General features: G+C 41.8%; 2 protein-coding genes and 1 long non-coding RNA gene across 3 annotated transcripts; 2 read left to right on the forward strand and 1 right to left on the reverse strand.

Moving 5' to 3' along the window:
• Positions 1–11,325: 11,325 nt before the first annotated feature.
• LOC119495759 (mucin-5AC-like) lies at positions 11,326–14,630 on the reverse strand. Its single transcript, XM_037782518.1, has 7 exons — positions 14,480–14,630; positions 14,243–14,371; positions 13,973–14,134; positions 13,013–13,492; positions 12,220–12,885; positions 11,836–12,075; positions 11,326–11,708 (listed from the first exon to the last, which is right to left on the reverse strand). Exons 1-7 carry the CDS (start codon positions 14,544–14,546, stop codon positions 11,326–11,328), a joined length of 2,127 nt encoding a protein of 708 aa, XP_037638446.1. The 5' UTR covers positions 14,547–14,630.
• A 10,925-nt stretch (positions 14,631–25,555) lies between these two features.
• slc30a6 (solute carrier family 30 member 6) lies at positions 25,556–98,434 on the forward strand. Its single transcript, XM_037782492.1, has 15 exons — positions 25,556–25,739; positions 27,080–27,126; positions 29,588–29,674; positions 40,025–40,109; positions 62,486–62,528; positions 64,216–64,281; positions 69,355–69,435; positions 73,147–73,182; positions 76,295–76,389; positions 81,494–81,542; positions 91,372–91,491; positions 92,140–92,242; positions 92,350–92,397; positions 93,534–93,602; positions 97,403–98,434. The coding sequence occupies exons 1-15, from the start codon at positions 25,556–25,558 to the stop codon at positions 98,027–98,029; spliced, it is 1,740 nt and encodes a 579-aa protein (XP_037638420.1). The 3' UTR covers positions 98,030–98,434.
• Positions 98,435–106,925: 8,491 nt separating this feature from the next.
• On the forward strand, positions 106,926–112,285 carry LOC119495936. Its single transcript, XR_005208595.1, has 3 exons — positions 106,926–106,937; positions 109,770–109,775; positions 110,792–112,285. It is a non-coding gene; the product is annotated as an uncharacterized LOC119495936 (long non-coding RNA).
• Positions 112,286–144,179: the final 31,894 nt, after the last annotated feature.

Below are 144,179 nucleotides of genomic sequence, written 5' to 3' on the forward strand. Positions count from 1 at the left end.
AAAAGTCTGATCTGCTGGAATGATCACAAAGTATTGATCCCTTGAAAATCTCTCTGATTCACGGAAGGCTAACCTGGTATTTTCTCACTTAAAGAGTGATCGGGCTGTTTGTGTGTTCAAGAAGTTACTGATTACATTTGTTGAAGCTGCCTCGTCCTGTTTGGACTGAAAAGACATATTTTTACTTGTTTAAATGTCCTGCTGACAGTTGGTTGTTTTGCCGTTCTCGGCCCTGCTGCACCTCGGGATGTTTTCCTTGTTATTTGAGTATGGGAGCAATAGTAGACTGTGTTACTGCTGCTGCTGTTGTAACACAAAGGTTTCAGAGAAAGCAGCACCAATGATTTCAGTCATTTCACAACTGTTGAGCATGCCTGCTTGCTGTCAGCTTTTTTAAGGCTAACTTAGAGTTTGATAATCAGACATACTCAAGTGTAAAGTGAACCAAATGAATGATTTTTTTTTACCAGCAATAGTAAATGCATGTGTTGAAGTTGCATTTTTTCTGTTTTATTTGAAATTTGTTGTGAAGAATGTTGAAAGCAGCGATGCTGCAGCTGAGACGGTTTGAGTCACGACTGATGTTTGTAATAAATTTTCTGATCTGATATTGTAGCTGAGTTTTGATTTGATTTTTTACTCAGAATTCCAATATTCTGTCTACCATTTACATCTGTGGGTAATAACTGTAATTACTATTGATGGGAATTTCATCCAAAGCTGCTGCTAACAGACCTGCTGGTAGTTCATCTGCTCATGTGTCACCCACTTCCACAATCTCGCCTACTTCAGCTTTAATCACTGTAATCGTGATCACTATAAGCAGTTTCCACTGTAATGGATTTTTTTCCACAGAAGAGAGAATTTTATAAATGATTCTGAAATTTGTAAATGGTTTATTTCAACCTACATCTAAAACTGTGGTTCTTGAAGTAGCGCATGCATACTCCTAAAACTGTGTCTGGAAAGTCATGCATGTGTACGTCTAAACCTGTTGGTCTGTGGGGAACAACTTCAAGGAAAGTACACAATCTTCTGATTAATTACTGAAGAGCAACAGAGATAATAGAGATAAAACTAGAAAATTTCGCAAGAAATTTTGACCAGTGTGCCTGGTGCTGGGGGGGGTCTGAGGACCATAGTGAGGTTAGAAGAAGGGGGATGATAGGCCCCATAAAGTCCCAAATCTCGTGACCTGTTTAAACTTTTAATAATTTTTCTACGTTAAAGTATGGCGACTCTGTATGGCCCTAAAGAGGAGTGTTTTTGAGCTCTCTTCACATCGATTTGCCACTCATTCCTATGGAGCAAAGAAATCGCGCTTACGCGCAATTTTTTCGGAGACCGCTACGCGAATCTCTTAGACAGGTCATAGCACACCATTCCCGATCATTACGCACGTTTTGATGTACTTTTTTTTACAGGTGTTGGCAACGCTGCGGGAGGAGTAGCGCGGCAAAAACCATAAGAAGAGGAATAGTGGTGCTGGGGGGATGGGTGGGGGCTAGGGGTGGTTTGTGTGTGGAGGGGGGCAGATTCAGACTGTCTGAGGTCCATAGTGACGTCAGCACTGTAGGCCCTTTCGCTGCGTGCGTGTCTGTCAGTGGTTGCCATGGTGATTGGGGGGCCGTGAGGAGTGTTTAGTTTCCTGTTAACATACAGTAAGAGTTGAGGGATTTTATTTTGAAAAGTAGGTGAATACCTAGTTCCTGTTATCATACAATGAGAGTTGGGGGCTTTTAATCACAGGTGTAATTGATCACATTAATTATGGCCCTGATCCATTGAAGCCTGGTTTAGAGCATGCTGGCTCACTGATATGGCGTGATACAGTAAATAGTGTGTGTGTGTGTGTGTGTTAGCCTGCTCTGATTGGCTAATGAGAATCAGCTGTCTAGCAGCAATCTGAAGTTGCCATGGTGATTGGCCACTGCTGCAGTGGGGCAGTTTATAATAGGAGTTAACCAGAGACGTACATGTCATAAAAGTGCTTCTACGACAGAAACTGTGACTCCTATCGCTTAGATTGTTCATGGGACCAGTTAGGAGTCTCTGATGAACAAATGGTGCGACATTTGGGTCTGTAGTTTCAAAAATGTGACCTCGGCGGCAGTTTCGAAAAGTATTAACTTTTTTCTCTGATCCAAAAAATTCTGTGAAATTTAATATGGGGCCCTATGGGAGCGAAGCCTGCAGTTGCTCTCACGTTCAGGCATGTGTCGCCAAATGTGTAAGTCCGACTGATTCCATAGCTACATGTTTGCGACCGGCACAAAAATACCTACATTTTGATGTGTTCATTGTGTATGAGGAGTGGACATTGTGGGCTACAGAGCAATTTGTTTGGAACATTTTCAAAAGATTTCAAAGCTTTCCCGCACTCTAGCGATGATGTCACACACTCTAGCCCTTAACGACCCACGCAATACACACCCATTATAAAATCTGAAACGGTCTGAAAATTTCACAAAACGTAAACTGCGATTTCGTGAAAACCGTGCCAGCTATCAAAAAATTTCCATTTGGCCAAATAAAGTCCCAAGTCTCGTGACCCGTTTAAACTTTTAATCATGTTTCTACGTTAAAGTATGGCGACTCTGTATGGCCCCAAAGAGGAGTGTTTATGAGCACTCTTCACGTCGATTTTCAATGCATTCCAATGGAGCAAAAAAATCGCGCTTTCGCGCGATTTTCTCGGAAACCGCTGCGCGACTCTCTTAGTCAGGTCATAGCACACGATTCCCGATCATTCCGCACATTTCGATGTACTTTTTGTACCTGTGCTGGCAACGCTGCCGGAGGAGTAGCGTGGCAAAGTTTAGGCAGAAGAAGCGGAAGAATAAGCCCGTCGAATAATAGACCAGTGTGCTTTGCACAAGAAAAAAATGTCATTTATGAATATTTTAGACAGAAAAAAGTTAAGAAACGTGTGGTAATTTTTAAATAATAGTAATAATCCACCATTAAAACCCTGTATTTTATTCATTCACTGAGTCACTCTATGTTCTGCAACACTGTCCTGCACATATTTCAGAATAAAAGCCTTATGGTAGCAAATGAAGGAATTCTTTCAACAGAAAAAAAAAAGTGATGGCTTTTATTTTGAAATGAAAGCAGAAAGTGTTGATTTAAAGATAAATCTTTACATTTTTCATGTCCGTGACATATTCTACAGATATAAACATTTAAACTGTATTTATGTTGCTGATATGATGTCTATATACAGTCAAAAGAGCAAAGTCCCTGTCTGTTGCTGCTGTGAACAACGCGGCTCACGGTAAAAATGACAAGACCTCAAATCTCTAGAAGAGACGCAAACACACACACGCAGCTCTCCCTCCCTCACAGCATTAAATAATACCGAGCAGCTCATGGCAGCCAAGTTCTCCTGTCTACTGTAGCATGATGCTAACAACACTTTACACACACACACACAGCTCTGCCTTTGTTAGACCACAGCAGTAACGTTATATACATTGAGGAGAACTTGAAACTGTTCTAGCCTAGATATTTATGTTCACAGCAACAGTAACAGGACATTTACATGTTTTCATAAAGTTCAGCCTTAAAATGCTAATCGGCTGAATTGTACAGCTAGCTAGCTAGCTAAATACACAGTTAACGTGAGATCACGGCTGTATTCGAAACCGCATACTATACTAGTAGTACGTACTGATTTGGCCAAAATGTAGTATGTAGTATGCAGTATGCGAACAAAAGCAAAATCTACAGTATGCCAAAAATACCCGGATGACGTACTGATTTGGAAAAATTCTCCAGTATGCATCAGACCAGTCTACCTCGCCTACTGTATCCCACAATGCAAAGCCCTGGAACAGTACAGGCTACGGGTACAAAAACAGCAGCCAAAAGCTGCTTGTTTTTTACGTTTTTTGTAGCCATTTCAACACTAAATTCACTTCTGAAAGTTTTTGAGGCGAGAAATCAACTGTGTAGATTATTAATATCGGCAGTTTTACGAAGTTAGATGGCGAATCGAACATTTGTTCCACCGTTGTCGGAGTTTAGAAGCTCCACAGAATACTGTGACAGCCAGCGAGCGCCTGCCCGGGTCGCTGCCAGCAAGCCGGGTAGTCAAGCTCAGAGACCGCTATGAGCTGCTGGAGCTCACTCCGGTCTCGTAGACCAGAGGCTTTTATTTCCTTGTTGACGGATAGTTTGTTTAAATATCACAACACAGATATCCATTATAAATTAACAGGAACCTGTGTTTATTTGCCTTTTTTCGAGTTAAAAAGCTCCACAATCGCCCGCGGGCGCTGCAGAGCAGCAGAGTGGCGAGGGAAAAAGCAGCTTCTGACGGGGCAGAGAGGTTCCTGCTGAGACAACATGACACTTTTTAACATTTCTCTAATATCTGGAGGGAGATCAGTCCACTTTTTTTTTTTTGCTGTAACTGAAAAAGCAGTTTGAGTAAAGTAAACGTTGTGGATGAATGTTTTATATTTCCCGTCTCCCCTCGTTGATGATCCTGTTTGTCGGACTTCTTTATGAGCTGTCAGAATAAATAGTTTAAACCTGCAGTATCTTATAAAGTAAACAAGCATAACATAAACAACAAAATCAAAGTTGTATTTTTTGATAATATTGTAATAGTGGTACAAGTTTGTTTTTTTGTCCTGTGCTTTAAGAGCTGGTTTAAAGGCTAATTAAGCCTCGTCTAGCATACTGCTAAATACATCACTTTAACTGAGGAGCGCAGTATGCAGTATGTACTGCATACTGCATACTGCGCTCCTCAGTAGTATGCAGTATGCGGTTCCGAATACAGCTCACCTCAAACAGAAGTCAGAGAGACAGAAGGAGACGTGAAGACGGTATTTAAATGAAGGCCACAAAACAAAGAGCCAATGAGAGTTCTTTAATTTGAGAGGTGTCATCAGATTCGTCAGGTTGGTTGCTGGGGCCCCCCTGACCCCTAGCAACAGCTGACACATTCGTTCATAGTCTGCCCAATAAAAGTGAGTTTACATTTGAAATCAAAACCAAAAAAAAGTCGTAATATTACGAGAATAAAGTCATAACTTTAGGATAAAACAAAGTCGTAATATTACGAGAATAAAGTCATAACTTTAGGATAAAACAAAGTCGTAATATTACGAGAATAAAGTCATAACTTTAGGATAAAACAAAGTCGTAATATTACGAGAATAAAGTCATAACTTTACGAAAAAAAAAGAAAATAACACGTAAATTACTACTCTATAATATTATGACTTTATTCTCATAATATTATGACTTTTTTTTCTCGTAAACTTCTTACTTTATTATCCTAATGTTATGACTTTTTAATCTCATAATATTATGATATTATTCTCGAAATCTCAGATTTATTTTTTTTCCCTCAATGTGGCCCTAATACTCCGTAATAGGCCCTAATAATCTAGGTGTAGCCTATGAACTGGCAACTGAGTTTATAGAGCAAATATTAAACTCTCTTCCTGCAAATAAATGTTGGTTATTTAGTCTAGGAGTGAGAATAAAATGGCAACGATGCAAACAAAGTTTCTTCTTTTGTTTTAAACACACAGCTGCCTGATATTGTCAGAATAACTATTTTAATGGAGAAATGGTCAAAAGAAGTACTAAGTAAAATACAAATTTTGCATTTAGGCTTATTGTGTTATGATCAGTTTGTATTGTGACACCCTGCCTATGGTTGTGGAAACTGGTAAGAGGATGACAGGAAGTGTGATTTGGATGAGGCAGAGAATGAACTGCATTTTATATTCTATTATACCATTCATGAGCTTTTCCTGAAAATCTCATCCCAGTCTGTTTGACATGACAGATGAATGTAGATTACAGTACATGTTTACATTTTTTGGAAAATTATTTTTTATTCCTTTTTTCCAAACATATCATAACAAACATAACAAAACATAACGCCGATGCCATAATACAAAAAAAAATTATATCTTACATTTAACATTTAATATGTACACACACACACATACACATCGCCTCCCACTCCCACACAGAGACAGGTCCAGCCTTCTTCCCATCCCTAGAGGTAAAGTTACAGAAAAAATATCATACAAATAATATTTAAAATAATTTAATTAGTTAGTTAGAATTAAAAGTAATAAGTACTACAGTAGTATAATTCGTGATGGTAAGATAGAAACCTTGAATAAATTAAATAAATAAATAAATAAATAAATGTAGAGAAAAAAAGAAAACAGCACATAGAAAATAATAATTAATAACTGACCTACATCATGGCTCAGTCCTTGAGATGGACAGCTCATTTTGAAGGGTTGATATCCAATATTTTCTATTTGTTCAGTTGTAATGAATATTATGTGTGTTTCTGCAACTATGTTCACTTTTTATTAAAAATAAATAAATACAAAAATCAACTTTTATGAATTTTAACCATCAGAGTATGTTTTTATTTCATTTATTTATTAGTTTATTTGACAGGGACAATACATAGGCATTGTTACACTTAATTAAAGTGCAACCGATGCAATGTATATATAGGACTTCTAGCCATAGCTAATTTGCAGACCTTGTCCCTGGTTAGGCTTTTAAGAAAAAGAAAATAAATTTTAAAAAATAAGAAATAGCACATCATACATAAAATCGCATAATACAACATCGTACATTACAAACAATTTACATATGTATGTTCCCAATCAATAATCAGTGATCACAGGTTTGGTTTAGTTTCAGCCAGTATTTCACATATATTTCATTTATATGTAATACATATAAACAGATACACAAAATGACATATAGTCGTTATGATTTTAATCTGTAACAGGTTTGTTTTTGTATGTGTTTCATCACTAAATGTCGTTGCTGAAACATTTCAATAACCTTTGCACTTGAAGAAGTTCACCTTCAGAGAAAAAAGGCTTCGGGCCTGGATGTAGGATCTCCTACTTGTTTTATGTCTTTTCTCCAATCATCGTCTATATTCTTTATTTTTCTATATAAGGAAATATCAATGTGCCACCACATTTTGTCATAATAGTTATCATTCCTTAAGGAAAATATTTTTGCACAAGAAATGGTTGGATGATTTTTAATTGTGTGTAATCGATTTCTAATCCATGTGAGTTTTTTGAGTCTGTGTGATCTTACATTTTAGTTTTTATACATTTTTATTTGACATTTTTTTTTATTGTTTAACAGATTGTTTTTCCTCCTATTGTTATTCACAAATCTTCTGAATCTCATGGCAGAGAGCGAGCAATATTTCACTTTGACGGAACATTTCCGAGTACCGGCCCAGACCGAAATCAGTGTACATATCTGTGCTGAGTCACGACTGAATGGAAAAAATGCTACCCAACACCGCGGTACTTCAGCTGTCATGAAAATCAATCTGTAAATGACCATGTAAACTTTGACTTCATACAAGAAAACAAAAAAAACAAAAACTTATTAATAATGGAAATGAAGTTGTTGGGTCCAGCTGTTCACCTATTCCAGAAATATTAACATCTGCAGTGAATGCTTCTGCATCAGAGTGCAAGAACTCAGTGTCATATTTTCTTTTCCAAGGTGATATAATTTATGTAAAAATGTTGCTCTATCTGCTATCAAATGGCAGCGATAATTGTTTTATGAATCGTTTTATGTTATGGATTGTTTGATCCGTGGCCATACTGAATGTAACCTATCATGCGACAGATCACTAACGATGTATGCAAGAAAAGCACTACCATGTTTAAAATAAAGGCCTACTGCACTGTTTTTAAGACAAACGTGAACCAGATTTTTGTTTCTCTTGTCGAACTAATCATAAATATAATCTATAAAATGTTATATGAAATATTACACTCTCCTAGCTCCTTCACAGCTTTCCGCAGGTTTGACCGCGTCATCCCGTCAGCACCACGGAACTGTTGGACTACTGCTTTGCTGACAAATCCCCGGCATCCGACCTCCACGGGATAAACCTTTGCTTTCCAGCCAGCCTCTTGGTGTTCCGCCGCCAGCTTTGAGTACTTTAGATGTTTCCTTTCGTGGGCTGCTGTTATGCCCTCTTCTATTACAGTATATTGAAAACCAGTTCTTCATTTGTTATTTATTCTACTGTACCAACTCTTGTTAACAAGCTTTCTATCATTCTTTGTGGCTTCAGGCCTCTCAATAATTTTCCAGCAGTTAGTTTTTGTAAAGACGTGATTGTAAAATAGTCTTTCTGGGTCCCATTTATCACATGACCTGTAGTTCAAACATCAAAGTCACTGCACATCCATCCAAATACTGAATGTTGGGAGCTAGTCCCGCTGATCTTAACTGCAATTTATCATGAACACATGGACAATCTCACGCAATCCAGTACAGCAACCCTTTCTTCAAAAACATTAAGATGTAATAGTACAAATAAATCATTGTTTCAAGAAGTTCTTATGAGGAATGAGGCATTATTTATTTATCAAGCCTTCTTTCTGTGAGGTGACAGTGATCACCACTGCACCTCCACCCTGTAGACATTTTGAATTCACTTCAAGTCATTTTTATTTGTAGCCCCATGTATAAAATAAAACCCCATTATTACACGGCTACGGTCTGTTATTTCTTCATAGCAGACCTTTGCTATGGACGCAGTTCTGATGTCGGACTGTGGAGGACCATTTTTGTCTCAAATTAGTGATTTCTTAAGTAAGTAGCCGTGTAATAAGCGGGATAATGTACAGCTAGCGGGACAACAATGACCGGCTCGCTGTACATTATCCCGTGCACTCTCAACCCAGCTCCAGCTCTCTAAGAAAACGAGGAAAAACTCGGTAAGAAACCTCGGAAAAGGCAATTCAAAGAGAGATCCCCTCTCCACGGACAGCTGGGTGTTTGAAGCATGAACGTAGGCCTATAATCACTATGGCTTGTCGCGGTAGTCCGTGTTACCAGTGTTACACGGTGGTCGGGCACATTACATTACATACCCGCCACCCACACCTGCAGCGGCAGGTTGTCAATAGATAGTCGGACGACCGATGCATCTGCTCCATACAGATTCTCAGCAGAGAGTAGCAGGAGTCAGATTTCACACACACGGGACGGGAGAGAGTTGAAAGACCGAGAGATGGCAGAGGAAAGCAAACGCGGTTTAAATTTCAGATTTATACCCAATGCTAAGAGGAGGACGGAACGGTCATAGCTGGTGTGCGCGGCGGAACGGCGCCGGGTACACCCCAGCGGCTCCGCAGCAAAAGTTCTACCGGAGAGGCTAGTCACTCAGCCACCTGAAGGTAAAGATCAAAGTAAGCGGCTACACATGATGACCGTCATCTTTTCCTGTAAAATCTCTGGCGTAATCGGTAACACCCATGTTGTCACAAGAAATTTTCCTCCCCGTCACAGCCCTACTAGAGATTGACGCCACCAGCCTCTCGGTCTGATTTCTACTGCTTCAAGAGAGAGTGCAATGGGAGCCACATATGGGGACTACAGCAGCGTTAACCCTGGACGAGGTCCTTCCGTGGTCTTCAGGGATCCATCCGTGGTCCGAGAGGTCCAGTCTGTATCACATCAGACTGGATCCCTCAGGACCACAGCTCACACGAGCCAGGGGTGGTGCTTAAGAGTCTCCAGGGTGGGTCGGGCCTCTGGGCTCTTGTCCATACAGCATGCTATAAAATCTTGGCAATCTAGACAGACCAACAGGAATCATGTTTAAATACAAATGCTGTACTCTTTGTGTGTTTATGTGTGTGCTTGTATTCTACTGCATGTCTTACTGTAGGAAAGAGTGTCACGGATGTCAGGGACTGCATTGATGATGTCACGGGGGGTATGGAAGGGGGTCACCCCATCATGCAGCATCTCAAACAGCACCGCACCGAGCTGCCACACAGTGGTAGCTTCAGGCGTGGACCACCCACGCCGGATATACTCAGGAGTAGTGTATAACAGGGTACCTACAATACATACAGCCACACAGAGACAAAGGTTAATGGATGAGGGACGGGAGTACAGGACAGAGACGGCAAAGATGCTGGGTTGTTTCGCTTTATGGCCACCTACGGGACAGAAACAGACATTTGGTCAGCTTATACTACATGAGGCTGTTCTCATATGCCCTTCGTAGCTATACCTACGAAAAGTAATGCACTGTCATTCGTATATATATCCCACAAAATCAATTTGTATGTAATCCACGTAATTGTGAACCACGAAGTATAAAGAGCAACAACTGCCGCGCAGGGAGGGAACGGGGTCTGTGGGTGGGTCAAAAATTACCGGAATTTCCCCAATAGGCCGGTGTTTGTACCCCGCGTGAAACCTGAAGTCAACGTTGATTTGTCATGTAACTTCGCTACTTAAGTTACGCCACTTCCGGAATTATTTTAACCCAAACCGTGTTGTCTAAACCTAACTAAGTAGTTGTGTTGCCTAAACCTAACTAAGTATTTGTTTTGTCTAAACCTAACTAAGTAGTTGTGTTATCTAAACCTAACTAAGTAGTTTTGTTGCCTAAACCTAACTAAGTAGTTTTGGTGCCTAAACCTAACTAAGTTGATCTTTACCTAAACATAACTAAGTAGTTTTTCTCATGTAACTTCTGTACTTAAATTAAGCCTCTCCCGGTGTTATTTTAACCCAAACAAATTCCAATACCTAACTAAAAAGTTTTGTTGCTTAAACCTACCCAAGTCGATCTTTTCCTAAATCTAACTTTTATTTTGAAAAGACTGGAGCAGAAATTGACACATGCGTCACGTGTTGCTGGACATTCGTAGGAAAGCGCAATGAAAAGTAGGAATAACTTTTTGTAAAATACAGTATCATATGAACCGTTGTATGAGGATACGTTGACTACATACAGAGCGGATACATGAATCATGGATTCTGTGTGTGTGTGTGTGTGTAACTTACAGGCAGATGGTCGTCCTTGCGGTGGCCAGCAAAGACTGCTCCGAAACTTCCTTCACCCAGCATTCCCTCTTCCTAATATCTCGCCTCAAAGTCAGCTGCAGAAACAAAACACAAACACTTTGACTGTACTTGTTCAGAACTTTCTTTCCACTTCTAAACTAACCCCTAATACTACAGTAACAATTACTAATTTAAAATCGAATCCTATTACCAATATGAATCGAAAAGCCAAGACTGAAACTTAGAGGAACGATATGACCTTTTGAGCCAGCAGACGGTTAAGCTTAGCTTAGCATCAAGACTGTGAACAGTCTGATTCTGTCCAAAGGTAACAAGATCTGCCTATCAACATCCACTAGACATTATACAACAGTCTTCCCAGGCTAGTAGTACGCCCCATGAAGAATAAACTAAACTGAATTTACTGATGGAACTCACACTTCATCAATGTTTCACGTATTTCTATCTCTACTCACCTCTGTTGTGAAACAGAGTGGCTTCTGGGAAGGTGGTGTCAGAGTCGCTACTGGTGGCCTTAGGGGTGGCCTCAGGGATGGTCTCAGGGATGGCCTCAGGGATGGTCTCAGGGATGGTCTCAGGGATGGCCTGAGGGATGGTCTCAGGGATGGATGGAAAAAAGCGATTAAAAAGAAAAGGAAATGGGTTCGAGAGGTAGTGCAGAGGTGCCTTGTACCAGGGGTAGCTGGTGTCCGCACTGGGATTGAGGGACGTTCTTCTCCCCTTCCCGTAGTCTCCTGTGTCCTCAGACTTCCTCTTCCTGCTCTTCTTCTCCTCAGAGTCAGTGCTGGCGGGTATCCATGACACAGTATCCTCAGCGGAGTCAAAGATTTCTAAACACATTATACATGTTAGAAAATAAGCGCTGAAACAGCCTTCCTCATGAAGAGTAAACTCAACTGAATTTACTGATAGAACTCACACTTCATCAATGTTTCACATATTTCTATCTCTACTCACCTCCGCTGTCTTCTGAGAAGAAGGTGTCAGATCCGTAACTGAAGGAAGCCTCAGGGATGGGCTCAAGGGTGGTTTCAGTAGTGGCCTGGTGGCTGGTGCCCTCACTCGGACGTAGGAACGTTCTTGTCCTCTCCCCGGATGCTTTTGTTTCCTCAGACTTCCTCTTCCTGCCCTTCTTCTCCTCAGATTTGGTGCTGGCGGGTGCCGATTTCCCAGCATCCCCAGCAGGGTAAAAGGTTCCTAAACACATTATACATGTTAGAAAATAAGTGCTGAAACAGTCTTCCTAGGCTAGTAGTATTCCTCACGAAGAGTAAACTCAACTGAATTTACTGATAGAACTCACACTTCATCAATGTTTCACATATTTCTATCTCTACTCACCTCTGCTGTTTTGTGTGGAGGAGGTGTCAAATTCATCACTGGAGGTGGTCTCAGGGATGGTCTCAGGGGTGGACTCAGTGGTGGTATCATTGGTGCCCTGGTAACTGGTGTCCGTACCGGAACTGAGGGGCGTTTTTCTCCTCTTCCCGTATTCTCCTGTGTCCTCAGACTTCCTCTTCCTGCCCTTCTTCTCCTCAGAGTTGGTGCTGATGAAGGTATCAGATCCGGACCTGAAGGAGGTTTCAGGGGTGGCCTCAGGGATGGCGTCAGGGATGGTCTCAGGGATGGCCTCAGGGATGGTCTCAGCGGTGGCCTCAGGGATGGTCTCAGGGATGGTCTCAGGGATGGCCTCAGGGATGGTCTCAGCGGTGGTCTCAGGGATGGTCTCAGGGATGGCCTTAGGGATGGTCTCAGGGATGGTCTCACGGATGGTCTCAGGGATGGATGGAAAAAAGAGATTAAAAAGAGAAGGAAATGGGTTCGAGAGGTAGTGCAGGGGTGCCTGGTACCAGGGGTAGCTGGTGCCCGCACTGGGATTGAGGGACGTTGTTCTCCTCTTCCCGTAGTCTCCTGTGTCCTCAGACTTCCTCTTCCTGCTCTTCTTCTCCTCAGAGTCAGTGCTGGCGGGTATCCATGACACAGTATCCTCAGCGGAGTCAAAGATTTCTAAACACATTATACATGTTAGAAAATAAGCGCTGAAACAGCCTTCCTCATGAAGAGTGAACTCAACTGAATTTACTGATAGAACTCACACTTCATCAATGTTTCACATATTTCTATCTCTACTCACCTCTACTGTTTTGTGTTGAGGAGGTGTCAAATTCATCACTGGAGGTGGTCTCAGGGATGGTCTCAGGGGTGGACTCAGTGGTGGTATCATTGGTGCCCTGGTAGCTGGTGTCCGTACCGGAACTGAGGGGCGTTTTTCTCCTCTTCCCGTATTCTCCTGTGTCCTCAGACTTCCTCTTCCTGCCCTTCTTCTCCTCAGAGTTGGTACTGATGAAGGTATCAGATCCGGACCTGAAGGAGGTTTCAGGGGTGGCCTCAGGGATGGCGTCAGGGATGGTCTCAGGGATGGCCTCAGGGGTGGTCTCAGTGGTGGCCTGGTAGCTGGTGCCCTCATTGGGACTCATGAACGTTCTTTTCCTCTTCCCGTATGCTTCTGTGTCCTCGAACCTCCTCTTCCTGCCCTTCTTCTCCTCATATTTGGAGCTAATGCTGGCGCAGGCGGGTGTCGATGTCCCAGCATCCTCAGCGGAGTTAAAGTTTCCTAAACACATGTTAGAAACTTAGTGCTGAAAACATGTGAAAAGACTGAACTATATAGTACTGAATTGTGGATTTAGACTGCTTTTCACCACTGGAGCCATCCTTAGCATAACCCTTTCCCTAACACTATATAAAAACTAGAGTGGTTCGGCCAGACTTATAACACTTAACACTCATTTTTTCATGATTTTTAAACCAAATTTTTTTATACTTGGTGATATTTTTAAGGCAGATGTTATTAGCACCCAGGTGTATATAGCATGGCAGAGACAAGCCGGACCGACCCAGTCACACTATATACTGTATGTGTATACAGTATGTACTGTTTGTATATTTTTCCTAACCCTAAGCAAGTAGTTTTGTTGCCTAAACCCAACTAAGTCAATCTTTTCCTAAATCTAACCAAGTAGTTGTGTTGCTATTTTTACGTTACCCAGACTTTAAAAAAATAGCCCCTGAGGTTCTTTCTATATCATCTAACCTCTGCTGAATGACGGTCTGAAGCCCTCGGAGGGACATTGACTTGTCCTGCTAGTCTTGATGGCTCTTTCATGGCTCTCGTCAGACTTTCTCTTGGTGGCCCTCTGGTTTCCACCTGACCTGTTGTCCAGCATGTCCTGGATGGGATCTACTGTCTGACAGACTTAAGGAAGAAGCAGCGTTAGTAATCATTAGCCCAGCAGCTAAATCATATGGATATTAAAGTAAGAGAGACTGCAGTTCTCGTCAGGATTTTGGTATCACTACTTACCCAGATTTCTACTGGAGGACGGACGCTCAGGAGTCCTTACTAATCTTGTTCTTAAATTGTAAGGCATGGCTCTCAAACGGTAATGGTTCACCGTTGAAATGTCCTGGATGGGATCTACTGTCTGACAGACTTAAGGAAGAAGCAGCGTTAGTAATCATTAGCCCAGCAGCTAAATCATATGGATATTAAAGTAAGAGAGACTGCAGTTCTCGTCAGGATTTTGGTATCACTACTTACCCAGATTTCTACTGGAGGACGGACGCTCAGGAGTCCTTACTAATCTTGTTCTTAACTTGTAAGGCATGGCTCTCAAACAGTAATGGTTCACTGTTGAAATGTCGAAGATTCGAAGTTCACCGTTGAAATGTCGAAGACTCGAAGTTCACAGTTGAAAGTCTGAAGATTGATGAGAGATTTTGGTTGGTATCAAGAGTTTTCTCCGGAATGTTGGCCTCACAATTCCTTTAATACCTCACAATTCCTTTAATACCTCACAATTCCTTTATGACATCACAACTGCTTCATGACCTCACAACTCCTTTATGACATCACAACTGCTTCATGACATCACAACTTCCTCATGACCTCACAACATTCTACTGTTGTACAGTTCTACTCTTAGAATGCGTGATGTCAAGTCAAATCTAAACCAATAAATGTATTTAAAGGTCCCATATTGTAAAAAGTGAGATTTTCATGTCTTTTATATTATAAAGCAGGGTTAAGTGATAGATAAATACTGTTAAACTATCAAAACGCTCTATATAAGGAGAAATGCACACAGCCCGTATTGAGAAACTGTGCGTTTGAAACAAGCCGTTAGGATTTCTGTCCATTTGTGATGTCACAAATATACAATATTTAGACCATTACACGGTTTTAAACATAAATATTCTAAATGTGTCCCAGTTTATTTCCTGTATCAGTGGATGTGAATAACATCAGCTGACAGGAAGTAAACATGGACCCAAACTGTTGCCTAGCAACGCAATTCCATTGCAATTCCGTTGAAATGCACAAAAACAGTGCGTTTCAGACAGAGGGTAAATACAGGTATATTCAGGCAGACAGTATGAGGAAAATAATTATTTTTTTTTAACATTACAGCATGTAAACATGTTCTAATAGAAACACAAAACACAAGTATGAACCTGAAAATGAGCATGATATGGGACCTTTAATCAAAAACAAATACTAAAACAACAGCTTCTCGCAGATTAGGATTCTTTTTCATAGCCAAATCCCATAATATGTGTACAAACATTATAACATTGTGATAGTGATTATACACTAATGAAAACATGGTTATGAATATTATTTATTATATATCATTTCTGCAAATAGATCATTAAACATTACGTCCATTAGCTACATACTTCTGCGATGTTATACCTGGTCCTAAAAAAAGAAATAGAATAAATTTCTTACTGTTTTTCTGGCATCTTATTGTTTATATTTCTTTTTATTTGTAAATTATATTATAAATATAATATAATATATAATATTATATTATAAATGATATTATATTTTATTTGTATTATTTCTTTTTATATTTTTTCAATATTATTTTACTTTTTTTCAGACCCTTGAAGTATTTTTTTAATCGTATCTTAATTGTAATAAATATTATTTAATATCTTGACATTATTAATATTTTGGGTGCATAAGTTGTCATCATGTATTCACAAGATTTTATTTAAAACATTAATTAAAAAAAAAAAAGTGGGACTTCGGGGGCTGTGTATTTTTAAATATTTTTGAATTAATCATATTTAATTTCTTTTACTTTTCATGGACCATTGAAGTCCCGAAAGATTATATATATATATTTTTTTTTATCTTAATTGTAATAAATACTAGAACATTTCGCAAGAAAAACCATAGGAAGAAGAATAGTAAGACTTCCCTAGAAAATTTCGCAAGAAATTTTGACCAGTGTGCCTGGTGCTGGGGGGATGGGTGGGGGCTAGGGGTGGTGTGTGTGTGGAGGGGGGGCAGATTCAGACTGTCTGAGGTCCATAGTGAGGTCATCACTGTGGGCCCATTCGCTGCGTGCGTGTCTGTCAGTGGTTGCCATGGTGATTGGGGGGCCGTGAGGAGTGTTTAGTTTCCTGTTAACATACAGTAAGAGTTGAGGGATTTTATTTTGAAAAGTAGGTGAATACCTAGTTCCTGTTATCATACAATGAGAGTTGGGGGCTTTTAATCACAGGTGTAATTGATCACATTAATTATGGCCCTGATCCATTGAAGCCCTGGTTTAGAGCATGCTGGCTCACTGAAATGGCTTGATACAGTAAACAGTGTGTGTGTGTGTGTGTGTGTGTGTGTGTGTGTGTGTGTGTGTTAGTCAGCCTGCACTGATTGGCTAATGAGAATCAGCTGTCTAGCAGCAATCAAAAGTTGCTGTGGTGATTGGCCACTGCTGCAGTGGGGCAGTTTATAATTGGAGTTAACCAGAGACGTACATGTCATAAAAGTGCTTCTACGACAGAAACCGTGACTCCTATCGCTTAGATTGTTCATGAGACCAGTTAGGAGTCTCTGATGAACAAATGGTGCGACATTTGGGTCTGTAGTGCCAAAAACGTGACCTCGGCGGCAGTTTCGAAAAGTAGTAACTTTTTTCTCTGGTCCAACTGATTCCATAGCTACATGACTGCGACCGGCACAAAAATACCTACGTTATGATGTATTAATTGTGTATGAGGAATGGACATTGTGGGCTAAGGAGCAATTTGTTCGGAACATTTTCAAAAGATTTTAAAGCTGTGCTCCACTCTAGCGATGATGTCACGTGCTCTAGCCCTTAACGACCCACGCAATACACACCCATTATAAAATCTGAAACGGTCTGAAAATTTCACAAAACGTAAACTGCGATTTCGTGAAAACTGTACCAGCTATCAAAAAATGTCCATTTGGCCAAATAAAGTCCCAAGGCTCGTGACCCGTTTAAACTTTTAATCATTTTTCTATGTTAAAGTATGGCGACTCTGTTTGGCCCCAAAGAGGAGTGTTTTTGAGCACTCATCACGTCGATTTTCAATGCATTCCTATGGAGCAAATTTTTCGGAAACTGCTGCGTGATTATCTTTTTTGAGTCATAGCACACCATTCCCGATCATTCCACACGTTTTGATGTACTTTTGTACAGGTGCTGGCAACGCTGCGGGACAAGTAGCATGCCAAAAAACGCACACAGAAGAAGTCAGATTAAGAAACTAGAATGGCACTCGGAGAGCGTAGACCTCCGCCAAGGTGCCTGACTTTAAAAACAGATCACAGCTCCCAGCTGGCGGTACCGTGAGGTGGTCGGCTTATTATTAACACGGTGTGTTTCCATGTAACGTATTGGCTGATGCCTCTGTCATTCAGCAGCCTTGTTATGTCTGTATAACGTTACACTACGTTGTCTCTCATCCCGTCATCTACCACTTTTTTCTTTCTCACTGTGGACGGCCAGCAGCTCCACACACACATCCATTCACATATCTCTCTGCTCTCAGAAGGAGGCGGGGTCATGCGTCATCGACGCGTTATCAGTCACACTGTGCATGTGTTATACCCTGAGGTCTTAATGCTCAGGCTGATCACAATCCTTAAAAAAATCCTGAATCCGGATCGCCACCGAAATGTAATGTATTGTTCGTTGTGCCACACCCCACCCCTCCAAAAATGTCTTCAAATCCATCGCAAACTTTCAGAGTAATCCTGCTAACAGACAAGACAAACAAACAAACAAACAAACAAACAAACAAACAAACCAATGCCGGTGAAAACAAAACCTCGGAGGTAAAAAACAAAAGATCAGCTGTCTGGTGGAGCGCTGGGTCTAACCGGTGTAACGGCAGCAACAGAACCTTTGCTGATCCGGCGGGGAGTCGGGGCGGTCCTGGGATCAGAGTCCTGGTGCTGGGGTTTGCTTTCAATAGGCCTCGCACCACATTACACCTTACCTCGTGTGTTTTTGGCCTCATCTCTTTCGTTGGCTTTAAATCCAAACTGTTGCCATGTTGCTGCAGTTTTAGTTTTCTTTGAGACCAGCTCTGCCATGTCTTGTCTCGTCACCCCAAAAAACACATGAACTTCCTAGTAAACAAACCTCTTCTTGTTTATACACCAACATAATATCATAATATTACGTTAATCACGTTGTCATATTGCTTATTAGTAATGCAATGCAGGCTGGATTTAGCACTGTCGGTTCCGGCGGTTAGCATAAAATCAAGCCGGTTTAAGCTCATAGACCGGAATCGTCCCAACTCTAGCATTAGCCACCGTGAACTACTGGTCATACGAGACGAAGACTGTCGTTGTAAAACCCCTGAGTGTGTTGAATCGAGCAATGGTGCATTTTATTGCTCATGAATTCAAGTTGTGTTCCATCATCTTGTTTTGAAGTCTTTCCTTTTATTCTGTTACTCACAGAAGGAAACTCTGGTGTTTCTCTCTCTTGTTGCTGTAGAGAAGAGTAGTAACAGGAAATACACAGCTTCCACCAATAACAGCGGTCTGATGAATATATAACAGCAGAATGGTAGAATTCAGACTTTTTAAGAGATCTTAAACACACCAAAGATCAATGTTCTGTTTTTAATGCTGATACACTGATATCATCTTTCTGATGATATTATGTTGAAAATAATGCAACCTCATTGGTTCATTAATTGTATTTGTGAGTTGAATATGTTTGAATCTCAGAAAAGAGTGTTAATGACAAAACGCCATGAAGTCATCAACATATCTAATTATATGAATGTTTCATTATTTATACAGGTCTAATGTTATTACAGGATTTGTTTCATTTCTCTACCGTTTGGCAGCAGTCACTGAATTTTCCCATTTATGGACGTGGACCTGACAGCAGCAGGTAGCTAGCAAAGAGAGGTCAACTTTCTCAACTGTATTATTATTACTTCTTCACTGAGTTTTAAAAATGCTTTTCTAGTCAAGAAGGCCTCATGCTAACTTTGTGGAGACAGACCTGGGATCAGATCACACTGACAGACTGGACATTAGGGAAGCCTCAATATAACTACATGTTCTCTCTCTTCATCTGCAAGATTAAAGAAAAACAAAGATTAAAAGTCTGCAGGTTTGAGAGAGAGTGATGAGAATTATTGTTTCATGTCAACCAGTGAGATAAGATTAGCTGAACCACTGATGTGAGGAGTAAATGTTAATCAGAGAAGTATATATCAAACTGTTTAGTCATCAAATGCATGAAGTAAATATAAACTGTCCTCTTTCATAATAATGTATTTTGTCATTTTTGTGTCATGACAGACTTTATGACTGTGAACTCTCAGATACTCACTGTGAAGTTGTGGCCTCAGCTCTGAAGTCCAACCCCTCCCATCTGAGAGAGCTGGACCTGAGTGACAAGATCTACATGCAGGATTCAGGAGTGAAGCTGCTTTTCGCTGGACTGGAGAGTCCAAACTGTAGACCGGAGACTCTGAGGTCAGTTCACTGACTGTAGCTTATGTAGTTTGTACACACACACTCTCTACACACTGGCTCTGCTCCAGATGGCTCTAGAGAGGGACATTCACGTTTTAACGTCGGCCACCGTAGCTCTTCAACACGCTTGGCACACAGGAGAGGCTTCAGTTGGATGTAATCTCCTCACCTCACCACTAGATACCTCCAGATCCTCCACACTGGACCTTTAACACAGACCTTATTTCAGGCACCTAACTAAAAACCCATTGAAACAACCCATTGACTTCCAGACGAGGGAACAGGAAGTGCTAAAATGCTAACTCATTTCTGGGTTTTAGGACTCATTCCTGTAGCGCTCTATTTGAACATGTCTAAAGGTGCAGCACTCTTCAACAAACACGTATTGCACCAACTTAAAGGCACACAAGTGATGATTATGAACCACACCATCTAATCAGAGGTTTCTATGGTTCTAAGTTATTCCCACGTTCTTTTTGATAGCAGATCTAACTGTGCTCTGTTTTCATGTCAGCATTGTCTAATTATTTGAAGCTGCAGACATTTAGATTGCATCAAAAACCAAATGAGGTTGAGGACTAAATCCACAGTCTTGTTCTGTGTAAAATGACATGTGAAGTTGATCTTAAACTAATCAGAGGCTTCAGCAGTCTGAGTTAGATGTATTAGGGCTGGGTGACTTGGAGAAAATCAAATATCACAATATTTTTTTGTGTAAATGAGCAATAATAGAACAGCTAGAACAGTCTGGTAAGTTCAGAAAATTACATCACTTTACTGTAATGTAGCCTTTAAAACCAGGAAGAGACAACACTTATGCCATATCACGATATTACTAGGGCTGTCAATCCATTAAAATATTTAATCACGATTAACCGCTAATTATTCACACTTTTTTTATCTGTTCAAAATTAACCTTAAAGGGAGATTAGTCAAGTATTTAATACTCTTATCAACATGGGGGTGCACAAATATGCTGCTTTATACAAATATATGTATATATTTATTATTGGAAATCAATGAACAACACAAAACAATGACAGATATTGTCCAGAAACCCTCACAGGTACTGCATTTAGCATAAAACAATATGCTCCAATCATAACATGGCAAACTGCAGCCCAACAGGCAACAACAGCTGTCAGACCAGGGTTGGACCAGGGTGGATTTCGATGTGAATTTCGCGGACCAGGGTCGCTAACAAACGGGGCGGGACAAACCTATTCGGTTGCAAATGAGGGCGCTCAGTCCGTGACGTAACTGTCACAGGTCACAGGTCACCGTGGCTCATAAACAAACAGCTGGACGGCAGCAGGAATGTTTTCAGACACACCGGAGGTGAACAACACGGATATGTGGCGAGATTTTGAGGTGCGAGGAAGAAAAAAGCGGTAGATGACGGGACAGTGAGAGACAACGTAGCGTAATGTTAAACGAACATAACAAGGCTGCTGAATGAGAGACACATCCGGGGATTCGTTACATGGAAACACACCGTGTTAATAATGAGCCGACCACCTCACGGTACCGCCAGTTGTACGCGCATCTGTTTTTAAAGCGTGTTAGCACACGTTCTATTTGTAACGTTACCATTTTAACTATTTATCTTTCCAAATAAACCTGTTAAAGATCCATCTGTCGCCTGTTCCATCTTTTATAAAGTAACAAACCCAGCCCCGGTTCATTACATTATCAAGCTAAATATAGTGTTTCTTAAAGAAAGTGTAGAAAATGTCCACTGTTAGTTGTTAAAGTAAATGAATGTTTATCATTGTTGGTAAATGGTCACATCTGGATACAGAAGATCCTCTGAACTAATATTCAGGGTTCCTACGCAGTATGGAGAAGTATGGAATTTGATTTGAGTCATTTCCAGGTCTGGATGAGTATGGAAAAAAAGAAAAGAGAGAATGGAAAACCATTTCTGTTTCCAGACTGTTGCCCCTATTCTGCTTTCTAAGATATCAAATTCTGAATTTCTAAAATCAATAGATCATATAAGCAGAGTGTTTTTCACGGTGTTTGGAGCAGCCGGTGCAGCCACAATGTTTACTACTGAGTGAGAGAGCGCGGGCCAGAGAGAGCTTGATGTCGTTGAAAGCAACACAGGAAGTAGACTCTGACTGAACGCACACTCCTACAGAGCTGCCTCAAGCACTGTAACTGTAGTCTTGTCACAGCGTCCTCTGAACCCCGAGTCACAAAGTCAAATATGGTCTGAAACATCTACAGAGAAGTCTGGAAAAGTCTGGAATTTTGAAATGTAAAATGTGTAGGAACCCTGAATATTTGTTCTGAATTGATCAAGTTTACTTCATGAAGTAGAAATATTTCTCTGGTTTCTGATTGTTTCAACATATTCCACAAATAATGTCTGATCATTGATATTGATCCTTCAGCACACACACATAGATGAACACAGAGATCAGCAGCATGTTATTGATGTGTGTTGACATGAACAGCTGTATGAATGTTGTGGTGACATCTGAATGATGTCTGTAGAAGGCTGACATTATGATGATCCACAATAACACAATGACAAAGTCACTCTACTCATTTTAGGGTAAAGATCATTGATTAGGACATAGTGAAGTTGAGCTACACATTTAAAACCTGAACACATCTGATTGGATTATAAAGTGATTTTTATCTTCATCATTTATTCTTTATTCAGATTGAGGAGCTGGTTGTCAGAGATCAGCTATGCTTCTCTGGCCTCAGCTCTGAAGTCCAACCCCTCCCATCTGAGAGAGCTGGATCTGAGAGACGACAACCTTCAGGATTCAGGAGTGAAGCTCCTGTGTGGTTTTCTGGAGAGTCCACACTGTAGACTGGAGACTCTGAGGTCAGACAACATTTTTTACTTGTTTACTGAGATTAATATGATGTGAAAGTTGTGGTGACACTAAACTGCAGACATAAGGCTGATATTATACTGATCCACACTGAGTATCTTAATGCTAAAGTCCATTTTCTTCTTCAGTGGTTTAGTCCATTGACTGTAGCAGAGCTATGTTAAGCTACACATTTAAAACCTTCATATATCACAACTCTTTATTTTTTTCCAAGAAATGATAATAAAAAATACACAAGTATGAAGAATAAATAAATAATCTCTATTTCAACTATCTGACAATAACAAATATATTCAGTATTTGCTTTTTCTAAAACAAATATGAAGCTATACGATGCTTATACTGACTGAAGAGTTTAAACTAAAGATGGTTTGATTTTATGACTCCACTATTCCTAAAATATATATATTGTAGATGTCGTATCTTATATATCTTTTGTTCACATTTCCCCAAAATCCATCCTGACATATTTGACATCATTATAAACTTTGAGATCTTGAGTTGAATCTTGAATCAGTTTCTGTAGTTTGTATTTGTGTTTGGCTGCTCAACATGAGTTTGTATCGATGGATCCACTGGTGGGGCTGTCAGAGTTTAAGAGGTGAAGTCACTACGTCTTTATTGAAGTAGCAGCACGTTGTCATTAATATTAATGAGAGCTCTGTTTCACTGTTTAACCTGCATCCTGTTGGCTTCAGGTGTTTGGAGTTTACATTTTATAAACGTCTACGTTCTAAACCTTCTTCAGCTCTGAACACATTATTAAACATTGAATGATTTCAAGCAGGAATGTTGTCTTTTAATCTTACATCATTTATTCTTTATTCAGATTGAGTGGCTTCAGGTTGTCAGAGATCAGCTGTGCTTCTCTGGCCTCAGCTCTGAAGTCCAACCCCTCCCATCTGAGAGAGCTGGAGCTGAGGAACAACAACCTGAAGGATTCAGATGTGAAGCAGCTGTCTGATCTGGTGAAGAGTCCACACTGTAGACTGGAGACTCTGAGGTTAGTAGAGGGTTGGAGTTGGTCCATGCTGGTTTCAGCAGTATTGTTGTGATGTGTTTCCTCCGTTAAGCTGTGAGAGGAGAACGGTGACACACAGAGAGCGAGAACAGTCAGCCAATCAGATCAGCCAGAAGCTCATCATGTGATCATGTTAGAGTTGATGTGAAGAAGATGTTGTTGTTGTGTTCATGTCTCCAGGAAATAAAGCTGGATTACAGCTGATAGCATCACATCATGTATAGAGACAGTGGTCCTCATCCATCAAACTGTCGTACCATCAACTCTGATCAGAAAGTGTGTGTTCTCTCATTGAGAGATAGAACCATCATAGAACCATGGTTACATTTAGTAACCATGTGGTCCCTATACAGACCAGAACCTCTGCTGAAGTCCAGTAATCCCAGCTAACGTTTTACTGTTCAGTCTGTGTATGAACATGTGGGACCTTTAAAGAGGACCTATCAGGCTGATGTTCAGCTTCATACTTGTATTTTAGGTTTCTACTAGAACATGCTTTAATGTTCAAAAAACACTTTACTTTTCTTCTACTGGCTGTGCTGCAGCACCTCTTTTTACACTGGTTTGACACTGGTATCATATGAAACTAGAAAACCTGATGAATCCATTGGTGTCATACTAGCTTGTAGTGAAGGAGGTTAAATAACGCTCTAAACTTACTTTAAATGTTGACGAGGAAAAACTTGCATGGGCATCTTCAAAGGGGTCCCTTGACCTCTGACCTCCAGATCAGTGAATGTAAATGGGTTCTATGGGTACCCACGAGTCTCCCCTTTACAGACATGCCCACTTTATGATAATCACATGCAGTTTGGGGCAAGTCATAGTCAAGTCAGCACACTGACACACTGACAGCTGTTGTTGCCTGTTGGGCTGCAGTTTGCCATGTTATGATTGGAGCATATTGTTTTATGCTAAATGCAGTACCTGTGAGGGTTTCTGGACAATATCTGTCATTGTTTTGTGTCGTTCATTGATTTCCAATAATAAATATATACATACATTGGCATAAAGCAGCATATTTGTCCACTCCCATGTTGATAAGAATATTAAATACTTGACAAATCTCCCTTTAAGGTTCATTTTGAACTGATATAAAATGTGCAATTCATTTGAGATTAATCACGATAAATCATGGACAATCATGCGATTAATCACGACTAAATATTTGAATGGATTGACAGCCCTAATATTTACATATTTGTCATGTAATATTTAAAAGTAGATGAAACATTGAAATGTGACTGAAACCAACCTAGCAGCAGTAAATCCATCATTAAAGTGAGCAGTGAAAAGCTCTCTGTTTCTGCAGTAATGATGCTCTCAGGACTCTCAGCAGTTTATTTCCACTGTGTACTGTGTGGATTGTAAGATAATACTAGAAAATTTCGCAAGAAATTTTGACCAGTGTGCCTGGTGCTGGGGGGGGTCTGAGGACCACAGTGAGGTTATAAGAAGGGGGATGATAGGACCAATAAAGTCCCAAGTCTCGTGACCTGTTTAACCTTTTAATAATTTTTCTACGTTAAAGTATGGCGACTCTGTATTGCCCTAAAGACGAGTGTTTTTGAGCTCTCTTCACGTCGATTTGCCACTCATTCCTATGGAGCAAAGAAATCGCGCTTTCGCGCGATTTTTTCGGGAGACCGCTACGCAAATCTCTTAGACAGGTCATAGCACACCATTCCCGATCATTCCGCACGTTTTGATGTACTTTTTGTACAGGTGTTGGCAACACTGCCGGAGGAGTAGCGTGCCAAAGTTTAGGCGGAAGAAGCGGAAGAATAAGCCCGCAGGATAATAGAACAGTGTGCTTTGCACAAGGCTTTGCCTTGTGCTTCTAGGCACACTGAAATTATTTATTTATTGGTTTTCCTGCTCCACCCTCCCGCCCAGTAGGTGGCGGTACTGCGCCTCTAAGCTCGTTTACCGACCACCAATAAACACCACAGAAGAAGAAGCAGATCCAAAATGTCGATGGACGGGATGATGTCCACGTCCTCGGGTCTGTCTTACCAACATGCCGGGGACTTCTACCCCAGAAAGTTCGGCACGAAGCCGGACGTGGTGCCGTCCGGGGTGACCGAGAGGAAGGTGGTGCCGCTGGATAAACCCGACATGGTTTCTGTGGATGTGATCAACATCAGTGATTCAGGTTTGTGATGCTAACAGGCTAACAGGCTAACGGCTAACAACACGTAGTAACTAGCTGAAGCTAACCGAAGCTAACAGCTGGTTCTGAGTGTAGCTGTCAACGTTTAGAGAAGTTTCTCACTTTATTCACATTAACCGTGTCTTTACCGGGACAGCTAGTTCAGTGCTCCGTTTGGACTCTTGTTTGTTCATGTTTGTGTATAACGTTAGTGAGCTGATCCAGCTAACAGTCAACCGCCTGTCAGCCAGCCAGCTGATGATGCTCAGTATGTAGTAGTAGTGGAGGAAGTAAACATAGTAAGTCTACAGTCAGTAAAAGCTCTGCCTTCAAAATATTACTCAAGTAAAAGTACAAAAATACAAGCATCAATATCAGTATAGTACCAAAAGTAAAAGTACTCATCATGCAGAATGGCCCGTTTCACAATAATATATATTGTATTATTGGCTTATAATTATTATAATGCATTAAAGGTCCCATATTTTCACGTTCATACTTATATTTTGTGTTTCTATTAGAACATATTTACATGTTTTAATGTTAAAAAAAACTTTATTTTCCTCATACTGTCGGCTTGAATATTCCTGTATTTACCCTCTGTCTGAAACGCTCTGTTTTAGTGCATTTCAATGGAATTGCAACAGAATTGCGTTGCTAGGCAACAGCTTGGGTCCATGTTTACTTCCTGTCAGCTGATGTTATTTACATACACTGAACCAGGAATAAACTGGGACACATTTAGAATGTTTATGTTTAAAATTGTGTCAAGGTCTAAATATTGTATATTTGTGACATCACAAATGGACAGAAATCTTGACAGCTTGTTTCAAATGCAGAGTTTCTGAATACGGGCTATATTCGATATATTGCCCACCCCTAGTTTGGCCCTCGTCAAAGTTGCTCACATCCTTACGCTTGCCCATTTTTTCTGCTTCCAACACAAAGTTCAAAGTTCAAAGTTGTTCACTTGCTGTCTAATTATTAGACAACAAGTGAACAACGATATATATATATACATATATATATATACAAGTGAACAACGATATATTAGACTCTAATATATCCCCCCCACCGCCAGGTGCCATTGTAACCAGATAATCAATGTTATTCACTTCACCTGTCAGTGGTCTTAATGTTATGGCTGATCGGTGTATATATGTATGTACGGATGGTTTGCCAGAACTTCCTTGATTATGCGCCGCTTAACTCTGCACTTGCACCATGCATTGTAGACCATGCGCTATAGATCGTTTAAAAAGGGCCCTATGTCTAACTTTCATCATGTCCTTTTAGTTTTGTTGTTCTTACGTGTTAACGATGGTATCTGTATTCTTCCACAGATGTCCACATGCACAGAAAGAAGCATGAGCATGACACCTACGTCTTGGTGAGTATCTTTGGGGGTTTTATTGGATGGGTTTCTGGGTTGATGACCATCTTTGAAGATCTTTTATTTCCTCCTCTCTGTAGTAGTATGCATATGCACAAATTCATAGCAACAAACTCGGAGCCTGATTACTCATCATTCAGATGGTTCTCCGGAATGAAAGCAATGTCTGTCTTTTTTTAGTTTCAGATATGTAAGAATTTGTTTTCCTTTTAATAACATTGTGGCACCCTGCTATGTTCTGTCCATAAGCTCTGATTGGTTTCTTGGTTAAAGTTAGTGACCAACGTAATCTGCGCTGTATAAAACCAAAGGGACCTTGAAATAGACACACTTAAAACAAATAAAACAGAAACAAGAATCACTGTGAAGAGTTGGGCAGAACAACCCCATTATTACAGGGGTGGCTGTGGCTCAGAGGTAGAGCAGGTTGTACACCAATCGGAAGGTCAGCGGTTCGATCCCCGGCTCCTCCGGTCACATGTTGAAGTGTCCTTGAGCAAGACACTTAACCCCAAATTGCTCCCGAAGGCTGTGAAAATTTCTGTGGTCAGTCAGAGTTTTTAAATGTGCAGGGATCTCATTAACGAAACAGTGGGTAGGATTTACACTAAATGTCAGCGTACGTACGGCCCAAAATATTCTGATTTATAAAACCGTGTGTACGCCTGTCAGTGCGCAATTTCCTTTTTCTAAATCCCAAATCAACTTGGTCCGTGCGTGAATCAGCCTCAAAGCCCGCCCTCTACACGCCCACATTAGAACATAAATGGTCGATGCCAAGCACCTCATGAATGTTTCCGCATAGAAATGAGCCTGCCGATCGGTGAATCTTTATGCTGAATCACGGCAAACAACCAAAAGGAAGACCAAGAAAAGTTTTTTTCTGTCACAGAGATCGAGGTGCTTGTAGGTGAGGTGGAACACTGAACACTCGTTCCCTCCGAATTCTTCCATTCGCGTAGTCCTCGCAGTGCCAGTGCATCCACCACGCAGCATGTTAAGAGCAGTGTTTATATGTTGCATATTGTATGTGACAGCCTCCGTAGCACTGGAGACTCTGATAGTCTGATAGTTGCATCTGATAGCTGTTTTCCTTTTGTCTCTGTACACTGTATCTGTCCCTAATCAAATATAAATACATGGATAAAGTCGTGTTCACTGCATCGATTTTCTACACATCTTTACGAAAATTGTATTTGGTGATATATGCACAGTATTAGAAGATATTATTAAAACTATTGACGCTCTGTTCTGCCATTCTTTAATGCTATTTGATGTAATCTTGGATTTCTACAACCGATGATGATCATTTCAACAGCTGCTGTGGCTCCACAACTGATCACGAGTGTCGGTAGTCCTGCCCTCCCCTCTGAGCTACGCTTGGCTTATATCTTTTACATTTGAAAGGTGCTAATGGAATAGTTATGGCACATTAGCACAAATAACACTGCTGGTTTGAATGTTTATAATCAATCAATCAATCAATCAATCAAACTTTATTTATATAGCACCTTTCAAACAAGTCAAATGCAATTCAAAGTGCTGGACAGACGATTGACAAAAATATAGAGTGTTAAAAATGGATTTAGAGACTAATGCCCACCAAAACAACCAATATAAAAGTTCATTGAATAAGAAAGCAATAAGAGATGGGTATTTAAGATAATAAAAGATAAATAAAATACAAAGAAATAAAAATGACAATAAAAATAAATAAATACAAATTATGAAACCACACAAAATAAGCAGATTGTATTAAAATAATAACATTTTAATAAAATAAAATAGAATAAAAGAGATAATAATGATAAGCAATAACATGTTGATTAAATAAAATAAAGTAAAATAAACACTATAATGATGATGATAAATAAAATAAGTATAAACAATAAAAGACATAAAATTATAAAACTCTAAAACACTACATAAAATCCAGACTAAATAGAGTTTTTTTTGGTTTACGTTTAAAAAAACATGAAGTGGATCTTCAAGTAATGTGTGATATGAAGTGAAATTAAATGTGTGAGAGGCGTCATTATACGTATAATAATGCCTCTCACGTTTAATTTCTACACTCCGGCTTCAATTCACCACCTCACCATCTGCGTCAGCAATTTCCCGTCTCTATAATGTGCATGGGTCAGAGTTTCCGTACAGCTGTGCTCATTCTCCGGTCAAGTTTGTTTTTTATAGATCACAACTTTTTTGTGGGAAGTGGCGTACGCACATTTCAGGCCCCGTTTTCTGCGTACTCAGCAGTTCTAAATAAGACTCCTGTCCTGTAGGATCCAGTGGAGCTGAAGTCAGTGTCATACACTGACACAACACTTGATGGCAGTGCAGATCAGGCTTTGCCTCCTACTCTGCTATCACAGACTTGATGAACCTGATTGTATTTTAATGTCTATTGTCACGTTAAAAGTTTTGATATTTATTATGTTTTTAATTTCATTTGCAGGGCACTATTCATCCATTCAGGAAGACGCACAAATCCTTCTTTGGAAAACTCCAGCAAGAATTCAGATTGGTCACCTCAGATAAACGGGTAAGTGACTGTGTGTGTGTGTGTGTGATAAAATGCATAGTAAAAACTAGTTGTCACACTTTTTTTCCCATAAAAATCAGATGTATTTTTGTCATCTCTGATATTTTTTGGCTTCATTTTTTTTTTAATCATCAACCAACTAAATCCACCTGGTTATCATCCCCCCCAAACATTGTGTTTCCTCCTCGTTTCCACTCAGTAGTTAGCGTCTGGAAAGTCCTCGCTTCATAATCCCATTGTGCTGTAAGCTGTCTCACACAGAATCAAACCCAAACACCTCCAGTAATCCGGTTTTCCTAGCAGGTCACCGTGTTCCAGTGAAAGCGGCAGCGATGAAGCCCTCAGTGTAACATACCATCAGCCACTAGCTGACTGCTGGTCCACCTTGTCTGACGGCTTCCAGCTGTTTCTAGTTCTATATATTATGTATTTGCACTGATCCTAAGTGCTTAAATTAACGCCATTTTGAATCTTTTCAATTTCGTTTGCTGCTTTTAAGCTTGATTTGGAACTTGAGAAGCTTACACCTTACTAGGAAGAATAACATACAATGACCCTTTAATGTTACTTTCGATTTTGAAATCGATTTTTAATGCCAGAATCGATATATTTGCTTCATTTGAGTCTATGTTGAGGTAGAAGGAAGCTACTGCTTTCATTGTTGCAGTCTGAGTAACATGATGTTATATCTGTTCCGTATTCGTCAACCAAAACAAACAAACAGCAGCTGGCCGCCGCGAGCCGAAACGACGTGGACGTGACCTGCACCCTCACATTTTAAATCCAAAGTGGTAAACACTACACATCCAGTAAAGTATGGAAACACTTTGGGTTTCACACATTGTCAGGAAAATCAGAGCTAGAAATCACGGCTAAAGCTGCATGCTAACTCGCTAAGGAAATAGTTAACGTATCGCGGTAACGTGCAGTCAAGCCAGCCGTCACGCTCATCTTCGTGGTCAGATCAGCCGACGCTACAACTGTAGATCACCCATATACTGACATTTATGTTAAATGCATTCAAACAGCCCCGATGGAGCCGACCATGGATGGATAAAGAGAACGGAGCTGACGGGAGAGCTAGAGATGGACTTGGAGAAGTTAGCAGAAGTATACGTCCGGTTTTCAAAATAAGGTGTTAACAACAAAGGGAACTGTATATATAGAAAATACATATATGGGAATAAGATTGATTGGATTATATTTACCAGAAGTATAAAACATTACATGTCCCTTATGAATTAAAAAGAAAATACCACTAATTTGTGAGGAAAAAAGTGTAATAACTAATGCCTGACAATGACTTCAGGACATCTCTGACTACATACATGCTGAAAATCAAACATTCTTACTGTATTGGTTTAGATATTTTCCAAAGTAAAAGTCCCTAGAAGTGCACGATTCAACTTTTTCCCCATGGTCTAGTGATAAAAAAAAGTTAACAAAAATCACAAAAAATTGCAATTTTGAATCACAATACTTCGCGGATCGCGAAGAAGTATCGTGATAGTATTGAATTGTGAAATAGTTTTATCGTCTCATCCCTATAACATCCGCTGTGGTCATGTCAGCATGTGGTCATGTCAGTTACACTAAATTATAATAATATTCTAATAAAAATAATCACTGTGGTTAAATAGGAAAAAAACCCCTGCAAAGTTCTGAAATCATTCCTGCAGCATAACCCATCTCTCTAAGTTCCACCTAACATCACGGCCATCTGATTATATGTTTTCCTCAATGTATTTACTTCATTCTTCCATTTCTGGGTCAGTAATTATTCGGAGTGCAGTGGAAATTAGATCTTATTGTGAAATTATAAAGCTTATTTATGATTTGATAGCATTTTTGGGTGGCCCAACTGCTCAACATGGACTCATTTAATTGAGTAAGCTTGAATCAGTAAGGCAGTCAATTTGTTTTTCCTGTGCAAATGCAACGCACAAAAGTGTTATTTTTGGGATGCAGTCCTCAATCTTATACGGTCTCCGTGTAATGTAGAGAGATTTTTAATCTCAAGTGAGGAACTCTCCTGGTAAAATAAGGTGTACAAATTTTGGTCCAGTGAAAATAGGGCTTTTAATGTTAGTTGTAAAACCTGTACAATTTAAAATTCCGAGTACTATTAAGCAGTCAAGCAAAGATTATACACATGATTTAAATGCGAGGGAAGGTACTTCTGTTGCTGCATGCTACATTGGATATTCCACCTCAGCAGTAACACTAAACTTTTGTTATAAAAAAACAAACATGTTTAGATGAAATGCTCGGAGTGATTTTTTTTTTTTTTCTAAAATTAGAGTACATGAAAAAAGTAGTAGTGCACTGTGTGTCACAACAAAACAGGGACAGATGTATAGTCTCAGCTAAAAAAGCTGTTGAACAATGCTGGGATGTAAAAAAATTACAGAGAAAACACTGGAGACATGATCATGAACGTGAAAGGATCTCAGACATGATTGTTTTGTGTGTGCGCTTGTGTGTGTGTGTGTCAGCGTTATTGTGCTATAATCCACTTTGACCACATACTGGCAGGGGGTCTGGTCTTACTTCCCCATAGAGCCTTGGATTGGATTACACCGTGTCGTACACGGCTTAGGGACCAAACATAGTTCAAACCAGCGAAAGTTGAGATGCGCTTCCTCAGCGCCTCGTCGCCCTCGTCTCATGTCTCCTGTTACCTTTTGTGTTGTGAAATAAAACTGGTACAGTTTTACAAATACAGGAGTTTTTACAGGCTGATCCAGCGGCATATACAGTATATGCTATTTCATGCTGAAATCTTTAAATCTTGATCTTGAAGATGTGGTCATGGTTTTCTCTTCGATTCAACAGCCTCTGAAGCAGCATTTAAACCATTGAGAAGGCCTCGATATGATCGCTTCTGTACAAAGTATCCGTAAATTCAGAGGGGCGGCGTAACTTCCTTTTTCAGCTTGTGTGTCCCAGTCGCCACCCTGAAGGACTAACGATAAACTCAGTGTTGTCAATAAGATATTCAGATTTCTTTGTAGCCAACGCGTTCATTTAGAACAGCGAACACACAGTTTTCACTGGAACTACTTAGCAGGTGTCCATTATCAGGAATTGATGGACACCCTGCAGCCAATCACAATCGAGTATTGACCCAGATCGCGGTATAATGCACTTTATTCACAATGTCCGTCATGCTTGTTTGTGGACATTGGTGCTTCAGCTCATCAGTCACAATGCACAATGCAGTAACAAAATGCCCTGATGATAGAACAGGGACATCAGGCCGTCAGCAGAAGAAAGACATGACTGGAGGACGGGAGAGCGAGCACCAGGCGTCATCTTGTTTCTGCTGTAGCAACCGAGTCGGAAAACTGCGCTAACAGGCCACCGCCGCCAATTCATTATGTAAGTAGGTCTATTTTGAGAGGAGAACACGGCCACCCTGGAGACGCTGAACCCCCGACGGCTCCAATCTGAGGAGGATGTTTTTTCTGTGTTTTCATTGCAAACGAGCCGGGTGGCGACGTCAGCGCGCTGCTGATCTCAGTTTGGTCAAAAAAAGTCCCACAAATCCCCCTCGCACGTCCTCCCAGCCTGTTATGATGAAACTGACCTCCCCTTTCTTGCTCTACCTCTCTTCCTTCAGAGGCCAATAAGAGTCACGCTTTTGCTCACCACGGTGACACACATTTCCCCGGCGCTGCCCAATGATGCGGCAACACGGCGGCGTGGTGCTCAACAATGACGTAATTAGTTCCTGGCGTCAGCAGGGCTCCTTATTTAATACAGTACCTGGTGACTGAGGCGCTGCACGGGCTTTGCAGCTCTTGTCATTCCAATGTCACATGCAACCTCATAATGTTGGCACGCTGTCATGCTGCCGGACAGTCCGGGCGACGCCGCTGACGGACAGACGGGGGCAGCAGAGCGTCAGGATTTAAAAAAAAAAAAAACGTGCACTCTCCTCCAGGCGCTCAGTGTCTGTATATGTGAAGAGGGGGTTGGGGAATGTTTTGGGCCAAGTGCTGTCTCTCTGTTTGCAGACACATGCACGCATGCATGCACACACACGCACACACGCACAAATGCACACATACACATTGTGGGTCTCCCATGCCTGTCGCTGGCTAGTGCTGTCACCAGATGCCCCAGTGCTGTCATAACACAGCACACCACAGTAATTGTAGATTTCACAGCACTCGGTGCCCCCCACCACGGCATATGACTCCAACACGAAGTGACAGGCCAGGACACACACACACACACACACACACACACACGCACACACTCTCATTCTATTTCTTGTTTCTCTTCCCTCTGTCACACACACAAATTGCAGTCTCTCTTTCTGCTCAGTGTGTGTGTGTTTTTTTTAAAAATTGTATTCATTGAAAATTCTGCTGAATTGACATCCAGGCGCATGGAGTAAGAACAGTGTTGAATGGGCTCCGAATTTTTTTTCTTTCTGCTCTCCTCTCATTGATCATTTGTCCAAAACACTTGAACAACCTGTGTTAATGTTTCCTTGACAAATGACTTGTGGTTGTTGCGTTTGTAATGACTGCTGTCTCTCAGAAGAAAAAGGTGAAAGTAAGGTGACCTTGACATACCGTCGCACAAAAAGCTTGTAGGAAGGCGTTTGGGTCGGACAGAGATCCCAGTTCACAGGCTGTTTCCTACCAACAGTCAATGTTGGTTTCTTTTAACCACAATCTTCCCCTAACCTTAAAGGACGAGTCCATTATTATTAGGGCTGTCAAAGTTAACGTGATAATAACGTGTTAACGCAAATTCATTTGAACGCATCTTTCAGAGGTTGTAGCAGGCTCAGTTGTAAAGCTACTAAGGAAATGGATTCCTTAGTAAACTAAGGAATCCATTTATACCAGCCATGTAGTAATAGCTTGGAGGTTAAATAACGCTCCAAACTTACGCTAAATTTTGATGAGGAAAATCTGCCATGGCCATTTTCAAAGGGGTCCCTTGACCTCTGACCTCAAGATATGTGAATGAAAATGGGTTCTATGGGTACCCATGAGTCTCCCCTTTACAGACATGCCCACTTTATTATAATCACATGCAGTTTGGGGTAAGTCATAGTCAAGTCAGCACACTGACACACTGACAGCTGTTGTTGCCTGTTGGGCTGTAGTTTGCCATGTTATGATTTGAGCATATTGTTTTATGCTAAATGCAGTACCTGTAAGGGTTCCTGGACAATATTTGTCATTGTTTTGTGTTGTTAACTGATTTCCAATATTAAATACATACATGCATTTGCATAAAGCAACATATTTGTCCACTCCCATGTTGATAAGAGTAGTAAATACTTGACAAATCTCGCCTTTAGGTCCATTTTGCACAGATAAAAAATGTGTGATTAATTTGTGATTTATCACGATTAATATGGACAATCATGCGATTAAATATTTCAATCGATTGACAGCCCTAATTTGATATATATATATATAAAATATAATATAATATATTTATTACATTTTGTATCTTCCCAATGGTGTTCCTTATTTATTCAAATCCGAACAGTCGAATGTTGGTTAAAGTATGCATTGTTTTAGCGTCAAAATGCTATTTTCCCATGCCCTTCTAAAAACGTTTTCTGACATGACGTGACGTAGGTTTCTGCATGAAGACGCTGCTACATATGCAATGAGATACAGTACATCCTTATAGTCAGTGTATTACATACAGTAACTCAGTTAGATGGCGGTCGGCATGCTTCCAGTTTGTAAAAGCAGTGCTGGCACGGAGGCAGCTACTGCTGTGTGGACGCCACTTTAGTTCGGATTCCAAAGTGACACAATAACACAAACAAGCTAACCGACGGAGCAAGCAGTAGACCAGCAACTCCTGTGTTCTGCCAGGTAAAATTACTGTTTTTTTTAATAGAGTCTGGTGGCTTTGAAGACAGCGATATAACAGCTTGAATCCCCCATTGGAAAGGTCTGTCTGATGGCAAGGTAAAGTGGTGAAAATACTCTCAATATAGCGTACACTTAAACTGATATTGATTTTTTAGGTGGGTCTTTTTTTAGGTGGCTAATATACGTTTTTCTGCTGCATCCGTCCAGAGCAGCTTTACCTCGCTGTCAGGCAGCCTTTTCTGACACTTTCCAGTAACTCAACTCAAACTCACCCATCATCAGACTTTTTTTGAGGAATATGAGCAAGCCCACATTTCCATGTAGAAGCTGCGATCTTTGGGTGTTTACATTGTCCCCTGCTGTGGAAAAAAACTCTCGCTCTGTACTGAGGTTGCTGGCACAGAGAGATATGCTTTGGCCATGGATGACAGGAGTGGGTAGGACCGTGCATTGTCTCTCCGCCACTTGAGAGGACAGTCAGAGAGTATAGCAGAATTGCATATCAATTGAATAGCAGTCCCTTTGCGGTACAAGTCAATTTCATCCTCGATCCCAATGTTGGGCTGTACGCCATCCACTCCTTCAGCGAAAGACTCCCCAAGGACATCTTCCAGGGCTGCCTTTCTGGAAGGTGGAAGATTGTTTCTTCTCAGCTTCATGTGTTGTATGTGGCAGGCCGTCACCAGGCTTAGACTGTACTGCTGCATGTGTGGGGCTGCCCAGAACAGTTCCTTCCTCTTCTGTTTCACAAGGGTTCTGTAGAACAGTTGCTCCAGGGGGTCATTGGGGGAGTTCCAGGGGCTCCAAAGAAAAATGGGAAACGAAGCGGGTTCTCTTCACGGAGCCAGCCGCCATGTTTCTACAGTAGCCCAGAACGGACAAACCACTGTTTGAACTTTTCCTGCTTGGGCCGGAGTCACTGACATTTTTTTGCTCCGGAGTTAACCCCCATCACTCCACTCAGCAGCAGGGAAGCAAGACACGGGAAACCTCTGTTGGTCTGGAGGAGCTGCAGCATTTATTTCTACACAAACTGCAACTTCCACCGAACATTCACTTGATATTCTCAGAGCTAAACTAACTCTGTCTTCTGCTCCACCGCACACATTTGTCGCCGCTCTCTCTCTATCTTGCTTCACCACTCACTCCCCACGTACACACACACTCTACGCACTGACTCTGCTATTCTCTAAATGATCTGTGCTACTCTGACAACAACTGGCTTTAGAAAGGGCCATTCGCATTTTCGCGTCAGCCACCATAGTTGTACTACACGCTTGGCACATGGTTGTAATCTGCAACTTTACCGCTAGATGTCACCAGATCTGACACACTTGACCTTTTAAGTAAGAAAACAAGAAAACTTGTTGAATATAACAGGTTTATTTGCATTTCGATAATCCAGGTATGCAGGGACTGAAATTAGCACCTGCTACCCGCCAAATGCAGGTAAATTGTTGGCAGTGGTGGGTAAAATCGTCAGGCCATCTGCCACTTTGGCAGGCAGGGAAAACGCTAGGGATGGGAATAGAGAACCGTAGTTGTCCGATTCCTTGGCATGTCATGCCTCCGTGTCTATCGATTCTTCTGTATTGATGCTTTCCGATAGTTACGCATGCACAACGACGCATACGCACGCCGTATCATGTTTCAGTTTAGCATTCAAAAGCATTGCGCTGCTAAACCTGAGGGGACACACCTTATTTTTTTGTGAACAACAAATCTGTGTTGAAATCAGCCAATCAGGAGGAGAGTTAGTAACGTTAGCTGTTAGCAGCCGGTGGGCAGCACAGTCCTGCTTGGTTAAATAACAGAGCTACTAATGTTTACGGAGGTTCCACTGAGTTATTATTATGAGGCGTTCAAGCTCTGCTCAGTAAAATGACCATTGGGTGAAGGAAATTACAACGTCATCATGATGTGTTCAAATGTAATCTCGTAAAATTCCGTTCTTGGCGAGAAACTTGAATAAATCCAGTTGTTGGAAGGTGTTTTCACAGCAATATAAAATAGATGTTAGAGTGGGAATTATGACCTGTTTAACTTCCTAACACTAGCTTTAGGCAGCTTACAATACATCATTAAAACTAATGATGCCAAGATCTATTTTTTTTAACCAAGCAAATATTTAAATTATCATAATCATTTTAATTGTGTTTTTATGCAAACAATCACTATAGATGACAATAGCAAAGTAAAGTACAGTACTGTGTATAGTATCCTCCCACTCCCCAAAAATAGGGCTCCCCCGGAAGCTACGGTGCAATTCAAACACTGTAATTTACCATTTAAAGGCCTATAATGTTTTTCGTCTAAAATGTATCGAACATTGAATGACATCAGATCTAAAATGTTATTCCTTCATTTAGCGCATATATTTCAAAAGTGGCAGATAAAAAAAGTTCTTACCTGCCTCAGTGGCAGGAGGTGAAAAAAGTTCATTTTCAGACCCTGCAGGTATGTAAAACATCTCCAGTCTTTCTTTGAAAGGGTTAAATCTTGATCAGACTTGATAATTAGATTAGATCTGCAGTGTATACAAGTGTTAATATATTCTTATATATTTGCCCTAAAGAGCAATGGAAGGATTTTAAGATGGCTCCTTCTTTGTCCTCTTCATTTATTACACTTAACAGTGTTTGTTTTTTTAATTAAGTTGTTTATTGTAGGTCCTGAAAAATGTCTTAAAATTAATTAATAGACCATAGAAAGCATTTTAATGTTTTGTCATAATCAAACGTGCAGATGTTACAGATGAGCTGCTCTTTTCTCAGCACTGAGCCCGTTTTTGCTCTCTGCTCCTCTGGAAGTGACCTTCCCCTGAGCTGGTATTTCTGTGATTAACTGATTCAGACTGTAGTGACTCGTTCAGTCAGAGAATTCACCCAAATCCCCGGGCACAGCAGGTCGACCGCAGGGCAGGAAAGTCATTTGGCATCCAGCAGCCAAACCCCAGCAGCTCTCAGAGGGTTTGTAGGTTTGGATTCAGATTAGACGGCGGCTGGTCACCCGCCAGAGTATCTGCTACAGGATGCTGAATGACAGCCGGGGAAACCCTGTTCAGGAGAAAACTGTTGTATAATATCTTCTGTGGCTCTGGAGGAGCTTTCATCACGGTGATCTATGTTTGGGCTTGTGGAAAGATGCTATTAGTATTGAGTTGCTTTATGGGGATGTGTAGGATTCTGTTAATTGCACATTTTTTTAGGGATGCACTGATACCACTTTTTTTCAGACCGAGTACAAGTACTTACATTTGGGTACTCGCCGATACCGAGTACCGCTATGAGTACCGCTACGAGTACTGCTACGAGTACCGCTACGAGTATTTCTCTGTATTTCTCATTAACAGCCAGCTGGAAGGTGTGAGCGACACAAGGCAGGCTGGGGAGTCCCGCATACGAGGCGGTACGCCAGGACCGGCTCTAGGTCGGCTTGGAAATGCTCGGGGCGAAGGTGCTTCCCGGGGCCGTGGACGAAGTGTCACCGGGGCGGACTGTCCTTAGTGCGCCGAGCCGAGTCGTGCCCCCTGAGCGGGGCTCAGCCCATGTAAAAGGCGCTACGGGTCTGTGGCGATGTCTGCAACCCACCCGACCCGTCTTGAAACACGGACCAAGGAGTCTAACGCACGCGTGAGTCAGAGGGTGAAAGCAAAACCTCGTGGCGCAATGAAAGTGAGGGCCGGCGTGTGCCGGCTGAGGTGGGATCCCGGCCGCCCCGCGGTGACGGCGCATCACCGGCCCGGCTCACCCGCACTGTCGGAGAGGTGGAGCGTGAGCGCGTGCGATAGGACCCGAAAGATGGTGACGAGAGGGTAAAGTCATGCTGCCGTAAAGTGGTATCGGTGCCGTTGTATCGGAGCCGTTTTGCAAATACGAGTACATGAGCACAGTGTTGGACCCGATACACGATACTGGTATCGGTATCGGTGCATCCCTACATTTTTTATCTGTTCAAAATGTACCTTAAAGGGAAATTTGTCAAGTATTTAATACTCTTATCAACATGGGAGTGGGAAAGTATGCTGCTTTATGCAAATGTATGTTTATATTTATTATTGGAAATCAATTACCAACTCAAAACAATGACAAGATATTGTCCAGAAGTTCTCTTTTAATTAAACCTATGCTTTAAGGCAATTCTACAAAGTTTTGTGTTCGAGTTTGTTTTAGTCCCAATATTTTAATTTTTTCAGCAAATGTGTATCGGTTAAAAATATTGATTATTCGTCTCCCCATAATCCTTGATTATCATAAAGTGGGCATGTCTGTAAAGGGGAGACTCGTGGGTACCTATAGAGCCCATCTACATAGTATGGCATGATGATGTTTTCTCTTTTCAAAAGAAAACATTAAAGACAAATATATCCCCCCCATCACCCCATGTGTATAAGGAATGACCCCAGTTGGTCCTCGAGCCCAAGGTTGAGCCACTCTGCTCCTTTTCTTCTTGTTCTTTAACAGTTATTTTGTTTGCTTGTTGTCGTTTTCAGTCGTGGAGGATCCTGCTGTTCGGGGCTCTCAACCTGCTGTGTACCGGCTGTCTGCTGATGTGGTGCAGCTCCACCAACAGCATGGGTGAGCACACACACACACACACACACACACACACACACACACACACAACATACACTCGTACACACACACACACACATAAACAACAACAACAACACAGAAAACAAACAAAGTGATAGACACATGCAAACTGACACACAGAGACAGAAGTACACAGAAAACCACACTTTGAGAGTCGGGCACAGACATTAACAGGCGGAAATACCTGTCTACACACAGTAAACACAGATTGACAGTTACATACACTTCAACATGTGCACGAAGAAGCACCAGCGTCTGTCAGCGTGATTTCACCACATGGGTTCAGACTGATCCTGCTACTACTACTGCTGCTAAAGGGCACGTTGAAGAAACAGTCCTTCACAGCGTCTGTTTTTACCCTCTAGTGCTACAACACAGAGAACCAGGGTCTGAAATTAAGACCCACCACCCGCCAAATGCGGGTAAATTGTTGGCAGTGGCGGATGAAATCATCAGGCCATCCTGACGGAATGCCTTCCTGCTGTTTTGGATTTTTTTTGTCATTTACAGAACAAATGTGAAGTTCATCAAGTCGAGTAAGATGTCAGATTTGCGTTTAAGCAACCCTGCATTGGGCTTTCCCCAAAGTCTCGTTCACTGCCACCTAAGGTACTGAGAGGGGCTTTAAAAGGCTTTAAAGATTTTGAATACATGCATGAAATATTGTTTGTCAGTGGGTCCCATAACATATCAGTGTTGGTCTGAACTGTGACTGTGAGAGTGTGTTTGTGTTATCTAGTGGGCTGTGTGAGCAGTGCAGCAGCACCACTTAAAACCATTTCTCTTCCTCTGCTGAGCCGTCCACTGGCAGCGATCTGGACGATGTGACAAGCTTATATTTAGGATGCTAAAACACACACACAAAGACACACACACATCCACATTTAAACTATAGCATACAGGGAGCGGTGATAGCAGGTATGCAAGGCCACGGGAGAACTCAAGGTAGAGGTGGAATCGGAAGTGGATGGGGTATCGTCCATGCACCGATCCAATATCACATTATTCATTTATCAGCTCATTTACGCTACACAGGAACAACAACAACAACATGTGTCACTCGCCACCCGATCTGTACATCCTGTCCGATTGGTACCACGCATGTGCAACTCTCCATGTTACAGTACTCTAGCCTGTGACGTCACTCAGTTGGTTGGCTCGGCTGAGTTATACAGATACAACGGTAGAGACCTTGAAAGATGAAGACTAAGGAAACACAGGACAGAAGAAAACAAATTGTAGCACTATTGTATTGTTCCTGGATGTAAAGATGAGTTTTTTAATGTTAAAACCAAGGACAAAACAGTCCATTTCATAAACTGACGCTGAAACGGAGATCAGTAACGTTACTGCAGCGCTGGCTATAGTGACACTGAAAGAGTCCACCGACAGGCACTGAGTCCAGCTGCAGCTGACTGTCTCCCCATCTCCTGTCCTCTCCCCTCTCTGATCACCTGTCTCTGTTTCCCCATCTCCCCTCTCTGATCACCTGTCTCTGTCTCTCCATCTCCCCTCTCTGATCACCTGTCTCTGTCTCCCCATCTCCCCTCTCTGATCACCTGTCTCTGTCTCTCCATCTCCCGTCCTCTCCCCTCTCTGATCACCTGTCTCTGTCTCCCCATCTCCCGTCCTCTCCCCTCTCTGATCACCTGTCTCTGTCTCTCCATCTCCCGTCCTCTCCCCTCTCTGATCACCTGTCTCTGTCTCTGTCTCCCCATATCCCGTCCTCTCCCCTCTCTGATCACCTGTCTCTGTCTCTCCATCTCCCGTCCTCTCCCCTCTCTGATCACCTGTCTCCGTCTCCCCATCTCCCGTCCTCTCCCCTCTCTGATCACCTGTCTCTGTCTCTCCATCTCCCGTCCTCTCCCCTCTCTGATCACCTGTCTCTGTCTCTGTCTCCCCATATCCCGTCCTCTCCCCTCTCTGATCACCTGTCTCTGTCTCCCCATCTCCCGTCCTCTCCCCTCTCTGATCGCCTGTGTTAGGTGGAGGCTTAGAGAGTAAACAGAAGTCAGTTGGGTGTATTTTAAATCACTTTGACTGTAAACATGCACATACTTCAGTTCTACCTGTCTCTCTGCCTGGTGTGTGGAAGGGGTGAGAGTCCCGCATACAGCTGTGCAGTGAGACGCAGTGTTTATGGTCAGCGAGGCTCGTGTCTGCCACCAACATTAAATCCTCTCAGGGATTCCATCATTCAGGAAAATGCTGCCACGAAAAGAACAACATGCAACCTTATCCCCGCTCACCCGCTCTGCCTGCAAATACTGCAGCATAAGACACACACACACACACACACACACACACACAGACACAGCGGTGGCGTCGGGTGTCGTGCAGACAGGAAGTAGAGGACAGAGGTATCGAACAAACTGGGGAAGGCGACCCCACTGTCGATACTCGGCCCTTGATGAGAACAACAGGAGCAGACTGTCAGTCAGATTCCACCTCATTTATACAGTCTCAACTTTGAACACAGGATATTATAGTTTTTAGAGCTCGACTGGGTCCAGTCAAATAACTCAGAGGACTACTCTATATGTTGAATGATCTTTCATGCTTTTAAGTTGTAGAAAGTCCTCTTTACAGATAGATGTTAATTTGTGTGAAGGGTGTGTTTTGTCGCTGTACATTGGTTCAACCAGACTGACAACTGAAAGGGCAGAAAGAGACAAAGATCCCTCTGAGCAACAGTTCAATAGGAATAGAAGATATCACCAGTCATTGGTAAAAGAAACTGGAAGCTTAACGTCAAAAATGTGTGCAGATTTAAACAGTGTCAAGGTCACAACAATGCAGCGTAGAACAAGCTGGAATTAACAGCTGTTGCTTTAGCAAAGCTCTTCTTCAAACTTCACAATAGAAACAGAAGTTTAGTCTAGGGTTAGCACTATTGGAATATCAACTGAATGTACTTTGGACAGTTTAAACCTCTTCAATCTAACCACTGAGTAGACTGCAGAGGGCCCAAAGAAAAACGGACTAATGCCGACCTTACATCAAACAACTTTTCAAGCGATTTCACTGTTGTAGACATGTTTCCAATGTCGGAATAAAGTCAGGAGAGTTTTGCAAGAGTTGCGGGTCATAAAACTCAGTCCAAGTTGTCTTAAGTCAGTGTCTTTCTCGCCTTGACGTTCCGATAAAACCGCACAGTATTATCGTAAGTTCAATGACGCGAACATTGTCAACAGCCGACAGGTTTCGCTCTCTCCAGCACCAAACAGGAAGCAGCAAACGGGGTAGAAAGTAAACATGGAGGAACTGGTGGAGTTGTGAAGTGAACAAGAGCGCCTCTGTGATGTGTCCTCCCATTTGTACCACGATAAAATGGAGAAGGAAAAAAGCTGCAGCTCTCCAAATCCCCTGTGAGTATGCTATAGCTAGCTAGCTAACCACTGTACCAAGCGGGGCTACTTGCAAGCTGACGTTAGCTACTGGAATGTTTGCTATTAGCCTACGAGCTAATTGAAGGTAGCAATCTTCAACTGAAACATACAGTTAGCTCGTAGATTAATAGCAAACATTCCAGTGGCTAACGTTAGCTTGCAAGTTGCCCCATTCGAGACAGTGGGTGCTTAGCTAGCTAGCTAGCTAAGCATACTCACCAGGGATTTGAAGGGCTGCAGCAATTTCTGTCCACTTCTTTCTCAACAGTTTTTCTTCTTGTAAATTTCCACCAGGAACAGGATGTGACATCATCACTAAAGGAATCTAGTTGTAGTCTTGTAAATAGTATCCTGCAAGATCCCCAGTCTTTGCAAAATCTCATAGTCTGTGACTAAAAACCCTTAACTAAAGACACATCGGCTTTTAGATGTGAGAAGGTGTCAGAATTTCGTCTTTTAAAAGTATTGTCAAAGTCTCCTAGTGTATGGTAGGCATTACTCAATATTTAGTACCTGATTGCAGCATTGTGGTTCAATAATGATCGAGGGTCACTGACGCTTTTCTGGACTGGAAAACAAATTCAAAATCATGTAACACTGTGAGGACATCGACTAAATGGAAGTTTGAATCAATTCATTCTTCTTCTTCTTTTGGGGCCCAAACTATTTCAGATGTTAATATTACATTTGGTGGCTGGATTATACTGTTTTTGTTTTTTTTTAATCTCTGTTTAAATAATTATTATTGAATGAATTTAAGTTTATTATGCAATGGGCTGAAGGACATGTCTGCTCTGCTGGTGTATACACAAACTGAGTTTCACTCTCATTATACTCATTCACTCTCAGCCTTCAATTCCACATACTGACAGTCTGAACAGTGTGTTTCCACCACAATGTGTGCTTATATGTCTCAGTATGTGCATCTGTCTATGTGTTGGACAATATGTACATCCAACGCTTCCGGTGCATTACCCCCTTTAGTTTAAATGAAGCATAACCTACATAAAAGTCTGCCTCCCCTCCCCCCCCCCCCCACACACACACACACACACACACACACACACACACATGTCCATTTGCAAGTCTAATACCATGTTCCAGAACCTCATGTGTACATACTGTACATGCCTGTACTCTGCTACAATAACACATGCATGGAAACACACATATATACACACACACTGCTCTGGACCCATTAGCTCATGACTAACGGCTTAACAGACATCTAAATACACACACCACACACACACACACGGCGGTATAGACTCCATGTATGCCTTGCTGGTGCACCGAGGCGGTTAACCCTTAGTCGACCTGCGAAGCTGCAGAAAGAGATAGTCGGTCAGAGGGCAACTTATCCAGATTCACTGTTCCTGATCTCATTTTGTGTGTGTGTGTGTGTGTGTGAGTGTGTGAGTGTGTGAGTGTGTGAGTGTGTGAGTGAGTGAGTGAGTGAGTGAGTGAGTGAGTGAGTGAGTGAGTGAGTGAGTGTACACGTTAAGTTAAGAATGCGGGACCAGAGTGCAGTATGTGTGTCTTTTCCAGCCCACTGACTGTGAAGAGAACATGGTGCAGACTGCATTTACACTCACAAATGTGTTTTCAATGAATATTCAAACAGATGTTCATGTTCACAAATGTAACAATATTGTGTCTTACAAGTAGAATGTGAGTGACTAACATTACCTTGCCCTACTTTGAATGGGAAACGGGGCATGTGTGTATGTATCCAAAGCTATATTACAGCTACTCAGTATATACAGTACCTTTATATTGCCATTCTGTTGCTAGGGCAGCAGCATTCAAAGTTGGCCACACCTCCACAGCTCAACGAGCTGAGAGAGAGAGAGAGCAGCGATGGTCGAACAAGCTAATGAGTGACTGAAGAGAGGGAGCGGCAAGAACAAAGCAGCAAATCAGAGAAATAAAACGTTATTTCTGATCGTTCATGTCCCGTGTTCACAACGTTCGGTGTCATCAATGTACAAACATGGTAGTTTTAAGACCAACCATGTTTGTTTTCCTAAACCTAACTATAGTGGTTTTATTGCCTGAACCTAAGCAAGTGTTTTTGATTAATTCACAACATCAAGCGTGTGTTCACTGCGACCGAAAATCAGACGAGATGATGATGAAGAATGAGAAGAGCCTCCTGTCTTGACTTTACTCGTTTCCGTTTCTCTTCTCGTGCACTGATTCCCTCAAGCTGAACAACCCAATCGGAGGGATTTCTCTCACCGATTTGTCCAACCATTTGCTCAAACTGTAACTATATCCTGACAGTAGTGCATGAGACAGAGAATATGTGAAAAAATCAGGTTCCTTTGCCTCCTTATTGTGCTCCTAATGGCATTTGCAAGATTCCATCACGCTTGAAGAAAACAACCAATCAGAGCCAAGCAGTCTCTGGGCAGCTGTCAGTCACTGCTTGTGAAGCTTGTGACCGTCGGCTTGGTGTGTCAGGGCCTTTATAGAACAAATAGTCCCAGACAATGACGCTATGATCATGTCAGGCCGTGATTATGAAGATCCAAGTGGTAATTCCCAGGTGCTTTTCTTTATGAATAGTCTGAAAGTCTGATACAAACTGCCTTGTGAAAGTACCTTGAGAGCAGATACCTTTTGGTTCCTTGAAACACAGATGAAGTTCACGAGTTCCTTAAAAAGGTTCCGAGGTTTTTCATCTGTTCAGTGACTGTAACTTGAATATTGTAAAGTGAACAGAAAAAGGATGTCTTCAAACTCATCTTGACGCCTCACTCACGTCTTTTTTCCCTCATTTCACACATGACACTGCACTGCATTTGATTCTACTTTTAAATCTACTACTGTATACTGTCAGTGATGACAACCTGCTGCTGTGTTTGTGCACATAAAGGTTGGGTTGTGTGTCCGTGTATGTGTGTGTCTAAGTGCTGTTTAAGCAGAGTCGTTGTTGCACTGTTGCTGAAACATAAGCTGATGATGATTCTACAGAACTGTGTGTGTGTGTGTGTGTGTGTGTATGGGTGCGCGCAATCAGGCTGGTCCTCTCGTATCAAATTGTGCAGTGGACAACTGGATCAGCTTTCAGCCTCTTACAAAGCAAAGACATCAGCTTTTTGTCTCACAGGACCAAACGCGCACACACACACACACACACACACACACACTGTAGCAGTTGTTTAAGCATCTGTCTGTCTGTCTGTTTCCTTTTTTTCCCCCTACTGCAACACTCACAGACAGCCACACCTCTTTGTGTTACTTAAGGCCCAGACACACCAAGCCGAGAACTAGCAGCGGCGAAGGCCCACTGTTGAGTCGCCTCTAGTCGCCTTTGTCTTGGCTTGGTTGCATTTGACCTCACAGCAAAGCCTACAGCTGACGGCCAGTTAGCACGTAGTCTGCATTCATCATTCAGAAAGAGAAACCGGAAGAGCGAGGACGGCGGATATACAAGCCGTTGTTTTGATACGTACATGAAAACAAAGTGGCGTTTGCCAACCATTTTCACATCACTCTCACTCACCACTTAGCTTCATTCCAGACGGCCATGTCGTAGTGAAAATATCCGTGTGTTGGAATGATCAGATGAGATGAAAAATGAGAAGAGCCTTCTGTGTTTGCACTCTTGACTTTACTCGTTGGCTTGCTTTCCTCACTTCCGTTTCTCTTCTCGTGCACTGATTCCCTTAAGCTGAACAGCCATTCAGAGTGATTTCTTTCGCTGCCGTCGATTCAACATGCTGAATCGGCCGAAAAAGCCTCCGACACGGGCAGACTAGAGCCGACGGTGCGGGACACACCGCAAAAACTAGGCTGAAGGACACTCACCGACAGCCCAAACTGTAGGACGGTCAACCGTCGGCTTGATGTGTCAGGGCCTTTAAACCCATCTTTTCCCCTCTCTCTTTCTTACACACACACACACACACACACACACGTAAATACCTCAGCCCCTGTTCACAAGTGGACAGCTCTAAGTATGTCTGTTCACACCTGGCATTAGAATGCGTCTCCACATGCGTCTCCAGTGACCACTTGTGATCTGATCTCACTTCCCCGCTCTATATGCAAATAAACACGTAGTAAACACACGGCTAATACAGCAGCCGTTGTGACGTAATATAACAGGAATAAGTCAGTAGTAATATCCTACATAGTCGTGAATTTGGGTACATTTATTAGCACCAAAATATAAGGTTATTGTACAGGCCTGATAAGATATATTTGAATAAAACACAGTTGTACCGACAGGCTACAGAAGAGCACAGAAGCCGTTTCCATGCCGCTAGGCTTGCATCTGCTCGTCTATTCACATGAGGAGCGCAGAGACCCCGCGGATCCCAGCGGTCCCTAATGTGGCCCAGGACACATTCACTACACACTGCTAACAGAATGTGGCCATATGTGGCCCAGACCACCTCTGAATGTGGTCTGATTGATCGGATCTCAATGCGTCGTCAATGGGTCTTGAGTGCGTTCACACCTGTACTTAAAGCTGTCCACATGTGATTGGATCACCCAGGACGCATGTTAATACCCGGTCTGAACAGGGCCTCACTCTCTTTCTCTCCTGTCTCTCACCTCTGTCTGTCTCCCATCACTTGTTCACCTGACCCCACCCTCCCTGTCGCCTCCTCTCCTCCCAGCTGATGGATTGACGGACTGTCTTCCATCTCCACTGCCTCTGTGTGTGTGTGTGTGTGTGTACAGTTAAACCTTCATTTTTGTTTTTTGCTTTAGAGTCTGTGTAGTCCATTTAACTGAGGGGCGGGCGTAAATCACAAGTTTCATCATGATAAATTATTGATTCTTTGGATATGCTATTTGCAGATATCACAAATCTACGAAGAATAGTTCCCTGTGAATATCTAATAGTATTTTTGGCTTGAAATGCCCATCCCTAGTTTACTAATCTGATCCGGACGCGGTATAAATACAGGGGAAATATACAGAAATTCAAATGCATTTTTTATTATATTTGTTGAAATTCTCATTCCATTCCGATAGGGGTGTCACGACTTCGATTCTATCAGATATCGATCGAAATTAGCTTCCAATCTCGATAATTTTTATAATCTTGCGTACTTTCGCTGGTTTCTCAGTTTTACCAACCCTAACTTTAATTGGAATATGAATATGTCCCATACAAAATTCCAAACCGTGAATTTAAAAGTCGCTACAGAAAGCTGACTGAAGGATCTTTTCCTGCATCTTTCCTGCCGTCTTCAGTGGGAGGGACTAAGATGCAAGGAAAAGACGCAAGTTAAGGAAACATGGATGCAATTAAGGGAATTGGCGTGTACCCAATGTTTACTTGTGACCCCTCATCACAGGTTATGGCCTTAGTGTGAACTTGAGTTGTGAGCATTTAAACCGAGGTAGAGGTGAAAGTACACGAAAATGAAATACATATCAGCAGAAAGAGAAATAATTCTGTGTAACTTTTTTTTTTCCATTAACAATATTATCACCATTTTATTCCACTGGAAGTCAGTATATACAGTATGATAGTATTGAATTATTGCCCAACTCTCTAGTGTATCGTATTATTCTGTTTATTTGGCTGTGTGTGTGTGTGTGTGTGTGTGTGTGTGTCTCCAGCTGTTTTTCGGCCCAGAGCAGCATTGAGAAACCAGGTCAAGTGTCTGTTCCACAGACGACTGAACACACCTCCTCCTTTTTTTCCTGCTTCTCTCCTCCTCTTCATTTTTCTCATTCTCGTCCTCGTTGGGGATGAAGACGGAACCAGTGATAAGAGAAAGAGAGTGCGTGTGTTGGTGTAAAAGCAGGGAGATGTGTGTTTTGAGAAAGTTTTGAGACTGATATGAGCGACACTGATACAACACATTGTATTGCATTTGTCATGAACGGTTCAGACAAATGTAGGGAGATGTGAACAATCAGTAACATCAGTGGTGTATGCGAGTGCCGAATAGTGTATGAAGATGCTGCACGCTAAAAGAATAGACAAAACAAAGCAACTAAACCAGGAGATAGTAGCCCCTTTCACACTGTCTGTTCAAGACAGAAATATTGCGACGGGATACTGCTTCGCTGTTCCAGAGGTACGGAGACGGAATGGGGGGGCAGAGCAAGCCTCCAGGAAGAGTGCCGGTCGTTGATGCCAATTTTCATAGTGGCCAAACGGCGGTACTACAACGTCCATGTCCGTCACGTGATGCCTTTGGACCCAAAAATACTTTTTCCCATAGACTTACATTGGGAAAGAGACGTCTGTAAGTCAGCGGATTTTTTTTTTGAGTTGAATCAACTTCCCAGTACGAACACTTGAATAGCCCTTATTTAAATCATTAGGTCCTAAAAGTTGTGAAATGCACTAAAAGCTGAATCCAGAGTTATTTCGCTTCCTCCGTTCATGTGAATGAGACCCAGACCGAGGCTGGAGCGGGTTCTGGGAGGCGGAGTTCGCAAGCCGCGACAACATCGTGACGGCTGTGACCCCGTGACCGAGCCATGTGATCGAGCGGACGCTACTGCGCCTGCTCCATGGGCCTAATGGATGCGGAAGATCCGGGTACTTTTCCACTCGAAAGTTGAGCCATTTTGGCATCATGCGCCACTGAGCAACTTTTATAGGAAAGAATGGGGCCCGGCCTCCAACGCTGTATCCAGTTCTCTTAATACATCCATGGAGTTGCTTGGAGTCACAGAGCCGAGCCAATGTCTGTGTGAAAGGGACAGCTAGCACGGCAGGACAACATGCACACACGCACTAGATGCCGGCGCTGTTGTGTTTAACGTTGCGCCCCTTTTGCTCCCGTGGTACCAGCGTGCCACACACCGGGGTGGCATTATGCTGCTGTTGTTTTGTTCAGGCCCTGGTGAGCCAGCTTGGTTCATGCTCGGGGTAGTGAAGCCGGGGCGAGCTGAGCGCACCAGAAAATTACGTCATTGCAGCTTTCACATGACTCCACAAGTTGTCACGGCGCTCTGTCGTGCACCTCTGAATTTTTGTAACTATGCGCGCTGCACTTTTCGTTTCAACGTGGACGTCTTCGACGGAAGACTGTCCGGGCAGGTTCGCCCATACAGACGTCTTTACAACTGTTCATTAAGAGACCACTCACTGACTTCTTGCTTATCCACAGAATATTTTGTTTCTACACCTCCTGTAGCATATTGCAACGAACAACGCACTGAGCATAAACACCTCTGTGCATGTTTGTATTGTGCGCGCGCCGTCTATGGAGACCTGCGCCACGGTGTCACGCGTGAGTATAAACAAAGCTTAATGACGTGCACTGCCAGCCCAGTATACCTGCAAGGGGAGGAGAAACCACAAGCAGGCCAGGCAGAGCAGAGACACAGGACGGGTCGTCACACACTATACATCTTATACTCTATAAAATAGGGTGGACGAAATATCTGTCAGCATGTCATTTCTTATTGTTGTACATTGTGACATGAGATTAGATGATGGACAGTAAGGAAAATACACAAAGATAATAATCGTACAAAAATAAACATTATCACCCAAAATATCAATATAATAACTGATCCTTTGATTTGAAAAAAAAAAAAACGTGAAAAAGTCTGAGGTATTTTTTCATTTTTGTCTGTGTTGTTGTATAGTGCGTCGGCACAGTGTTTGTGTGCATATCCATTAGTTTGTTTGTTTGTTTCTCATATGGAGATGGTTGAATGTGCACATGTGATGTGAGCCGTGTGTGTGTGTTTGTGTGTCTATGCGTGAGCTATGTGTGTGTGTGTAAGCTGTGTGTGTGTGTGTGTGTGTGTAAGCTGTGTGTGTGCGTCTGTGTAGTCCCCAGGCCCTCAGTGTTCCTTTGTGTCAGAACACAGCTGGTGAAGCAGTCTGTCCCAGGGGGTCTTCAGTACAGCCAACACACACTCACAGTAACCTTGTGTGTGTGTGTGTGTGTGTGTGTGTGTGTGTGTGTTTGTTTGTCTGTGTGATCAGCTCCTCTTACTCCCCAAACAGCCACCACATCTGCTTTTGCTCTCAGTATGCCTCGATCACCTAAACACACTGATGATGATGATGATGATGTCTGTGAATTTGCTCCCATGGGATCCCACCATTATTTACTGTAATATGCCGCCTGGAGATTGTCACTTTAGGCAATTCTCCTTCACATTCCGTTGCAAATTATATATTGTGTCTTTTTAAACAAATTTATATGTGAATAAAGAAACAAACAAACATAATCTTCTATCAAGGTATGTGTCATTTCATATCACGGAAACGGTAAACAATCTTGTAAGCCGTTGTTTTACCGCTTAATCTTTCTGCTGTTTTGAAGCCTCAAGTTCGGCTTTTCAGCCATTGCCATCTTGGCTTTTTGCAACCAGAAGTGACAGGAGAGGGTTGAGCAACTACATACAAGAGCAAGTACAACTGAATGTTGAATAAGACATTTTTAAGCGACCAAAAATGTTAAAATGAACTTTCATGAACTGGAAACACACTGTGGAAGGGTTAAAGTTCTAAGATGAAAACACGGACAACACCGCGAAAAAGAGTGACCTGTCAATCACAAGGTAGCCATGCCCTAAAGCATCCCCTGCTTTATGGTCTATTTGACTCTAAATGGGACCATAATTTACTAAATGAACATCATGCTGTATTGAAGAAGACTTGAAACTAGCGATTGAGACCATAAACTCATGTTTACAATGTTTACTGAGGTAATAAATCAAGTGAGAAGTAGACTCATTTTCTCATAGACTTGTATACAATCAGACTTCTTTTTTGCAACCAGAGGAGTCGCCCCCTGCTGGCTGTTAGAAAGAATGTAAGTTTAAGGTACTTCAACATTGACTTCACTTTTCAGACCAGGAGGTTGCCCAATGGGTAGAACAGACTCAAGATTAGTTGAAGAAGATAATGCCTTTCCAAAAACACAAACAGAGTGAACAGAGATCATTGCGTGAGTCTTTTCCAGTCTATCCCTCTAATAGATGTGGTAGTCTAGATAGAGCCGGCTGCTATCTGGGATCACCATAGTCCTGCTGTGACTGTGGAGTGACGTATAATTATTCACGTTACGTGACTCTAGACAGTTAATGTAGCCGTCATATGTATCGCTTTGTGATTTTGATTTAAAAGTTCTGCTCAAAACAAGAATAATGACACTGGCAGTGTCATTTCCCGGGATAAGAAAGTTGATACAAATGCTTTTATTCTTAAATTTAGGTCCAAGTATTCATAAATTTGAGAATATTTTGGACCGATGTCCTACTCTGAAAGGGTTGATAAATGCATGGAGGACCCTGAACATACCAGCACTTAGTTCTCCTAATGGCAGTTTTGTCCTAACAGATGATGTTCCATTGATTATCATTAGTAGGAGGGGAGGTTGCAGGGTACAGGGTCAGGGCACAGGGGGCATGGATACGGGGTGGGTATCGCTCTGTGTTCGGTTTAACATATCACTGCCAGCTGCCTCTCAAATCCCACGTGGAGATACGAGAATCCATTTTACTCCGGTCTGGTTTCATATTGACAGAAGTGCTTGTCATATGTGAGGATGACAAGCTGTCTGTGTGGGCCACGGTCACCAGGGAGTGTGTGTGTGTGTGTGTTAACCATTTGTAGACATGCTTGTTTTTGTGTATGCAGGCTTCCTCGTACAGTATGTGTGTGTCCAGTGTTTGAAAGAGTGTTTGAGAATGAGGACTTTGAACACGTTTTTGGTCCTACGGATCCCAGTGAGCGTTAGACCAAACCACTTATAACACATCTTAATAACTACTGAAAATAGCAAATCATTCTGTAAAATCGGTAATTGTTCCTGATGTATAAGGAAAAATGGTCTTGTTGATGTTTTTATTGCCTGATGAAAAACGAGTGTGGAGGCTTATGTGAAGCAGAATTTATCCAAAAATCTAATATTTTTGTGTGTTTTACACTTTTTAGTAGAATACCCCCCCTCTCTGATGAGTTGGATAATAATAATAATAAAAAAAACTTGTGTTTTAGGAAGTTTTATTTCTCGATCTTGGAACAGCAGACACAGTTCTTTGTTTGCATTTTCTTGTCTTCAACCAGTGCAACATTATTTTTAGAGTTGTATAAGTCCATCTGGGTGGTGCAATCGTATGTGCATGACACAGTGAATAATATAACTAATTGAAGTCAATAACTACTAATTCAGGGGCTCAATATACTTGTGTTACCACTATTTTTAACCGTTAACAAACATTAAACATTTTAACCGATTAATGCTATCGGTTAAACGGTTAAAAGAAATATTCAAAATTAAATAAAACGCAGAGTAGCGGTTTGTCACTTAAAGGAGAATAGCTGGTCCACCTTAAGAGAGTCTGAGCCGGTGTTGTTTCTAACGCCGGGGCTAACCGCCTTCACTGTAATCAGCAGGCGGCTGGCAAGCAGGACACGGGAGCTTGGCTTGGGTCTTGAGGAGTTGTCGCATTTATTCACGACAAATAAAGTGCACACTGCACTGCTACGTCCAGAGCCGTAATGTTAATGATAACTTCATACTCACCATCACACACACGGTCTGTCGGACACTCGCTAACGTTGTGCCAGGTTGACAATAGTACACCGTCGTCACACACACACGCTCTGTCTCTCTACCGGACACTCGCTAACGGTACACCGTGCTCACTAGGGATGTTAATAATTAACCGTTTAACCGTTAACCGACATTAAGCATTTTAACCGATAACGCTATCGGTTAAAACGGTTAAAAGAAAAAGCTGAGAAAAGCTTGTCACTTTAAGGAGAAAAGCTGGTCCACCTTAAGAGAGTCTGAGCCGGGGTTACAGATACAGGAAGTTGGCTCCCGTCTTGAGACAAACCCATACTCCCCGCCGCCATACCCACACAAACGGTCTGTCGGAAACTCGCTGAAGTTACGCCGCGCTGACAGAGTGTATGTGTGTGGTGGCGGCGAGCACAAAGCTACCAGCAGAGCTACAGCTGCTAATGTAGCACAATCACACACTATTTGTCCATCGCTGTCATTAATCCGGGCAGATAGAGTGTCGTTACGCCGGGCAGACACACAGCGGGCAACCTGCTAAACTAAACTAAATGTGCGGTGGAGACTTTTACTAGGCTGCTAACGCTCCTAAATGTGAACCGGGGACTCAGTTGTCTGTTGTGCTCATACAATGCAGAAAGATCACCGCTGCATGAAACACACTAATCTTGATGATTATCGGTTAATAATCGGTTAACGAGGGTCGGCTATCGGCTAGAAGAACAATTCTAAATTAGCATCCCCAGATAAAGTAGTCATTTATACCCCAACATGATTTCATTCAGTTCATTTCCACCACAGTATTTACATGACTGTGTTAACACTGTAGTGTGTGTGTATTTACTGTATGTGTGTGTTTGTGTGTTAATATTAATAAACAGTGTTGTGATCACTTGTTTTGTGGACCCTCAGTGAGCTTGTGTGTATGTGTCTGTCAGGTGTGTAATTGTGTGTGTGTGTGTGTGTGTGTGTGTGTGTGTGTGTGTGTGTGTGTGTGTGTGTGTGTGTGTGTGTGTGTGTGTGTGTGTGTGTGTGTGTGTGTGTGTGTGTGTGTGTGTGTGTGTGTGTGTGTGTGTAGCCCTCAGGTCCAGTCTCATGTTTCTCCCTCAGTGGTCAGCAGTGTCAGCGCTGGGCAGTGTTCCCAGCCTCCTCCTCTTCCTCCTCCTCCTCCTCCTCCTCTGTCATTCCATCCTCCTGCCTTCTCTTGCTGGTTCATCTGTTCCTCCTCTTCCTTGTCTCTCCAACTCCTCCTCCTCCTCCTCCTCCTCATCTCACCCTCCTGTCCTGTCTCCTCCTCATCCTCCTCCTCTGTCATTTCAGCATTCATCCTTCTCTTGCTGGTTCATCTGTTCCTCCTCTTCCTTCTTTCTCCTCCTCACCTCACCATTCTGTTCCTGTCTCCTCCTCTTCCTCCTCCTCCTCTATCATTCCATTTTTCATCCTTCTCACTGGTTCATCTGTTCCTCCTCTTCATTCTCTCTTATCTTCCTCCTCACCTCACCCTCATGTCCCTGTCTTCTCCTCCTCCTCCTTTATCATTCCACCCTTCATCCTTCTCTCACTGGTTCATCTGTTCCTCCTCTTCCTTTTCTCTTCTCTTCCTCCTCACCTGTCCTCACCATCATGTCCTTGTCCTGTCTCCTCCTCCTCTATCATTCCATCCTTCATCCTTCTCTCACTGGTTCATCTGTTCCTCCTCTTTCTTCTCTCTTCTCTCCCTCCTCACCTCCTCCCCCTCCTGCTCCTCTCTGGAGAGCCTCCTCACCGCAGCAGAGGCGTTCGATAGAAGCTTTTAGTTTACATCTGCAGCACACAAGAGCTGACCTGACACCACGACCCACTGTGTGTGTGTGCGTGTGTGTGTTATGTGTGTGCGTGCGTGTGTGTTCTGGGTCTCACTTTACTGTTTACCGGAACCAGTGACACTAAGATGCTCTTCGCTGTGGTTAGCACATCAGTTTCTGTGTGTGTTCTTTGTGTGTATCCTGGCCCTCAGTGAGAATGTGTGTTCTTTGTGTGTATCCTGGCCCTCAGTGAGAATGTGTGTATGTGTCTTTCAGGTGTGTAGACGTCAGGTATTGGTGGAGGAAGTATTCAGATCCTTTATTATTTAAGTAAAAGTATTAACACTGTAAAAACTAGGGGTGAAACGGTACACAAAATTCACGGTTCGGTATGAACCTGGCTTTTGAGGTCACGGTTCGGTATGTTTTCAGTACAATGGGGTTTGATTTCAACACAGATTTGTTGTTCACAACATAGCATTATTAGGGATTGATGACTAGAAATCATTAATGCTGATCCCCCAATTGCATATTTTTACTGAATATTGGCTGATCGCGATCGGTGACTGATCAAATAGGCCATCCCTGACGGCAAGGGGTAATGTTCTCCCCAATGGCAACGGGCAAAGCGAACCTGGAGCACGTTGTGTTCACAATGCACAGGTTAAGCGAAAGCGAACCGAACACAGACCGCCTCCCGAGGAGGTCTGAGTTCTTTTGGAGTGTTCACATTTGTGCAAAAAATGCTGACTCATCGCTCTGAGTTCATTTGGAGGGCTGAAAACACCCTAATTGACCCGACGTCAGTTCAGCAGTGTCGGCGAACTGGGCAAGAACCACCTAGGTCTTTACAGCGCTGCTACAGCTGACATAGAACAACTGGTGCGCTGCCAAAACTTTCTGGGTAAAACTCGCGCTCCAGAATTTCTGTTCCACACGTGCAAGTAGTTGACACAAACAGCTGTTTGGGTCACAGGGCGTACCGAAAGGATGTCGCGGACCGAACCAAACCGAACGTCCTGTACCGAACGGTTCAATACAGTTACACATACCGTAACACCCCTAAAAGTAGAAAAATGTCTCCTTTGACTGTTATTATAATTTTTTTTTACATTCGATTATTACTAATGCATTAATGTAAAGGCAGGATTTTACTGTTGGACTTAAACAATTAAAACAATTGAATTAATTGCTTTTTTGTCAATCGGCTAATTAATTGATGTTCAATTCATAACCAAACATATTTATTAAGCTTCATATGTTTTGTGTGCAAAAAAATTCAGATAAATGTAGTGCAATATTTCCCTTTGATATGTAGTGGAGTAGAAGTATAAAGTGTTGTGAAAAGAAAAGACTCAAGTACAAGTACCTCAAATTTGTACTTGAGTAAATGTACTTAGTTCCATTCCACCACTGCCTTCAGGTTCCGTTCTCATGCGGTCACTGCTGTGTGATGCGGTAGGTGTGTTTTTTGGGGCCAAATGTCAGTAAAAGTCAGCATTCAATCGCTCACAATCACCATTAGTTTTCATTTCTTTCCATCGCATTGTTTTAACCGTCCTGTCATTAGTTGATGGTAGATCGCCCTGCTGAATAACGGAACGAGGTAACACTGAAGTTTGAATCAGTCGACACAAATTAAGAGTCTTTTTATATACTAAACTACTTTTTATATAATATACTTCCAGTTTCCCTGGTTACTTCACTCAGATGATAAATGAAGTGGCCAGATTATAAATATGCTTATACATATTTCTATTTCTTGTGTGCACATTTACTGTGAATGTGCTTATACTTGTACTGTGTGTGTGTGTGTGTGTGTGTGTGTGTGTGTGTTTGGGCTGCTCCTCAGCAGACAGCATTAAATATTCATCCTCATGCTCGTATTTCTCCTCTCTCATCTGTCTATCCACCCCTCGCTTCCTCTCTTCCCTTCTACCTCCTTCCTTTTTTAAATCCTTATGCTTTCCTTCCTTCCTTCCTTATTTCCCTCTCCATCTTTCTTTCCATTGTTTGCTGTTTTAAAGGACATGAAAAGTGGAAGGAAGGTAGTTAAAGATAAAAGGATTTAAAATGAAGCTGCAGGAGTTGCAACTTGTAAAAGAAGAGTGAGCGGTTTGACAAACTTCCTCTCCTCTCCTCTCTATCGATCATTTCTGAAAACAAACAGGGCTTTATATCCCTCATTCTGTGAGTATTGGGTTCAGGTCCTGTGGGGCAACTGTGTGTGTGTGTGTCTTCATGTCTGGACATGTGTTGAAACGTGTACATTTGTGTGTTTGGTGTGCGTTTGTGTACGGCTTTGTAATTCTGTTTAAGGTGTGCATCATATTCTGTGATCATATTCTGTGTGTGTGTGAGTGTGTGTGTTTGTGTGTGTGCGGTAGACGAGACTAATGTCCCATCTGCTCTGTTTGTTGCTCCGGTATCACATCCACACGTCCTCTGGGTGTCAGTGTTTGTAAGCAGGAGACTTAAAAAGGAATTGAACCGGGTTGTGTGTGTGTGTGTGTGTGTGTGTGTGTGTGTGTGTGTGTGCGTGTGTGTGTGTGTGTGTGATTGTGTGTATTGTGGTGTATATGTAAACCTATCCGAGCACAGCGAGGGGGAAATTTCAGCCCAGGTATTGATTTGGTCCGGCCCGGTTCAGGGTCACTGTGATGTCAGCGTTTGTATTGTTATTGCTTTTATTGTCTGCTGCTTTTAATTCCACACAACACAATGACATCAGACCTCATCGATTCCCGCGGTGGTATAGACGAGCTGCTGCGTATCAAAATAACAACAGGACACAGCAAAAATGACTTTTAATAGAATTTTAGGCTTTAAACACAATAAAACTGATAATTACCAATAGAAAGTTCAATAAACCTGCGTAAATCAGATTTAGTACCGGACACGAGACTCTCTGCTCTTCATCCACATTAGAGAGGGAATCTTCTGTGAGACTGCACTTAATTTAGGATGTTAACATTTCCTAATTATCAATAAACACAAAGCGCAGCTGAAGCTGATGAGAGTATCATTAGTTCTGCAGGTATTCGACAAATACAAATGTGAACCTGATGATGGCACTATAGAGGAAAAGTCAGAGGATCACCAAAAGTTATTACAATTCATCCCGAGGGGGAACAGGAAACATTTCATCACAAATCCATCTACAGCTAATGCTACAGTAATACTGCTTATAGGGCTGTGTATCAGCAAGAATCTGCCGATATGATACGTGTCATGATAATGGGGGTTACCATTCAATTTATTGCAATATACTGCAATACTGTACTGTAAGTAAGGCGATATATCTCAATTTTTTAAATCTGATTTTAGTTAAACTGTCATAGTATAAAGAGCACATCACCATATGCATAAAATCTGAGTAAAAAAAAAAAAGATACTTTTTTTTTATGAAATCAGAACAGTGGGATCTGCATTTGCATTTATCACACTGAGAGGCTGCATCGCTTTGCAAATGAAATAAAGTATTGACTGAGTTAATCTTTGCATGCTAACTATTAAATAAAAATAAATAGTGTTTTTTAGAATCGATGCAGTTTCACAAAAGATAATATCACAATATTCAATTTTCTTACAACCCTACTGCTAATAGTTTTACTTCAGTAAAAGGTGGTGTCAGAATCACTTCCCAATGCTGCACAGGATATTTAGTTTTGTCTGCGTCTTTTTTTTTTGCATGGACAACTTTTTGGTTGAAATCCTACAAACAAGATAATAATAATAATAAAAATAATAATAAACTTTATTCGAATAGCACCTTTCATACAAGAAGTGCAGCACAAAGTGCTTTACAATTAAAGAAAATAGACAGAATGAACATAAAAACATGGATAGCCATTTTTAATGTAAATTATTAGCCATTAACGTAAAATAAGATGGAAAATAAAACACACTTGAAAAATAAGATAAAATTATAGTAAAAAGTAGATGAAATAGAATACATAGAATAAATAACATAAGATGGAAAATAAAACCCACCAAATAATAATAATAATATTAAACCCAGTACCCATATTTGCAGCATGCACATATACATCACTAAACACTGCAGCAGCATCTAAAGGTCTCCATTCTCTTCTACTCCGCTCTTTTCTTTCCTACATCAGTGCTGGAGATTTTAATTTTTAAGACAAAAAAAAAGTATTTTGCCTCGAGTGCACTCTCAATCGGCGCCTAGGTCTCCGAGGCTATAAATAAACACAACATAACCTACTTTTCCCGACGGACACATACCCACCACACCGGTCTTGATTACACAGTTATTCTCCTTTTAATTGATGTGTAAATTACAATTATGCAACTGCATACTTGTAATGAGGAAGTGATAATGATTCATTAAAGTGTCCAAAATCTAAATTTACTGTTCACTGAAGAGGTAATTATGGAGTATTTTTTTATGTTTCTATATATAAAAAGGGAATGATTTTGGACACTGCTAATTAGTTCTTCAGCTAAATGATTTGAGTACTTCCTTGTAGGATGTGTAAATTTCTTTCCCCCCCCTAACTAGTAGGCAAGACTCCGAGGTCTGTATACCATCTGGTGTTTATATGGAGTTCCAGGCTGCCTCCTTACTATCTGTTCCTCTTTCACCACCAGTGTTGGGGATTGTCTCTCAATCTCTCTCGCTCATTCACTTTCTCTCCATCTGCCTGTCTGTATAAATGTCCATCAACCCGTCTGTCTGTCTTTTGACCTCTCTCTCTCTCTCTCTCTCTCTCTCTCTCTCTCTCTCTCTCTCTCTCTCTCTCTCTCTCTGCCTTTCTATCTCAGTCCATCCCTCTGTCTGTCTGTCTGTCTGTCACTCAGCCTCAGTCCTGCCGCCCGTCTCTCTCTCTCACTCGTCTGCGTCTGTCTCTCCGGGTCTTTGCCGCGGGCCTCTCTGTCAGGATTACACGGCGTCAGGTTGGCCAACATGGACGCCGGTGGTGGGGAAACAAAATGTTCCTCTCAGCACAAAGCCGCTCTAATCCCCTCTCCTCATCCCCCCATGGCACAACCTGATTGCTGCTAGGCGGGGCATTAAGACAGACATGCAGACAGATAAACAGACGGACAGGTCTACACTGAGTCTCTCTGTAGCCGGCTAGTTAACCGACTGATTACTTTATTGGCTTGTTGGCTCACTGACTAATTAACCTGCTGACCCTCCAGCTTACCTGTTGGCCGACTGGCTGCCGTCCAGGTGATTGACTGAGTGAAAGCCTGGCTGACTACGTGCCGGCCTGATTCAGTGACTCACTAACTTAATGACCGACTCAGTGGCTAGCAGACAAGCTTGTTGGCCAGGTATCTAGTCAAGTAACTGCTGACTGGCTAACCTGATGGCTAACTAAATTAATCCTGATAAAACAAATCTTCTCCATCACAGTTTTTTTTTTAACCCTTTCTCCCACTGTGCCCCATCTGGTAATTTGTCCCGCTAATCTCCCGATTTTATAGCGATAAACAAATAAAATGGGTGTTTCTTAGGTGTTTCTGAGGGGGTTATGTGTTGCCAGATTAGATTGGAGGACATATAATGTCCTTCACACATTATTTCATTTGTATTGTGGCAACCCGGCTTGGAGCATGCAAAAACCCACACAGGGAGTGTACAATATATACTGTATGGGCTCATGGAAAGGAGAGAAGTTAGGCTAAAGCTGCAGTGGGTAGAAATGGAGCAAATATGATAAAAAAAACATTTTTTTTATTTTTTATAAAACGGTCACTATATCCTGACAGTAGTGCATGAGACAGGTAATCTAAAAAAAAAAAAAAAAATGGCCCCTGTTTCCTCCGGTGCTCCTAACGGCATCTGCAAGATTTCACAGACTGGAGGAAAACAACCAATCAGAGCCGAGCTGGAGCCTTGCCGTCTCCGATCACTCGCAAACTCCGATCAAACGGTCAAACTAGGCAGCGCTGATCAAATATGAATCAATATTCTGTTACTGCAATACCTATTTCTCACCTCAAATGTTTTCAGAATCATCTTGTAGTGTACTGTTTAGCTGTAAAATGAGAAAGTTTGTGACCCGGCAGCCATGTTGAGATCTATTGAGGAAATACCAACCACCGGCCACCAGCCGGACCACAGCCAATAAGAACGCTCTCTGTCTCTGAAATGACCTGTGATTGGACAAAGTCTCCCGTCACGGGATTTTTTAAAGCCTGAAAACAGAGCCATGAGGAGGTGCAGAAGTCTAGTTTTCTCTCAGAACACTTGAATTACAATATTCTGAAAGGTTATTATGGAGTTTTTGCCCAATGATGCCAAAAATATACTGCCTACTGAAGCTTTAAATGAGCCCGAGACCGACCCGACCTCGGATGGATTCAGCATCCCGACAGGCTTGCAGATCCTCTCTCTCTCTCATTGTGAAAAAATTAATAATATAATTTTCCCATATGGGGAATTGACATTATTTCCTGCTTAATGAAGTTTTACATTTCTTTATCGTTATCATTTTAAACATTTTTAAATTTGTTTCCTGCTGTGTGTTTCATTTAAAACGGTCAAATAATTGAGTCTGGAACCTGCAGATAAAATGCTTTTGAATGATGTTGTGACGATTGAAATAATGCTACACCATCATAATTATGAATTCACTGATCAATTATCTAACTTGGTGCTTAACGTTCCAATGCTATAGATCGCCTTGCATTTGAATCTTAATGGTCTTTGTTTCTCTGTTTTGTAATTTCAGCCTTAACAGCCTACACGTACCTCACCATCTTCGACCTGTTCAGGTGAGTGTTCTGCATTATCTGGAACGTGAGTGAGTTTTTTCCCATCAGCTTTGCCCCCAAAATATTGTACCATATCCATTTTTGAAGAGAGAGAGAGAAAAAAAATGTCCCCAAAATGCCATATCGGGTTCCAGCTTCTTAAAAGTGACAATGCCGTGCTTTATTTTGTCTAATATTACAGTAAATATAATTTCTTTGTGCTTTAATTTGTTGTTCAAAAATAGCTTGTTTTATTCAGACCAAGGGCATCTAAAGGCATCATATCAGGCTGCTTCTTCATTATTTTATTATATTTTATAGACCAAACAATCAATTTAATCTGCAGATTTATTCAAATAATTCTTACATGTTGGAGTGTGAAAAATCCTGAAACACAATGAGATGTGAGGTAACACTCAGTCGGCTCAGCTGTGCCGAGGTTTGCTGTTTTGATGGAGAATTTCCACTCATAAAAAATTCATTTTGAGAATATAATGAATAAAAGATAAATTAAAGAAGTGAACTTTAGCTGACCTCTCTGTTGTTTCTGTATTTCATTGTCTACCATTTGTCTCTCACTGGCTCTCTTCTTATTTGCCCTTCTCGTGTCTCCTGTGCAGGGTCTGAAATTAACTTTTTTCACCTCCTGCCACTGTGGCAGTTAAGTTTTGTTTTTTTCTGCCACTCTGAAATCTCTGCGCTAAATGAAGGAATAACATTTTAGATCTGAAGTCATTCAATGTTCCATATATTTAACATAAAAAACATTATATATACGGTAAATGACAGTGTTCAAATTACACCGTAGCTTCTGGGGTAGCCCTATTTTTGGGGGGAGGGAGGCTACTGTACACTGTACTGTACTTTGTTATTGTCATCTACAGTGGTTATTTGCATAAAAACACACAATTCAAATGATTATGATAATTTAAATATTTGCATAGATTAAAAAAAATCTTGGTAAATTGTTATGAAGTTAAACAGGTCATAATTATCTCTCTAATATCTATTTTGTATTGATGTGAAAACATCTCCTACAAACCACTGGATTTTTTTAAGTTTCTCGCCAAAAACCTTAATTTTACGAGATTACATTTGAACACATCGAGATGACGTTGTAATTTACCTTCACCCAATAGTCGTTTTGCTGAGCAGACCGTGAACGCCTCATAATAATAATTCAATGGAACCTCCGTTAACGTTAGTAGCTCTGCTATTTATCCAATCAGGACTGTGCTGCCCACCGGCTGCTAACAGCTAACGTTACTAACTCTCCTCCTGTTGATTTCAACACAGATTTGTTGTTCACAGTGAAGCATTATCAGGGAAAAAATAAAGTTTGCCCTCAGGTTTAGTAGCGCCATGTTTTTTGAGCATTTTTTTTTCTCTCCGCCTTGGCTCCGGTCCAAAACAAACTGAAACAAGATACGGCGTGCGTACAATAAGCATTAATAAGAGGAATCGATAGTCACGGAGGCATGAGATGACAAGGAATCGGACAACTACGGTTCTCTATTCCCATCTCTAGCATTTTCCCTGCCTGCCAAAGTGGCGGGTGTCCTGATGATTTCAGCCGCCACTGCCAACAATTTACCCACATTTGGCGGGTGGCGGATGCTAATTTCCGACCATGCTCCTGTGTCTTTTATCTATAACCCATTTTTCTCTTTCCCTGTTAAAACCCTCTCTTTCTCTCCTCGCTCTGCAGTTTGATCACCTGTCTCATCAGTTCCTGGGTGAGCATGAAGAAACCAAGTCAGGTCTACTCCTTTGGGTGAGTTCACCGCTATAATCTGTCATACAGTAGATATCTGTATCGGTAGATCTTTAATCAGAGCTTCATCTGTGTTTGTTTATGTGCTCTCATTCACTGCTGTCAGATAACCACACACACACACACACACACACACACACACACACACTGTAAACACAGATGTGGCATCGACAGAAAAGCTTCAGTTACTGCTGTCTGGCTCAGTCGAATGGCTCATAAACACACTGCTAGTTTTACAAGTGTGTGTGTGTGTGTGTGTGTATAGTGTGTCGATCGCCCAAATAAGAAATATTATAGTTTTTCTTTTTTTGTTTATTCTCCCTCACCTCCACACACACACACACACACACACCAGTCCTGTTAGCCTGTGAGATGGCTCTGATTTACCAGCTTTTACATTACGTCCCTTTACGATGAGGCGCACTAAATGGTATGGCGTCTGCCGCCGGCGAGTGAGGAGCAGGGAGAAGTTCAGACCTCCACTTGGTCTGCCTACCGAGGCATTTGCGCCGTAAAAGTCAGTGTTCGACCGCGATGCGTATGTGTGTGCGAGGCCCACGGACCTGTCCTCTCATCATTCCTCCCAGGAATCTGTCACTCAGTCAAGGATCCGACCAGGGCTGACCCGAATGCTTTGAAGCTTCGATCGTTGCCATGGTATTCGACCTCCAAATCACTACTCGATTGCTTTGTTTTGGATTTTTTTTCTTTTTTTATATAGATTATTTTGTTAGCTTTTATGCCTTTATTGATAGTGACATAGAGAGAGCGAGAGCGAGAGAGCGAGAGAGAGCGAGGATGACACGCAGCAAAGGGCCACAGGTCGGATTCGAACCCTGGGCCGCTGCGGTAACCACTCTACCAGGTGAGCTACAGTGGCGCCACCTTTTTTTAATATATATATATATATATATATATAATTATGTAACAATAAAGTATAAATCCCAAAATAGCCCGTGAAATATGGAATAATCCCACAACACTATTCATTATTCATATTCAGCATTAATTATTATTAGTTATTCTCAGAGGGATATTGCTGTTTGTTGTGTGTAGAGAAGCATGTGTGTACAGTACGGAAGCAGCTTTCTCTCTTTTACTATCTTTTTCTTTTACAAAAGCTTTGGGGGTTCGTTTTGTTTTTGAACAGTAACGTTACTGAACTGATTAGTATTTTTGGTGAGTGACCTTGAACTGAGTTGTACTGGGAATTCCTAAGTACAGTATTTTGTTGAACGGACTGAACTGAGTTGAACTGGTAATTGCGAAATCCCGAAGTGGAGTTTGACACACCATTTTTCAGTGTGTCCCACACCGTCGGCTCTTGTCTGCCCGTGTTGGAGGTTTTTCTGCCGATTCAACATGCTGAATCGGCGTCGGAGCTGGCACAGCTCATCGGTGAGAGAAATCACTGTGATTGGCGGTTCAGCTTCAACACACGAGAAGAGAAATGGAAGTGAGGGAAGCAAGAAAATGAGTAAAGTCAAAAGGAAAAACACCGAAGGCTCTTCTCATTTTTCACTCAGGTGGTGAGTGAGAGTGATGTGAAAATGGTCGGCAAATGCCACTTTGTTTCATGTACGTATCATAACAACGGCTTGTATATCCGCCGTCCTCTGTCTTCCTGTTTCCCTTTTTTGAATGACGAATATGAACTACCGCGACCTGCTGGTGTGAGGAGTTATTTGTGCTTGATTTTGTTTGATTTGAGTGTTTAATTCTACAGCTCATACATTTGTTTGTGTTGAAAACTAAACAGGGGTAATGTTTATTCTGAATACATATGTCCTTTGTGGGGTTTGATACTGACTTAACTTTCCTGTTTTTGATTTAAACCGCTACAGTGTGTGAGTCTGTATCAGTGGACTGGCCAAACAGTGTATTGGCAGCTGACAGGTGACCTCTGACCTTGAGGTGTGGAAGAGTGATTGAGTGGAAATCTGCTTTTCAGCTTCACTTGGCTCCCGTAATACCTCTGTCTGTGTGTGTGTTTGCACGAGCGCGTGCGTGCGTGCGTGGGCTTGTGCTTGAGTTTATTTATGTGTGTGCCTTCGTGTTCATTTGAGCGTATTGTAGGCATGTGTGTGTGTGTGTGTGTGTTAATGGACTGCCAGTAAGAGAACAATGGCTCAGCAACAGATTGCCCAGTTTAACCAGCTGCAGCTTTGGGCTGCTTTAAACCCTGTAGGAGCGGAGCCAGGCCATCCAGGAATTAGTCTGATCCACTTCACCTCAACTTTTTTCTGTTGTGTAGTTCAGTTCTTTAAATTACTGCGAAAATATTGTATTTACACACACATTACTGCAGGCGCTAGGCTGTAAGCAATGATCCTTCGATGAAATGTAATGCCTGCACACTGACTTCAATCTGCAGATTTATTTAAGCATGCAAGAACATTTTTGTATTCTTACCTAAACTTCTGAGGTTTGTTCATACAAGTGTTCTGAGTTGGATTCAACAAAGGTCCCGTGTGTAGGATCTGGCGGTATCTAGTGATTAGGTTGCAGATTGCAACCGACTGAAGCCTCAAGCGTGTTGAATAACGACGGTGGCCGGCGCAAAAACGTGAATGACCCTCTCTAGCGTCACTTGTTGTAAGAAAAGTGTGGGTCATTTGGAGCAGAACCAGTGCTTAGAGTGTGTATGTACGTGGGAAGTGAGTGGTGAAGCAAGAGAGAGAGAGCAGCAGCGACGGGAGCGAGTAACGTTATCTACTCCGACCCATAACAGTGTTTGGTTTGTCCGTTCTGGACTACTGTAGAAACATGGCGGTGCAACATAGAGAGGACCCACTCCCTGTGTAGATATAAACGGCTCATTCTAAGCTAACAAAAACACGTCATCGTCATCGCTATCATCGTCATCATCATGTGCTGGAAGATAGACTTTTCTTCCCAGGAAATAGTTTAGCAAAGATGGTAACCTTGCAGTGACTTGTCCCCCTAAGTACTACGAAGCAAATGAACAAGGTGACTGATCGATCACTTTTTCATGTCTTGAGTTCAATTCGATAGATCCTGAAGACTTGGCGTCCAGTTTAGTGACTAGATGTCATCAAATCAAAAGCATCGCCCATCTCTATTTTTTACCGATCAGTTTTACTGTCAGTGGAGGCAGTCTTTATTTCAGGTGGAGAGGACTACCGCCGCTCTAAACTGCTGCTGTATTCACAATATCGAGGAAGACACTGGTGATGATGTGAGTCCGTATCCAGCAGACGGCAGGTTTTTTCTATGTGGCGCCCCTATAGATTAACCGCAGGCTGTTGGCAGAGCGGAGCGTGACCTTTTGACCCAGCAGCATGGAGGCGATCAGTCTTGTGTGTGTGTCCATCCTGCAGTCTCAGTAAACATAGACAACCTATTAACCTGTAGGTGTCTGTTCAGTAGCTCATCGGTTGAACAAATGGTCTCTCTTTTAGTCTCTCACACACACACACACACACACACACACACACACACACACACACAGTAATGCTCGAAATACATGGGGCACGGACGCAACTCCATCTTTGTAGTGTGTGGTTGCGTACCAGTTTCACCAATTATAATCCAGTTTGTTATGCATGGTTTGGAAGCGTAGGCTATATAAACTGGTAGTGACTTAATTAACTGGATCCTTTTAGTTATAGGACGAGAGGCCAAAACATAAAGGAAAATATCCGTTTTTAAAAATCGCTGTATACGTGCAGACAGGTCCTAAAAGTTTTATGAAGGAAAATAATAAGTGTACTGAGCTCTACAGGTGGATCTACTGTTGCACCTTGTCAAAAAAGTCCAAGACGGCAGATATTCTTGCAGGCTTCCAGGTTTAACGGGGAACTACTGTAGGAAACAAACCCAAACGCAGTAGAACGGTTAATAAACTGAAACCTGCACCTTTGGAAAATACCTAAAACTCTGTTTAAATTGCAGCCTTTACTGTCTTGATGTCTGTTGTCTTTATAGTTTTTCTCAGTATTTATAAGTCCTCTCCTTCTTCACTCTCTGTATGTATGATGACATGAATCCATAATCCCTTAGTTCTGTGGTATTATGCTGCTGTAGCGTGGCAAACCATCAGATCACTGACAGTCAACGTCAGGTTTAACCCCTCATAAGCTCACTGAGACAAAGCTGCTCATCCTGGACAGACTGCGACAGGATCGACCCCGTGACCTCACGATGAGGTCAGGAGGTCAGCAACAGTTACAACCGTGTATCGGCCCGATACTGGCATTTTGTTAGTGTTGTCAGCATGTATTTAAAGGACCAGTGTGTAGGATTTCAGGGGATTTATTAGCATAAATGGAATATAATGTTCATAGCTACGTTCATTCCTATGAAAGTTGCTCAGTGGCGCATGAAGCCAAAATGGCTCGACTTCTGAGCAATAAATGTACCCGGATCTTCCGGCGATCTTCCGCGTCCATTGGGCCCATGGAGCAGGCGCAAAATCGGAAATCATGAAGGTTCACCAGAAACTCGGGAGAACCAGGACTGCATGGGGCAGACTGTCAGACTGTCCTGCTGCAGTAAAATGAGAGGCTTTCCGCTGTATCCAGTTCTCTTTGCTCGGAAACATTACCGCTTTTGTCCACAGGGACCGCCAAAATCAACACACAATTAAAGTTCCTCGTCTTCTATGAATAAAAATGTGTCTAACATAGTTAGACCTCTGTAGACGAGATGAACTTCCACAGAGCTTCAGCAGGTTTTTCTTCTGAGAGGTTATGTTTCTGTGCATGAACATACAAGTTTCAAAAAGTGTCCTGAGGCCTGGAAATGGCAGACCTCCAACTTCACGTTAGTGTTGCTGTCTCCCTGGAAGTAAATATCGCACCAAGAAATTTTCTGATGGGATGTTTTTTTACTCTTTATTTCCTGTTTTTACAGAATGGCGTTTTAGTGCCACATGTCCAAAAAGACGTAAAGCCAAACCCAGAGTTTCTGCCCACTTGGTGGCGTAATGTTGAGACCGAGCTGGTCTCCAAGAGAGCATTATTGGTCTTTGAATGAGTGGACTGGTGTATCGGAGAGTGTTTGCCAATAGTTTGTGCCAGTATGGATGACAACGTCTCCCTTTCTCTCCAGGTTTGACAGACTGGAGGTTTTGGCAGTTTTTGCCTCCACTGTTCTCATCCAGCTGGGAGCCCTGTTCATCCTGAAGGAAAGGTGTGTATGTCTCCCCTACATTTACAAACACACTTGTTCATACTCGCACAAAGCACAGTTAAATCAGAGATGTCAACCTTACAGGACACAATGAAGGACAAAATACAAGTAATGATTATTTTTTTTATGATTTAAATCAGTATTTGGAGCCAGATTAAGATCCCATGTCTCTGTCTTTGTTTTTGTCTACATCTCTTTCTTTGTCTCACTCACTCTGTCTCTCTCGATTAAAATTTCAATTATTTCCTTAGCGTGACTCAGTGCAACAACAGAATTAATATTTCCAAAGCAATACACAAAATATTTCCAATTGTTTCTTTCTTTTGTCTTTGTTTTTTTTTCTTCCTCATTATTAGTTTCACCGGAGTGTCTCGCTCCACTCAGGGTGCATGTTTTCCCTCCGGTCAAACAATGCAATAATTGGACCCCAGGATATTCTAGCCACATCTGCACGTTATACGACAAAAGTTTAAATTTATCATAACCCAGATTATTCAACGACCTTGTCCTTGAGTACTTCTACTACACTACATTTTGGAAGCCAATATTGTACTTTTTACTCCACTACATTTATTTGATAACATTAGTTATTTTCCTTCCGTTCGCGTGTCACACTTGCGTTTCTGGAGCAGAACTCAGAAGTTATTTAACTTAGGAACTTCAAATTTGGTATGGTGGTTGATCGTGTGCTTTAGTTGTGCCTTTTGTGGGTTAGAAGTCCAGGGTGCCCAAATTTTCAAAGATTTTGGACGCCCTGGACTTGAGGAAGGTGAGCTAATGACGAGCTGCATTGTGCTCAGTAGACTAATTCCATTAGTTCCAAAAGGGCAAAACCTTTGGCCCTACTTTAGTAGGGGTCAAGCAGTGAGCGGGGGTATGTGAGCTATGCTCACTTTTGCCTTGTTATTAGGGCTGTCAAAGTTATAGTAATGCGTTAACGCAAATTCTTTTTGATGCCACTAATTTCTTTAACTCTTTTACTGGTATTATTTGAAACTAGAAAACCTAAGGAATCAATTGGTACCAACCATGTCATACTAGCTTGTCAGGAAGGAGACATAATAACGCTACAAACTTCCACTAAATTTTGTTGAGGAAAAACTGTCATGGCCATTTTCAAAGGGGTCCCTTGACCTCTGACCTCAAGATATGTGAATGTAAATGGGTTCTCTGGGTACCCACGAGTCTCCCCTTTACAGACATGCCCACTTTATGATAATCACATGCAGTTTGGGGCAAGTCATAGTCAAGTCAGCACACTGACACACTGACAGCTGTTGTTGCCTGTTGGGCTGCAGTTTGCCATGTTATGATTTGAGCATATTTTTTTTGTGCTAAATGCAGTACCTGTGAGGGTTTCTGGACAATATCTGTCATTGTTTTATGTTGTTAATTGATTTCCACTAATAAATATATACATACATCTGCATAAAGCAGCATATTTGAGTATTAAATACCCGACAAATCTTCCTTTTAAGGTACATTTTGAACAGATAAAAAAATGTGCATTTAATTTGCGATTAATCACGATTTACTATTTTAATCGATTGACAGCCCTAATTATTATCAATTAAACTGTCTAGCAGTATATAAAGTCAATAAAATAAGCTCCACCTCACCGGCTGCAACATCAGAGTGATGAACACATTAATGCATCAATAATATAATGTATATTATTCTGAAATGCCATTCTGCGTAATGAGTTGTTTTACTTTCGGTACTTTAAGTTTATTTTGATGCTCATACTTTTGTACTTTGAACGCAGGACTTTTACTTGAAGCAGAGTATTTTCACACTGTGGTATCACTACTTTTGCTTCAGTAAAAGATCCGAGCACCACTGATGGGTGATCTATTTCCCCCCCGTCTTTTGCATCTTCTTTCATTTTCTTTCGGCAAATATATTAATGACAATACTGTGACTAAAATGTAAAAAGTAGTAATACAGTAGTATGATATGTGCTATATTAATGAAATGATACAAAACAAAGATAAAAGAAGATGTGGGTCCCCCACCCCATCTCATGAGAAATGTGGTCGCTCACAGTTTTGAACCCGCTAAATAAACGTGTCAAGACATTTTTAAAGTCTAAAGACGTCAAATTTGAACCTGTTAAAGCACAATAACTGTGTGCAGAGTCATAAACATACACGAGAAACTGCACACTGTTTGGTGTGAACTACTGAATTTTTTAGGGCTGTGGGAATGTCTCTGCCTGGCTGTGTCGATCATGACACACACACACACACACACACACACCTCCAGGCACCCTGTGTGGGGTTGTCTTGCGGTCAGTTCTCAGGGAAGGGCGGGGTACATTTCCAGAACAATACACACACACACACACACACACATTCACACACACAAATGCAGGTCAAGCAGTTGGCACGCTGCCTGCAAACACTTTCATGTGTAGGCACGTGTGTGTGTGTGTTTGTGTGTGTGTGTTTGGCTGCTGTACTGAAATTTAGCACTTTAGTGATTCTTAATGTGTTTATTGTAGTTCATAACGTGGCCAAAAAGAAAACACCAGCTTCTGATTGGATGGCAGGTGTCCGTTAAAATCGTCAAACATAGATCGAGAGTTTAATCCTTGTTTTAAATTCAAGGTATACCTGTAGGTAACCATAGTAACAGTTCTGATGCTGCAGACCTAAACATGGGATGTTTTCACATCAATATAAAATAGATGTTAGAGAGAGAATTATGACCTGTTTAACTTCTTAACAACTTATCAAGATTTTTTTTTAATCAAAGCAAATATTTAAATAATCATAATCATTTGAATCCTGTGTTTTTATGCAAATACTATGGATGACAATAACAAAGTACAGTACAGTACTGTGTACACTACCCTCCCTCCACGGTGTAATTCGAACACCGTTATTTACCATGTATATAATGTTTTTGGTGTAAAATATATCAAACATTGAATGACATCAGATCTACAATGTTATTCCTTCATTTAGTGCAGAGATTTCAAAAGTGGCAGACAAAATAAAATACTTCCCTGCCACTGTGGCAGGAAGTGAGAAAAGTTCATTTCAGACCCTGAATGTGGTATTAAAAAGTCTTAAAAAGTCTTTATTTCACTTGGTGAACCCTACAGAGACCCTGAAGACGCAACACGGAACATTTATCTCCCTCTCTGTGCTGTTGTCTTTGTTTTGCCATTTCCCTGCATGACACACACACACACACACACACACGCACACACACACACACACACACACACACACACAGGAGTAAGATTGCCAGCCTGTACAGTGCATGTCATGAATGGCTCAGTAGGGCAGCAGCACAGAGGGAGGAGAAAGACTGGACTGTCTGTCTATCTGTCTGTGCGTGTGTGTGTGTGTGTATGTGTGTTTGTATGCATTCGTGTGTGTGTGTGTGTGTGTGTGTGTGTGTGTGTGTGTGTGTGTGTGTGTGAGTGCGTGCGTGCGTGCGTGTGCGTGTACCTTTTTTTTTTTTCCATGCATGTGTATGTGTGACGTTGGGAGTGCGTGTGTTTGTGTGTGTTAATGTATTTCCTGTTTTCTCTCTCTGTTTGTTCGCTCCTTGTCTCCTTTCATTCATTTCAGTTGTCTCGATCGCTCTATCTCTAGCTCACTCACACACACACACACACACACACACACACACGCACACAGAGTCAGCGTAGTCCCACCTGGCCAGTGTTGTTGACTGTGTTTGTTTCTGTTTTGTCAGTGTGGAGCGCTTCATGGAGCAGCCTGAGGTCCATACGTAAGTATTTTTCCTCCACACACACAAACAAACACACAAATTCCCTCATCACATTCTCAAATAGACACACACAACATGTTATACTCTTGCGTGTCCCACACACACACACACACGCAGTGCCAGCTGTTGTCGGAACAGAACATCCCAAATATTTGGGTCAGACAGACAAACAGAATTACATATTATTATTATCATTATCATTATCATTATCATTATTATTATTATTATTATTATTATTATCAGAATTCAAGTCTTATTTTAGTTTTGTCCATCATTTCTATCAGTTATAATCAGTCACTGAGATGGTCTGATAAATTGATACTGGTTTGGATTGAATGGGTTGTTATTCCACTAGTTTGTCAGGTGGTATATATATATATATATATATATACTTATTTATTACACGCCTGTGTTGAATACTCGATTCTGATTGGTCAATCACGGCGTTCTGTGGTCTGTAATTTCTTTATAGTAGACCGTTGCTATGTATAACAGACCGTTGCTATGGGCGCAGCTCTGATGTCAGACTCTGGCGGATCGTTTTTTGTGTCAAAGTAATAATTTCTTCAGTAAGTAGCCGTGTAATAAGCGGGATAATGTACAGTGAGCCGGTCATTGTTGTGAAAGGATCCCAGACAGCATCGCACCCCTCAGGCAGCATGAAGGGGATTCTCTCACAACAATGATCCCTTACATATATATATATCAGTTAGTTTTTGACACAGTCTCTGTCTGTCATTGCTCTTTTACCTCTCTCCCGCAGCGTATTCTGGGTAAATAACCTGCTTTGTTTTTTTTCCTCTGTAGTTTCCTCCCTCCATCTCTTCCCCTCTCTCTCTCTCTCTCACTCCATCATCCCTCCATAATAAAACAGATTAGTGGCGGCTTTTATAAACTAAAACACAATGAGACTTAAACCTGTCTCCTGTGACTAGATTCCCCCCACCCCCCCCCCCACCCCTCCTTTCTTCTTTTCTGAGTGGATGTGATTGGACAGCACGAGAGACAACTACTAACCAGAGGGACAGGTGTCTGCTGGGTAGAGAGACGGGCACACATATTCTCTCTCTCTTTAATCTGTTCTTAGAGGAAGGTGGGGTGGGGGGGTTATCATCCAGTTATAGTGGCTCACTGGCGGGCAGCCCTTTGCCTCCCACTGATTGTTTGGACCAATTTTGAGGCTCTTAAATGGATTGTCCCATGTGATTAGTGTATTGAAGAGTACAGTTGTGTGTGTTTGCTTTTTGTGCTTGCGAGCGGGGGTTGGAGATGTGTATTATAAATTATGTCTATTAGTGTAGTGGCAGCAAACTTCAGTTTTGGCTTTTCCTTTAACCACTATTCCATTTTTCTGTTGTTTTTACCGGGGCTGTCAATCGATTAAAATATCTGATTGCATGATGGTCCATGATTAATCGCAAATTAATTGCACATTTTTATCTGTTCAAAATGTACCTTAAAAGGAGATTTAATACTCTTATCAACATGGGAGTGGACAAATATGCTTGTTTCAAAAAATGACAGATATTGTCCAGAAACCCTCACAGGTACTGCATTTAGCATAAAAAAATATGCTCCAATCATAACATAGCAAACTGCAGCCCAAAAGGCAACAACAGCTGTCAGTGCGTCAGTGTGCTGACTTGACTATGACTTGCCCCAAACTGCATGTGATTATCATAAAGTGGGCATGTCTGTAAAGGGGAGACTCGTGGGTACCCATAGAACCCATTTTCATTCACATATCTGGAGGTCAGAGGTCAAGGGACCCCTTTGAAAATGTCCATGCCAGTTTTTCCTCACCAAAATTTAGTGGAAGCTTGGAGCCTTATTCTGTCTCTTTCCTGACAAGCTAGCATGATACAGTTGGTACCAATGGATTCTTTAGGTTTTTCTAGTTTCATATGATGTCAGTATCTTCACTCTAGCTTTAAAACTGAGCCCGCTACAACATAAAAATCGCAAGTTGCGTTAATGAGTTAAAGAAATTAGTGGTGTTAAAACAAATTTGCGTTTACCTTTTGACAGCCCTTGTTCTTCCTTATCTGGATAGTTAAGCTATAATCGAGTGTGTACCGTAGGCTTACATGAAATGAATTGCTGACGTGTTAGAAAATAATTCATTTATCATAAGGAATTGTAAGTATGGCTTTGGCTTATTTTCTTTGTTTAAGGTTAATACGTGTAGCGAGGTCCCTGTATAATATAATATAATATAATATAATATAATATAATATAATATAATATCATGTACAATGAAATGTCTTCCTCCGTTTTAGCGATCATGCTTTCAATCTATAGGCTACCGCTAACACTGCTACTGTAATTACTGTTATGTACTTACTAATAAGAGCAATCAGAATAACAGGCAAATAGTAGTACATAGATAAATAATGGTAACAATAAATATTAGTATAATAATATTAGTTATGATCTGAATTTATTGAAATAATGGTATTAATACAGCAATTATAAAAAACATCTAATAGCATTACATCTAAAATAATCTAATAGCGTAATTGTTAACTAAGACATGCCATCAGTTTTATTGTTTGCAATATTAGACACATATCGTACATTTCATGTCTTAAACACGATATCATGTCAGATATGATCATCGATAAGCTAACATTAACTGATATCGATTAGCTAACAATAAGGAACGTTAGCTTGCTCTTATCTGATGTTACGGAAGCAAACGTTTTGTAAAGACGTGACGTGGACTTGAACAGTTGATAATGTGAAAAAATGCTTAAAGGAAAACGCGATATGATACGTTGAACGTTTGAATATAATAACGACTCGTTGAAATCGGTTGAGAAATGTAGACGTTATAGGGCTTTTTATCCAGAAAAACGGCAGCTCCCCCGTTCACTAGTATAGGGTTACAGGCCAGTCTTGCCAGGTCCAATATGGCGCCCACGTTGACGTACGATCCAGGAGTCAATGTGGTGTATATGTATATATGTCTATGGTCTCCACACTACAGTCACATGTACACTATATGTTCACATCAGGTGTCATCCACATGCTTATTAGCTAATTGTCAGATATTTCCTGGTTAAAGATGTTTTGTTCTTACAGTCCTCTCTCTGTCTGTGTCTCTCTGCAGCGGCCGTCTGTTGGTCGGGACGTTCGTCGCTCTGTTCTTCAACCTGTTGACTCTGCTGTCTGTCAGGAACAAACCCTTCACCTACGTCTCAGAAGGTATACACTCAACTCCAGTTCAACTTCACACGGAACACCAATCCACACCACACACACACACACACTGTTCTAAAGACGGTGGATTTAGTGATTTTTGTGTTTTTTTGGTTTCTCCTCCGGACGGTTGAGGTTTGATAATCCTCACCCTCACTGGGGAACGGCCACAATTTGGCTTTTGTTATATTTTGGGGGATTACTGAAGTAAAATGAAACGCTGGCTCACTGTTTTGTCGGTAGATAAATCACAAATGGCTGTGGTGGGATCAGAGGTTAGTCCCATCCTAATTGCAGAAATCAGTAAGTTATAAAACCAAACATAGTCGCGTGGACTTAAAAATATGACAATATGAGTTTTTCAAATTATTCTCAAAAGATTATTTTTTGGGGGCATTTTTGCAGCACAGAGGGACATGCAACACTGCACATGAACTGGATTTAAAACGAAGATGTTATAGGGCAGCGCATCTACAAAACTATAGTAACGATCCAATGCATTATGGATTAAACTGCTGGTTGTTTGTGATTCATTGTTAAGGCAATAAAATGTTTGAAAATGGCAACAACAAAAAAAATGCCCGTACGTAAGATAGTGGAGAAACACAAATTATAGGTCACATACACACACAGAGAGATGCAGACGGGGAGGCCAGGCCAGTGTTGACCCCGGGACATATTAACCTCACTGAGACTCGCTCTACTGCTAATACAGACTGCAACACACACACAAACACACACACACACACACACACACACACACACACATAGGATGCAGCCTCCATCATACACACACACACACACACACTAATTTGCAGACGATAGCATACACTCATTTGTGAAAACAAACATGCAAATGGACATGCATGCAGAGACAGATTTACAAGTCTGAAAACAGACACTCACAAACTACTGCTTTGTGCCAGGTAGTAGTTTGGGAGAGAGATGAAAAGGAGGAACAGAAAAGAGAGAAAGAAGAAGAAGAAGAAGTGCTGCTTAGTGTGAATCTGTTAGAAAAACAGAAGTGAGACTGTGTGCTTTTTTAACGTCAGTTATGAAACATCGACATCCAATGAGCCATCCTTTCCTCTTTCATACTCCCGTGCCTCCGACTTTTCCTTGGTCCCTTTCCTCTCCTCTCTCCTTCCCGTTGGTTCTCTCTAAAAAAGGGAAACAAATGGTCAAACTGAAAAGATGCGAGTCACTGTAGAAGGGAAGGATACGAAGAAGGTTTGAAGGAAGGACATGAGAGGAGTGACAGATGTGAAAGATCCTTTTCTCTTCTCCTAACTCCTCTTACTCATCTCCCCTCTCTTATTTCTTCTACTCTGTTTAATCCTTTCCTCCTCTTTTTTCCTTCTGTCCTCTCCTCTCCCCCGTTTCCTCCTCTCCCCACGTCTCCAGTCAGCGGTTCAGTAAAGGGATTTTGAAAACCAAACCTCCTTTCCTCCCATCTTCTCTCCATCCTTTTCTCCTCTCCTCTCCTCTCCCGTTTCCTCCTCTTCTCTCCTGTCCTCTCCTCTCCCCTTGTCTCTCCTCCTCCTCTCTCCTCTCTTCTCCCTTGTTTCGCCCCCTACTCTCCTCCTCTCTCCTTTCTCCTCTCCTCTCCCCCGTTTCCTCCTCTCTTCCCGGCAGCGGTTCAATAAAGGGATTTTGAAAACCAAACCTCCTTTCCTCCCGTCTTCTCTTCCCCATTTCCTTATCTCCTCTCCCATTTCTTCCCCTCTCCTCTTCCCTGTTTCCTCCTCTCTTCTCGTCTCTCCTCGCATCTCTCTCCTTCTTCCTCACCTCATCCTTTGTCTCTCCTCTCTTCTACCTTGTTTTGCCCTCTCCTCCTTTCCCCTCTTCTCTCCTCTCCTCTCCCCCGTTTCCTCCTCTCCTTTCGGCAGTGGTTCAATAAAGGGATTTTGAAAACCAAACCTCCTTTCCTCCCGTGTTTTCTCCCTCCTTTTCTCCTCTCCTCTCCCATTTCCTCCTCTTTCCTCTTTCCTCTTCCCTGTTTCCCCCCATGTTTCCTTCTTTTCTCTCCTGTCCTCTCCTCTCCCCTCTCTTCTCCCTTGTTTCGCCCCCTCCTCTCCTCCTATCCTCCTCTCCTCCTCACCTCCTAACCTCCTCTCCCCTCTCCTCTCCCCCGTTTCCGCCTCTCTTCCCAGTAGTGGTTCAATAAAGGGATTTTGAAAACCAAGCCTCCTTTCCTCCTGTCTTCTCTTCCCCATTTCCTCATCTCCACTCCCATTTCCTCCCCTCTCCTCTTCCCTGTTTCCTCCTCTCTTCTCGTCTCTCTCGCCTCTCTCCCCTTCTTCCTCTCCTCACCCTTTGTCTCTCCTCTTTCCTCTCTTCTACCTTGTTTCACCCTCTCTTCCTCTCTCCTCTCTTCGACCTTGTTTCACCCTCTCTTCCTCTCTCCTCTCTTCTACCTTGTTTCACCCTCTCTTCCTCTCTCCTCTCTTCTACCTGATTTCACCCTCTCTTCCTCTCTCCTCTCTTCTACCTTGTTTTGCCCTCTCCTCCTTTCTCCTCCTCTCTCCTCTCCTTTCCCCCGTTTCCTCCTCTCCTCCCTGCAGCACTTCAATAAAGGGATTTTGAAAACCAAACCTCCTTTCCTCCCGTCTTCTCTCCCCCATTTCCTCCTCTCCTCCCCCTCGTCCCTGTTTCCTCCTCTCCTCTCCTCTCCTCTCAGGCTGACTCACTATCTGTATGAACAGTCTACTGATGAATGAGGTCAGTGTGTGTATGTGTGTGTGTGTCTGTGTGCGTGTGTGTGTGTGTGTGTGTGTGTGTATGTGTGTGTCAGCTGTCTGCTCTTGCGTTCGGAGCAGTCTCAACATCACTTAACATCTGACATTTTGGGATGGGAGGGGGATGAAACTACACACACACAAACACACACAGGCACTTAACTTTGCCAAAACACACAGTATCTCTCACTCATTGCACACACACACACACACACACACTCTCACACTCTCTCTCTCTGACGGAGCGAGACTAAAAGTGTATTACGCAACCATGTTCCAGACAGTGGTAATGTAGTGTGCCAGAGGGCCAGGCGGGCAGAGAGACATGCCAACACACACACACACACACACACACACACACTCGCGCTTACACAACATTGTACGCCCTCCTCGTACACACAGATCATAAATAAGTCACTCCATTAAAATGTTTGTTTAGACTGACTCATCCTGCTAGCAAAACAAACAACCCCCCCCCCCCAACACACAAACACACACACTCAAACACAGACACACACACACACACACACACACACACACACACTGACACATACACACACTCAGGTCTGAGCAGTATGGGATGTGAAGGGCCTTTGACCCGACGCCGAGCCTTCGGGCCTCAGAGTGTCGTCAAACATTAAAGGTGGGACGGCGCAGCGGAGCGAGAGCGCTTATCTTTTTTTAAAGACGAGTGGGTGATCCACCCGCTCCCCCCTCCCAGAAGTATTTTTATCCTTCATCGTGACGGAGAGGGCGACTGCTCCCCTGCTCGTCTGCTGTTTAAACAGTTTAATCAGAGTTTGGGTCCAATAGTAAGAGATCTGTAGAACCTGCTCTCACATATGTGGGATTATTAGTAACATAAAACTGCAGTTTGTGAGATTATTTCATGTCATTTATCCAGAAGATGCTTAAATCTATAGGACAGAGTTGATGGAGTCAGCTGTGAAATGAAACAGCTGTGTGTCTTAATATTTCATGCAGCATTGAACTAGAAAGATGTTTCTGTTCCCGGCTCATGTGAAACTGTAAAATGTTCTGCTCCTCAGTTCATGTCAGACTATAGAGAAGTATGCTGCTTCTGAGACAACAACAAAAAAAAAATTCTCCACAAGCACACACCTTTTATTGTAGTCTTTTGGATTACAAAGGTACCTTAAAGCAGCAGTAGGCAGTATGCTTTTGTCATCATTAGGCAAAAATTCCATAATAACCTTTTCGTGTGACGTGTGAATAATGATGCATGACTGAATAATTTTACATGCAGAAATGTGACCGTGAATGCAGAAATTTAGTGCATTTTGATGCCTTGAAACTTCAGAAAAGACTGATTCTTTGCATCAAAAGAAACACGCCCGAGCCAATCACGAGCCGAGCACAGCCACAGCTTGCTAGCATGGAGCCCGGCCAGACCGCTCACGTCAGCAGCGCGGGAAATATTTGTGGGACAGTGTTGTAGAAAATGCAGTGACTTGCAGGGCTCCATGAATGAATATAGTATGGGGTTTTAATTGTGGATTATTACTATTACTTACTAATTACCACATGTCTCTTAACCTTTTTTCTGTCTAAAATAAATATAAATGACATTTTATAATGAAATGAAATGGCCATTATGAAAGGCAAACTCTATGTAGAAAGAAAGGGCTGACAGCAGCGGAAACGCAGCAGACAGGCTGCTGGTGTGGACGCCACACACGTGAGACACGCTGTAGTTCAGCGAGGCAGCTGGCATGCGCTGCTGACGTTCCCTGTGTGTCCCGGGGCTGAGCCACCTACGTTAGCACCACGGTAGCTGTTTGGCTAGAAAGACACAACACCTAACCATAATATCTCTATAACTACATTTATGATAAAAGTGACTAAATTTATACAATCAGACTTCTTTTTGCAACCAGAGGAGTCTCCCCCTGTTTGCTATTAGAAAGAAACCAGGTTTCAGGCACTTCACCATTGGCTTCACTTCTTAGACACCGAGGGAGTCCCACTGCCTGTGACGTGTGAATAAATGTGCGGAAATTTAGTGCATTTTGATGACTTGAAACTGCAGAAAAGACTGATTCTTTTGCACCAAAAGAAACGTAGTGAGACAAATACAGTGCATGGGCAAGAAAGTGGCTTTCTCCAGGAGAAACCTCGCTGAGGAAATGGACGTTTAATAACTAATACATAAATCCGATTATGGAAACCAGGTTTAGGGAAACAGAAAGCCAACTGCAGAAAGCCGACAGGAACCTTTATAGACACCCTGATAGATTGTAGATACTTCTAAAGACTGGGGATGATTTTCATCATTGTTATTTGTTTTAAATTGTCAGATATGTTGTACATTGAAGGCATCTCTCTCTCTCTGTCTTTGTCTTTGTCTCCAGCGGCCAGCAGCAGTTGGCTTCAGGAACATGTGGCAGATCTTAGTCGAAGGTAAAAACATCTGCATCACTTTCTCTCAACCCTCCTCTCTCTCTCTCTATCTCTCTCTCTCTTTCAGCCCCCTCTCTCCTATTCTCTCTCTCTGACTATCTCTCTCTCTCCCTCATCAGCAGATTTTAGTCTCAGGTAGGAACAGTAGGGATCAACTTACACTGACTCAACACACACACACACACACACACACACACACACACTCCTGATGGTGGTAAAAGTGCCCATCCTGTGTGTCACTGCTTACATTGTGAATCTGTGAGTCTTCCTCTGGGGGTCGAAGGTTACCCTCAGTCAGTGTGAGGTCATGCACTCAGGTGGACGGACAGATTGGTTCATTGATTGAGCTTCTCAGAAACAGCTGCAAGATCAGTGTTATCGTACAGTGACATAAGAACACACACATCTGCTTCCCAGCTTCCCCCCTCTTGACCTGGGTTCAAAGGGCCAAAGGTCACCGTAACTGCAGCCCTGTTATCAGAGTGATCTGATACTTTTATCCATAGCTGACTGATCACCTCTCGAGGGCGTGTGTGTGTGAGTGGATCCTGTTCAGTTATTTTAAAGTCTGGGTTTCTAATTGTACAGCAAATACAGTAGTAGCCTATTGTTTCCCACACCTCAGGAGACCTTTACGTCTTTCTTCGTGCTGCCATAATAACATATAGACTGACTCCAAAGCAGAACGATGCTGTTGTGATTAATATTACATTCCACTGTGTATTCCCACATCTGAAGTGGGTGAAGTATAAGATGCACACACACTCACGCACACACACACAGTCAGCAGCTCAGTCAGTGCAGGTTACTGGGGGCGACAGCCTGGAGAGTTGTGCAGCAGCAGAACTGAGCTGTGATTGGCTGAGAGGGCAGAAATGAACAGGACGTCCCAGCCTAGTTTCCAGTCTTTGTGCGTGCGTGCGTGTGTGTGTGTGTTTGTGTGTGATAGAGAGAGATGCTCTGTATGCCTTCATACAAGCACTTAGTGTGTGTGTGTGTGTGTGTGTGTGTGTATGTATGTATGTATGTATGTGTGTACGTGTGCGTTTTCCAGTGTGTGTTTGCATGTCATTTGTTTGCTTGACTGTGTGTATCTGTGCGTATGTGTGTGTGTGTGTGTGTTACTGGCTGTGTTGTAATAGTCTGTCCCTACTTAACCTCAGCAGGGACTGGGGGCCAACTGGGTTATATAAAGCCTGCTGCTCTGTCGGCCTCACCAGCCACAAGCCCGACTTCTCTGTGTGTCTGTGTGTGTGTGTCATAGACTGTATTAGGGATGCACCGATACCAATACCAGTACCGGGTATCGGGTCCGATACTGTGCTCATGTACTCGTACTCGAAAACGACTCCGATACCACTTTACGGCAGCGTGACGTTAACCACTCGTCACCATCTTTCGGGTCCTGTCGCACGCGCTCACGCTCCAATTCCCCGACGGTGCAGATGAGACGGGCCGGTGGTGCGCCCGACCCCACGTGGCTGGGATCCCACCTCAGCCAGCGCGCCACGGGGTTTTGCTTGCCCCCTCTGACTCACGCGTGCGTTAGACTCCTTGGTTTGTGTATCAAAACGGGTCGGGTGGGTTGCCGACATCGCCGCAGACCCCTGGCGCCTTTTACGTGGGCCGAGCCCCGCCCTGGGGGCCCGACGCGGTTGGGATTTATGAGCTATACTTCAGCCAGCCACCATGGGGCAATCCAGATGTTTTGGGTTCACTTTTGGGGAGCTGTCATTTCATCCATCTTTATGTCTCTATGGCTCCAGAGTGCGCCCATTTTGGTCGCATATGCAGGAATTCCCTGCTAAGCCTGCTGCCCCTGCGAAAAATAAAAGACATCATGTCAAATTCACAAAAAGGTCTGCCCAAAGAATGAGTTTGATATAAAGAGTGTGAACAAGTGTTGAGTCCAGTGTGGAGCCAACAGAGCAGAGTATCCTCTCTGCTTTAATCCCTCGCTCTCTCTGTCTGCAACGTGTCTGGATTAACACACGTCAGATTATATCAATGCATCAAGAGGGATTACGGGATTGCTGGGATTGCCAATCTCATACCCAACTCTTTTCTTTTCTTTTCTTTTCTTTCTTTCTTTCTTTCTTCTTTCTTTCTGTCTGTCTCGCTGTCTGTCTCGCTGTCTGTCTGTCTGTCTCGCTGTCTGTCTGTCTGTCTGTCTCGCTGTCTGTCTGTCTGTCTCGCTGTCTGTCTGTCTGTCTGTCTGTCTGTCTGTCCGTCCGTCCGTCCGTCTCGCTGTCTGTCTGAGCTAATAATGTCTGAACTTTTAAGGTGCTGTGGATACAGTTCATTCCCTCCCCCCCAAAAAATATATATATATCATTTTTAGGGTTCATTTTGAAATAATAATACAAATGGCTGAAAGTCGTTGGCGTCCTTCACTAAATTCTTAAATTGAAGACTCTCCAGCCTTGTCACTGGGTTTTAGTTGAATTAAGTAAATCATTTCCTTAAACTATTCTAACAAGATCAATTAGACATTAGACTTTTCAAACCACATGCAGTGAATGTAAGTGGAAAGATAATGCTACAGTATATAGTAGGGGTGTGACGATTCACTCAGCTCACGATACGACACACGATATTGGGTTCACGATCTCGATTCGATTCGATATTATAACAGTCATTTTAACAAAACTTGAATGATGAAAATATATGACTGAAAACGTAGCCTTTTACTCAATAGACACAAAATGCAAAACAATGCTGTTGTTTGGGCATCTTCTATGCTAATTTGGCCTGACTCCTCCATTATTGCCTGGCTGCAAATCAGCTGCAAATGCACTAACCACACCAGCACTAGGGATGTGACGTGCACTAACCACACCAGCACTAGGGATGTGACGTCGAGGAAATCTTCCCACCAGTTAATAAACTTGTGACAACACCGGTGTTACAGATTACACCGGACATTTTACAGGAAAAGATGACGGTCAACATGTGTAGCTTTCATATTTCTTATCTTATCCGACGGGTGGCTGGCTGTGTGTCTGGCCTCTCCAGTCCGGCTTTTGCTGCGGGGCCGCAGGGGGTCTACCTGGTGCCCCACACACCGGCTGGAACCGCTCTGTCCTCCTCGCGGCAATTAACGCTACCTCATTAACGCTACCTCATTAACGTTATGGTTCCCTTATAGCACTGAGTTTTAATCTGAAATATTGCCAAATAGGCGCGTTTGCTTTTCGCTTTGACACCAAATCCTCCGCCATCTCTCGGTCTGCCAACTCTCTCTCTCTCTCTCTCTCGTCCCGTGTGTGTGAAATATGACACCTGCCGCTCTGAGCTGACTCCTTAAGATGCATTCACTGTCAGATTATAGCATCCGTCGTCCGGCTATCTATTGATAACATGCCGCTAATACGTCAAAATGAACTAAATGGGTTTTATTTCTGTAAAAAAAAGCAAGACGACGGTGAAGGCGGTGCTTCACCTACTGGTCTGAACTCAGAGCGCCCTCGTCTGTTCAAACAAAGCACTGAAAAAGACGAGAGAACGCAGATCTGTGCTTGTATGACTAGATATACCTATTATGCCCTGATATCGTGATTCAGTTTTTTGTCTCGACGATGCATATCGTCACGTTTTTATATCGCGATATTTAGTGGCACAATATTTCGTCACACCCCTAGAATAAAGCATCAGATGCCACAGTTATTCACAAATATTAACAGATGTATAGACTCCAGAACTAAACATGAAACAGTATTTTCTGCAAGAATCTAAATTCCTGCAGAGAAAGAAAGCATCTTGAATCTGTTCCAGCTCAAACGTTGTGAGTCATTGCTCAGCTTTAGGAGTCCAGACCGAGGCTCTGTGTTACTGTCTGACTCTGTGGGTTTGATATGAACACAGAGCGTCCAGAGGTGAATCATCATATATCTGCTTTCATACAGTCCCAGCAGTCCTTCCATTATTCGCCGTCTGTCTTTGAGGACATCATCCCCACTGTCGGTTTCTGCTGGCCATTTTAACGAGACTCAGATTGACTAATTAAAGCCGAGCTGGACGATATCACAAACTTTCATAACCCCCCCCGCCCCCCCACCCCCCCACCCTCCACACACACACACACACACACACACACACACACACACACACACACACACACACACACACACACATGCACAGATATTTCCTTTCCTTTTTCCTCCTTTCCCCTTCTTCATTTTTCTGAAAGTCCCGCCGGTGGCGTAAAATGTGACTCTCTGAATGACATGTTTGACATTAATTACGTGTTGACATCCATGTCACCGTTTTGTTTTTTTGTAAACGTTATCTAATGACAAACACCTCACGGCGCCCAGCCACCGTGCTCCTCTTCATGTTTGTGACAGCGCTTGACGCCATCGGGCCGCGGCGGCTTCTGAGCGCTGCCCTTTGACGTATTGGAAATTCAATCTGACACGCGGCATTGGGCCGATTCGCCCGGAGTCGCATTCATTGACCCGTTAATCGGTTCCCAGGACCGGGTGTGTTACACAGAGCGTGTACGGGGTCGGCTCTGTTTAGGGTTTTTTAGGGGAATCAGCTGAAAGCTTGAGGCCAAACACGGAGTCATTACTGCTGTCAGAAAGGGCAATTCAAGAAAGTAGAAATATCTTCATTTCTCTTTTCCAAGACACATAATTGTGTCATGCTTTGCAGGGTCGTCAAACTCGAATCCCAAACATCATTTATGAAAAATAGATGGCTGTTTCCGAGGTTGAAGTCAGTCAGAGCTTTGCAGACAGGATTAAGAACAGGGATGTCACGCTGAGAAGAGGTCCCCCAGCAGACAGGCAGAAGAGCATACTGGAATGCTGCGACCTACGGTTGAGGATATTTGATGTGCTATGTCTGTCCAGAATGTTTGTATGGAGGTGGTGGGGGGGGTTAATGTGCAGCGTGTACAGGTGTTGTTGTCAATGAGTTCCATTTTGTGTAGTTTATATTGTGAAAGGTGACCTCTGTGTAGAATTTAGTATTGAATAAGTTTCAGTTTGCGGTTGTGGGTCATTGAGAAGGTGTTATTGTAGATGTTCATCCAGGAGTTGCCATCGATGGTGACGGCGAGATCTTTTTCCCAATCTCGGACCGGTCGTGGGAGATTATCGTCTGTTTATTATTAAAAGTTTGTAAATTCTTGACAAGAAATTTTTCCTTATAATCTGTGTTTCAGTTGTGAGTAGGGATGTTAATAATTAACCTTTTAACCGATTAACGCTATCGGTTAAACGGCTAAAAGAAATATTAATAATTAATTAAAGAGACTGTTTGTAACTTTTGAAGCGTATAAATGTACCGGGTCGGGACACATGCGCGCTCGCATATGCGCGTTAGCGTGTGGCCGCTGCCTTTCCTCCTCTGCCTGCTCTCCTTCACTCAGACAGAGCGCGCGTTCTCGCGTACTCGCTCCACCTCTAGACATGAATGCGCGCTCACTCCACACTGCAGAAGAGTCAGTAGCTCTGAGAATATCTAGTGAATGTACAGTGAACGTTTGTGCAGAAATAACTGCTGCAGCTCCTCCGGATCCAACAGAGGTTTTCCGTGTCTTGTTAAGTGACAGAGCTCCTCAACGAGTTACATTATCGTCTCGTTACCGACCGGGTGCCGGTGTCTTCGGCTGCCGGCTGCGGTCGGGAGGCGATAACGTAACTCGTTGAGGAGCGCTGAGGCAGGAAAAGCCAACACTAGTATCAGCATTGATTCATGGAGAGACCTCCGTCTGGTCAGCTAACATTACTGCCAAGCAGCTGAAATATAGAGTGATATTGTGGTTTTAGCTGACGTGTGTCGCCTCACTGTTTTGAGCGATGCTCGTTCATGTCTATTTAGAGTGAGCAAGAGCGAGCTCGATGCTGACTTTCGTTGATTTCGAGGCCACAGGTGTCGCTGTTAACAAGACATTCTGAAAATTACAAATAGTCCCTTTAAAAAACTGAGCAAAACTCAGAGGAGCGGCCCGTCGCTTTAAGGAGAAAAGCTGGTCTACCTTAACAGTCCACCTTAAGAGAATCTGAGCCGGCGTTGCAAGATATAGGAAGTCGGCTCAGGTCTCTTGAACTTGCTTGAGCTGAGGAGTTGTAGCATTTATTCACCGACAAATAAACTGCACACACACTGTCCAGCTACGTTCACAGCTATAACGCCACCGACAACTCCACACTCACCGCCGCCACACACACACACACGGTCTGTCAGACACTCGCTGAAGTTACGCCGCGCTGACAGACCGTATGTTTGTGACAACGGCGAGCACGAAGCCTCCAGCGACGCTACAGCTGCACAAGTAGCACACACACACACACACGGTTTGTCGGACACTCGCTATCGTTACGCCGGTCAGACACACAGCTGACAACCTGCTAAACTAAACCAAATGTACGGTGGAGAGTTACTGGGAAAGTGGCTGCATGTCCGCAACACCGTGGCTGCTACAGTAACTCTCCTGACGGTGAACTGGGGACTCAGTTGTCTGTTGTGCTCATACACTGCAGCTGGCGTACCGCTGTATGCGACGCACTAATCTTATTGGTTAAAGGGACTCTATGTCAGAATCAGAAATTGTTTGTTAATAGCGACACCTGTGGCCGTTTAGTCAACGAAAGTCAGCGCCCTGTTGCTCGCGCTTGTGCTCGCTCTACATGGACATGAACGAGCATCGTTCAAAACAGTGAGGCGACACACGTCAGCTAAAAGCACAATATCACTCTATATTTCAGCTGCTTGGCAGTAATGTTAGCTGACCAGACGAAGGTCTCTCCGTGAATCAGTGCTGATACTGTGTTGTCCTACTTCAGCCTCCCGTCTTCTGCAGTGTGTAGTGTGCGCGCATGCACGTGAGAGGTGTGTGAGTGAAGGCAGGCAGGCAGAGGAGCAGAGCAGCATCGACTCCGGCCCTGGAGACCAAAGCTCCTCTGTGTCTTCTGGCCGCGGTCGGGGGGGCTGGAGCAGCAAGTGTTGACACTGTTTTGCAAAACGGGCTTAACTAGATATAACTTTGCGGTTTTGGTGCTTCTGTGTAGTTTGTGTTGGAGTCTGAGTCTGAACAGCTGATCATAAGCAAACAGTTTATTTTTAATCCCATCTTGTACTCTGTAGTGTGTGCAATGTTGGTGCTGAAATGAGTAGTCAGTGTAATTAGTCAATGATTCATTTATCAAGAAAATGTTTTATGGGCTAAATGATTCATTGGAAAAATAATCTGCAGATGAAGGGATAATGAAAATAGCTGTTAGCTCTTCCTTGCTTCCTTCACTGTTGTGGAGGCAGGATGTTTGTAGAGGAGGTTTGTTGGAGCTTAGACTGCGGTCTTAGACCAACATAACATGAAACAAAACAAGAGTGATCCCATCAACTCTTGTTCAAGTCCCCTAAAGTCCATTATGGCGGTGTGATCGGGTTAAATGCCTAATCCTTGAGACAAACATAAACACAGGGAGGCTACGGCTTAGAGAGGAGGAGGAGGGAACACACTCACTCCTTGATAGAAAAGGGGGAGCAGACAGAGAAGCTGGTGCGTTTAGTTCAAATATGAATTGACCCCTGTTATTATTGTTGTTTCTGGGTGTGTTTTACTCATGTAGGGAAGAGTAGAAACTATTGTCCAAACATTTGCATTAAAAACAGAAGAGTAATAAACAAAAATAAACCACCACCGGACAAAGATAAAACGTAACAGAGCCTCAAGCACAGAAACTAAAAAACTGAAATACTAGGGATGTCAATCGATTCAAATATTTAATCGTGATTAATAGCAAATAAATCACACATTTTTTATCTTTTCAAAATGCAGCTTAAAGGGAGATTTATCAAGTATTTAATACTCTTATCAACATGGGAGTGGGCAAATATGCTTGTTTTATGCAAATGTATGTACATATTTATTATTGAAAATCAGTTAACGACACAAAACAATGACAGATATTGTCCAGAAACCCTCTCAGGTACTGCATTTAGTATAAAAAAATATGCTCCAATCATAACATGGCAAACTGCAGCCCAACAGGCAACAACAGCTGTTAGTGTGTCAGTGTGCTGACTTGACTATGACTTGTGTGACTACGTCCGGTTTTCAAAATAAGGTGTTAACAAAGGGAACCGCATATACAAAATACATACAAAGAAATAAGATTGATTGGATTATATTCACCAGAAGTATAAAACATTACATGTACCTTATAAATTAAAAAGAAAATGCCACTAATTTGTGAGGGGAAATGTCTTTATTCTTTGATTTTTGGGTTGCTGGAAAAAATGTAATGAATAATTCCTGACTGATATATTTGACCTCAGGTCATCTCTGGCTACATACATGCTGAAAATCAAACATTCTTACTGTATTAATTTAGATATTTTCCAAAGTAAAAGTCCCTAGAAGTGTATGATTGAATTTCTTCTCATGGTCTAAAGTTCAAAAGTTTTTAAAAATTGCAATAAATTGTAATATTGAATCGCAATATGTAAAGCTGAGGTAGGCAAGATTGGAGAAAATATAATTAAAAAAGTTATTTTTATAAAACGATCGCTATATCATGACCGTAGTACATGAAACAGGTAACCTGAAAAACATCATGTTCCTCTGTGTCCTCCGGTGCTCCTAACGGCATCTGCAAGATTTCACAGACCGGAGGAAAACAAGCAGTAAGAGCTGATCTGAGGTCTGCTGTCCAGCTGCAGTCTATGAGAGCCGGCTGCTAATCACTCGCGAACTCTGACCGAACGATCAAACTAGGCAGCGCTGATCAAATATGAATCAATATTTTCTTATGTTATTGCCTATTTCTCTCCTCAAATGTTTTCAGAATCATCTTGTAGTGCACGGTTTAGCTGTAAAATGAGCTTCGGTCATGTAGGAACGCTCTCTCTCTGAAATGACCTGTGATTGTTTTCAGGCTTTAAAAAATCTTTGACCAGAGCCATGAGGAGGAGCAGAAGTCTAGTTAACTCTCAGAACACTTGAATTACAATATGCTGAAAGGTTATTATGGAATTTTTGCCCAATGATGACAAAAATATACTGTCTACTGAAGCTTTAACCTTTATTTAACTAGGAAGTCACATTGAGATTAAAACCTCTTTTACAAGTCAGACCTAGCCTAGACAGGGTCAGATAGCAGCATCCAACACATAACAAGACATTGAATCACAACGGCAACAATAGGTACGACAAAATACATTACATCATCATATAGTCATTAGAGTCAAAATCATTTAAAGAGGTAAGGGTCTGAAGTTTAAACTCAGCCTGCAGATTGTTCCAGGACCGAGACAGTAGTGGATCAGGCTTGTTTTGCCAGCTTCTGTACTGATAGAAGGAACTTTAAACTGAAGCCATTTATGTGACCTTAGATTATAACTGTTTTGCAGAAATGCAAACTTCCGGCTCAGAGATGTTCTTATAGACTAAAATGTACCATCCTGCGCTATGTGAGGGATGACCATCCTACCATGTTGTATAAGGTACCATGATGGGTCCTGAAGCTAGAATTAGTGGCATACTGTAACTCAGGGTGGTGTGATACCGCGGGTCAAGTTCGAACAAGGTGGACGGTGAGGCAAACCTGTAAATAGAATCACCAAAATCAATCAGTGTTTCTTTTTTTTTCTTCTTTTCTTTATGATGAGATTCATTTCAATGTTTTATCATATTTCCCTCTTTTGGAGCTGTAGAGCATTTGTAGTTGATTTAGTGTGGAAATCTGGAGGTGATCATGTGCACTAATCCTGTTTCTGTTTGTTTGTTGTTTGTGTGTGTGTGTGTGTGTGTGTGTGTGTGTGTGTGTGTGTGTGTGTGTGTGTGTGTGTGTGTGTGTGTGTGTGTGTGTGTGTGCAGTTTGTGTGGCATCATTCCAGGTCTGAGCAGTGTGCTGCTGCCCCGTATGAACCCCTTCGTCCTGATCAACATGGCGGGAGTTCTTTCGCTCTGCATCACCTACATGCTCATAGAAATCAAGTAAGAATTCATCGATCTCTCTGTGTGGCCGGTAAATCCCCAAATTCACCTCCCAACATAGTGAAACCAGGGATGCTTTCTCAGGCTGGGTGGGTCACCCTCTGGCTGCTTTAAATTGTCTTGATGTTTATCTGCACTGATCTTGAAATGTGTCCTGATGTAAAAACACTCCAGTGGGGGAAAGAACACGCAGAGACGGGACAGGAAGTGAGACTTTCAAATGGGTGGCAAAAGTGTGGTGACTTGAATCATTAAGAGGGACGATGATAAAAAAGGTTCTGTTCAACATTCACATGCGTCCACTAGCTCCGATTATGCAAAACAATAGGGCTGGGACGATACACCTATCTCTCGATTCGATACTATCACCATACTTCGATATGTTTTGCAATATATGTAAGTAAGTAAGTATAGTAAGTATTGCGATCCTACAAGTATTGCGATTTTTGTTAACTTTTTTAACACTAGACCATGGGGAAAAGTTGAATTATACACTTCTAGGGACTTTTACTTTGGAAATTTCTAAATTAATCCAGTAAGAATGTTTGATTAATATGATCTTGTCTTGAAGCATTTTAATGTCTTGGATATTCAGTAAATATTGATGTCATTTGCTGTGTGTGTGTGTGTGTGTGTGTGTGTGCTCAGTAACTATAATGCGGTGGACACGGCGTCGGCGGTCGCCATCGCGCTCATGACCTTTGGCACCATGTATCCCATGAGCGTCTACAGCGGCAAAGTTCTGCTGCAGGTAAGATGAACCCGTCTTTCTCTGTCCGTACTGTATTCACAGTCCAACATCGGGACACTTTAGGAAGCGTGTGATCACAATGAGTTTCTGTCCTCTCTCGTTCACAGACGACGCCGTCACACGTCATCGGCCAACTGGACAAACTGCTCCGAGAGGTGAGAGGAGTGATTTAACGTTTAATTCAACGTACTGTATGTCTGCTTTCTGTGTATTTGTGTGTACTTGTTTTTTTGTATTGATTGTTAGTTTTATTCACTGTTGTATTCTTTCTGCAATAATCGTTGTTGCCTGCTGTCTGTTAACCAAATTACCCCTCGGAGACATTAAAGCTTCACTGATATAAATCAGATGTCAGTCCACAGTTAGGCTTTCATCACCACACATCTTGATTATTGTAATGCACTTTAGGTCGGTGTTAGCCGAGCCTCTTTGTCTCGCCTGCAGATTGTTCAGAACGCGGCAGCTCGTCTATTAACTGGTACACGTGAACGTGAGCACATCTCCCCTATTCTGGCTTCTCTTCACTCTGTGCGTTTTAGGATTGATTTTGATATTTTATTATTAACATATAAATCGTTAAATGGGGGAGCTCCAACTTCTCTCTCAGACCTTTTAAAACCACATCTTTTATCAAGGACACTCAGATCCACTGAGCAGTTGCTTATGACTGTCCCGAGGTCTATAGGTTAAAGCTCAGGGGTGACCGAGCCTTTACAGCTGCAGCTCCAAAGCTCCACATGTTGGGCTGTCCCCCACACTGCCTGTTTTTAAATCAAACCTCAGCTACATAACTTTAACCCTCTTAGACCCACAATAAACCAGCTTTTGACTTTTTTAGGGGGGTACAGGAGGTCTGTAGGGGGAGATAGCAGGTCAACAGTAGATGTCACATAGAAGTGGTGTACATCATCTGAAAGCTGGAAATCTGAAGATTTCACAGCTCAGCACGGTGCGTCAAATTGTTCTAGTCATAAATTAGAAATGAATGAATTGTTTTTAATTGTTGCCCCAAACTGCATGTGATTATCATAAAGTCGGCATGTCTGTAAAGGGGAGACTCGTGGGTACCCATAGAACCCATTTTTATTATCATATGTGGAGGTCAGAGGTCAAGGGACCCCTTTGAAAATGGTCATGCCAGTTTTTCCTTGCTAAAATTTTGCGTTGGAGCATTATTTAACCTCTTTCCCGACAAGCTACCATAACATGGTTGGTACCGATGGATTACTTTCTTATAGTTTCATATTATGTGGTTCTTATTGGTTAATGGCTCCACTTTGTGTCCAATCAGGTGTCGACTCTGGACGGAGTGCTGGAGGTTCGGAATGAGCACTTCTGGACTGTCGGCTTCGGATCTCTGGTACGTTTCCCCGCCAAAGAAACCAGAAAAAATGGACATGAGGCTGTTTTCCATGTTACATATTTGTAGCTGTTAGTTAAAAAAGCTCTTTCTAATTGGCTGAAACAAACACATTATTGTTAAAATAGGATTTTATTTAGTTGTAGCTGAAAGTGATGGAGACTCAGCTCTTTACATTGTGTATGTACAGTGCATACAGCAACTCCATTATTTCTCCAGAGACCCAGAAACCAGCCACTCCTCCTTATATAATAATAATAATAATACGACCTGACCCCAGGTCTGTCATGTGCCACTTTGTTTGTGGCAATTTGATGAACTTTATTCAAGAAAATGCACCTGTGAGCAAGAAGTAAAGGTAATGAGGTGAGTTATTGGGATTTAGGGCAGCAAATTCCTAAATAAATTAGCAATTCATTCGTTTCAGATCGATGTAAAGCTCCCTCCATCCCTCCCTCTGACTTTTTGTCCGTCTCCATCCTGTTTTCTATCCTCTCTCTCTCTCTCTCTCTCCCTCACTCCTTCCATCCTCCTGTTAGTTAGTTAGTGTGTTTTTGTTCGTCTCTGTATTGGTTTCTAGTTGTTTCCCCCCCCCCCCTTCGTCTCGTTCACCCCTCTCTGTCATTCGTCCGTTCGGAGTGACGATCAGCAGGGATTTGTTCACCCAGACGAGAAGAAGGAACAAGTCATTCATGCGGAGATATTCTCTCTCGCTCTCTCTCTCTCTCTCTCTCTCTCTCTCTCTTTCTCCGTCTCCAGTTTTTTTGGAGGGAACACTGTTGTTATCTGTGTCGAGTTGTCGTAGTCGTCTGCACGTTGTTGTGGCGACAGCAAACAAGCCCAGCTGGCTTTCAGGGCTGAGGTCCTCGGAAACAAACACACACACACACACACACACACACACACACACACACACACACACACACCAACATCTGTCTGCCTTTTTGCAGAAACACACTCCGCTCTCAGAATTGAATGCAGATTATTAATTGTAGCTTATTTAACTGAACTGTTGTTGACCCTGAATGTTAATTCCCGATGGAAAATAGGCGTTTGGCAAAAGATTCTCAACACAAGGACCATTTACTATGTTTGGCTTTGGCTTATTATGTGTCCACTTACTGTGTGTCTGAAAGCTTCATAAACACCAAGTAATGGAAGTAGGCCTTGTTTTGAGAATTATTTGGTTCGTTTGTTAAAGTTTTTTTTTTTTAGAATAAGAAGAAAGAGTTTCGCCCATATTTTACAATGTGATGTGATGGAGACACAGACAGGAGATGTGGAGAGAGAGAAGGGTATGACATGCACCAAAACTCCCTCGGCTGGGAATCGAATCGTGGACGTTGCAGTTGTGTTTGAAGCACGTCATTCTGGCCAACCCTCCCGATTTTCCCAGGAGACTCCCGTTTTTCTTCGCCCTCTCCCGGTTTCCTCCCAGGGTCACATTTCTCCCTTATTTCTACTGATTTATGGCAATTTTCACACTTTTTTTCCTTTTCATTATCTCAACCTGTTTCTGGCGCTGTACAGCGTGTACTGTACAATCCCGACTGTTTCTACCCGGAAGTCAATAAAGCTACACCCTAATGTTGTTTACTGGCGGGAGAGAGCTGCTCGCGACCATTCGCAACTAGGGATGTTAATAATTAACCGTTTAACCGTTAACCGTCATTAAGCATTTTAACCGATTAACGCTATCGGTTAAAACGGTTAAAAGAAATATTAATAATGAATTAAAAAGCTGAGCAAAACTCAGAGCAGCGGCTCGTCACTTTAAGGAAAAATAGCTGGTCCACCTTAACAGCCCACCTTAAGAGGCGGAGCCGGAGTTGCAGGATACAGGAAGTTAACTCCCGTCTTTCCAGCTCGCTTGAGCGGAGCAATGTACACACACTGCTACACCTAGAACGCCACCAACAACCTCACACTCACCACCAACACACACACACACACACGGTCTGTCGGAAACTCAATAAAGTTACGCAGACTACGTGTGCGGCGGCAATATGATGCCTCAGGCAACGCTAGAGCTGTTAACGTAGCACAAATACATCACCAGACCCCTTTTCTGGAGTAAATAAATAAAAACAAAATAATAAATTAGATCACTTTAAATACAATTCAAACACATTCTTGTTTTAACTAAAAATGAAAACTTCAAATGATCTCTGATTGGTTTTATGTGAGAACACATACATTTTCATATCATGATTTTTGGTATTTCTGTTTGATGTCCTGCGGTCAGTATATCTGTGTGTGTGAGACGGTTATTAGACAGATTTGATCTCTTTTTTTTTTTAAATCAGGGATGTTGGTGCCACTCTTCCATGCTGTGTGTGTGTTTCTGTGTTTGTGAGTGTGTGTGTGTGTGTGTGTAGTACCTCCTGATGCCTGCGGGTGGAGCAGCGTCCTCTGTTTACATCAGCCCTGATGCTTCTAGTTGTTAGTATTTATGTTATCGATGCTGCTGCTGCTGCTCCCGTTGTTGTTGTGACTGATGTTGCTACAGTTATACAACTGTTGGTTGTTGGCCCACCGCTAACAGAGCAGCTGTCCAAACTGATTTGACCTTCTGACTGCACTTCTGCCCCACAGGGGACTCTGTGTGTGTGTGTGTGTGTGTGTGTGTGTGTGTGTGTGTGTGTGTGTGTGTGTGTGTGTGTGTGTGTGTGTGTGTGTGTGTGTGTGTGTGTGTGTGTGTGTGTGTGTGTGTGTGTGTGTGTGTGTGTGTGTGTGTGTGTGTATGTGCGTGTGTGTGTGTTCTGTCCTTTCGAGGTCGTTGACGTTAAAATTAGCAAACGAGGAGGAAATGAGAACCTCAGTTTGGTGTTTTTTGGGTCAGAGGTAGAACTGAAAGGCTGAATGTTGAGGTGAAACGTGCTGCGATGAAGGTCATGGAGTCATTGTGATGATTATTTAATCAGCTGTTGGAGGGTTTTTTTAAGTTCTGATGGAAGCAGCATGACGGCTGACAGATACAGGCTAGCATCACTGAACAATAAAATCTAGTCTGAGTTGCTTTGAAAATGGAATTATTATTATGTATTATTATGTATAAAGCCCATTAGCAACTGGTAAGTGTGAGTGTACCAGCCTTGTCCTTAATTACTGGAACTAACAGGACAGACGACATGGAGTATTGTATCTTTTTGTGCTCTTTCTTTATCTTTTTTTGCTTCAAGCTGCTGTAACAGTGACATTTTCTGCCAGGATTAATTAAGTTTTCTATCTAACTATACAAATGTCCTTTGTAAAACTGAGCCTTTACATAGTCAAGTCCTTCTGTACAGGAAGAGCTGCTGACCTGCGCAGGTCCAGAATTAAAATTTACTACCCAAAACTCCTGAAAAGATGATTTGGATGTTTTTATCCTGTGTACACAAGACCTATAACTTTAGCGCCCGAGATGAAAAAAAAAAAAAGAGGACTTTCATTTGGGCGGCACGGTGGTACAGGGGTCGCCTCACAGCAAGAAGGTCCAGGGTTCGATCCCCGGTCTGGGCGGGACCTTTCTGTGTGGAGTTTGCATGTTGCATCAGGAAGGGCATCCAGTGTAAAACCTACGCCAAATCAAATATGCGGATCATAAAATAGGTTCTCAGATGATCCTCTGTGGCGACCCATCAGCCAAAAGACAAAGACATTTTTCCTCTTTTTGTGTAAATCACTTTGTAATAACTGCTTTGAAATGATTTCAAATGTTAAAACATATTTGACTTATTTCCCTTGTGCCCTCTCTCTCTCTGGTCTCTCTACCCCTCTGCCCCTCTTCACTCACCCCCTCTACCGTTCTGTTTCAGGCCGGCTCTGCACACGTTCGTATCCGCCGCGACGCCAACGAGCAGCTGGTTCTGGCTCACGTCACCAACCGGCTGCTGCCGCTCGTCTCCACTCTGACCGTCCAGATCTTTAAAGACGACTGGACCAGACCCCTCCTCACCGGGACCCTCTCCTCATCTGGTCCCCCTCAGGGTCCTGAAGGTTACGCCGCCCTCTCCTCCTCCTCCTCTACTCCTCCTCTGCTCTTGTCTTCAGGAGGAGAGATGGACCCGCTGACCTCCACGCCCTCCAAACCCAGCAGCCCTCCTCCGGAGTTTGCCTTCGACACGCCGGGGAGGAACGCGCAGCCGGTGGTCCTGCCCTCCGTGGGACACCACGCCCACAGGCCCTACGGAGGCGTGGGACACACCTACGGAGCGTCTCCCTACGCGGGGATGCTGAGTCAGGGCGTAGTGCGGCCCGGTGGTGGTGGGTTGGGACTCGGTGCTCAGGGTCTCGGACCAGGGTTTGGACTGGGTGTGAGTGGGAGCGGGGTGCCTTCCTCTCAGAGCTACAGAACTGCCTTCGGAGGGTCGACGGTGCCGCTCCGGTTTGGAACCAACAACCCTCTGCCTTCACAGTCGCAGTACAGACAATACCAACCCTGATTGTGCCAGAACATTACTTACAGATACTTTCATTCATGTTGAAGGTCGAGTTTCTTCAGATATTTCAGACGGATGACGTTTATTTCCCTGTCCAGGCTGGACGGCAGACACTAAAACATTTAAGATGGTAACTTCAGATTAAAGTTTAGTAGTGTGAGCCTCCCCTGACTTTAGAAGAGAAGATGGCAAATATATTGTGGTATTTATTTTGCTGACAAGGGGACCAACAGGTTGACTGTGGATGGATTTGGTATGTTTGAGTCTGTTTTTTTTTTGGTTTTTTTATCAGGATCTTGGGAAGCAACCTCACTGCAGAGCTGACAGGCTGTGAGGAAACCTTTTTGTGGCAACACCATTAAACAGCATTCCTGTTGGGAGGAAATAAAGTGTTGAATTAAATAACAATCCAGTGTTACATTTTAAATTTCAGGCATTTAAAGAACACTAGAATCCAAAGTGATTCACAGTAAAACTGGTTTCAGCTCCTCCATCACAAACATTACCAGTAGCCAGCAGGTCAAAGGTCAGAGATGACAACACCGATGAGATTCCAGTCTCCTACGAATGATGATAGAAGAGATTTTACAAAAGAGACGAGGAGAAAAGAATTGCTCGACCGAACTGAGGGAGATTTACAAAACAGGACGGTGATCAAGAAGAAAGTTCCAGTTTGATCTTCAGTAAAAATTAAAAAAAAGAAGCTTTGAGACATCAGAGGCCTGTACTACGAAGCAGGATTTGTGGTTAGCGAGGTAACTTCAGGGTTAACCCTTCAGGGTTTTCAGTCCTACGACGGTGGGTCATGTCTTATCAGGGAAGATCGCCATGGTAACTGATGCTGTACACCTCCAGAGCAGGGCTGCGGTCAAAAAGTTATTATTTTTTTTTTGCTTGGGAAGGTTCCTAACGGAGTGAAATGACCCGGATCTCAGGAAAGGAGCTTCAATGCTTCCTTTCTTATCTCCTTTAGCATAGGATACACCTGACCATCCTTTACCGAAAGGAAAGGAGATGATGCCGCCCCACAATTCCTTGCGACCTCAACTTTTAAAGTGGCGCACCATCCGGCCGTTCATAAAAACAAACGATATACTTATCTTGCATATTATTTTCAGTCATATTCTAATTGGGATTCATGTTGATTAATATGAGTGGACATTTAATTTCACTTTATTTCTATTATATTATAACAAATAAGTAAAAAAACAAGAATAACAAATACATTGAACAGTAAACATATAGCAAACAAATAATCAACATAAATAAATATTACGTCTGAAAAGGAGTAGGAAGAAATATACATTTAAGGGTTCTACTCCTTCACCATAACTCAAACAATAAATCATTATTTATCATATATACCTTGTGGTAGCCTATAGGCTATTCCTTTTTATTTCAGTTCCAGCCTTGGTAATGAAGTGATATTTTTCATTTGTTGTCCACGTTAGGTCAGATAATCCTTTATTACATGTTGATGTAAAGTGTTCCAGCAGCAGAAGGACCTGTGGTGTCTCTCTTTCACACACCGCGGGTGAAGCAGTCTGTCACTGAAGGAGCTGTTTAAGAACGCACAGAGGGGAGTAGCGCCTTTTGTAGTCCATCTTCAGAACATTGTAGTTTCACCACGGCAGAATAACACCCGCTGCCGTCGCGTCATAATTATGCAGCCTAGCGTAAGTGCAGTTGGATTCTCTCAACACCACGGTTGTCTTTTCCTAAAGTACTTCTGAATTCTCCTTCACATCTTTTCTTGACCTCATGACGAAGTGGTCAGGAAAAGACGTTAGGACGTCATTTTATGACTTTTTGACCCCAACCCAAGTTATGTTCGAGATAACTTGTGTAAAAGCACCCCCTACTGACCAATCAAAGCTCAGTGCGCAGATCGTATATCACCAAAATAGGAAGAAGTTACAGTAATATATCAGGCTAAGAGCAACACAGTTTGAACTGACAAATACAGAAAAAAATAATCGCCAACAGTGTGTAACAGACTTTGGATACATCAGAGTTGGATGTGTACAGTACAGCAGACTGTATGCATTGCCTTGCGTTACTTTAGAGTGATCAGAGAGGGGGAGGACAGGAGATGCAGAGATGGTGTCTGTCGGAGGGCTCTTCAGTGCTACTAGCCAGCACTGCAGTACATCCATGAGCCGAGCTAACCCACCTCATGACGTCACAGGCTAGAGTACAGCATGCAACACGGCGGCGCTCTTGCCACAAAAGTTAAACATTTGTCATCTTTGTTATATAGTTATTCATTTGAGTGTAAATTAATTTAGTAAACCAGTTAAAGCAGCAGTGAGTAGAAATGGAGCAAATATGATTAAAAAAAATTATTTTTATAAAACGGTCACTATATCCTGACAGTAGTGCATGAGACAGGTAATCTGGAAAAAAAATCATGTGCCTCTGTGTCCTATGTGTAAAATGAAAAAGTTTGTGACCCTGGCAGCCATGTTTAAAAGAGTCAAGCCAAAACCAAGCACCGCCCACCAGCCGTAGCACAGCCAATAGGAACGCTCTCTCTCTCTGAAATGACCTGTGATTGGTCAAAGTCTCCCGTCACAAGCTACATTTTCTAAAGCCCGAAAACAGAGCCATGACAAGGTGCAGAAGTCTCTCAGAACACTTGAATTACAATATGCTGAGAGGTTATTATGGAATTGTTGCCCAATGATGCCAAAAATATACTGCCTACTGAAGCTTTAACTTGGTTGAACATTTTAATTCCCCTTTAAATTTTGGATAAATTTCACCGTTTTGAGTGCAGAACAGAAAACTTGGAATAATCTAATTAAAAACATTCCAAAATCATAGCATGTTTAGGGTTTGATCTCACAATTATTTGAATAATTTGCAGTTTATTTTTTGATTAAAAGATGAATCATTTGGTTTTACGATGTGTCAGAAAATGCAACATAACAATTTCCTAAACTGTACGACCAACAGTCCAAAACACAAGACTTTCAATTTACTATCAAATAAAAAGAAGTAATGATAAACCCTAACATTTCAGATACTGGAACCAACACATTATACATTTTCTGTTAAATGACTGACTAATCGTCCCCCAAGTACATGTTGTCTGCAGACCCAATCTACTCTTAAAAACACATTTTTTACAAGCTTTGTCCATACATATTCAAATCTTTGTATCTCCTCAAGTTACATTCGGAGGATTGTGAAGAAAAGTTGGTTGATTAGAGCCTTTTTCATGAAGAGGATCATTTCATGTGCTCTACTGGGAGTGTATATTTGACTGGGATGTCGATGGGTTTCTTTTTATTTATGTTTTTAATCTGAATTGGGCTGGGTGTCACAAAACGGTAATTCTTTTTCTTTAATCATTCCTTACAGGTCACAGGCTTCTGGTGCCTTTCTTTCATTCAGGGATTCCAAAAAAAAAACCTGAAACACATAAAAATGTTGAATTGTTACATCAGAGCTGAGAAATCAAGCATACAGTACAGTATGTAGAGTAAACGATATCACGAAGAAATGTTCTTTAAACCGGTAGAATAAATAAAGAACACTACTGTTAGAAGCTTTAACGACACTCAGCCGTAATGAGACATATTCTGTTATTAAAACAGCTGATAAAAGCTTTCTTCTCATCATCTGTTCTTCTGTGGAATCAGCAGCAAATCATCCTGCGATCTGTGACTGACTGGCCTGAAGTTGAGAAAAAGAAGTGAAATGTTCTGGTTTTGTATGTTGTTAATTTGTTTTCTGATGTTGGAAGTCCAAAATATAATACACATTTTCTGATCTTGGTGCTTTTTAGTTGTCAAGGTGGGAAAAACGCAACGTTTAATTGAAAACAGTTGATGTAACTGTGTTGTTGTTTTCCTAATTTTTGAACGTTTTCAATCTTGTAAAAGTAGAATTTGTTGGCTGTTGATTTTGTTGACATTAAGTCAGGAACTGTGTTTGGAAAAAAACAAGACTCGCTCCAAACTGAGTATATGTCTGGACCGCATACGGTCACTCTGTGAATTTGTGGCTAAATTGTAACACAACTAGTCAGTGGTCATGTCTATAATATTAAACCCAGCGCTACATGTCCACCAGGTTCGGCGAAGACACTACGGGACACGCTGCTCCACTCAAGCGTGCCCTGTCGTACAGTACCTGATTGGTCCCTGGTTTTCTGCTCGCTGTTTCAAACAGGAAACAAAGTGGCGGCCTGCTCGTAAACTTTCTGTTATTCTGTCTAAACAATCCACCAAAAAAATACTTCTGAAAACATTTTTAAGAGAGAAATAGGCAATGCCGTTGCTGAATCTCCTTTAATTTTAGAACTAGATCACCTAGTTTGACAGCTTGGTCCAAGTTTGGTGAGCTGCACGCGTCGCTATGTAGGAAAGTTTGTTACTGGCTGGTGAGCGGTGCTTTGTATTTCCTCAACTGATCTCAACATGGCTGCCGGGTTACAAACTTTCTCATTTTACAGCTAAACAGTGCACTACAAGATGTTTCTGAAAACAGTTGAGGTGAGAAATAGGCATTACAGTAACAGAATATTGATTCATATTTGATCAGTGCTGCCTAGTTTGACCGTTTGGTCGGAGTTCACGAGTGATTGACAGCTGCTCAGAGACGGCAAGGCTCCAGCTCGGCTCTGATTGGTTGTTTTCCTCCGGTCTGTGAAATCTTGCAGATGCCGTTAGGAGCACCGGAGGACACCGATGATTTTTTTCAGATTACCTGTTTAATGCACTACTGTCAGGATATAGTGACCGTTTTATAAAAATAACTTTTTTTAATCATATGTGCTCCAATCCTGCCCACTGCAGCTTTAAGGGGCTGATTTAGTTTCAAATTACAAATTGTAAGTTGAAACTGGAGGCGGTGAACTCATAAGTTTAGACTTTAATGAGCCTTCACAGTGTAGATCTCACACTGATACATTACTGTATGTTATAATTAGAAAGAGGAAGGTGATTCAAGATACTCCCTCCACCTTCTGTACAAACCCTTGTTAATATTTCAGGGAAACTTTCGGTCACCTCTCTGTAATCCATTTGCTCCTCCAGGCGTCACTGATCTACATCAGGGTGTGATGAGTCTTTCTGCTCCAGCAGCGTATTCTCTCGCTCCCTCAAGGCATCGTGGGTAACCTTTTCTTCTCATCGTATCCCGAAGTGACCTTCTGTGACCTTCTGACCTCACAGCATCTGTTGTCAAGATGAAACTCCCATCTCCGTTTACAGAGCTGATAAGCAAGTAAGCCCTCAGGTACAGTATATAAGGGATGACTGCAGGGAAATATGTATTATTCCCCAACCCCCCTGTTTCCTGTGAAAAATCCCTGTGGATGTTTGACATGAGCGCACCTGTGTGTGTTCTATACTGAAGAATAGTGTCACTGAAACAAAGACGCCTTCTCCAAACATCATGAACCAGTCGCAATTGTAGGATCAGACCTTTAAGGGGGCTCAGCCACTAATGACAATGTGACATGTATACAATGAAGTGCGTAGATTTTGTTTCAACACTGGGGGGGACCAGTGCTCGAAGTGGGCCGGTACGCCGCAGTACACAGCGGTACTTTTTCACGCGTACCACAGTTTCTCACAAGCTGCCGGTACTCTCCTCTGCCCTCTCCATCTCAGGTTCTCTGAGATTCATAACAGCGCAGCGCCAGTGTTTTTGTGCCGCGGGGGTTTACTGCATGTGATTATCATTAAGTGGGCATGTACTGTATGTAAAGGCCCAAGGGGAGACCCGTGGGTACAAGTAGAACCCATTTTCATCCAGATTATAGAGGTCAGAGGTCAAGGGACCCCTGTGAAATTTGCCCTAACAGTTTTCCCTCGCCAGAATTTAGCCTAACTTTGTAGCATTATTTAGCCTCTTTCCCGATAAGCTAGCATAACATGGTTGATACCGATGGATTTCTTGTGTTTTCTAGTATTTGGTAAGGGTGAGAGATGAAATTTAGGTGTGCTTGAGCGCCCCCAAAAAGAGTCTAAAATCACCACTGTCATTAATTCTTCCACACAGCTGCTGTTTCAAAGATAATCGGATCTTAAGCTGCTGTTAGTTTACAGTTCGGCCGTGTGGCTAAATGTTATTTTTTCGGTGCAGGTGGTAAAACACGTGCTTTAATCAGACATGCAGACCAGGTCTGACAAAATTTGGTGACTGTAAAGTTGTGATGGATAAACAATGAGCTGAGGATGTTTTCTGTTAGCAGAGAGAAAACCCAAAAGCAGCTTCAGCAAAGCGTTAAATCGGAAGGAAGCGTCAGCTATCGGCACGTTGAGCTCATTTGGACGCCTCTTTTGGCAAACCACACAAACCCAACGATGTCCCTTCCCTTGTTTTAGTCCAGCCACACGCTGCCCTGCTTGCATAATAATAATGTATGACACACTTTAGCAACTTTGCAGCGTCTGGTCATTATTTTGTCCCCTGCAATCATGTTAGTCTTTTGGCCCGCAGTTCGCCGACCTCGCATCCTCATCAGCCCAGAAAACATTCAAATGAATGGGCGGCGCTGCGGGCCGCCGTGTGAGGCTGAGGTGAGGCGACAGTTTCGAGTCCAGCAGAGTCGCAACGTGTTAGGACGCCAACAGACTCCTGACCCCGTTACTGAGGGACCCGCCTGGTCTCCGAAAACCACTAATAGACCCAAGTTCCCCTTTTTTTCCGGACCAGTACTCATTGATCACTGGGTTTGTTTCAAATCTAACGAGGGGAAGAAGATCAGGCGCATTTTCCCGCTGAGGGAAGCTCTCTGTTTTCCCAGGAGTTTAGTCGGTTAACAAGGTGGATGTTCATGGGCTTCGTTCCAAGATGTGTTGAAGATGCAGCGACTGTGGAAGTGCCAAACATTAGCCTACTGGGTGCTCACTGAAAACACACTTGAACTCCTGCTCCCTGCCGAAGAGAAATGAAGCTGCCCTGTGGAAATGTCTTGGAAACAGTTCGGTGTTTCTCACCACATCTCGTTGTGTGTATCACAAATATGTTGAATGCATAATTCCTTCATAAAACATTTGCTAAAATATGAATACTGTCAGTCGATTAAAATAGTTAATGGCGATTGATCGCAAATTAATCACACATTTTTTATCTGTTAAAAATGTGTCTGTAAAGGGGAGACTCGTGGGTACCCAGAGAACCCATTTTCATTCATATTTAATACTCTTATCAACATGGGAGAGGGCAAATATGCTGCTTTATGCAAATGTATGTATGTATTTATTATTGGAAATCAGTTAACGAAACAAAACAATGACAGATATTGTCCAGAAACCCTCACAGGTACTGCATTTAGCATAGAAATATGCTCAAATCATAACATGGCCAACTGCAGCCCAACAGGCAACAACAGCTGTCGGTGTGTCAGTGTGCTGACTTGACTATGACTTGCCCCAAACTGCATGTGATTATCATAAAGTGGGCATGTCTGTAAAGGGGAGACTCGTGGGTACCCATAGAACCCATTTACATTCACATATCTTGAGTTCAGAAGTCAAGGGACCCCTTTGAAAATGGCCATGGCAGTTTTTCTTTGCCAAAATGTAACTCCTTTGCAACAAGCTAGTATGACATGATTGGTACCAATAGATTCCTCAGGTTTTTCTAGTTTCATACGACACCAGAATCTTCCCTTTAGCTTTAAAACTGAGCCCGCTGCAACTCTGAAAGACAGACTAGCCGGGCCGTCGGATTGTTAAGAGGTTAATACTTTATGTAATAAAAGATCAATACTTGACTTCCGTGTATCGATATAATATTGCCACGCACAATATTGACAGACACTATGCTGTATCGATCAAATATGAATCAATATTCTGTTCCTGTATTTCTTGCCTCAAATGTTTTCAGAAACATGTTTCAGCGTACTGTTTAGCTGGACGATGAGAAGGTTTGCTCAGGCCGGTAGGCGGTGCCTGGTTTTGGCTCGACTAGGCAGGCGGGTCAAAGACTTTCTCATTGAAAACATTTGAGGCGAGGAATAGGCATTACAGTAACAGAATATTGATTCATATTTGATCAGCGCTGCCTAGTTTGACCGTTTGATCGGCCCGGGTGAGTGGTTGTTTTCCTTCTAGGCGCGGTGAAATCTTGCAGATGCCATTAGGAGCACTGGGATGAGGGAGAGGAATATGTCTCATGCACTACTGTCAGGATATAGTGACCGTTTGACAAAAATAACTTTTTATCATATTTGGTCAAAGTAACCAACTACAGCTTTAAAGGGACTGTTTGTAAGAATCAGAAATGTCTTGTTAACAGCGACACCTGTGGCCGTTAAGTCAACGAAAGTCAGCGTCCTGTTGCTTGCGCTTGTGCTCGCTCTACATAGACATGAACGAGCATCGCTCAAAACAGTGAGGCGACACACGTCAGCTAAAACAACAATATCACTCTATATTTCAGCTGCTTGGCAGTAATGTTAGCTGACCAGACGAAGGTCTCTCCATGAATCAATGCTGATCCTAGTGTTGGCTTTTCCTGCCTCAGCCTCCCGACCGTGGCCGGAGGGAACAGGGGAGACACCGGAGTTTTGGTCGGAGACGATAATGTTTCTCTCTGCGGAGCCCCGTCACTTCACAAGACACGGGAAACCTCTGTTGGTCTGGAGGAGCTGCAGCAGTTATTTCTGCACAAACGTCCACTGTACATTCACTAGATATTCTCAGAGCTAAACTAACTCTTCTGCAGTGTGTAGTGAGCGTGCATGCATGTGAGAGTGGAGCGAAATATCGAGAACGAGCACGGTGTGTGAGTGAAGGCAGCAGGCAGAGGAGCAGAGGACAGCAGAGACTCCGGCCCTGGAGACCAAAGCTACGGTCTCCCCCGCGTCCTCCAACCGCGGCCAACACTGTTTAACAGACGGACTTCACTAGATAGAACTTTGCGGTTTTGGTGCTTCTGTGTAGTTTGTGTTGGAGTCTGAGTCTGAACAGCGTAGCCACACGCGAGCACGCATGGGACACCGACCCGCAATGATTTATGCGTGTAAGAAGTTACAAACAGTCCCTTTAACAAGTAGTAAATGTGCATCACTCATAATTCCCCTCAGCGCACACACATTCACTCACACACACACACACACTCAGCCACCCAAACAGCAGCTTCCCATCATTCATCCTGAAACCTGTTTAAGTGCCTCATCTGAAGAATTTCATTTCCTCTCCAAAAGAGGATAATCTGTCCTCTGTTTTTGTTCTGTGGCTTTTGGAAGAGATTTTGAACAAACAATCAAAGAAGTACTTTGCCCTCGGAGCTTAACGGGGGCTTCTGCTCCCTGAGCGTTGAATGTGCTCGACGGCCCTAAGCCTCTAGAAAGGTCCCGTAGCATTTTGAAGTTCAGAGCCGCGGCGTTTGTATTAGTGTTGACTTCACATGCTTGTTACAAAACAATTGGGGTAGAGCCTTTGTAATCTGCGCTGACAATCCCTGAAAATGAATGAGATCTGTGCTGCGTCGCGGCTTTCTGGGTCAGCCTGACACAGCTGGTTCACACTGCTGAGGTCGCCGTCGACTGTGTTTTTTTTGTGTGTGTGTGTATGTGTGTATTTCTGGCGAATATTATACAATTTGCGCAGTGTTATTTTTCATTTACTCAGTCTTTCTCTGAGGCCTTTTGGGGCTAGTTTTTATTAGTAAACTGCAGTCAATGGTCCAGTGTTTCAAGTTCTTCATTGTCATGTGCACAACAACTGCAGTATATTAGGGCTGTCAAAGTGGTTTTAAAGTTCAAAGTTCTTTAACGCATTAATGCAACCTATGATTTTTAGGTTGTAGCTGGCTCAGTTTTAAAGAGTGAAGGTACTGGTCATATCATAGGAAACTAGAAAAACTAAGGAACCCATTTGTACCAACCATGTCATACTAGCAAAAGAGGCTAAATAATACACCAATCTTACACTAAATCTTTGCAAGGACAGACTGCCATGGCCATTTTCAAAGGGGTCCCTTGACCTCTGACCTCAAGATATGTGAATGAAAATGGGTTATATGGGTAACCACGAGTCTCCCCTTTACAGACATGCCCACTTTATGATAATCACATGCAGTTTGGGGCAAGTCATAGTCAAGTCAGCACACTGACACACTGACAGCTGTTGTTGCCTGTTGGGCTGCAGTTTGCCATGTTATGATTTGAGCATATTTTTTATGCTAAATGCAGTACCTGTGAGGGTTTCTGGACAATATCTGTCATTGTTTTGTTTCGTTAATTGATTTACAATAATAAATATATACATATATTTGCATAAAGCAGCATATTTGCCCACTCCCATGTTGATAAAAGTATTAAATACTTGACAAATCCCCCTTTAAGGGACATTTCAACAGCTAAAAAACTAACCTGTCCCTGTCGAACGGCAGCAGAATCACCTACCAAACTCATCTAAAGCTCACTGATATCTCCCTTGTTTAATCCGTACAAAACCCAAAGTTGAATTGGCATTTTTGCAATCTTACACTGTCAAAAGCAGAATAAATGTGTTTGAGAATACAGTTAAAATACACTGAATATGCTGTAGGTCTACACTGTTCTGTATTTATTTATAGAATGGATATTAGTCAGATATTAGCACTCTTTTGACGTGACGTTTTCAACATCTTACAGTCACACGACATCTCGTACGAGCAGCAGAGACACGTCACCTCTGCCTGGAGTAAATATAAATATGTTAATGACAGCGTATCTATATTTGATCTCTGTTTGCTCTGCTGCATGTTAAAACACCTCCACCCTGATCTGTATTTTTTATTGATCTCCACCTATCACCTCCATCTTTGTCCAAAAAAAACCCTGGAAGCAGCTCTGGGCTGAGTGTTTTTCTTTTCTTTTTTTTTTTTCGAGAAGCACCAGTTGCCTTCCTCCTCCTCGTCCTCCTCCTCCTCCTCCTCCTTCTCCATCTTCCTCCCTCGCTGTCTCTGTTTTGACTCGACCTGTCAGACACCTCAAAACAACACATGAGGCCTGGTGGCGAGCAGCGAGCTGCTGATTCTGAAGAAACACGGGTTCTTCAAGGTTTATTTGGTCTGGGTTCTGACTTGTTTCTGCATCAGACGTAACCGTTCCCAGCCTGTTTAATATCACAACCATCCTTTGAAAAACAGGTTGACAAAGCATATGCATAATCAGGAATTATATACATGAGATGAATACATAAAAAGTAGTAATACACAGTAATGAAACAAATACTTAAAATGAGCTTATAAATCTCGTAATTAAAAAAAAGAAAGATGAATGTGTATTGTATTATTTATTTCATATACGTAATAACAAAACTAACAATGATTCAGCATCCGTGTGGTATCATTATAACTGTAATATTGACAGTAAGACTGTACTATTATAATAATGATTGTATAACCTGATGTATTTCATATATGCAGCTTAAGAGGATTTATTTAAGCTCAGTTTCAGTTCGTCGTCACATAACCGGAAACAGCGTCTGCTGCTTTTAGGCTTTGAATCTGGTTTAATGATCATATCATTAAGTCAAACATGTGCTTCTGCTGAGTGTTTGGAGACACTGTAAGAAAAAGATAGTGATGCAGTAGGGCAGCTTAGTGTTTGTGTTTAGTTGTTGTACAAGGAGAGGTTGGCTCTTGTGGGAGTCACTGAGGCTCAGCAGGTTTTCAGAAATGTACAGATAAAAAGATTATGTTTGACAACAAGTTTAAACTAGAGAAGTGAACTCCAGGTGTGTCTGCAGCGACCGCTGTTATAATGTTTTATTGAAAGAATACAAAAGAGACGTCTGTAAATAAGGTGATCATTTTTTTTTTAGGTAACTTCTTAGTACGAACACTAAAATAGCCCTCATTTAAATCATGTCCTAAAAGTTGTAAAATTAACATTGAATCCCGAGTTATTTTCCTCGGCATAATGAAAGTGCATCAGACCCACGGGACTGCACCGCCCTGCACGCTTATATGACATTACCGGTTCTGCCAGCTTCCTGCTAGCTGTATGCGGCTGTAAAAATTGATAAATTGGCTGTAATTCATCACTTTTATTATCTTATAATACACCCATGGGCTGTATGCCGTAAGCCTGTACCGTGGTCGATGTATTAACGTCTCTGTTCCCAAACAACCGGCTATCGGCCAGTAGCTAGTAGCGCTAGTAGCATGACATCAACAGAATTTAAATGGTACATATCATGCTCATTTTCAGGTTCATACTTGTATTCTGGGTTTCTACTAGAACATGTTTACATGCTTTAATGTTCAAATAACACTTTATTTTTCTCATACTGTCTGTCTGAATATACCTGTATTTACCCTCTGTCTGAAACGCTCTGTTTTAGCGCATTTCAATGGAATGCCAACGGAATTGCGTTGCTAGGAAACAGCTTGGGTCCATGTTTACTTCTTTCAGCATTTGTCATTCACATACACTGTAACAGGAAATAAACTGGGACACATTTAGTATGTTTACGTTTAAAACTGTGAAATTGTCTAAATATTGTAGATTTGTGACATCACAAATGTACAGAAACCCTGACGGCTTATTTCAAACGCACAGTTTCTAAATACGGGCTGTGTGTATTTCTCTGTGGATTGAGCGTTTTGATACTTTCACAGTATTAATATAGGACTTAAACCTGCTTTATAATATGAAAATCTCACTTTTTACAATATGGGACCTTTAATGCTGTTTACTAACACGCAGATCACAACCTCTTATACATCCATGGTAAGTAAGTAAATAAGTAGTTATAATAGTATGCATATTTATAATATTTTTATTGTTCAACAAAGGACATTATAGAGCCATTAAACATGACAATAGATTAGAAATAATTTGTTTTAACTTTTGTACGGCTCTTTGTAGGCGGACGTTTTACTGGCATCCAGTAGTCGCTTTCAGTCCAAAATGGCAGAAGCGTAGCTCTGCTGCTGGGCGCTGATGTTGCAATGGAACGAGCAACTGACTTTAACTTCTTAGCAGTATACGTTCTTTGGCTAAACTGCAGTTTGCTGTGTAACTCTTCACGTTAATTGTTTAACGCTTCCTCTGAGCAGAAACGGTCAGTCCTGCGGTGTGTTTAGTTCTGTTGGCCAAACACACCGAAGGACTCTGCTGCCCACCGGCTGCTAACAGCTCACTAGCTCTCCTCTTAGCACACGAGAAGACGAGCTCCATGGCAGCCAGCGCTCGGCTCAGTTTCATTTGCTTAGCGAGTTACCATATAGCCTACGTACAGTTGTCATACCCTGATCACTTACTGCCCCTACCCTTGGGTTAAGAGTAGTGAGGAGTCAGCAGTCAATGATGGTATAAAAAACATGTTTTCATAAAGTGTGAATCATTGCAGCCACGAGAGGTCCTTGACCATACAGTCACACATGAGCACAAAAATGTTAAACTGAATGGTACAGCAGTATGCAGAGATTAGCCGTGGACAGACAGACAGACGCACAGAGAGAGAGATGCATACACATGACCAAATATATAATTTTCTGGCGGAGATAATAATAATAATAAAAGCAGTTTGGTGCTGGCAGCAGTGTCAGTGAGGTCACGGTGTAGTGAAGCCTCGGCTGTGCTTATTGGAGCAGAAAACCGAGAGGGAGGGGCCTGTGACATCACTGACACCTGCTCCTGCAATGCACTTATTACAGAGGTGATCATTTCAATTATGATGAATGTACTGTATGTATTTTATTACACCACCATCCATAGGAAGCAGTGGTGTTAGACAGAATGATATCAGCGTGTTAATCTGCTGTGTGTTAATCTGCTGTGTGTGTGTGTGTGTGAGTGTATGTGCGTGGGTGTTTGTGTGTGTTGTGTAACGTTGCCAGTGAACACTGTGTTCAGACAGGCAGGATCACTGCATCTGTTTACAGCGACCTGCAGATTAGATCAGACCTCACACTTCAAATAGAGACTAATCCAATGCACACACACACACACACACACACACGTACACACACACACACACACACACACACACAGAGTCCTGCGGGAACATTAAAGTCGGCGACATAATCCATCGAGTTCAAATGGAAACACTTAGAGTCAGAGTTGTAATCATGGAGATGGTGTGTTTGTGTGTGTGTGTGTGTGTGTGTGTGTGTGTGTGTACATGCTACCAACAACACACACTCCCTCTCAGTCCCAGTTTCTATGCTCTCATTAGTTTACTTGTTTTTCCTGCCCTGCTGGATGTAAAACCAAAATAGAGACGTTGGTCAATTTGTGTCTAACAGCGGTCTAAAGTAATTAAGTACATTTACTCAAGTACTGAACATCATTGGAGGGAAATATTGTACTTTTTTACTTCCCTGCATTTGTCGGTAACACTTCATTTTACAGGTCCGCCAATTTCATGGTAATTAGGTAATAATTAGCAAGTAACCTATTTGAAATTTCTTTGGAATTACTGCCAAATTAGCCCAATATTTACCTCAAAATTGATCAAAAATGACTTTATTATCACTAATGCAAAAGAGTGAGTGTTAAGCCATGCAGACCAAGTGTCTGAAAATGAAGGTATTGGTGATTTTAATACTGGTGGTGTTCATGATGATGTTAATCCTAACGACAGTGTTTCCAATGTGGGTGAACGTTCAAACAAAAGTGACACCACTAATAAATCAAGTACCATGTCATCGGCACAAATTAAGACAGCAGCAGAAAGAGCTGCAGCTTTAAAGGAACTGCATGCATTGGAGGAACAGGAACACCAGATAAGGAGGAGAAAGGAACAGAAACAGAGCTAGCTGCATCTACTGCTAAGTTGGAAGTTTTGCAGGCCTCAGATGGAAAAGGTTCCTCTCATTCACAGCCAGATGGCCTGAACTCTTACTTTGAAAGGGAAAAGAGGAAACTGGCACCGTTCAAAACTCTTAACCCCATGGCACCACAGCAAGAGGACATCAGACCAAAACAAACTGAAAGGCAGATTTCTACTGCATCAAAGCAATGTGCTGAAATACATTATCAACAGCATTCTGAAACATCACAAGTATTACAGCCGGGATCAACAGCTGTTTGGGAAAATCAATGTAATCAGCAACATGTAAATCACCAACAAAGGGATCAAATTCCATCTGGAGATGTTGTCACCATCATGCACAAGCAAAATGAAATTACAGCTGCCCGTGTTCAACAACAGTGCTTACTGTATCTCTCTAAAATGAACTGATAACCGACCCTTGTTAACCCATTAGTAACCGTTAACCGACAAGATTAGTGCCTCGCATGCAGCGGTGCGCAACTGCGGTGTATGAGCACAACAGACAACTGAGTCCCCAGTTCACCCGCCCGGGAATGTTACTGTAGCAGCCACGATGCTGCGTGTAGTGTCGCGGACATGCAGTCACTTTCCCAGTAACTCTGCTTCGCACATTTAGTTTAGTTTAGCACGTTGTCAGCTGTGTGTCTGCCCCAGCGTAACAATAGCGGTTGTCCAAGTGTGTGTGTTTGTGCTAAGTTAGCAGTTCTAGCGTTGCCGGTGGCTTCGTGCTTGCCATTGTCACACACATACGGTCTGTCAGTGCGGCGTAACTTTAGCGAGTGTCCGACAGACAGTGTGTGGTGGCGGTGAGTGGGAGACGCTTTGCGTCGGGGTGCAGCATCGCCCTGTCTAGGATTCTTTCACAACAATGACCCGCTAGCTGTACATTATCCTGCTTATTACACGGCTACTTACTTGATAAATCAATACTTTGACACATAAATGGTCTGCCAGAGTCCGACATCAGAACTGCGCCCATAGCAACGGTCTGCTATACATAGCAACGCTATAAAGAAATAGCAGACCGTAGAACACTGTGATTAACCAATCAGAATCGAGTATTCAACAACGCCGTGTAATAACAAAATATAACATTAACATTTGAAATAAATATTTAAACGGTCTAATGGTCTGTCACCATGTCAGTGAATTTAAACTACTGCTTGCAATCTGAGTATATATTTATACAGAGAGTGCGTGTGTGCGTGTACAGCCTCTGCTGTTTTCTTACAGTCATTGAGCTATACCTGAGGAATAAAGTCTCATCATTTTCCTTTCACAGTGTCAGCCAGAGGAGGATGTTGCGCAGGAGCGAAGTCATCAAACAGAGGGGTTCTCAACCTTTTGCAACTGAAGGCACACTTGTGATTGTCAAAACATTTCCGAGGACCACCTTCCCAAATAAATTTGATTCAAACACATACATAGTCAACCATATCAGACGCTTTTCAGAGGCACCGGAAATACGACAAAAACTCACATGAAGCAAGGAAATTGGATAGGGAAGTTGCTGAATTCATATGCATGGATCAAGTTCCTGTCTACACTGTAGCAAAACATGGATTTCAGCAAATGCTTGAGCAGCTCAACCCAAGATATCAGCTACCAAGTAGAAATTATTTCATGTATACAGAGATCCCTAAAATCTATACTGAAACTAGAGACCTCATAACCCAGCATCTCAGAGAGAAGTTAGACATTTCAAAAATGGCAGACAATGCCCCCAACAAACAGAAGGCCTTTAAAGACGATTCCACATGGATCCCATGTTCTGGACATAATCTGCACCTTGCAGTCAACAAAGCAATCAATATTGACAGGGTATCTGCAGCACTGTCAAGGCTTCGTAAAACCATATCCACCTTCACCAGATCACGTCAACTTGACTAAAAACAAGACGGACCTCTCACTTCCAGAACATGAGCTCAAACATGATGAACCCACTCGTTGGAATTCTTCATATGATATAGTGGTAAGGTTTTTGGAGCATCAGCAAGCTGTGTGTGCGGTGCTGGCAGAGGACAGAAAAAATGGCATCTGATGCCCAAAGACACTGACATTACCACTTTAGAACTCTGAAAGAAGTCCTTGGAACACTGAGTCCTTTCACTGATGCACTCATTGGTGAGAAACACACAACCCTCTCCTCTGTCTTACCATTGATGTGGAAGATAATCACATGTCTCAGTGATGAAGACAATGACTCTCTACCTGCTCGGGAGATGAAGGGTTCAATCAATGAATATCTCAAGCAACGTTATGATCGCAAGGACTTAGACCTTCTTTTGAACACTGCCACCTACCTTGACCTTAGATTTAAAGACAGCTTTGTTTCACTTGAGGATGATGTCAAAGAAAGTCTTCTGGATCAAGTAAGTATGGTTTTAAGTTTGAGTTTTTATGTTTTTACTTCTGCTTGACACCCATCTAATGAAGCTGATCACCTTCACCTGTGTAGCGCCCCACCGGTTGACAGACAGACAGTAAACCAATGAGACAGGATAACTGGGCGACGGGTGACCAATCAGCAGCCAAAGGAGGGACTACTCGCTGCTGGCCCGGAGAAAGAAAAGGACGAGCAAGCAGCGAGGTTAGAGAAGTCGACTAGTCGGAAAAGCCGAGGGAATCCGTGAGAAGCCGCGACCAACGAGGGGAATTTGAGTAGTCGGGAAAGCAGAGAGAAGCCGTGAGCAGCCGTGAGAGGACCAGGCACAGAGGAGACACAAGCAAACACCAGCGAAGTGTGGGACGCCAGCAGCAGAGTTCAGAATGTTACAATGCGACGGTACAGCAGCGGCAGAGTGAGGAGCTCTGCCTCGCCGCGTAAGTACCCATTGGTATTAGTAACACTCTGGCACGGGAAAAAAGAAGAGTTTAAAGTAGCGCTGTTGTGCACCCCACTGCCACTGTTCTTGTGTCTCGTTAGGTATTCGGCCAAAGAGTGGAGAGTGGAGCGGTGACGGACGCGGTCCCCCGACAGAAGAAGATGGCCTGCATTGGACTTCTTTTTAAACCCCTTGTTTTTAGCGTGGACCCTTGATCCTGGGTATTTTAGCTGAACTCTTTATTTATTTATTTATTTTTATTGTGGTATCGAATTGGGTATGGAGAATATCGGAAATTCACTGGTATTGGTATCGACTACTAGATTTCTGATATCGTGACATCTGTACTCCTTGTCAGGGATGGAGGTGGCTGGTCTTGAGGGAAATAACTTTCATCTTCTACCAGATGTTCACACAGAAGCAGATGCCAGTCGCTGCAGACAACATTGTTACTGCTGCAAATCTGAAAAAAGGTGGCCTTATTTGTCAAAGATTCATATCCCCAGCGTTAAGGCCAATGTTGACATGTTGATGGAACCCCAACGCATGTCAACAGCTGTGGAGATGGCCCATACGCTATAAGAACAGTGTTGGGATGGGTCATCAATGGTCCTTTAAATGGAAATGGCAGGAATCTTGACATGGAGCTTCCTTCTGCCGTGGCGAGTAGATTTTCTGTATCCGAAATTGGAGCTCATGCTGAACAATCAGTATAACCACAACTTTAACGAAAAGACCTCAGAGGACAAAGAGTTGTCTAGAGAAGATGTCAGATGTATGGAATTCATGAACTACTCTGCAACACTACGGGATGGTTTGTGAATAACCCACAGTTTCACAAGGAATACACAAGCTATACCTTAATGGGGTTATTGAAAGATTATCCGGATCAAGTACCTCAGCAGCAGTGGCAGTGCAGAAGTGGAAAAGTGTGGTACATTCCACACCACAGTGTCTATCATCCCAGAAAAAGTACTCTACGTGTGGTGTTTGATTGTGGAGCCACATTTTAAGGAACATCATTAAACGGCGAACTATTGCAAGGTTTTAACCTCACCAGTTCACTACTTGGAGTTCTCACTTGATTCATGCAGGAGCCTGTGGCATTCATGGGTGACATTCAGGCTAAGTTCTATCAGGTGAAGGTTGCACAGCCGGAAAGGGATTGTCTTTGCTTTCTTTTTTGGCCAGAAGGAGACTTCAATAGGGAGCTCAAGGACTACAGAATGACTGTACATTTGTTCGGAGCAGTTTCATCTCCCAGTTGTGCTAGCTATGCGCTGAGGAAAACTGCTGACGACAACAAGTTCGACTTTTCTGCTGAGACTGTTCAAGCTGTTAAGCACAACTTTTATGCGGATGACTGCTTGATGAGCTTGGGCTTTAGAAAAGGAGGCCATACAAATTATTAAAGATCTAACTGCTCTCTGTTAAAGAGGTGGTTTCATTTTGGAGAAATGGATCAGCAGGATCTAAAGGAGCTGGATCTGGAGATAATCTTCCTATGGAGAGAGCTTTACGTCTGATTTGGTGTGTCGAGTCAAACTCCTTCAAGTTCAAGATGGAAGTGAAACAGCAGTCTCTAACCAGACGCGGCATGCTGTCCACAACTAGTTCAGTGTACGATCCTTTCGGTATTCTGGCACCGGTCACTTTGTCTGCCAAGTTGCTGCAAGAAGAGCTCTGCAGGAGAAGCTGTGGATGGGATGATGCCATGACGCCAGACAACCTGCAAACGGTACGGAGTGATATTTACCTGCTCGACGAGTAGAGCAGTTCATTTGGAGGTGGCAAACTCGCTGGAGACTGACGCATGCATAAATGCGTTACGTCAGTTCATCAGCAGGAGAGGGCAGGATGTTTACATCAAGTCAGACAATGGAACTTACTTCGTCGGAGCGAAAAGAGAACTGAGAGAGGCTCTTGCTGCATCGAATCAGGAGCAGATTCATGGAGTTCTTTTGCCGGCTGGAGTTGAATGGAGTTTCAATCCACCAGCGGGGTAGTGTTTGGGGCCGGTGAGGCAGCTTGTTGCTGCAGTCGTTACTTGTATATAGTTTGTTTCTTTCTATTAGAGTGAACGTGTAACCGAGTTAATGGATAAGCTTCATGGAAATTAAACAAACGGAGTGTTCAAGCATAAAGTGTGTTTCGGACTTTGATTATACACGGTAACGTTATTCAGCGCGTCTGTCGCGGGGTTCTACTTCAAAACTCCGTACAAAGTGAAAACACTGGCATAGTCGAAAAACGCTGTATTGGTTCCTTTTATAATGCCGGCCTCCCAAAGTGCAAGCAGTGCAAATATTTACAAAAGGGGAAAAAATAGAATATCAGCTATGTACAAAAACATCAAATAGCACTGAAAATTGAGTTCCTCAATAACTCCATACTTTTCCAGTCAGAAACAGGCAAAAAAAAAAACAATCCAAAATGCAATCTGTGAGTTAACCGAATGTCACCTTCTCTGTAACCAAACTAATGATGCGTCGGTCAAGAACGAGCCGGCTCTTTTAAGTGAACAATGGGAGCTTTTTTTTTTTTTAATTAATTCAAGGCAGAATGATAGGATGATCTTCTCCGCGCCACGGGCACTCCGTGCACTGACTGTGACTGAATGTTGTGTTAATGACGTCTATGTGACCAATCAGGTGATGACAGACAAGGATCATACTATCAAGCAGGGAGGGGCAGGGGTGCGCGGCGTGCTGACGGTCTACAGGTACAGAGCAGAAGGGAGAGGAGGAGAGATAGAGAGAGGAGTGCGTTGCGCGAAACCAAGCAGCATGTAAAATTATGGTATTCTGGAAATTTTAAGGTTTAGTATAATTATATTGAATAATTTAAGTGATATATGTGCACACATACTAATCATAGGGCGTATTTTACCTATAAATTCTACACCTCTGTCTAAACATCCCCCCCATCCAAAACAAGTTAATTTGCTACAAAATCACAATGAAAAATAATAAACATATTTATGCTGATGACATGACACTAAAAAACGAGCAAGAACACTTCTTTTTAACGGGGAAACTTGTTACGCCCCTGTTTAGCCAGTCAAACTCATGAATGGGACACGATGACAGGATGGACAGGCAGCGTTTCATCGACTGCTGAGTGAGAATAATGTTTGGGTGAATGTATGCGCACAGGAAACAGCAGAGCAATCAAGTGTGCACCCTTGGTCGCACTACTGACAAACAGTTTAGGGGAGAGGGATATATGTCGCGATGTGTTTAAACTTCTGAGTGAATCAGGAAGGGAGCGGAGAAGTGTTTGGCGTGTGTGTGTGTGTGTGTGTGTGTGTGTGTGTGTGTATGCACGCTGCCTGCAGCCAGCGACTCAGCGGAGAACAATTGGTGTGTGCGGCCTGGGGTTACGTGTGTGCGCTACCCACAGTCAGTGATGGCTACTCCGTCACAGCGTCATTCAGGTGAGCCCGGGGCAACACCTCAGTGGCTTAAAGCTTGGCTTAGCCTCTGCACAACTAATACATTTTCATGTATTATTATAGAATACCCAGCAGTAATCAAAATGAGCTCCTCCTTTACCAGCTGCAACATTAAAAAAGTGATGAACACATTAATGCGTCAATATTCAGTGATATGATATATATTATTCTGAAATGGGCCATTTTACATAATGAGTACTTTTACTCTTGGTACTTTAAGTATATTTTGATGCTAAAACTTTTGTACTTTTACTTAAAAGGGACTGTTTGTAACTTGCTACACGTATAAATCAATCCGGGTCAGTGTCCCATGTGTGCTCGCGTGTGGCTACGCTGTTCAGACTCAGACTCCAACACAAACTACACGTTCATTCGTGCACCGTGTATCGACTAATTGTCTTTATATTACAACTGCACCAAATTTTTGCAAACCTCAGTTTCATTCCAAGTGTTCAACAACAAAGTGCAGCAGATGAAGAAAATGTCTTAAAAAAATCTTTCTCTCTGCTGTCAGTGAATTATTCAGACAAACAGCGGTAACTAGGTCTTCTGTGTCAGAAGTCATAGGTCACAGACTGGGTCTAAGGTCAGCCTCAGGTCAGATATGGTGATGATGATGATGATGATGATGATGATGATGAGGTGCAGTGTTCCTACTGCAGCAGCAGGGCGGCGCCGTCGAGCTGAACTTGAACTTGGCTTAGTTTGATGTTGATGCTGTTTGACGTATCGCCGCCTCCTCGCTCACCCACAGTCAAACACAGAGTGCTTCACTCCCATTAACAATGCATAGAGAGAAGGAGAGAGAGAGAGAGTGTGTGTGTGTGTGTGTGTGTGTGTGTGTGTGTGTGTGCGTGTGCGTGCGTGCCTGCGTGTGTGTGTTTTTAAAACTGTTTGGCTTTTTGAACACTGACTCCAGTAGCCTATTTGATCCAGCAGTTACTTCTACAATTTCTGCTTTTTTTTGTTTAATTATTAGTTCATACATTCACCGTCAATAGCATTATTATAACATTTGTCTCCCAACAATACAATTTTGACACTCATAAACACAATGACCTAAAAAATTGTAGGTTTCTTTCTATTTTTGCATAAAGCAAGATTCACTTTAAATCAAATAGAATGGTATTTGATGCCAACTTTTAGTAGATGACAGCTTTCTATACTCAGTGCTATGGACACATTTCAGTCCTCTGTCAAAAAATGATTGATCTGAGGTACATTCAAGGTTACAATTCTGCATGGAATCCTGCTATAAACTGCATTTATTAATTCTTACAGGACGTTTTTTTTTTTTTTTTAAGTGTGATAGGTTGATACAGTGATTAAATGACTTGTTATTTAAAGTGTGTTTTTAAATGAAAATGTCCATCACTGAGTTGTATTTGAATTTTGAGTGTGATGCATTGCTCTGTTTCAGGTGGGGCTGTGATTAACTGTTGGATTGTATTGCAATGCAGCATGGTAGAAAAAAAATAGCACATCTTTCTTTATTTTGGAAACACGACTGGAAACAGTGGAGTTTGTTGAGGCACTGTAGTCAAGTGAAAGTCAATAACGGTTTGATTTTCCAATGTGCCGCAAATGTCTGCATGGTAACTCTGGTGTGTGTGTGCGTGTGCGTGTGCGTGTGCGTGTGTGTGTTGGCATACATCTTTCCCATCAACAATAGGTGATGCATCGCGACTGTGGATGGATGGATGGACAGATGGGTTGGTTGGTTGGTTTAGCAGGAACACTCAAAGGGCAGCAGGGTTAGCTGTGTTTCCATACAACAGCAAACTGCCATAGGGCTGAGAGGGGGATGGTGTGTGTGTGCGTGTGTGTGTGTGTGTGTGTGTGTGTGTGTGTGTGTGTGTGTGAGTAAGGGGATTGGAGAGAAGAGGTAAACAAGGCCTAGAGGTCAGAGAAGCGAACATGTGACCTGAATATTGTTGGTTTGAAGGTTGGGCCGCCTGTTTGGGAAAAGTTGGAGGCAAAATAATGATGCATACAAAACAGATTGCTTGTTACATAGAAAGCAAATATGTATCTTTCCCACAATGTTGAATTATTTTTTAAGCTGGGAACAGAGAGAGATTATTACAACGAAGGACTTCCATCAACTGAATGGTCTCAAAGTGGTCTCAGGTGAGAGACGACTAACTCAGACAGAGTCTGCAGATGCATCCAAGACCCATCAGAAACGGATTAAAATCCAGTTGTTAAAGACATCACAGTGTGTCTCCAGGTGTTGTGGAGTTCATCTGTTTTTAAAAGTAACATAAAGCCTTTAGTATCTCCAGAGAGAGCCCTGTAAAGTCAGATAAACGTCCTCAAGTGATGTCACTAGAGTCTGTGTTGGTTGAAGTTTGAAAAGTAAAAAAATCTGGAGGTGTTGAGTTAGAAAGAAATGATCTTAACAGACCTCTGGAGCCCACTGCTCATCTCTGCTGCAGACTAGAGACATTAGCCACTACTAGCACAACACACCTTGATCTCCAAACGAACCGTAGGCGGTCGAGTTGCATTGTGGGTAATGTAGGCGAATAAGACAATATCTCTGGCTCTACTGCATTGATTTTGATGCTTTTCTTTTAAACTGTCCATCGTGAGTCGACAATGTTACAGGAATGTCATGATAAATCATAAAATATGGACATAGTCTCCGTGATGTCACCGATACGTTTTTGAAGAGCAAAAATAAAGGTCAAAGTGGGCGGCTCCCAGCGACTCCGGCTGTCGCCATCTTGGCAGTGACGTCTCCGGCTAATCCAAAAAATGAGCAGGAGGGGGAGCGTGGATGCAGCTGAGGCGGGCAGAATGAAGCCTGGTCTCTGGTGCATGAAGTAAGACTCAGACTTTTATTTTATTGTTTTTCTTCTTTTGGGTCTGAAGCGATTTTTGAAGACCAAAAGGGATTCTGCCGACTGAATTGTGTTGACGGTAGGACTCTGTAGGCGAGCATTGAGCGACTTGGCTTCGTCATTTTGTGTGTCCATAAATGTCCCTCTGAGGATGCGGGTTGGGGCGATTTGGTCCTGCCTGGTTAACGTCCCTTGTCTGTTTTCGTATAGTACATGCTGAACAACAAACTCTTACTGAAGTTATTATTATTACTATTATTATTAATATTAATGGAGATTTAGCCAACACATCCCAAAAGTAAACAAGACTCGGTCAAAACCGAGTATATGTCTGGACCGTGTACGGTCAGTCTGTGAATTTGTGGCTAAATTGTTACACAAATAGTCAGTGGTCATGTCTATAATGTTAAACCCAGCGCTACATGTCCACCAGGTCCGGCGAGGACAATACGGGACACGCTGCTCCACCAAAGAATGTATAATGCCAAGAAATTAAAATGAATTGGTCATTCCATTGCAACATCAGCGCCCACAAGCAAAGCTACGATTCCGCCATTTTGGACTGAAAGCGACTGCCTAAACAGTGCCGTAGAAAAGTAAAACAAAATTATTTATCTTCTATTGTCATGTACTACCAAAATGGCCGGTGTTAATCAATAAAATATTATAAATATAATATGCATTCTCTGTCCAAAATCACACTGGAGTTTGGTCTCTTTGCTTCTATCCACTCACCTCGCCATTCAAGCGGTGACGTACCCTCTCATGGAATGCACCTGATTGGTCCCTCGTTTCCTGCTCACCGTTTCAAACAGGAAACGACATGGCGGCATGCTCACAAATTTTCCGTTTAAACTATCCACCAAAATCTACTTCTGAAAACATTTTAAGCGAGAAATAGGCGATGCCACTGCTGAATCTCCTTTCATTTTAGAACTACATGGCTTAGTTTCACAGCTTGGTCTAAGTTTCATGAGCCGAACGCGTTGCGCTGGATGGTCTCATTTGCATAAAGGAGTGTTCCTGCCTTTTCATTTTGAAAGAGGCCAATGAGGAAACCCCCTCACTCAGTGACAGACTTTTGCGTTTGTAGGGCTGGCCCTCTGCGGTCCAGACAAAAAAACTCCACCTGCTTGTAGATCTGTGATTGATCCAAGAGAGGGAGCCATGACAGAGAGAAACAATAAGACGTTTATCCCCAAAGTGCCTCTTTTACCTTCAACTGCAACCCCCCCCCCGACCTCCCCCACATTTATAACTGCTCATAGACACTCAGCCAGCTGCACAAACGCAGACACCCTTGACTAACCCCATTGGTTGCTGTGTGTGTGTGTGTGTGTGCGTGTGTATTTGATGCTCATGTGGAGCGACAAGCAGGTCTCCAGGTCACTCACAGGGACATCTCAGGGCCCCGGTCCGTCCTGGCTGCCCGCCAAACTGTCTCCCTCGCCGGGCCAGGGGCGGCAATGACGGCGCCCCCTCTGTCCCAACACCTACACAACACACACACACACACACACACACACACACACACAAACACACACATACTCATACTGTACTACATGAGTTACTCTGTCTCAGATCCATATTTTCTAAAGTACAAATACACTTAAATGTTTACTGTTGCTTACGCACATTAACTAATCTCTATGTACAACAGTCACTGTAAACAGCAATCGTGTCAATTCAATTTGAATTACTTCGTATTTGTATTGCTTGATTTATAATTTGGCTCACTCATATATAATATAGCCTATTAAGAATTTTATTCCGATCCATAAAGATTGCATTCATTCATTACCCGTAACCCCTTATCCCATTTCAGGTCACGGGAAATTGGTAAAAGGCGGGGTACACCCTGGACAAGTCGCCAGACTATCACAGGGCTGACTGACAACTATCCACGTTCACATTCACACCTATGGGACATTTAGAGTCAACAATGCACCTAACTTGTGTTACGCCCCACCCTTGGACAGCCCTATTGGGGCGAACAACACTCCAACACTGACCCAAACCAACCACAAAAGACACCTTTAAAACTCTCAAAATCCATAAGATTTAGTAACAAAGACATATGAACAAAAGAGCTTCTAAGCACCTCCTTCCCAACCTTGTTTAGCAAATGCAGCACACCTGGCCAGCTTGTTGATCAGTGCAGCACACCTGGGCAAAGATACTGAAGAGGGAAAAGGGACAACAGCAGAGGAAACACATACGGCCGTAACATGTGTTTGGACTGTGGGAGGAAGCCGGAGAACCCGGAGAAGATCCACGCTAACATGCAAACTCCACACAGAAGGGCCATGAGCCGGATTCAAACCTGCAGACTCTCTTACTGTGAGGTGAAGTTGCTAACCACTGCACCACCGTGCCGCCCTAAATATTACACCATATGAGCAGGGGTCTCCAACATGTCGCTCGCTCGCGACCAGCTCGCAAACAATAGCTCGCGACCTGTTTCTGAGTCGTTCAAGGTTCAAAGAAAATGTAAACAAATTTGATGAAGCCAAAGTCACTTGGTAACCTAAATTTCTATCCAATCCAATTCACAGACATCCCGCCCCCTTCTGACACAAACTGATTATTTCCCAATCAGCTGTCAATTAAACGAGCTATGCTGCTGCCAAGATCGGTTATATCAGTGACGCCGTAACATTAGGAGATTTTAGCAGGGTAGCAAGCACACACCAGATTTGACAATGACCGCAGAACATAGCCAGGCCAAGGAAAGGCAAGGTGAACTACAGATGATGAAGGGAATGTGAAGGGAAGTGATGTGATATGATGCAGTGATATGTGGACGGACAGAAAATAAGGACAAGTAAAGTAAGTAACAACATTGTTTTGTTTTCTATGACATTAATCGGATGTGAATGTAATAGTGTGAGCTTGACACATTGAAAATGTAAAGAAATGCATACAGAAAACAAACATGCACATGCTGCTGAATTTAAGATGTTGATGATGTCATAATGTGAGTGTTGGATATCAAAATTTTCTAAATGTTCACACAAAAGAAGCTCATTCAGCTGGTTTAAGTGGAGCTGAGCGATGTGAATAAATGTTACTAATAATATAAAATATGAGGAGCTCTCGGAGGAAAAAAGGTTGGAGACCCCTGATATATATTAAATATTCACAAATGTATGTGTGGAAAAAATAGAATTGATGATGAATGCAGTGAGCTCCAGTGCTTTGTTGTTATGTATAACATCAGACAAATCTCTTGTAACTCATGTAAAACATTTAACTCAAAGTCACAGCAGTAGCTACAACTGATAACACCAAGATCGAGTGTTCTGTATTGTGTCATTCTACAGTTTCACACAAATTATATTTCCTTTAAGGATGATGCTGACTTTAGACTAGTAGCTTTCAGATTTGGCTATTTCAATTGATAAATATAATAATAATTATAATAAAAAAAAATACGATTAGATGAAGTTTGTATTTCTCCACCAAACTTCTGCTTCTGGCATGTTTTAAAACAACTTTAAAGACAAATGATGGGAGAAAAAATTACGAAAAAATATAATTGGATGGTTAAATGAATTAATCATAATGAATATATCTGTTCAAAATGAACCTTAAAAGGAGATTTATCAAGTATTTAATACTCTTATCAAGATGGGAGCTGGCAAATATGTTTGCTTTATGCAAATGTATCTATATTTATTATTGGAAATCAATCAATGACACAAAACAGTGACAATAATTGTCGAGAAACCCTCACAGGTACTGCATTTAGCATAATAAATATGCTCAAATCATAACATGGTAAACTGCAGCCCAACAGGCAACAACAGCTGTCAGTGTGTCAGTGTGCTGACTTGACTATGACTTGTCCCAAACTGCATGTGATTATCATAAAGTGGGCATGTCTGTAAAGGGGAGACTCGTGGTTACCCCTAGAACCCATTTTCATTCACATATCTTGAGGTCAGAGGTCAAGGGACCCCGACAGGCTTGTGTGACATGGATTCCTTAGGTTTTGTAGTTTAATATGATACCAGTATCTTCACTCTAGCTACAGCCTCCGAAAGATCGATTACGTTAACAAGTTAAAGAAATTAGTGGCGTTGCAACAAATTTGCGTTAACGCGTTATTATCGCATTCACTTTGACAGCCCTAACAATAACTTGATCACATCATCATAAAATGATTCCTGCTCCTCATAGGATGAACCCTCTAGATTTTAATGACCTCATAATCTTTCCTCTAGCACCACCCTCAGGACAGATGTTTAGACTCTAAGAAAAGATCTAACATATTGTTTGTTCTGTTCAACGCGTTGATATTGTGGCTGGAGTGGACGCTGCAGCCTGCTAACAGGATTTAACACCTCATTAATGTCCTTTAGAAATACACTTCTGACAACTTTTATACACATACAAAGTGTTTCTCTAAGTTACACACACATGTTTTATCCATAATGAGCCGAAATCTGGCTGACAGTCATTAAGACATTCCTCTCCATGCTGAAGCACTCAGACATCCCTGGGCCTCTTTCTTTCTTTCTGTGTGTGTGTGTGTGTGTGTGTGCGACAGGGCAGGGTGTCTGTGTTTGGACTTCCTTGCTGTGTGTCTTCAGAGCACCGTGATGGAGCAGCAGCAGCACGCCGGAGGAAACGTGGCCACCGAATCGTCTGATGGGACCGAGCGGCACCGGCAGACCCAGCTGCCGGGAGCTTCACTCTGATTGGCTGTCCAACAGGAAACGGAAAACAGGTCAAGACCAGAGAACGAAGACGCAGATTCAACTCTGAGGTAAGACACAAGTTCACACTGCACAATAGTGCTAAGCAGGCTCAGGTCAGTATGCACACTAAAAATGCTTGATCTTTGAGTCTGCTGTTGATGTGCACTGTTGTTCCACAACGCAATGCACAAGAAAGTGGAGGCGGTACTTACAGTGGAGAAAAATAAGACAGCTCCAGACAGATCTTAGAAAGGAAAACATGACTATTAAATCTGAAGATACAGTAGACAGTTTGCTTTTCTTTGGGAACTCAAATTTGTATCTCAAAGTTGCAGGGGATCTGTTTGTGTGCCCTTATTGCATCATATTCTATTAAATAAAATTGCGTTTTGTCGTACTCTATAATATATCACACATGCTGCATGAACTTTATTTATACAGCTTTGAAAATTACAAGATGCTTTAAATGGGAAAATCTAAATGAAAACATTTTTTGACTGTATTACAAAATTCACTACAAAAAAATAAGATACAAATACACAAATAAAGAAATTCATAAATAAAACAGATTGAAACCAATTAAGGGTACATTAGTAGTATTCCTTCAAGGTTTAGAAGGTGCAAAGGTTTTGAGAAGTGATTTAAAAGCAGCCTCAGATCTTCAGGAGAACCAGAGCTGACCATCCATCAGTCCAGTCTCCTCTAGTCCTGACCCATGATTTAGGATCACAACAAATTGCATAACGTAGACGTGAAGATAGGAAAGTGAGTATGACCCTCTCAAGATCAGCACGAGAAAGGACAGATGTGTATTTTGAGACGCTGCTCAGACGGAGGTAAGATGACGGGACAACAAATGTGACTCGTTTGTCAGTCGTTGAGAATCTGACTCTTTGGAACATACTGAACATACAAGAGCAGGATCACTTTAACATCAGGCATTTTACCAATGGTGGAGGAAGTATTCGGATCCTCTTCTTAAACAGGCGGAAAGTTTTTGGCATCATTGGGAAAAAATTCCATAATAACCTTTCAGCATATTGTAATTCAAGTGTTCTGAGAGATAACTAAACTTCTGCTCCTCCTCATGGCTCTGTTTTCTGGCTTTAAAAAAAATCTAGCCCGTGACGGGAGACTTTGACCAATCACAGGTCATTTCAGAGAGAGAGAGCGTTCCTATTGGCTGTGCTCTGGTCATGTGACCGGAACTTGGCGCTCCTTCATCAGATTTCACAATGGTGGCGGCGTCACAAATTTTCTCATTTTACAGCTAAACCGTGCACTACAAGATGATTCTGAGAACATTTGAGGAGAGAAATAGGCATTAAGGTAACAGAATATTGATTCATATTTGATCAGTGCTGCCTAGTTTGACCGTTTGGTCGGAGTTCGCGAGTGACTGACAGCCGGCTCTCATAGACAGCAGATGGACAGCAGACCTCAGATCATATTTGTTCCAATCTCGCCTACTTCAGCTTTAAACACCTCTAAAGTTAATTAATTGACAAGTTGTATCTAGTTTGTTTAATCTAAACAGAAACAGAAATGTCAGATCAGATCAGCTCTTACTGCTTGTTTTCCTCCGGTCTGTGAAATCTTGTAGATGCCGTTAGGAGCACCGGAGGACACAGAGGCACATGATTTTTTTCAGGTTACCTGTTTCATGTATTACTGTCAGGATAGAGTGACCGTTTTTTTATATCATATTTGCTCCAATCTCGCCTACTTCAGCTTTAATGTAAAAGCAGGATTTTATTGTTGGACTTAAATGATCAAAATAGTTTCCAACTAATTTTCTGTACTTGTATAAACTGTTTGGCAGTTTAATTTAAACTCTGCTTTCATAGCATGAAAAAAAATACTACAGTACAAGTACCTCAGATTTGTACTTAAGTACAGTACTTGCGTACATTCCACCACTGCATTTTACTGTGATGGTTTATGTACAGTATATGGCACACTTACAAGTGAACTCAAAAAGTTAGAAGGTTACAGTTACACACACACACCGTAAGTAAGTGTAGGTGTGCGTGTGTGTGTGTGTGTGTAAACTCATCACCTCTCTCCTTCCCCCCGGCCTCGCTGATGGGATTAACCTGAATGGGAATATTGAGATTAACTTTGTGTACACAGCGACCCTCCAGGTTTGACCAGTGAGCTATTAAGTGCTGTAGGTCTGTCCTGATTTGACTGTGTGTGTGTGTGTGTGTGTGTGTGCGTGTTTGTGTGTATAGACACGTATGAATATGTACAGGAATAAAGCAGCGCGGATTACAAGAAAATATACTACATCCTATCAATGGAGGAAAATAGAGGAATGGGCTTGGATGTCAAAGCAGAGTTTGAGCAGTAAACTATACCCGTCCCCAGGCCTTTATTTAACTTCCTTCCCCTACAAGGTTCAACGACACCCCTCAGCATGCCATTTAAAGGGACACTCCAGTGGTTTACTGTAGTAGGAGATTAAAAACACAATGGTCAAAATCGAAGCAACAGAGGGCCAGATGTCCTGACTTGTAGTTTCTAGTGGAGATAAAGCTAAAAAAATAAAACAAAACACTGGATCCTACATTCCCCATAATTCAACTATCTTCATTAGACCCTCCCTGTCACCTTGTAACTAGGGCTGTCTAAGTTAACGCGATAATAACGCGTTAACAAAAAAAAATGTTAACGCCACAAATTTCTTTAATACATTAATGCAATTTTAAAATTTAAAAAATCCGACGGGCCACCAACGGGCCTGGCCGCCATTCAAACTTTTGAGGTTGTAGCGGGCTCAGTTTTAAAGCTAGAGTGAAGATGTTGGCATCCTATGAAACTAGAAAGAACCTAAGAAACCCATTGGTCACGTCATACTAGCATGTTGCAAAGGAGGCTAAATAACGCTCCAAAGTTATGCAAAATTTGGACATGGAAAAACTGCTATGGCCATTTTCAAAGGGATCCCTTGACCTCTGACCCCACGAGTCTCCCCTTTACAGACATGCCCACTTTATGAAAATCCCATGCAGTTTTGGGCAAGTCATATCTATTCGTATATACAGTATATAGTATAGTAGGGATGCACCGATACCACTTTTTTTCAGACCAAGTACAAGTACAAGTACTTACATTTGGGTACTCGCCGATACCGAGTACCGGTATGAGTACTATTCTGTGCCAAAAAACCCTCATTAACAGCCGGCTGGAAGGTGTGAGCGAAACACGGCAGGCTGGGGAGTCCTGCATACGAGGCGGTGCGCCGGTGGCTCGCAGCCGAAGCTTTACAGCGCTCCCCGCCCGGACCTCGCCGCACCGTGGACAAAGGGCTCGCTGTGCACTCTCTCCCTGCCTCGGACGGCCCCCTGCTCCCGGTGCGACTGTCGACCGGGCCGGACTGTCCTCAGTGCACCCAAGCCGCGTCGTGCCGCCAGATCGGGGCTCGGCCCACGTAAAAGGCGCCAGGGGTCTGCGGCGATGTCGGCAACCCATCCGACCTGTCTTTAAATGCGGACCAAGGAGTCCAACGCACCCACGAGTCAGAGGATGCAAGCAAAACCCAATGAAAGTGAGGGTCGGCGCGCGCCGGCTGAGGTGGGATCCCGGCCATACGGGGTCGGGCGCATCACCGTAAATTTGTATCTGAGCTGTTTTGCGAGTACGAGTACGAGTACATGAGCACAGTATCGGACCCGATACCTAATTTTGGTATTGGTATCGGTGCATCCCTAATATTTAGTATACATAGCATACATATTTAATACTCTTATCAACATGGGAGTGGGCAAATATGCTTGCTTTATGCTTGCAAATACTTGACAAATCTCCCTTAAGGTACATTTTGAACAGATAAAAAAGGGGGATTCATTTGCGATTAATCATGATTAACTATGGACTACTATGGACAATCATGCCATTAATGGCGATTAAATATTTTAATCGATTGACAGCCCTACTTTTAACAGACTGATAGGACTTTGGGAAGCTCCTCCAGGCTCATCATGAGATGTAAACTGAGCTCCAGATGTAAAATCTAGTGCCCGTTTAAACAAGCATGCAATAACTTTCGAATGGAGACCGGACCAGTAACACTGGTCCTGGTCTGATATTAACCAAACCAGTCAAAAAAAAGGTCACATTTTTACAGTGATAACATGTAAAACAGACACAGCAGTCAGTCTGTGGTGAATTAAAATACAGTATAATGTCGCTTTATGTAACGGTTTGAATCATCTCCATGGTCAGTTGTACTGTAGGGCTGCAACTAACGATAATTTCCGTTATCAGTTCATGTGAAAAATTACTGTATTTGCTCCAATAATTGACTAATTGTTATTGTTCAGTCCATAAAAAACCCAATACATGTTTCCAGACATGTTCAAATATTTGCCTACCCAGTAGCCACGAACCCAAAGATATTCAGTTTAAAAATCACACTGTAGAAGACATAGAAAACCTGCAAATCTTCACATTTCAGAAGCTAAAACCAGCTATTTTCTTTTTACATTCTTTGCAGATTAATCGACTTATTGTTTCATCTTGGATCAATCACATTGATTTGTAATTTGTTTACTTACTTACTATTTGTTTATATACTGAACCCAGCATATGTATGTGGTGAGCCTATGTGTGTGTGTGTGGCCATTTAATCTTTATTTTCTGTGGTATTGATTTTACGTTGGTTGGTGGTAGTTTGGTTATCAGTTCTTAGTTGGTGATGAAGTGATTGTTTTGACTGATAAACTGTGATCTTTGTTACTTTTTAGGTTTTATAGATTTGTGTTTCTCTACCTGTTTATTTACCCACCTGGAAAAACATAATTTGGCACCAATGCAGGTATACAAATATGAATCTTTGTTTTACAGACTGATCTATGTGTGTAAATGTGTCCCAGTGTGTGTGTGATCCATCAGAGGGCAGTAGAGTCCCTGCTGGACTTGTCTGCTGGTTAGAGGATCTTTCTGTGTTATAGGTGGAGTCTAAAAAGTGCACACCATATATGTTTGTTGGGGCTCATATTGTTGAGACTGTCAGAGGTGATTCAACTCGATGATGATGAGTTTGTGGTGTTACGTGTCTTTCAGTGTTGACGAGAATATATTACAATCGATTACACAACTAATACATATATTTTAAAAAGTCCCCAAAAGCCGAAACAGAACAAAAACATAAAGAGTGAAAGTTCGTTCAGTAATGAAAAACTGTTTTCAGTTGTAACAAGAAGTTTATCGAGCTGTCGCTGTCATAGCAACGTATTTATGTGTAAATGTGTGTATGTGTTATTATTTTGGTGAGGTGAAAGTTTAACAGGAGGAAAAGCAGCACACACACACACACTGGGGCTGTCAATTGATTGAAATATTTAATCGCGATTAATCGCAAATTAATCACACATTCTTTATCTGTTCAAAACGTACCTTAAAGAGAAATGTAATACTCTTATCAACATGGGAGTGGGCAAATATGCTGCTTTATGCAAATGTATGTATATATTTATTATTGGAAATCAATTAACAACACAAAACAATCACAAATATTGTCCAGAAACCCTCACAGGTACTACATTTAGCATAAAACAATATGCTCAAATCATAACATGGCAAACTGCAGCCCAACAGGCAACAACAGCTGTCAGTGTGTCAGTGTGCTGACTTGACTATGACTTGCCCCAAACTGCATGTGATTATCATAAAGTGGGCATGTCTGTAAAGGGGAGACTCGTGGGTACCCATAGAACACATTTACATTCACATATCTGGAGGTCAGAGGTCAAGGGACCCCTTTGAAAATGGCCATGAGAGTTTTTCCCAAAATTTAGCGTAAGTTTGGAGCGTTATTCAGTATGACATGGTTGGTACCAATGAATTCTTTAGGTTTTTCTAGTTTCATATGATATCTTCACTCTAGCTTGAAAACTGAGCTGGCTACAACCTAAAGTTATGCTAAGTACCCAAGTTATGTTAATGCATCAAAGACATGAGTGGCATTAAAACAAATTAGCGTTAACGCGTTATTATCACGTTAACTTTGGCAGCCCTAACACACACACACACACACCGCTACACGCTCTTCTCGTCTAGGTGTAAATCTCATGCTCAGAGACCAATCACTGCCTCCGTCAGTGACCCTGTAGAAGTGGATGAGGTTTACGTTCCTGGATTACATCTGTAAAGTCAGGATTAATCTGCTCATTTAAACACAAAGTACAGCCTATAGCGCCATCATACATGATCCCAGAATGCTTTGCTGTTTCCTGCAGACGTTTTTCAGCTGTCACCAGTAGGGTTTGATTTATTTTATTTTCATATTCAGGTCACAGTGGCAGCAGGTCAGTGGTGCACAATTAATGCTACTTTCTACTTCTACTCCACTGCATTACAGAGGGAAATGTTGTGCATATCATAGCCAAGTTACAATTACTTTTATATTATGATATTACATAAAAAAAACATTTATCCAAAAACTGATGTATTATTTAGATTTTAAAGGCCGTCAACACCCACACAGGTTGTTGTGACTGATTAGACCTGGTCAGGTTTGGAGTTGTGCAAAGGCATGCTAGGATTTGTATTTTTGTTTCCCATTTCTTCCCTTTTCCTTCTTGCTCGGCTTTCCAGGTGTCAGATAGTCTGTATCATGCATCCCAGTTGCAATAACTGCCAAGACAACAAACAATAGTGACATCTGTTTCATCTCCTGGAATGTCAAGGGAGCCAATAATCCCATAGAAATAAGTAGAACTAGAATGGCACTCGGAGAGGGCAGACCTCCGCCAAGCTGGCCGAGTACGATTGCCCCCCCTCTCCTTGCAGCTTGCGCCATCATTCAGGTGTAATTAAACTCCTAAACCGTCGTCGTTACTCTCTCCAACAATCACCAAGTGTGCTTTGGTCGAACTGGACTGTAATTTCACAGAGTTTAATGTGAAAAAACGCCGAATCTACTGTTGTCCCCCTCCTCACCCCTACCTCCACCCCCGCTCTCTCTCTGTCTCTCTCTCTGCTGACAGAAGGAAAGAGGCAGGGTGACGCATAGTGAACGCGTCATCAGTTACACTGCGCATGTCTTAAAGCCTGTGGTGTTAATGCACACAAATTTCCGGGATACAAACTTAACCTCAATAAAAGTGAGCTGCTACCAGTTAATCCTCTGGGTGAGGAACTCCCACACTCATTCTTCCTGTTCAGATGGGCAGATGATGGGTTTAAATAGCATGGCATTTTTATCACTAAATCCTTAAAAGTCATTTTTGCTCAAAACCTTTCCCCCCTTCTAAATAAATATAAGGTTGATATGCAGTATTGGTCTATAGTCTGCCTCTAGCCTTAGAAGGCCACATAGGTCTGGTCAAGATGGTCATCGTATACCTACATTTTTGTATCTCTTCCAGCACAGTCCACTTTTCCTCAAAAAAAAGTTTTTTGCTGCCCTAGATATGGTGTATATCTACGCCCATATTAAAAAGGCATGTTACAGCTCCCAAAAAACAAGTCGGGGTCTTGCACTCCACAACTTTACACAATACTGCTGGGCATGTAATATCCAGAAAATTCTATATTGGTTGCATAATCCAGATGATGAATCTCCTATTTGGGCTTGGATGGAACGGTTAGCTGCATGCTTCTCATTGTGTTTTGTTATATGCTCTCACTTGTCACTTCATGTTACCTTTAGTACAAGTTCTGTAGTTATGCAGTCAGTAAAAATCTGGGCCCAGTTCAGAAAACACTTTGGTCTGCAGAGGCCCTTTCTACTCGTGCTCCAGTTTCTAATAATCATTTGTTTGGACCTTCATTCCTTCATTGACAGACTATACTTTCCGTATTTGTTTTTGGTTTGGCATAAAAAACATTAATGATCTTTATAGTAATAATATATTTATGTCTTTCACCAAGCTTTCTACTTAGTTTGGCCTACCTACTTCCAACATGTTTTTTTTTTTTCAAGTCAGGTATTTTGTAGAAAAATGCGCCCTCCTGAGTCACCAAATAGACACCTTTTTAACTACAGATTCTAAGAAAACACACATCATCTCTACTATTTATGGACTAACTGACTCTTTCAATTCAGGCCTTCCTGCTCAAACAAAAAAACTCAAGGGAGGGGGACCTATGGGTAATTGAACTGCTAGGAGAAAAGTGGAATCACATCCTTAATCTGGTCCACTCATCCAGGGCCTGAAATTAGCACCCGCCACCGCCAAATGCTGGTAAATTGTTGGCAGTGGCGGGTGAAATCATCAGGACACCCGCCACTTTGGCAGACAGGAAAACGCTGGTGATGGGAATAGAGGATCGGTTCCTAGTTGTCCGATAACTTGGCGTCTCAAACCTTGGTTAAATAATGGAGCTACTACCGTTAATGGAGGTGCCATTGAGTTATTATTATGAGACGTCCAAGCTCTGCTCAGTAAAAATGATGATTGAGCGAAGGTAAATTACAACGTTATCATGATGTGTTCAAATGTAATCTCTTAAAATGTAGTTTTTTTTTTTTTGTTTTTTTTTTTAAACAGAGTTTATTTATACATTTTGCTAATACAACTCTTACAATCCATTGCACAAACATGTTTGGACTGGTATATATCCCACCCACCCCCCACCCCCCACCCATGACAATACCCAGAGGGCACTCAGAAAAAAAAAAAAAAAAAAAAAATATATATATATATATATAAAGTGTACAAAAATTAATATAAATACATAGATAAATAAATTAAAAAAAAATAATAATAATAAATAAACATAAATCATGATAAATTGATAGAGGTCTAGGACATTACACCCTGTCATTTAGGGCACTTTTCCTTCGAAATATTCCTGGTCAAATATCCATATACACATATATACACATATATATACATACACATACATATATGTACATACATATACGTACATACATATACACATACATACACACACATACATCAAACTTTAATCAGCCACAAAGTTATCTGAGTCTAAAGAGTCAACGTGACTAAGAAAAGGTTGCCAGATCAATGAAAACTTCTCGGCTGACCCTTTGATAGTATACCTAATTTTCTCCAACTTAATAAAATATAACATGTCTCTGAGCCATTGTGCAAATGTTGGAGGGTTGCAATCCTTCCATCTAATCAAAATTTGTCGTCTGGCCACCAGCGTAGCAAAAGATAGAAGGTTTAGTTTATTGTTGTTTAATGTAAAATTTTGTGGTACCACCCCAAACAAAGCAAGACAGGCTGATGGTTCTAAGAATTTGTCGGTAGTTTTGGAAATCATATTGAAAATTAATTGCCAAAAATTAGATAGTTTAGGACAATCCCAAAACATGTGAATTAGAGTGGCCTGGTTCTGCTTGCAGCGGTCACACATGGGGTCTATATCGGATTTGAATTGGGATAGTTTAACTTTGGTCCAGTGCAGTCGGTGGAAAATTTTAAACTGCATGACAGTATGTCTCATACATATGGAAGATGAGTATATTCCCCTCATCATCTTTGACCAGATAGTATCTGAAATAACAATACCAAGGTCCCCCTCCCACTGATTTTTAAGGGAGTTAAGACTTGTCATATTTTCTCTCATTAATAAAAGGTAGTTTTTGGTGAGAAACTTGAATAAATCCAGTTGTTTGAAGGAGATGTTTTCAAATCAATATAAAATAAATAATAGAGAGGGCATTATGACCTGTTTAACTTCATAACACTATCTCTAAGAAGCTTTCCAAAATTATTTTTTAATCAAAGCAAATATTTGAATAATCATAATCATTTGAATTGTGTGTTTTTATGCAACTAACCACTGTAGATGACAATAGCAAAGTACAGTACAGCACTGTGTACAGTACCCTCCCTCCCCCCAGAAATAGGATTACCCCAGAAGCTACGGTGTAATTCGAACACTAATTTACCATGTATATAATGTTTTTTATGTAAAATAAATTGAACATTGAATGACATCAGATCTAAAATGTTATTACTTCATTTAGTGCAGAGATTTCAAAAGTGGCAGATACAATTTCTGAGTGGCAGAAAAATAAAATACTCGTCTGCCACAGTGGCAGGAAGTGAAAAACGTTAAATTTCAGACCCATCCTCAATTTGTGCACAGCTTGCTACATTTAAAGATTCTGCATAGAATCCACTATACCAATGCTAGATTAGCGAAGATGTCCCCCAGCTAGTGACGCCCGTAATAGGTGTAAACACTCACCCGCTAACGTCATGCATATGTTATGGTCCTGCCCCAGGCTACTAGACTAGTTGTTTTGTTTTTCTAATTTGTTGCGGTTGGGTGGGTCGTGGGTCGGAAAACTCACAGGCCCTGAGCACATGTACATTTTGTTTTGTATGCTTATAAACCTGTGTAAAGACGCCTAATGTGTTACTTGTCTCCCAACAAAACTAACCCAGTCTGTACGCTCCCACACTGGTAACAGAAGTGTAAATACCTCATCCGTGTGCTGAGTCTAGTATAAAAATGTAGCTCTACATCAACCACCTACATTAAATGCTGTTTACTCCGAGACTCTGGAGAAGTGCATCATAACAAATTGTTATTTATTATTATGATGATAATTTCTGTGGAAAATATATGAAATTACATTTTGTGCACACACTACAATACTTTTACTTTAGATACTTTAAGCACATTTGGCTGATAATACTTCTGTACTAATGGAATTTTATTAGGATCTGAATATTTCTTCCACCAAAAGTAAATACTGCAATTTAAAAATACTCTGTTACACATAAAAAAGTCTTGAATTTGAAATGTTACTCAAGGAAAAGTACAGAAAAATTAGAAAATGTACTTAAATCATAAAAGTAATCATTGGCTTCTGTCAGCGTTTTATGATCAACATGTAAGCAGCATTTTAATCTTCAAGCTGGTCGAAGTGAAGCAAATGGAACTACTTTCTATAGTATTATTTACAGTATATACAAATACTTATATATGTACTAATTATGATGTCATGTTTAGTCATATTTTATAACCCGATCATACCAATCATATGTTTTGTACATTACTTTACACTCATAGCAGATGCCACAATATAAACACTTTGCTTCCAGCAAACACTTTCAGCAGTTTGGGGTTCAGTGTCAGCTCAGTGGAGAACAAGTATAAAGTAGCAGAGAATGGAAATATGTACAAGTACCTCCAAATTGTACTCACTGTAGGCCCTATGTAAGGCCCACCACTTCTGGATATGTATAGACCTGAATAGGTTAAATTACCAGTATTTCACAAGAACAAAAGCAAAGAATGGAGAGAAAGTCTGATAAACATTTCTGTGTGTCATAAATAGTGTTTCTGATAAAATAATGTCTTATTTCCTGTCCCGTTAATCAACCACCTTTAGCGAACACACCCCCAGTTTGACGACTATTTTACTGACTTGTTCCTGCCGAATGTGTCTCACTCTAGTTTGTAATAAACAAAATAATAATCATATATCTGATTTATATAAATTACTATTAATGGAAAATAACCTTTTTATCTGTTGATAAATATTTGGTAACATCAGAGTCTATAATCTGTGTTCCTATTGGGCGGCTCACAGTCTGCACAGCTTCTCTGGAAAAACATTAAAAACATGAAGTTTTCACAGAAACATTAACAGCTTTTGTTTTCTTCTCAAACTTTACTTCCTGATATAAAAATTAGGTTTATTCTCTCTTCTGCATCCAGGGGGCGATGTGAGGTTTGTAACACACACACTGATACCTTGTGTGTATTTACGTTCAATTTTTAAATGTCAGATTTAAAAAACAATACATGCAAACAAACATTTTATAACTTCAAAATTCAGCTGAAACACAACGTTTTCAATGTTACTGAGGCCTTTAACGAAAAACAAAAACACTCGGAATTACTTTGTCCATACACAACAATTGAGTTTGTCATAGTAACATGCAGTATTTAAAAATACAAAACTACATGTTTGTAATATATATATATACAAACATTTAGTAATATATATATAAATGACGTACATATCATGAATCAAACTTTTCTTCTTTTTTTTTTAAGTTAACATGCAGATGTTTCATGTAAATAGAAAATAAAAATATTTGGTGTACAAATAATTAGTTTACTTAAAAGTCCAATATTGTAAAAAGTAAGATTTTCATGTCTTTTATAGACACAGATTTTTATAAAGCAGGTTTAAGTGCTTTATAAATACAGTGATAGTATCGAAGCACTCAATGTACAGAGAAATACACCCCGCCCGTATTCAGAAATTGTACGTTTGAAACAAGCCGTTAGGATTTCTGTCCATTTGTGATGTCACAAATATACAATATTTAGACCATTACACTGTTTTAAATGTAAACATTCTAAATGTGTCCCAGTTTATTCCTGGTTGCAGTGTATGTTAATGACAGGAAGTAAACATGGACCCAAGCTGTTGCCAGGCAACGCAATTCCATTGCAATTCCGTTGCAATGCACATAAACGGAGCGTTTAAGACAGAGGGTGAATACAGGTATATTCAAGCAGACAGTATGAGAAAAATAAAGTTTTTTTTTAACATTACAGCATGTAAACATGTTCTAGTAATAACACAAAATCCAAGTAGGAACCTGAAAATGAGCACGATATGGGACCTTTAAACTATTGTGACATAAAACACAGCTTTATCCAACAGATGATGATGTCACAGTGCCCTCCCACTAAATTTGACTGACAGGTGGTCTCCAGGAAGTGCAGCGCAGAACCACAACTTCCCTGTAAATAAACTGATTCTGCAACTTTAATCTTAATATAAACCGAGTTTTCAACTCGAAATTGAAAAGGATCTACCTACAGTTATCTGTCCTCTCGTTCTCTGTGCCACTTCGGATAAAAAATGAACACATTGTTGGCTCAAAGATTTGCCTACCAAGAATAATATTTACAAACCCAAATAATTATGATTATGATATCTATTATTCAGTGAAATTGCCTCCCCTTCTTTCTTTCAGCGCTATTTGAGGATCAGTCACCACCTGTTAACTTTTTGTGATTACACACCAGATCTTGTTTATTATTATTTATCATATTTTCCAACAGAATTCAGTAAATCTGAAGTGTTCTTCTTGAACCAGCCAGTATCCTGATATGATTTCTTCTAACCAAAGAGAATTTTTGACCAGTTTTTGGCAGTTTTTTTGTTTCCTGTGATGCTCTGCAGTACTCCATCACTGTATCTGTAATATTAAATATTACTACACTTATATCTGATTATTGCAGGAATTGAGGAAAAACAAAAATATTTAACTTCATAAAAAAAATCAAAATAGCTTAAAAAGTAATTGAATTTTTTCTGTGTCATGAGTAAAAAGGCTTTTTGGAAAGTGAAAAATTTTACTGAAAAGGCCTGAATAAATAAAATAAATTCTTGTGTATGTTGTTTATTCTGTGTACATATTGTATATGAAATCTATACATTTTTAGTGTTTAGTGTCAGTCAATGGGCATACATAAATACACACCGACAACGTTAAAGCTGCGCATGCATCGATAAAATTACTAAAGTAAAATAAATAAAATTTAACCAGTTTATCAGAGGTGTAACCATATATGTATAAAATATATATAATATATAAAATATTTCCAGTAATTATGAAGCTTCATGCAATATATGTTTGCACCCTGTAAATGGTTGTAGATGCAGCAAAAGTAAATGAAAAATCTGAATCAAAGAATAATTCAGTCTATGAGTGATTAAATATTAGTTGATCGTAGTTTTTAACATCATAACGAAAATTACACCTGAATGATTTTAAATTGAAGGAAAATATTTACGTGTTGGACAAGAATTTTTTTTTTTGATGTAGTCACCCAGTCTACTCATAAAAACATGGTTATATTACTGTTCTTTATTGTTTTCTTAAAATATATTATTGTAATAATTCTGTAATTATTTTTCCACATTTTCTTTTACAGTTCTCGGTCTTAACAAAAGAGCAACATATGAAGCTGTTACGGAAAGGCAATAATATAGAGATATTTTTTTATATTTTATTTAAATTTAATGTGTTGAATAAGACAATTCCCTTTCAAAATTAGACTTAAAATGTCAGATATAAAATGTTGAAGTATACAAATAAAAATATGTTTTCATAGAGCATAATTTTTAAAGTGCAAAAATTGAACTAAACTTTGATCTGACACAGTCATATTTTACTTTATTTCAATACTTTCCATCTACCAACATCTTCACAGTAATAAAATAGAAAAATAAAATGTTACAATAAAAATCACTCTAAATTAAAGTTGTGTATCCATTTTTAATATGTTATCTTAAATTTAAGAATGATGGTTGCTGAGAGACAAAACACTAATTCATTAAAGTGCAGCAGTGATCTGTCTGAATGTGTAAACAGTCACGGTGTAATTATGTGTGTGGGAATTTGAATTAAATTCATATCAGTACATTATAATAATAATAATAAATCTGTTTACTCTGACAGTCTGCATACTGTTACTGCTGGTTTTCGTTAGTTGTAATGCTATTTTGACAGTAATTCAGCCATTTAAACCTCCACAGTGTGAATCCACAGTATTTTAATAATAATGAGTTCTAACAGTAAACACAGTGGACATATTCAGCTGCTAAGACTTTATTTTTCATTCAAATTAGACAAAATTTGCCTCGTAGGTTTAAGGATGTTTCAAGAACAAAATGAAGAATAATCACTGCACAACAATTAAGATAATGACATTTGGTTGTAGTTACTTACAGTTACTGGTGACACAGTTTCATCCCACTGGAACATTTTCACCCTTGTTTTATGATTCCTGAGAAACAGACAGAATTATGACAGTTATTGTTACGCTTTTTTTAGATTTTGGTGTTTTGATGCATCGCTAAAACCACGGTGATATTATTGCTTCTGAGAGCAACACACGGAGGAAATCCTTCACTAGGAGACACCAAAACAAAGACAAGCACACATCAGGACAAACACCGTCTCAGACGGGGCCTCGGGGGCCACGAAGATAAACTGAACTGGTACTTCTTTTACCAACAAACACAAACAGGCGTCAGGCAGCTACACTGTCACCTACTGTACCTCCCGCAGTGTTACCATGGAAATAATGCTCCGTCAAACACAGCGGCCATTTTGTGTCCTCGAACTCTTTTTGTTCACAGTTTATCTGCTCGTAAAAAAAAAAAAGTTCAAACTTTCTCAAAATGGAAGCAGCTTCTTGTGTTCACCACGACCTTCACTTTCGTCTGCAGGCAAAAGAAACCGGCACCTGCCTAAAAACACACCCTGGGAGTTTGTCTCTGTGTGTGTGTGTGTGTGGTTTAATCCCCCGCCCCCTTCTCCCTCACCCCAACGGGCTCCTTCTCTTTTTGTTCTTTTAATTTTTTTAACCCAACTGTTTCCAACAGCTTCCACACACCCGATGACCTCTCTGTTGATGCTACAGCAGTGGACATCTTGTTTCTTTAGACTGTAGTGTAACTGTGTGTGTGTGTGTGTGTGTGTGTGTGTGTTGGAGGGGTGTTGGGGGGGGTGTTGTGTGCAGAAGCGTCCTCTATTGTTTGAGTCAGTTCTGATTTGATTAACAGTCCGTTGGTGGGCAGCGCTTCACTGGTCATTAACGGCTGGTAGGACTGGAAACTCTGGCACTGAGCCATAACTCTGTGTGTGTGTGTGTGTGTGTGTGTGTAAGACGTGATGTGTGTGTGTTTCTTATTCTTTTTTTGATTGAGAGTCGATAGCTGAGTGTAAGAATGTGTGTAAGTGTGAACTTACATGGTGGTGTGTACATGACCTTGAGTGTGCGTGTGTCTGTGTGTGTGTGTGTGTGTGTGTGTATGTAGATGTGTGTGTGTGTGTCTGTGTGTTAGAAACCCTCCACGGGGTTGCAATGTTGGTCTGAAAGTCCAACATTTTTGCACGAGTTGTCATGAAATGTGTTTCAGATGTCCATGTTCTTCAGAGGATGAATCTTACTGACTGTGATGATCACATGACTGTAAAAAATAAACATTTAACGGTTTCAACATAAAAGATACGCTGCCTTTAACCTCGTGAGATAACTCAACTAGTGTTGAATAGTTTGTTCAGAGTTGTAAAACTCACTGAGTCAACTTAACATAACTTCTAATAATAAATAATAAGCAAATTAATCTGCATGTCTTTGCATTATATGAAGTTTTCTAAACTTGGAGACATACAGCAGACATTACTCGCAGGGCTGGTTGGTGGTGAACTACTCTAGCTGGTGAGTCAGCCGCTAACGTGCTAGCCAGCTACTGTGCTGTTTACTCCCCCTGGAATCTTCTTCTCAGGGTTGTTCATCATGAGGTAACAACAACAACAACCAACCATTTATTCATTTACACTCAAATTAGATGATTGTATTTCCTGCAGAAAATGCACGTGAATGTTGACAGCTGAAATTAATTGCAAAGCAATGTTAAAAATACAGAAATCTTAAAGCGCAAATGCAGAATAGACTTCTAGAAAGTAACATTCGGGTGGAATAAAACCGTTAAAACTACAAATCATTAGACAGAAAGTATTTAGGCGGATGAATCTTTAAAACTGTAAGTCATTAGACTGAGTAGTATGGAATGAACTTTTATTTTGAAAGTAGGTAGGAAGGAAAGGGGTCTATGGGTAGACAATGAAGGGAAGCTAAGAGGAGTTAGGACCCTCAGATGAACACAGATTTTCGTGTGTAGTGTCAAAAATGTGAGTATGGGAGCAGGTCAGAAAAGTGGTACCTTTTCGTCTCATTCAGAATTATTTGGTCAAAGTAAACACGGGTCCCAAATGTTGAGATATTTGTAGTAGTAGTAGTAGTAGTAGTGAGAACAGTAGTGTTAGCAGTAGTACTTGTAGATATTTTTAGCTGAGTGTTGTTCAGTGTTGGTCTGTCTGTTTTTGCCCCAGAGGACTCATCTGTTATATCTTGGCCTACAATTCTTCTTCTGTTTAGATAGGACATGCTGTGTGTCATCACGCCCGCTGCTGCTGTGTGTGTGTGTGTGTGTGTGTGTTTGTGTTTGTGTTTGAGACTGTGTGTAAAATTTGTGAGTGACTTTGTGCACGTTTGTGTAAATGACTGCATGTCTTGGAGTGATAGAGTGTGTGTGTGTGTGTGTGTTTGTGTGTGTGTGTGTATGACTAAGCGAGAGTATGAATGACTGTGTGTTTGTGTGATGCATGTGCAAATGTGTGCACATAAATGAGCAACCGTGTGTGTGTTTGTGTGTGTGTGTGTGTGTGTGTGTGTGTGTGTCTGTTTCCCTTGGGCCTGAAGTAAAGAACATCTGCATGTGAGTGTGTGCATGTGTTACACTCGTCCTTGTTCCCAGACGTCCGTTATGACTGTCAGGTTGAAACCTCGTGTCTGCAGCTATTTCACGTTCCTACTCGAGTTTTCGGACTGACTGCGGAACCTGAACACACCACGTTGCTCTGTCAAACTCTGACAGCAAGTTGCGCAGTAAACGCACCTGTGTAGTACTATCAGCAGTATTATCTGCAATTCTATACTACGACTACTAGTAGTAGTCGTAGTAATGAAGGTAGAAACAGTAGTTGTAATAAATTTAGAAGTGGCAGGAGTAACGGTACATAGACAGGAAATAGGAAGCAGTAATAGTAAT

Source organism: Sebastes umbrosus, chromosome 10, assembly GCF_015220745.1.
Source record: "Sebastes umbrosus isolate fSebUmb1 chromosome 10, fSebUmb1.pri, whole genome shotgun sequence".
Classification (NCBI taxonomy): Eukaryota; Metazoa; Chordata; class Actinopteri; order Perciformes; family Sebastidae; genus Sebastes; species Sebastes umbrosus.

Excerpts from the sequence above, each read along its gene's own strand:
- slc30a6 (XM_037782492.1), top strand. The coding sequence starts at position 25,556 with ATGTCGATGGACGGGATGATGTCCACGTCCTCGGGTCTGTCTTACCAA. Across the intron at positions 81,543-91,371 it reads GTGGCAGATCTTAGTCGAAG|TTTGTGTGGCATCATTCCAG; the intron begins GTAAAAACATCT and ends GTGTGTGTGCAG. Across the intron at positions 92,243-92,349 it reads GCGGCAAAGTTCTGCTGCAG|ACGACGCCGTCACACGTCAT; the intron begins GTAAGATGAACC and ends TCTCGTTCACAG.
- LOC119495759 (XM_037782518.1), bottom strand. The coding sequence starts at position 14,546 with ATGCCTTACAAGTTAAGAACAAGATTAGTAAGGACTCCTGAGCGTCCG. Across the intron at positions 14,372-14,479 it reads GTCCTCCAGTAGAAATCTGG|TCTGTCAGACAGTAGATCCC; the intron begins GTAAGTAGTGAT and ends TTCTTCCTTAAG. Across the intron at positions 12,076-12,219 it reads CTCCACACAAAACAGCAGAG|GAACCTTTTACCCTGCTGGG; the intron begins GTGAGTAGAGAT and ends TAATGTGTTTAG.